At 52.0% G+C, this 108,943-nt stretch overlaps 3 protein-coding genes across 7 annotated transcripts; 2 read left to right on the forward strand and 1 right to left on the reverse strand.

Moving 5' to 3' along the window:
• Window positions 1–24,664: 24,664 nt before the first annotated feature.
• LOC119951739 (GMP reductase 2) lies at window positions 24,665–57,909 on the reverse strand. Its single transcript, XM_038775048.1, has 9 exons — window positions 57,524–57,909; window positions 55,244–55,363; window positions 49,701–49,784; window positions 47,869–48,042; window positions 44,655–44,736; window positions 41,088–41,194; window positions 39,298–39,340; window positions 38,262–38,421; window positions 24,665–25,231 (listed from the first exon to the last, which is right to left on the reverse strand). The coding sequence occupies exons 1-9, from the start codon at window positions 57,608–57,610 to the stop codon at window positions 25,051–25,053; spliced, it is 1,038 nt and encodes a 345-aa protein (XP_038630976.1). The 5' UTR covers window positions 57,611–57,909; the 3' UTR covers window positions 24,665–25,050.
• A 191-nt stretch (window positions 57,910–58,100) lies between these two features.
• Window positions 58,101–78,605, forward strand: LOC119951747 (NEDD8). Its single transcript, XM_038775061.1, has 4 exons — window positions 58,101–58,255; window positions 72,058–72,105; window positions 73,110–73,192; window positions 78,083–78,605. The coding sequence occupies exons 1-4, from the start codon at window positions 58,238–58,240 to the stop codon at window positions 78,168–78,170; spliced, it is 237 nt and encodes a 78-aa protein (XP_038630989.1). The 5' UTR covers window positions 58,101–58,237; the 3' UTR covers window positions 78,171–78,605.
• A 4,250-nt stretch (window positions 78,606–82,855) lies between these two features.
• On the forward strand, window positions 82,856–103,933 carry dhrs1 (dehydrogenase/reductase (SDR family) member 1). 5 transcript variants are annotated; one of them, XM_038775054.1, is made up of 6 exons: window positions 82,856–82,938; window positions 92,309–92,595; window positions 95,354–95,507; window positions 97,067–97,210; window positions 98,265–98,344; window positions 103,660–103,929. In XM_038775054.1, the coding sequence occupies exons 3-6, from the start codon at window positions 95,358–95,360 to the stop codon at window positions 103,901–103,903; spliced, it is 618 nt and encodes a 205-aa protein (XP_038630982.1). In that variant the 5' UTR covers window positions 82,856–82,938; window positions 92,309–92,595; window positions 95,354–95,357; the 3' UTR covers window positions 103,904–103,929. The 5 variants fall into 5 exon arrangements, with proteins under 5 accessions (XP_038630982.1, XP_038630985.1, XP_038630984.1 ...); XM_038775056.1 differs by lacking the exon at window positions 82,856–82,938 and adding an exon at window positions 82,949–83,118; XM_038775055.1 differs by lacking the exon at window positions 82,856–82,938 and adding an exon at window positions 82,949–83,061.
• Window positions 103,934–108,943: the final 5,010 nt, after the last annotated feature.

The following is a 108,943-nucleotide window of genomic DNA, read 5'->3' on the forward strand; positions in this document are numbered from 1 at the left end:
TATAAACCCCACCCCACACCAATCTCCTCCTGTCTGATATAAACCCCACCCCACACCAATCTCCTCCTGTCTGATATAAACCCCACCCCACACCAATCTCCTCCTGTCTGATATAAACCCCACCCCACACCAATCTCCTCCTGTCTGATATAAACCCCACCCCACACCAATCTCCTCCTGTCTGATATAAACCCCACCCCACACCAATCTCCTCCTGTCTGATATAAACCCCACCCCACACCAATCTCCTCCTGTCTGATATAAACCCCACCCCACACCAATCTCCTCCTGTCTGATATAAACCCCACCCCACACCAATCTCCTCCTGTCTGATATAAACCCCACCCCACACCAATCTCCTCCTGTCTGATATAAACCCCACCCCACACCAATCTCCTCCTGTCTGATATAAACCCCACCCCACACCAATCTCCTCCTGTCTGATATAAACCCCACCCCACACCAATCTCCTCCTGTCTGATATAAACCCCACCCCACACCAATCTCCTCCTGTCTGATATAAACCCCACCCCACACCAATCTCCTCCTGTCTGATATAAACCCCACCCCACACCAATCTCCTCCTGTCTGATATAAACCCCACCCCACACCAATCTCCTCCTGTCTGATATAAACCCCACCCCACACCAATCTCCTCCTGTCTGATATACACCCCACCCCACACCAATCTCCTCCTGTCTGATATAACCCCACCCCACACCAATCTCCTCCTGTCTGATATAAACCCCACCCCACACCAATCTCCTCTGTCTGATATAAACCCCACCCCCACACCAATCTCCTCCTGTCTGATATAAACCCACCCCACACCAATCTCCTCCTGTCTGATATAAACCCCACCCCACACCAATCTCCTCCTGTCTGATATAAACCCACCCCACACCAATCTCCTCCTGTCTGATATAAACCCCACCCCACACCAATCTCCTCCTGTCTGATATAAACCCCCACCCCACACCAATCTCCTCCTGTCTGATATAAACCCCACCCCACACCAATCTCCTCCTGTCTGATATAAACCCCACCCCACACCAATCTCCTCCTGTCTGATATAAACCCCACCCCACACCAATCTCCTGTCTGATATAAACCCCACCCCACACCAATCTCCTCCTGTCTGATATAAACCCCCCCCACACCAATCTCCTCCTGTCTGATATAAACCCCACCCCACACCAATCTCCTCCTGTCTGATATAAACCCCACCCCACACCAATCTCCTCCTGTCTGATATAAACCCCACCCCACACCAATCTCCTCCTGTCTGATATAAACCCCACCCCACACCAATCTCCTCCTGTCTGATATAAACCCCACCCCACACCAATCTCCTCCTGTCTGATATAAACCCCACCCCACACCAATCTCCTCCTGTCTGATATAACCCCACCCACACCAATCTCCTCCTGTCTGATATAAACCCCACCCCACACCAATCTCCTCCTGTCTGATATAAACCCCACCCCACACCAATCTCCTGTCTGATATAAACCCCACCCCACACCAATCTCCTCCTGTCTGATATAAACCCCACCCCACACCAATCTCCTCCTGTCTGATATAAACCCCACCCCACACCAATCTCCTCCTGTCTGATATAAACCCCACCCCACACCAATCTCCTCCTGTCTGATATAAACCCCACCCCACACCAATCTCCTCCTGTCTGATATAAACCCCACCCACACCAATCTCCTCCTGTCTGATATAAACCCCACCCCACACCAATCTCCTCCTGTCTGATATAACCCCACCCCACACCAATCTCCTCCTGTCTGATATAAACCCCACCCCACACCAATCTCCTCCTGTCTGATATAAACCCCACCCCACACCAATCTCCTCCTGTCTGATATAAACCCCACCCCACACCAATCTCCTCCTGTCTGATATAAACCCCACCCCACACCAATCTCCTCCTGTCTGATATAAACCCCACCCCACACCAATCTCCTCCTGTCTGATATAAACCCCACCCCACACCAATCTCCTCCTGTCTGATATAAACCCCACCCCACACCAATCTCCTCCTGTCTGATATAAACCCCACCCCACACCAATCTCCTCCTGTCTGATATAAACCCCACCCCACACCAATCTCCTCCTGTCTGATATAAACCCCACCCCACACCAATCTCCTCCTGTCTGATATAAACCCCACCCCACACCAATCTCCTCCTGTCTGATATAAACCCCACCCCACACCAATCTCCTGTCTGATATAAACCCCACCCCACACCAATCTCCTGTCTGATATAAACCCCATCCCACACCAATCTCCTCCTGTCTGATATAAACCCCACCCCACACCAATCTCCTCCTGTCTGATATAACCCCACCCCACCAATCTCCTCCTGTCTGATATACACCCCACCCCACACCAATCTCCTCCTGTCTGATATAAACCCCATCCCACACCAATCTCCTCCTGTCTGATGTACACCCCACCCCACACCAATCTCCTCCTGTCTGATATAAACCCCACCCCACCCAATCTCCTCCTGTCTGATATACACCCCACCCCACACCAATCTCCTCCTGTCTGATATAAACCCCCACCCCCACCAATCTCCTCCTGTCTGATATAACCCCACCCACACCAATCTCCTCCTGTCTGATATACCCCACCCCACACCAATCTCCTCCTGTCTGATATAAACCCCACCCCACACCAATCTCCTCCTGTCTGATATACACCCCCCCCCACAATCTCCTCCTGGATATAACCCCACCCCACCAATCTCCTCCTGTCTGATATAAACCCCACCCCACACCAATCTCCTCCTGTCTGATATAAACCCCACCCCACACCAATCTCCTCCTGTCTGATATAAACCCCACCCCACACCAATCTCCTCCTGTCTGATATAAACCCCACCCCACACCAATCTCCTCCTGTCTGATATAAACCCCACCCCACACCAATCTCCTCCTGTCTGATATAACCCCACCCCACACCAATCTCCTCCTGTCTGATATAAACCCCACCCACACCAATCTCCTCCTGTCTGATATAAACCCCACCCCACACCAATCTCCTCCTGTCTGATATAAACCCCACCCCACACCAATCTCCTGTCTGATATAAACCCCACCCCACACCAATCTCCTCCTGTCTGATATAAACCCCACCCCACACCAATCTCCTCCTGTCTGATATAAACCCCACCCCACACCAATCTCCTCCTGTCTGATATAAACCCCACCCCACACCAATCTCCTCCTGTCTGATATAAACCCCACCCCACACCAATCTCCTCCTGTCTGATATAAACCCCACCCCACACCAATCTCCTCCTGTCTGATATAAACCCCCCCCACCAATCTCCTCCTGCGATATAAACCCACCCCACACCAATCTCCTCCTGTCTGATATAAACCCCACCCCACACCCAATCTCCTCCTGTCTGATATACACCCCCACCCCACGCCAATCTCCTCCTGTCTGATATAAACCCCCACCCCACACCAATCTCCTCCTGTCTGATATAAACCCCACCCCACACCAATCTCCTCCTGTCTGATATAAACCCCACCCCACACCAATCTCCTCCTGTCTGATATAAACCCCACCCCACACAATCTCCTCCTGTCTGATATAAACCCCACCCCACACCAATCTCCTCCTGTCTGATATAAACCCCACCCCACACCAATCTCCTCCTGTCTGATATAAACCCCACCCCACACCAATCTCCTCCTGTCTGATATAAACCCCACCCCACACCAATCTCCTCCTGTCTGATATACACCCCCCACCCCACACCAATCTCCTCCTGTCTGATATAAACCCCACCCACACCAATCTCCTCCTGTCTGATATAAACCCCACCCCACACCAATCTCCTCCTGTCTGATATAAACCCCACCCCACACCAATCTCCTCCTGTCTGATATAAACCCCACCCCACACCAATCTCCTCCTGTCTGATATAAACCCCACCCCACACCAATCTCCTCCTGTCTGATATAAACCCCACCCCACACCAATCTCCTCCTGTCTGATATAAACCCCACCCCACACCAATCTCCTCCTGTCTGATATAAACCCCACCCCACACCAATCTCCTCCTGTCTGATATAAACCCCACCCCACACCAATCTCCTCCTGTCTGATATAAACCCCACCCCACACCAATCTCCTCCTGTCTGATATAAACCCCACCCCACACCAATCTCCTCCTGTCTGATATAAACCCCACCCCACACCAATCTCCTCCTGTCTGATATAAACCCCACCCCACACCAATCTCCTCCTGTCTGATATAAACCCCACCCCACACCAATCTCCTCCTGTCTGATATAAACCCCACCCCACACCAATCTCCTCCTGTCTGATATAAACCCCACCCCACACCAATCTCCTCCTGTCTGATATAACCCCACCCCACACCAATCTCCTCCTGTCTGATATAAACCCCACCCCACACCAATCTCCTCCTGTCTGATATAAACCCCACCCCACACCAATCTCCTCCTGTCTGATATAAACCCCACCCCACACCAATCTCCTCCTGTCTGATATAAACCCCACCCCACACCAATCTCCTCCTGTCTGATATAAACCCCACCCCACACCAATCTCCTCCTGTCTGATATAAACCCCACCCACACCAATCTCCTCCTGTCTGATATAAACCCCACCCCACACCAATCTCCTCCTGTCTGATATAAACCCCACCCCACACCAATCTCCTCCTGTCTGATATAAACCCCACCCCACACCAATCTCCTCCTGTCTGATATAAACCCCACCCCACACCAATCTCCTCCTGTCTGATATAAACCCCACCCCACACCAATCTCCTCCTGTCTGATATAAACCCCACCCCACACCAATCTCCTGTCTGATATAAACCCCACCCCACACCAATCTCCTCCTGTCTGATATAACCCCACCCCACACCAATCTCCTCCTGTCTGATATAAACCCCCCCCCCACACCAATCTCCTGTCTGATATAAACCCCACCCCACACCAATCTCCTCCTGTCTGATATAAACCCCACCCCACACCAATCTCCTCCTGTCTGATATAAACCCCATCCCACACCAATCTCCTCCTGTCTGATATAAACCCCATCCCACACCAATCTCCTCCTGTCTGATATAAACCCCACCCCACACCAATCTCCTCCTGTCTGATATAAACCCCAACCCCACACCAATCTCCTCCTGTCTGATATAAACCCCACCCCACACCAATCTCCTCCTGTCTGATATAAACCCCACCCCACACCAATCTCCTGTCTGATATAAACCCCACCCCACACCAATCTCCTCCTGTCTGATATAAACCCCACCCCACCACCAATCTCCTCCTGTCTGATATAAACCCCACCCCACCCCAATCTCCTCCTGTCTGATATAAACCCCCACCCCACACCAATCTCCTCCTGTCTGATATAAACCCCACCCCACACCAATCTCCTCCTGTCTGATATAAACCCCCACCCCACACCAATCTCCTCCTGTCTGATATAAACCCCACCCCACACCAATCTCCTCCTGTCTGATATAAACCCCACCCCACACCAATCTCCTCCTGTCTGATATAAACCCCACCCCACACCAATCTCCTCCTGTCTGATATAAACCCCACCCCACACCAATCTCCTCCTGGTCTGATATAAACCCCACCCCACACCAATCTCCTCCTGTCTGATATAAACACCACCCCACACCAATCTCCTCCTGTCTGATATAAACCCACCCCACACCAATCTCCTGTCTGATATAAACCCACCCCACACCAATCTCCTCCTGTCTTATATAAACCCCACCCCACACCAATCTCCTCCTGTCTGATATAACCCCACCCCACCACCAATCTCCTCCTGTCTGATATAAACCCCACCCCACACCAATCTCCTCCTGTCTGATATAAACCCCACCCCACACCAATCTCCTCCTGTCTGATATAAACCCCCATCCCACACCAATCTCCTCCTGTCTGTATAAAACCCCACCCCACACCAATCCTCCTGTCTGATATAAACCCCACCCCACACCAATCTCCTCCTGTCTGATATAAACCCCACCCCACACCAATCTCCTCCTGTCTGATATAAACCCCACCCCACACCAATCTCCTCCTGTCTGATATAAACCCCACCCCACACCAATCTCCTCCTGTCTGATATAAACCCCACCCCACACCAATCTCCTCCTGTCTGATATAAACCCACCCCCACCAATCTCCTCCTGTCTGATATAAACCCCACCCCACACCAATCTCCTCCTGTCTGATATAAACCCCACCCCACACCAATCTCCTCCTGTCTGATATAAACCCCACCCCACACCAATCTCCTCCTGTCTGATATAAACCCCACCCCACACCAATCTCCTCCTGTCTGATATAAACCCCACCCCACACCAATCTCCTCCTGTCTGATATAAACCCCACCCCACACCAATCTCCTCCTGTCTGATATAACCCCACCCCACACCAATCTCCTCCTGTCTGATATAAACCCCACCCCACACCAATCTCCTCCTGTCTGATATAAACCCCACCCCACACCAATCTCCTCCTGTCTGATATAAACCCCACCCCACACCAATCTCCTCCTGTCTGATATAAACCCCACCCCACACCAATCTCCTCCTGTCTGATATAAACCCCACCCCACACCAATCTCCTCCTGTCTGATATAAACCCCACCCCACACCAATCTCCTCCTGTCTGATATAATCCCATCCCACACCAATCTCCTCCTGTCTGATATAAACCCCACCCCACACCAATCTCCTCCTGTCTGATATAATTCCCACTCTCCTAACCCACTTCTTCCCTCTGTTCTGTTTCAGAGACCGGCAGTGAGCTGACCCACGGACTTTGTCAACTGGAGTCGTGCAACGTGGCGCGTTCTCCTTAGGCCTCCAGCGCCCACGGTCCGTCTCTCCCTTTCAGTTGCCTTGGCGTGCCTGTGAGTTCACCCGTCTTCCCTTCCCCCAAGGCTTGAGCCGGACGCTCCGTTTGCTCACCGGGCCCGCCTATCTTCTGCCTGCCAAGCTGCGTCGTGCGATCCCTGCCCCCTCTGCGTTGGCGAAGTCTGTGGGTGACGTCTTTGAGCAAGATTGTTCGCACGTGGCTGGCGGGGAGCAGTTGTCCGCCCTCGCGCGCTGCTTCCCCACGGTAACGGAAGAATGGCTGATGCTCAGGGTTTTCATGGCGTGTTGGGGGGGAGGGTGGGGAGCGGAATCCTCGATAGCGAAACATGCCGGCCAGCGGGGAAGCCAGGGCGTCCAGTTGTCACCTCCCACCCCACCCCCTCCCCCCACCGTGGCTCAGTGGATGGCGCACATCGTCGGTGGGTGTAGTCCATCTTTCGGATGCGAAGACTCCAGAACGCTTCAAAGGCATCCAAAGTGCCCTTAAGCTCTTTGGGGCTGCCCAGAGGTAGCTTTTTGGGGCTGCCCAGAGGTAGCTGGTGGAGCCGCCCAATTCCAATTCCTTTCTGTCAGATGGTTATCTTCGGAGTGCGGGTGGAGTGTGGGGCGTTCCAGTCGGGGTTTGTGATCTGAGAGTCTGATGGTGGACTGAAAGGGGAAGGTGGGGTGGTGGGGTTGTCATCCCTCTGCGTTTCTGCCTTGTACATATTTTTTTTAAAGCGCAATTTCTGCCGGGAAACTGGACTTTAATCTGAATAAACCTTAAGAGTAAATTGTTGCGTCGGAGTCATTACTGGTCAGGGTGGCAGGGTTGGTGTGATTTTCATCCTCAACTCGCGAGGCGCTAACCAATGAGACAGTCCCTGATAAAGCCTCTGCTGCCAGTCTCCATGAGTCTGCTTGTTACCAAAACCCAGCCCATGTCCCTGTCCCCGCGGAGGATAACTTGAAACGCTGGATCTTAAGTGGTGTATTTTTGTTTGCAATAATACGACCCACTCAGGAGCCAGTCCAATCATTGTGTAAACAATTAATAAAGGATATTTTACTGGGGGCAGCACGGTGGCGCAGTGGGGTAGCACTGCTGCCTCTCGGCGCCGAGATCCCAGGTTCGATCCCGGCTCTGGGTCACTGCCCGAGTGGAGTTTACACATTCTCCCCCGTGTTTGCCAGGGTTTCGCCCCCACGAACCCAAAGATGTGCAGGGTAGGTGGATCGGCCACGTTAAATTGCCCCGAATGGGGGGAAAACAAATGAATTGGGCACTCTAAATTTATATTTTAAAAAATAAATAATATTTATTGAAGTAGAAAAGGAGACAAAACACATAACGAAAGGTTAATATTACTTAATGACGCTCAAGTATATGAATAACTCAACGCACCGTTTTATCTGAAGTTACCTCTTGTTTGCAAAGTATACCCACTGTCCCTGAACTCACTGCGACACCCCTTTTCCCCAAGCTCCAGTTTCCTCCCACAGTCTAAAAAAGTGCAGGTTAGGTGAATTGGCCAAGGGAAAATTGCTCCTTACTGTACAGGGATGTGATGATAGGGCGGGGGGGGGGGGGGGGGGGGGGGACGGGGTGGTGAGCCTCGATAGGGTGTTCTTTCAGAGGTCCGGTGCAGACTCAGTGTGCCGAATAGCCTCCTGTACTGTCGGGTTCTATGTTGTTAATGGGAGGAGCCGTGGGTTGAAGCAGTCGGGTTGCAAGATAAGCTGAGGAAAATACAGCCAGACATTGTGCATGGTTCTGACAGGAATCAGGTCTTGTCTTTAAAGCAGTCTCAAAAGATCTCTCTTTCTCAAAGTAGAGTATCCAGACATCTTTGTACAGTGCGTATTCCTGAGCGCTAACTGTATTTAAAAGTGGATTGAGAGCTGAGATGGTTTTGTTGTTTGAGTGGGAATAAAGATAGCAGTTAAGGGTTATTGTGTCACTGTATTAGCATTGTTTATGGGCTAATTGTAAGCTATTTTCTTGTGTGACGTTAAAGGTATTTTAATACTGTGTTAGTAATAAAGTTTGTTTTAATATAACCACATCCCTATTGTGTGTGAAATCACTCCGGGAGTGAAATATCCTTTCCTCACAGTCTAACAAAATAAAAATAAAATATTGGGGAATTGGTGAGGTGTTTAGGGATGTTTATGCTGAGTTACGTAAGACGGGCCAGTCTGGAGATGTACTGCCACATGTTCCCTCCAGCTTCCTACAGCAGTGGAGGATCAATGATTGGTCCCAAATGGCTCCATTTCTAAATGAGGGTGGGGTGGCTCCAACCGGTTAAGGGCCCTGGGCCAGATGGTTTTGGGTGCGAGGATTTAAGGACTTGCTGATAAATCCGTTAATTGGCGTGTACTGTCACTCATTTGAGGCAGGTCTGCTACCGACGGCACTCCGAGAATTGAATATCTATTTGATTTTTGGAGGCAGGCAAGAAGGCAGAGGAGTCCTGCCAGCCAATCTCACGTCCGAATGTTGATTTGAAATTGTCGCGAAATATTTGGCGGATTCCTCGACCTCTCTTGGCCAAAGCTGCGGCCCACTAGTTTGCCCAGATTTGGTCGATCTGCCCCTCCATCCCCCCCCCCCCCACCCCTGGAAATGGACCCCATGTATTCTGCCCCGATGCAGAACAGTGGTCCAGTGGATGACATAACCCCTCTGGGAGACCATCCTGTCGTGAAACAGAAGGGGACCATCGGAGGACTCACCACCAAGTTCAGCCGAGCCGAGAGTCAGAGTATGTCAGAGCCCTCGGAGAGTGAGCACAAACCTGGACAGGGACCCCCCCCCCCCTCCACCCGGTTGTGTGTGTGTGTGTGTGTGTGTGTGTCGGTGTCTCCGAACAAACAAAAAGCTTGCAAATCTGCAGATCATCTTGCAGTGTGGTTGCTGCTGAGGATCCAGAAGCACGTGTGTCAGCGACGGCATGGAGGTACATTCAATGGAACGGAATCCCCTGCCATTGCAGCAAGAGCTGTATTATTGGAGGCAACAGCCTCCACAAACTGACGTGCATTGCCACGTCTTCTGGGTGGGGAGACGTGAGCACATCACGACACCACAATTGAATATCTGAGGCAGTGATGAATTTTTGAGCAAACCATTTTTTTCAATGTCCGTTTTGTCTTGATTAATGGCAACCAGAAGTTAGTTTGTCAAGTTGGGGATCAAGTTGTTGCCTTTTTTACCTGCTATAAATATGGCAGTCAATAAGGTTGCCCATCTTTCTTTAGATATCGATACTATATTGCTCCGAGTCGCCAGGTATCAAATGATGCCACCACAAGGTTCAACTGGATATCGATCAAAGAGCCAAACACCAGTTAGTTCAAGGTCAAGGGTACTTTATTTACACACAAAATTAATCATGCAACATAAACACTACTAGTTAAACTATACCTATCGACTATGACAACCTGTACTTAACTTCAGACACCCGGCTTAGGTCAGAGGAACAGTGGCCGTTGTCCGATTCTGGATCTATCAGGTCTGGAGAAGTAACTGCTGGGCTGGGCCATCCGTCTGGTAGCGGGCGTTGAACTTGAACTTGCTTCTGGTGGTGCTGCAGTTGGAGATGGACGTTGCTGGAGCGCCAGGTCCAAGAGAGGCTGAACACATGGTGGTCTCTCTCTTTATCCTTGGGGGTTTTTGCGCTCTTTTGGGCCGTCCTTCAGTTTGGACCCCACTAATTGGGTAGTTCTTGATCACTGTATTCGATCTGAGCCAATAAAGGGGCGGGTGCCTTGATGGCTGGGTGTATCCTAAGGGGTTATTGACCCTGTTGTTTATGCTTCCTGAGTAAAGGGAGTGACGCTGAAATGTCTGGGATTGTATCGGTTACTCAAGTATCTGTCCTTTGATGGAGATGGGCCATCAAAATGCTAATCGGTTGGGGGTTTCGATGCTGTCTGGATTCCTTGCTCACAAATATACATTCAGGCTCTGTGCCTGAATCTTACATTGACCACATTTCCCTTTAGGCTTTGCGACCGTCCATGTTTCTTGTGTGGCCATCCCAGATGGCTACAAAGTGTTGTCAGCATTCATCAACACTGATTAACTTGTTTCTAATAGTGTACTTTGAAGTTGAATAAACTTGCATCAATGCATTTAAGCCAATTGTCAAACTAGATTTTAATATCACTATCTTCAGATTTATGGCCGGCTCCCTCTCACTGACATCTATTCTTTGTTCTCCTCTCCTCAGTCTTCTTCCTCCACTTCTTTGTTTCCTCGAGGCTGTGACCTGCAGGTTCACAATTGTTGGCAGCCCTCCAGTATCTCGCATGAGTAATTATCCTTCAAGGGCAGCACGGTGGCGCAGTGGTTAGCACTGCCATCCACGGCACTGAGGACCCGGGTTTGATCCTGGCTCTGGGTCACTGTCCGTGTGGAGTTTGCACATTCTCCCCATGTCTGCGTGGGTTTCACCCCCACAACCCAAAGATGTGCAGGGTCGGTGGATTGACCACGCTAAATTGCCCCTTAATTGGGGGAAAAAATAATTGGAAACTCCATCTTTACAAAACAAAGAGTGGTTATCCTTCATGTGTGACCTTGGACAGTGACTCTTTATAGATGGGAGGACATCACAGGCATGTCTGAGCCAGTCCTTACTCAATATTGACATAAATTCAATGCACTAGAGGTTACTGGATAGTGTAAGAACAGGAAAACTGTGATTTATTTTCCCTCTCTTGCCAGGGGTTAAAAAAAAAAACCCATCAGTGTCTCAAACACTGCCTTGATAGACTGGGTTGGCAAACATGACATGGTCCCGAAGGTTGGCTAGCATTGGTCCTGAAGGTTGGCTAGCATGGCTCCCGAAGGTTGGCTAGCATGGGTCCCGAAGGTTGGCTAGCATGGGTCCCGAAGGTTGGCTAGCATGGCTCCCGAAGGTTGGCTAGCATGGGTCCCGAAGGTTGGCTAGCATGGGTCCCGAAGGTTGGCTAGCATGGGTCCCGAAGGTTGGCTAGCATGGGTCCCGAAGGTTGGCTAGCATGGGTCCCAAAGGTTGGCTAGCATGGGTCCCGAAGGTTGGCTAGCATGGGTCCCGAAGGTTGGCTAGCATGGGTCCTGAAGGTTGGCTAGCATGGGTCCCGAAGGTTGGCTAGCATGGGTCCCGAAGGTTGACCAATTGGCAAAAGTGGCTCCTGGGGGGGGGGGGGGGGGGGGGGGAGAGTTTGAAAAACACTGGCCTAGATTGCTGTATCCTTTACAGATGTTGCCAATCTTATTGCCTGATAAGGTCTTCAAGGAAATGAATGGAATGATCCGCTCGTTCATTTGGAATAAGAGAAAGCCTGCTTTGAAGTTGGCCGAGTTGCAGTTCTAAGGGGGAATGGGGGTGAATGTTGGAATGTACCAACAGCCTCTCATCATAGGTTCATAACGGGGTTAGATAGGGCCCCCCCCCCCTTCCCCCTCCCCCGGATTTGGCTTGATATTGAAGCAGGCCGGTCGATGTATCCTTTACAGGCCCAGTTGTTTTCGGGGGACTCCAGATCGGCCTCTGCAAGAATCCTATGGTTATTACTTTTAAGACTGTGGAGGATGGTCTGTCAATTAGAAGGGAGATCTGTGATGAACCACTGTGTACCCCTGTATTAGGGGATGTAAGGTAGAACCTGTACTACAGGTTCGCCGGTAGCCCCTGCCAGCTGGCTCCGCCCACTAGGAGCTGTATGAATATGCGTGCCCTCCTTCTGATCAGCCATTTTCGCCAGCTGCAGCAGGAGGCCACGCGTCTGACTGCAATAAAGCCACAGTTGTACCCAATCTGAGTCTTTGTGCAAGTGATCGTGCATCAATTTATTGCAGTAAGATTTTCAACAAGATGGATATCAGAATCAAACCAGATCGCCTGCAGCTGGATCCGCACTCGCCCGACGCCAGAAAGGACGTTAATCACTGGCTGGCTTGTTTCGAGGCTTACATCAACGCAACTACCCCCACGCCGACGGAGGCTCAGAAGATACAGGTTTTGTATTCCAGGTTGAGCTCCAGCGTGTTCCCGTTGATCCAGGACGCCCCGAATTACGCGGAAGCCATGGCACTCCAAAAGAGAACTACGCGCAGAAAGCGAACATGCTCTTTGCCAGGCACGTGCTCACCACTCGCTCTTAACTCCCTGGTGAGTCCATCGAAGACTTCTGGCGGGCCCTAATCCCACTCGCCCGGGACTGTGACTGTCAGGCTGTTATGGCCACCGAACATTCTAATCTCTGCATGCGCGATGCGTTCGTAACGGGGATTGGATTGGACTCCATCCAACAACGACTGCTGGAAGGGGCCACGCTCGACCCAGTGGAGACAAAGACTTTAGCACTCTCCATGACGGTCGCCTCCCGTAATGCTCAGGCCTACCCCTCTCGCCGCGCAGCCCACCCCTCCTATCCCTCCTGGACCCTGCAAACGACCCCCCCCCAGCTGGGACCCTGCCTAGCCAATACGCCTGCGCCATACGCCAATCTGCGCACCCCAGGGGTCCCCGCTGCTACTTCGGCGGCCAACAGAAGCACCCCCCCCCCCCCCGCCAACGCTGCCCGGCCCGCACCGCCACTTGCAAGTCTTGTAGCAAAAAGGGCCACTTCGCCACAGTGTGCCAGGCCCCCACAGCCGCCGCCATTGCCCCCTCCCCTCTGCCAAACACACAATGGGCACCGCCATCTTCCCCCCCCCTCCCGGGGCCACGTGCGGCCAGTGGGCGCCGCCATCTCCTCCCCCTCACGTGTGGCCCATGGGCGCCGCCACTTGTCCAGCGCCACCAACGGGCGTCCCATGGGCGCCGCTATCTTGTCCCTCCCCCACAATGTGCACCCCATGGGCGCCCATTTTGTTCCCCGCAGGACCTCCGGACGTCGCCATCTTGTCTTCCCCACGGGGCAGGAACGCCAACAACATCCCATGACCTGGGCCGCCGCCGCTCACTGTCCGAATCCTCTGACGATCACCCGCAGCTCGCCTCGATGATGCTGGACCAGTCTCGTCCGCACAAACTGGCTACCGCTTCGACAACGGTGAAAATCAACGGCCACGCGACCTCTTGCCTGCTGGTCTTCAGAAGCACCGAAAGCTTCATACACCCAGATTCGGTAAGGAGCTGCTCCCTCACGGTCCATTCCGCCAACCACCGGATCTCCCTGGCCTCCGGATGCCATTCCGTCCCGATCCGAGGGTTCTGCACGGTCACTCTCACAGTCCAGGGCGTAGAATGCAGCGGTTTCCATCTCTACGTCCTCCCCAACCTCTGCGCTGCACTATTCCTGGGCCTGGATTTCCAATGCAATCTCCAGAGCCTCACCCTCAAATTCGGCGGGCCCCTACCTCCACTCACTGTTTGCGGCCTCGCCACCCTCAAGGTTGACCCACCCTCCCTCTTTGCTAATCTAACTTCGGATTGTAAGCCCGTCGCCACCAGGAGCAGACGGTACAGCGCCCAGGACAAGGCCTTCATCAGGTCCGAAGTCCAGTGGCTGCTTCGGGAGGGTATCATCGAGGCCAGCAATAGCCCCTGGAGAGCCCAAGTGGTAGTAGTTAAAACTGGGGAGAAACACAGAATGGTCGTGGACTACAGACCATCAACCGGTACGCGCAGCTCGACGCGTACCCCCTCCCACGCATATCTGATATGGTCAATCAGATTGCACAGTACCGGGTCTTCTCTACCTGAAATCCGCCTACCACCAGCTCCCCATCCATAAATCGGACCGTCCATACACTGCCTTCGAGGCAGACGGTCGGCTCTATCACTTTGGTAGGGTTCCCTTTGGCGTCACTAACGGGGTCTCGGTCTTCCAAAGGGAGGTGGACCGACTGGTCGACCGGTACGGTCTGCGGGTCACGTTTCCGTACTTAGATAATGTCACCATCTGCGGCCATGACCAGCAAGACCACGACGCCAACCTTGCTAAACTCTTCCGCACCGCCTCTCTCCTCAACCTTACGTATAATAAAGAGAAGTGTGTGTTCAGCACGACCCGCTCAGCCATCCTCGGCTATGTGGTCCAGAACGGACTTCTGGGGCCCGATCCCTACCACATGCGCCCCTCATGGAGCTTCCCCTCCCCCACTGCCCCCAAACGCTGCCTGGGGTTCTTCTCCTACTACGCCCAGTGGGTCCCAAACTATGTGGACAAGGCTCGGCCACTCATACAGTCCACTCAGTTCCCCCTCGCGGCCGAGGCACAACACGCCTTCGCCCAGATCAGAGCAGACACAGCCAAGGCCGGGATGCACGCAGTAGACGAGACACTGTCCTTTCAAGTAGAAAGCAACGCTTCAGATGTCGCCCTTGCCGCCACTCTAAATCAGGCAGGCAGACCCGTGGCATTCTTTTCCCGCACCCTTCATGCCTCTGAAATTCGGCACTCATCCGTCGAAAAAGAGGCCCAAGCCATCGTTGAAGCTGTGCGGCATTGGAGGCATTACCTGGCCGGCAGGAGATTCACTCTCCTCCAGGGCCGGCTCAAGATACCGGCAACTCGGGCAGTCGCCCGGGGCGCCATGTGTTAGGGGCGCCGCGTAAAAGACTCGGGTCCCGCGCATGCGCAGTTGGGCCGGTGCCAACCAGCGCATGCGCGGTGGCCGCCCTCTCTCAGGCCGCCCCGCACAAACATGGCGGATGGATCCAGGCTCGCCGGTGGTCACTCCGGCGCCCTCCCCCGGGCCCCTTCCGCCCCCCCCTCCAGCTCCTCCCCCCTCCACCCCCTGGCCCCGCCCCGCCCCCCCCGGCCCCCTCCAGCCCCCGGCCCTGCCCCCCCCCCCGGCCCCCCCCCCCCCCCAAGGGCGCCGAAGTTCAGCTTGCCTGGGGCGTCAGCAACCCTAGGGCCGGCGCTGCTCTCCTCACTGACCAACACTCAGTAGCCTTCATGTTCAATAACACGCAGCGGGGCAAAATCAAAAATGATAAAATCTTGAGGTGGAAAATCAAGCTCTCCACCTATAATTACGAGATTTTGTATCGCCCCGGCAAACTCAACGAGCCCCCAGACGACCTATCCCGAGGTACATGTGCCAGAGCACAAGTAGACCAACTCTGGGGTCTGCACGACAGCCTTTGTCACCCGGGGGTCACACGACTGTACCACCTCGTCATGGCTCGCAATCTGCCCTACTCCGTCGAGGAAGTACGGACGGTCACCAGGGACTGCCAGATCTGTGCGGAGTGCAAGCCGCACTTCTACCAGCCGGTCCCTGCGCGCCTGGTGAAGGTCTCCCGCCCCTTTGAACGTCTCAGCATGGATTTCAAAGGGCCCCTCCCCTCCACCGACTGCAACACGTATATTCTCAGCGTAGTCGATGAGTACTCCAGATTCCCCTTCGCCAGCACGGGCAGCACGGTAGCACTGTGGATAGCACAATCGCTTAACAGCTCCAGGGTCCCAGGTTCGATTCGGGCTTGGGTCACAGTCCGTGCGGAGTCCGCACATGAAAATGAAAATCGCATTATTGTCACGAGTAGGCTTCAATTAAGTTACTATGAAAAGCCCCTAGTCGCCACATTCCGGCACCTATTCGGGGAGGCTGGTACGGGACATCCTCCCCGTGTGTGTGTGGGTTTCCTCCGGGTGCTCCGGTTTCCTCCCACAGTCCAAAGATGTGCAGGTTTGGCTGGATTGGCCAGGATAAATTGCCCTTAGTGTCCAAAATTGCCCTTAGTGTTGGGTGGGGTTACTGGGTTATGGGGATAGGGTGGAGGTGTTAACCTTGGGTAGGGTGCTCTTTCAAGGAGCCAGTGCAGACTCGATGGGCCGAATGGCCTCCTTCTGCACTGTAAATTCTATGTATGTATGATCCCATGCCCCGATATGACGTCTGCTACTGTCATCAAAGCCCTCAACGCAATCTTCGCTCTGTTTGGTTACCCCGCCTACATCCACAGTGACAGGGGACCCTCATTCATGAGCGATGAGGTGCGTCAGTTCCTGCTCAGCAGGGGTATCGCCTCCAGCAGGACGTCCAGCTACAACCCCCGGGGAAACAGGCAGGTAGAGAGGGAGAACGGGATGGTTTGGAGGGCCGTCCAGCTGGCTCTACGGTCCAGGAACCTCCCAGCCGCTCGCACTACTGATGCACTACACTCCATCCGGTCACCTCTGTGCATCGCTACAAATAACACACAGCATGAGCGTCTTTTTACCTTCCCCAGGAAGTCCACATCCGGGGTGTCGCTCCCGACTTTGCTCACAGCTCCAGGACCGGTCCTGCTCCGTAGGCACGTCCGACTCCACAAGGCAGACCCCTTGGTGGACAGGGTACACTTGCTCCACGCCAACCCCCAGTATGCCTACGTGGAGTTCCCCGACGGCCGCCAAGATACTGTCTCCCCCAGGGACCTGGCACTGTCGGGTTCCAACCAAACACACTTCCCCACCCATGAGCCACCCTCCCTTCCCCCGGCACCCCCAACATTAGCCCCACCAGGTCCATCCCTCCTTCCCCTGCCCACGCAAGAGGACGAAGATTTTGGCACGCTCCCGGGGTTATCTGAGAGCAGGCTAGCACCAACACCGCCAGCACGATGTCGGTGACACCAGCACCGCCATCGCTACGTCGCTCCCAGCGAATCGTCAAAGCACCGGATCAACTGGAAACTGGACACTCTAACGGGCACCGGACCGTCAAAATGGACATTTCTTTTCCTCCCCCACTCATTTTCTAAGACACTGTACATAATTCTCAACACTGTATATGGTTCCACACCAGACTCATGTTTAACAGGGGGCGAATGAGGGCAGCACGGTGGCCTAGTGGTTAGCACAACCGCCTCACGGTGCTGAGGTCCCAGGTTCGACCCCGGCTCTGGGTCACTGTCCGTGTGGAGTTTGCACATTCTCCCCGTGTCTGCGTGGGTTTCGCCCCCACAACCCAAAGATGTGCAGAGTAGGTGGATTGGCCACGCCAAATTGCCCCTTAATTGGAAAAAATAATTGGCTAATCTAAATTTAAAAAAAACAGGGGGTGAATGTGGTGAACCACTGCGTACAACTGTATTAGGGGATGTAAGGTAGGACCTGTACTACAGGTTTGCCTGTAGCCCCTGCCAGCTGGCTCCGCCCACAAGGAGCCGTATAAATATGTGTGTCCTCCATTGATCCACCTACCCTGCACATCTTTGGGTTGTGGGGGCGAAACCCACGCAAACACGGCATGAATGTGCAAACTCCACACGGGCAGTAACCCAGAGCTGGGATCGAACCTGGGACCTCAGCGCCGTGAGGCAACTGTGCTAACCACTGCACCGCCGTGCTGCCCCGACAACTATGAATCTTGACGCCTCAATTTCCCCAGATGAAAAGTATCCTTTTATATTTAGGCGGAGCCTAAGCCAATAATTAGCAAGTTTTATGACACCTTGTGTTCTAGATCCTGTGAGTACATTGCACTCTTGGGAAAGAGACTTGACAACCCACACTGATGAGGAGACATCGGGTGGTATATGGGATTATGCCAATAAAATCTCGGTGCGAAACAGAATGAAAGAGACTCAGTTTGAGATACTGCACCATTTCCACATTACCCCAAGGTGATTACATGCGCTACATATGGTCTGGTGTCATGATTCAATCCTATGGGTCTGGTATGGCTAAGGAGCTTGAGAGAGTTGGCACAGCCTTGGAATTTGATCCTTTCTTCCTAATGCTGGGTCTCACAGACAGGAGAATTTTAGCATGGCCAACCCATGCACAGATGCACTGTGGCTTCACAGCGCCAGGGACCCAGGTTCGATTCCCAGCTTGGGTCACTGTCTGCGTGGAGTCTGCACGTTCTCCCCGTGTCTGTGTGGGTTTCCTCCGGCTGCTCCGGTTTCCTCCCACAAGTCCCGAAAGACGTGCTGTTAGGTGAATTGGACATTCTGAATTCTCCCTCTGTGACCCGGACAGGCGCCGGAATGTGGCGACTAGGGGCCTTTTCACAGTAACTTCATTGCAGAGTTTTTTTTAAATTATAAATTTAGAGTACCCAATTATTTTTTCCAATTAAGGGGCAATTTAGCGTCGCCAATCCACCTACCCAGCACATCTTTTGGGTTGTGTGGGGCAAAATCCACGCAGACACGGGGAGAATGTGCAAACTCCACATGCAAAGTGACCCAGGGCCGGGATTCGAACCCGGGTCCTCAGCTCCATGGGCAGCAATGCTAACCACTGTGCCACCGTGCTGCCTCTTCAGTGCAGTGTTAATGTAAGCCTATTTGTGACACTAATGAAGATTATGAATTATTGACGACAAGACACCCACCTTTACGTATAACCAGATCAGGACTGGCAACATGTCGCACGAAAACCCTTGCAGCAAGCAGGTCAGAAAGTGGCGCCTGGGGAAAAGACAGTGACCCAAGCTGGGAATCAAAGCGGAGTCCCTGGTGCTGTGAAGAAACAGTGCTAACCACTGTCATTCTACCATGTTTGTATGGCTTTATCCTCTTTCTTCCCCCTCCCCCCCACACACACACGCTGATTGATCCGATTTGTAAATAGAGGTACGAGTTCTTAAGGACCATAGTTGTGAAATTAACCCGTGTCTGTCATGTTGGCACTAACTGTTCTGTGCGATACCTGTTTAAGCTTGTGTTATCTGCAAGAACTGTAAAACTCATTAAAAATATTTTTAAAAATTTATTTCACAGAGAGGTTCCCCCCCCCCCCCCCCCCCCAACACACAATCCTATTTGCCCCTAGAAATGAGTGACGGCTATTTGGCTCGGCCAGTGTCCCAGAAGCTGCCAATGGTCGGTCTCATGTTATTGTATTGTCTGCGGTCTGGTCTGCGTCACTGCCCAGGCCGCTGTCTCAGCCTGCCCCCGGGGCACAGGTGGTGCTGCAGTTTCATGGTTCATTTCACCCACAGTGAAGATCTTCAGACGAGTTTAATTTCTCCAAACTCAATATTAATCCAGCGAGCTCACGTGTGCAACCGCCCCTCCACCTATGGGCCTGCGGTTTGAAGGTGCCATGGTGGTGACGCGACCAGCTGGAAACCAGCTGCCTGAGCTGCTGGACTGAACAGCAGGGATGGGGGTCCAGATGGCGTCAAGCGTCTGTGCCCCGAACGGTCACCCTCTGCCCAGACTGAGTTCCCAGCAGGGAGGAAAGACACGAGTTCAGGAATGAGCGGGATGGAGAGGAAGGATTGATTGGGGAGGGAGGGTGGTTGGGAATGGGGGAGGGAGGGTGTAGGGCAAGGGGGAGAATGAAGGAGGGAGGCAGGGGAGGGGGAGGGAGAAGCAGGCGAGTGGGGGCTCAGGATCGAGAGGATTGGAGGGCGGAAGATGGAATGGAGGTAAGATTGAGGGAAACGGGTAGGATGAAGAGGAAATGGGAGGGAGATGGGGAATAGGAAAGGAGATGGGGAATAGGAAAGGAGGCTGGGAGAATGAGGATGACGATGGAGAAAATGGGAGGAGAGTTAAAGGTGAATAGGGAGGGAGCATGAAGGGAATTGGGGGACAGGATTGAGGGCAATGGGGGATGGAGAAGAATGGGATAGGGGAATAGGGGGTGAAAGAGTGGAGGGGATTGGGAGGAGGATGGAGGGGATTTGGGAAGTATTTGGGGGAGGGAGAATGGGGAAGGATGGAGGGAATCAGGGAGAATGGAGGGAAGGACGATGGAGGGATGAGGTGAGGGGAATGAGAGGGAGGATGACCATTCCTCACCTCGTGGATGTTTGCTTCCTTCCTGGATGCTAATGACATTCCCCCCCCCCCCCCCCGTTACTAACTCGGCGGTGGGGGCGCGCATTGGGAGCAGTTCCCGGCGTTCCTTTGCCCCACCCCGGAAGGGCAGTTCAACCCGGCTGTCCCTGGACATAAATCATGGGTGGGGCCCTGGTTGCCAGCTCTTCCGCCACTCCTGCTACCCCCCCCCCCCCCCCCCCCCCATCCTGCACAGCCAGGCTCACGTCATTGCTGGGATCCATGATGCCATCCAGCTGGGGTGAGCACAGTAAGAAGTCTGACAACACCAGGTTAAAGTCCAACAGGTTTGTTTGGAATCACTAGCTTTCAGAGCGCTGCTCCTTCCTCAGGTGAGTGAGATGAGCAGTCCGTGGGTGCTGTGTTGCTGATCTCTGGTAGCCCTGCTCATGCTGTGACCATTCCCCCTCCCCAAGATTCCTCAGGAGTCAAGGGACCGTCCCCTCCCCATTTCAGGGCAAGCAGCCCAGCTTCCATTTGGTCTTGGAGCCCTGCTCCCTCCCACTCTCTGGGTTAACATGCCAGCGTCGGAATCCAATCCCGTCCCCTCCAATCCAAACATTGGCAACCACCTGAATTTTAAAACGTGGTCCCGAATGGCCATCGTAAGCAGGTGGTACCAGTGGCGATCCATACAGACACTGTAAGCGGGTGGTGGCCCCAGATCCCCCTCCCCCCCCCCGTACACCTAACAGGATGGGGTTAGACACAGTGTAAAGTTTCCTCTCACCCTTCACATCAATTGTTCAATTCTCAAAGAGATGCAGGAGCAGAAGGACCTGTGTGTGTGTGTGTGTGTGTGTAGAGACCATTGAAGGAGGCAGGACAGGTGGATAGAGCAGTTAATAAAGTATACCGTAGCTTGAGCTTTATTAACAGAGTACAAGAGCAAGGAGGTTATACTGAACTGATACCAGACACCAGTCTGACCTCAGCTGGAATATTGTGCACAGTTCTGGGGGCCGCACTATAGGAAGGATGTGAACACATTGGAGAGAGAGAGAGAGAGCGCAGAAGAGGTTTACAAGGATGGTTCCAGGGATGAGAAACTTCAGTTATGGGGATAGATTGGAGAGGTTGGGACTGTTCTCCTTGGAGAGAAGAAGGCCGAGAGGGGATTTGATAGAGATGTTCCAAATCATGAGGGGGGTCTGGACAGAGTGGACGGGGAGAAACTGTTCCGGCTTCGTGATAGGATCGGGAACGAGGGGGCGCAGATTGGAAGCGATTTGAACAAGAAGCCAATGTGATTTGAGAAAAACCCTTTTTCACACAGCGAGTGGTTGGGGTCTGGAATGCACTGTCTGGGAGTGCGGTGGAGGCAGGTTCAATCGGGGCGTCCGGGAGGGCGATGAGCGATTGAATAGAAACAATGCGGGGGGGAGGGGCGGAGAAAGGCAGGGGATCGGCACTAAGTCATGGGGCTCATTTGGAGAGACGCTGCAGATGTGATGGGCTGAATGGACTCCTTCTGCCCCTAACAGTTCTGTGATTCTGTTAATCACCCCAGGGACTTTAAAAGTGTAATCAATTCTTTTTTTTATCCCCATTAAGGGGCAATTTAGTGTGGCCAATCCACCTAGCCGGCACATCTGAACGCAGACACGGAGAGAATGTGCAAACTCCGCACGGAGAGTGACCCGGGGCCGGGATCGAACCCGGCTCCTCGGCACCGTGAGGCGGCAGTGCTAACCACTGCGCCAACATGCCACCCTCTCCCAGGGCAGGGACAGCACATAAACGCACACTTATGCTGCGACTTCAACACCCCCCAAGGTGCAAAGATGTCACAAAGCCATGAGAGGAGATACATTTCCCGGATGACCAAAGGCTTGGTCAAGGTGGGGGGGGGGGGACCGGGTTTAAGGAGCGTCCTGAAAGAGGAGGAGGGTTTAGGGGGTGGGGCGGTTCCCAGGCAGCTGAAGGCATGGCCACCGATGGCGGAGCGATTAAAATTCCAGAGACCAGAATTGGAGGAGTGCGGAGATCTCGGAGGGTCATGGGGTCGGAGGAAATTTCAGAGATTGCGGGCTGGGGGTTTGGGGGAGGGGGGGGGGGGGGGGGGGGGGGGGTGGGGGGGCGAGCGAGGGGGATTCGAAATGGCACATGTTAGGACACGGGGCAGCAGAGTTCCGTCCAAGCCGGGGTTTCTGGAGGGTAGAATGCAGGCGAACGGGACAGGGAGCAAGTTGCATAGTCGAGTCCAGGACGAGACAAAGGCACGGGCGAGGGTTCCGGCAGCAGATATGCTTTAACGTCAGTGTTAAGGAGGTAGAAATAGTTTTTCTCCAGGGTTCAACTGGAGGAAGAGGTCTGCTCGACCAGCACCGGGTGTCTCACAAGCTTTACCACAGTCGAGAGGGGGGGGAAGATGGTGAGGTAGAGATGGGCGCAGGGAACATGGAGAACGAAACAGCTGTGGGATGGTGTCGCCGAGCGTCTGTCTGTAGGGGGCGGGGTGGGAGGGCCAAGGAACGATCAGTGCGGAGGACACCGATGGTGATGGTAACAGGAGCAGGAAGAGACACCATGGCCGGCGATTCTCAGACTACGGCCAGATGGTTCAGAGCGGAGGGAGTCCCACCCAGCTGGACCACAGTGGAGAGGGGTCGGAGAAGGGTGGTGGGGGGTTGACCCTGTCAAAGAGTGCAGACGGGGTGAGAAAGGAAAGTTTGCGTTTTGCCACGGTCACTGAGGACGTTGATTCTGAATTCGATGAGTCATTTCGGCAATGCGGGAAACTCAATTGAAGGAATTCAAACGAGGAGGCCCGGGAATGGATTGGGAGGTGACAACAGGTTCAAGAACTTTGGTGAGTAAAAGGGAGTTTGGCGGTAGGGGCGGTGAATTGCAAAGACAGTGGGTCAAGATAGATACAGAGTAAAGCTCCCTCTACACTGTCCCCATCAAACACTCCCAGGACAGGTACAGCACGGGTTAGATACAGAGTAAAGCTCCCTCTACACTGTCCCCATCAAACACTCCCAGGGCACGGACAGCACGGGGTTAGATACAGAGTAAAGTTCCCTCTACACTGTCCCCATCAAACATCCCCAGGACAGGGACAGCACGGGGTTAGATACAGAGTAAAGCTCCCTCTACCCTGTCCCCATCAAACACTCCCAGGACAGGTACAGCACGGGGTTAGATACAGAGTAAAGCTCCCTCTACTCTGTCCCCATCAAACACTCCCAGGACAGGGACAGCACGGGGTTAGATACAGAGTAAAGCTCCCTCTACACTGTCCCCATCAAACACTCGCATGACAGGTACAGCACGGGGTTAGATACAGAGTAAAGCTCCCTCTACACTGTCCCCATGAAACACTCCCAGGACAGGGACAGCACGGGGTTAGATACAGAGTAAAGCTCCCTCTACACTGTCCCCATCAAACACTCCCAGGACAGGGACAGCACGGGGTTAGATACAGAGTAAAGCTCCCTCTACACTGTCCCCATCAAACATTCCCAGGACAGGGACAGCACGGGGTTAGATACAGAGTAAAGCTCCCTCTACACTGTCCCCATCAAACACTCCCAGGTCAGGTACAGCACGGGGTTAGATACAGAGTAAAGCTCCCTCTACACTGTCCCCATCAAACACTCCCAGGACAGGTACAGCACGGGGTTAGATACAGAGTAAAGCTCCCTCAACACTGTCCCCATCAAACATTCCCAGGACAGGTACAGCACGGGGTTAGATACAGAGTAAAGCTCCCTCTACACTGTCCCCATCAAACACTCCCAGGACAGGTACTGCACGGGTTAGATACAGAGTAAAGCTCCCTCTACACTGTCCCCATCAAACACTCCCAGGACAGGTACAGCACGGGGTTAGATACAGAGTAAAGCTCCCTCTACATTGTTCCCATCAAACACTCCCAGGACAGGTACAGCACGGGGTTAGATACAGAGTAAAGCTCCCTCTACACTGTCCCCATCAAACACTCCCAGGACAGGTACAGCACGGGGTTAGATACAGAGTAAAGCTCCCTCTACACTGTCCCCATCAAACACTCCCAGGACAGGTACAGCACGGGGTTCGATACAGAGTAAAGCTCCCGCTACACTGTCCCCATCAAACACTCCCAGGACAGGTACAGCACGGGGTTAGATACAGAGTAAAGCTCCCTCTACACTGTCCCCATCAAACACTCCCAGGAGATTAAGATGACTATTGGATACAGAGCATTTTGCTATACTAGGGTCTCTTATGGTTCCCTTCCCATTCACTATACCTTGTCCCAGAGAGTCTGAATGGAGTCAGGGGGTGGTCCCTGGTGGTTAGAATGGTGCATGGAATGTAACTGAGTGGTGTGGCGGGGTGGAGGGGTTGGCGGCTGGGTGGCACTGTGAAGGGGTGAGACAAAGTTGGGATTAAAACCTGGACTGGACAAGTGGCTGGGGGATTGGCAGAGATGGGCTCTAGTTGAAAGTGTTGTTGAGCTGCTGCGTGACCCGGATGAAGGTGGTCCTCCGGCTGAGCTCCTTCAGCTTGGCAGCGCCCACGTAGGTGCAGGTGGAGCGCACGCCCCCCAGGATGTCCCGGATCGTGCCCTCCACGTCTCCTTTGAACTCCACTTCCACCGTCTTTCCTTCCGACGCCCTGCGGCGAGCGAGCGAACGAGGGAGAGAGGACATCGGAGAAGTAAAAGGAGAGAGAGGAGAGAGAGCAATGAGAGAATTATTTATTTATTTATTTTTTAAAATAATTTTAATTGAAAAGTTTTGTATTTATACAACAACATCGAACCATAATAAAATACCAACAATAATAATATCAATCATAAACATTTAGATTATAGAACAGTACAGCACAGAACAGGCCCTTCGGCCCTCGATGTTGTACCGAGCAATGATCACCCTACTCAAGTCAACGTATCCACTCTATACCAGTAACCCAACAACCCCCTCCCCCCAATTAACCTTATTTTTTAGGACACTAAGGGCAATTTAGCATAGCCAATCCACCTAACCCGCACATCTTTCGACTGTGGGAGGAAACCGGAGCACCCGGAGGAAACCCACGCACACACGGGGAGGACGTGCAGACTCCGCACAGACAGTGACCCAGCCGGGAATCGAACCTGGGACCCTGGAGCTGTGAAGCAGTTATGCTAACCACCATGCTACCGTGCTGCCCCCACCATGCTACAGTGCTGCCCCTCCTCAATGAACAACACAACATATTAACAACTTAAATTAACACAATGTTAAGTTACATAACCATACAGATAAAAAAATAGAAACTATAATAAGGAACACCCCCCCACCCCCCCCTCCCCGGGTTGCTGCTGCTATTGACCAAGATTCCTATCTTTGAGCCAGGAAGTCCAGAAAAGGCTGCCACCGTTTATAGAACCCTTGTATTGGTCCTCTCAGGGCAAATTTGACCCTCTCCAATTTTATAAATCCCGCTATGTCACTGATCCAGATCTCCACACTTGGGGGCCTTGCATCCTTCCACTGCAGCAAGATCCTCCGCCGGGCTACAAGGGACGCAAAGGCCAGGATACCGGCCTCTATCGCCTCCTGCACTCCCGGCTCTACCGCAACGTAAAGTAAGAGGGGATGGAGGCTAGGGCAGTTGCATGCTCCTCCTGTAGGATGTGGGTGGTGAGGGATACCACTGGTGTCCCACTACCTGCGGGAAGTGCACCCAACTTCAGCTCCTCAGAGACCGTGTTAAGGTACTGGAGCTGGAGCTGGATGAACTTCGGATCATCCAGGAGGCAGAGGGGGTCATAGAGAAGAGTTACAGGGAGGTAGCCACACCAAAGGTACTGGACAAGAGTAGCTGGGTTACAGTCAGGGGAAAGAAAACTAAGAGGCAGACAGTGCAGGGATCCCTCGTGGCCGTTCCCCTTCAAAACAAGTATACCGTTTTGGATGCTGTTGGGGGGGATGACCTACCAGGGGAAGGCCCCAGCGGCCAGGTCTCTGGCACTGAGTCTGGCTCTGGGGATCAGAAGGGAAGAGGGGAGCATAGAAAAGCAATAGTAATAGGAGATTCAATGGTTAGGGGAATAGATAGGAGATTCTGTGGTCGCGAGCGAGACTCCCGAAAGGTATGTTGCCTCCCGGGTGCCAGGGCCAGGGATGTCTCTGATCGTGTCTTCAGGATCCTGAAGGGGGAGGGTGAGCAGCCAGAAGTCGTGGTGCACATTGGTACCAACGATGTAGGTAGGAAAAAGGGTGTGGAGGTAATAAACAAATTTAGGGAGTTAGGCTGGAAGTTAAAGGCCAGGACAGACAGAGTTGTCATCTCTGGTTTGTTGCCGGTGCCACGTGATAGCGAGGCTAGGAATAGGGAGAGAGTGCAGTTGAACACGTGGCTGCAGGAATGGTGTAGGAGGGAGGGCTTCAGGTATTTGGATAATAGGAGCGCATTCTGGGGAAGGTGGGACCTGTACAAGCAGGACGGGTTGCATCTGAACCAGAGGGGCACCAATATCCTGGGGGGGGAGGTTTTTCTAGTACTCTTCGGGAGGGTTTAAACTAATTTGGCAGGGGAATGGGAACCGGATCTGTAGTCCAGCAACTAAGGTAGACGATAGTCAGGACGCCAAAGCACGTAGTGATGCAGTGGGGAAGGTAACAATGAGAAAGGAGAGTACTTGCAGGCAAGGAGATGGGTTGAAGTGTGTATACTTTAATGCAAGAAGCATCAGGAATAAGGTGGGTGAACTTAAGGCATGGATCTGTACTTGGGACTACGATGTGGTGGCCATCACGGAAACTTGGATAGAAGAGGGGCAGAAATGGTTGTTGGAGGTCCCTGGGTATAGATGTTTCAACAAGATTAGGGAGGATGGTAAAAGAGGTGGGGGGGGGGGTGGCATTGTTAATTAGAGATAGTATAACAGCTGCAGAAAGGCAGTTCGAGGGGGATCTGCCTACTGAGGTAATATGGGTTAAAGTTAGAAATAGGAAAGGAGCAGTCACCTTGTTGGGAGTTTTCTATAGGCCCCCCAATAGCAGCAGAGATGTGGAGGAACAGATTGGGAAACAGATTTTGGAAAGGTGCAGAAGTCACAGGGTAGTAGTCATGGGCGACTTCAACTTCCCAAACATTGAGTGGAAACTCTTTAGATCAAATAGTTTGGATGGGGTAGTGTTTGTGCAGTGTGTCCAGGAAGCTTTTCTAACACAATATGTAGATTGTCCACCCAGAGGGGAGGCCATATTGGATTTAGTACTTGGTAATGAACCAGGGCAGGTGATAGATTTGTTAGTGGGGGAGCATTTTGGAGGTAGTGACCACAATTCTGTGACTTTCACTTTAGTAATGGAGAGGGATAGGTGCGAGCAACAGGGCAAGGTTTATAATTGGGGGAAGGGTAAATACAATGCTGTCAGACAAGAATTGAAGTGCAGAAGTTGGGAACATAGGCTGTCAGGGAAGGACACAAGTGAAATGTGGAACTTGTTCAAGGAACAGGTACTGCGTGTCTTTGATATGTATGTCCCTGTCAGGCAGGGAAGAGATGGTCGAGTGAGGGAACCATGGTTGACAAGAGAGGTTGAATGTCTTGTTAAGAGGAAGAAGGAGACTTATGTAAGGCTGAAGAAACAAGGTTCAGACAGGGCGCTGGAGGGATACAAGATAGCCAGGAGGGAACTGAAGAAAGGGATTAGGAGAGCTAAGAGAGGGCATGAAAAATCTTTGGCGGGTAGGATCAAGGAAAACCCCAAGACCTTTTACACATATGTGAGAAATATGAGAATGACTAGAGCGAGGGTAGGTCCGATTAAGGACAGTAGCGGGAGATTGTGTATTGAGTCTGAAGAGATAGGAGAGGTCTTGAACAAGTATTTTTCTTCAGTATTTACAAACGAGAGGGGCCATATTGTTGGAGAGGACAGCGTGAAGCAGACTGATAAGCTTGAGGAGATACTTGTCAGGAAGGAAGATGTGTTGCGCGTTTTGAAAAACTTGAGGATAGACAAGTCCCCCGGGCCTGACGGGATATATCCAAGGATTCTATGGGAAGCAAGAAATGAAATTGCAGAGCCATTGGCAATGATCTTTTCGTCCTCGCTGTCAACAGGGGTGGTACCAGAGGATTGGAGAGTGGCGAATGTCGTGCCCCTGTTCAAAAAGGGAATAGGGATAACCCTGGGAATTACAGGCCAGTTAGTCTTACTTCGGTGGTAGGCAAAGTAATGGAAAGGGTACTGAGGGATAGGATTTCTGAGCATCTGGAAAGGCATTGCTTGATTAGGGATAGTCAGCACGGATTTGTGAGGGGTAGGTCTTGCCTTACAAGTCTTATTGAATTCTTTGAGGAGGTGACCAAGCATGTGGATGAAGGTAAAGCAGTGGATGTAGTGTACATGGATTTTAGTAAGGCATTTGATAAGGTTCCCCATGGTAGGCTTATGCAGAAAGTAAGGAGGCATGGGATAGTGGGAAATTTGGCCAGTTGGATAACAAACTGGCTAACCGATAGAAGACAGAGAGTGGTGGTGGATGGCAAATATTCAGCCTGGAGCCCAGTTATCAGTGGCGTACCGCAGGGATCAGTTCTGGGTCCTCTGCTGTTTGTGATTTTTATTAATGACTTGGATGAGGGAGTTGAAGGGTGGGTCAGTAAATTTGCAGATGATACGAAGATTGGTGGAGTTGTGGATAGTGAGGAGGGCTGTTGTCGGCTTCAAAGAGACATAGATAGAATGCAGAGCTGGGCTGAGAAGTGGCAGATGGAGTTTAACCCTGACAAGTGTGAGGTTGTCCATTTTGGAAGGACAAATCTGAATGCGGAATACAGGGTTAATGGTAGGGTTCTTGGCAATGTGGAGGAGCAGAGAGATCTTGGGGTCTATGTTCATAGTTCTTTGAAAGTTGCCACTCAAGTGGATAGAGCTGTGAAGAAGGCCTATGGTGTGCTAGCGTTCATTAGCAGAGGGATTGAATTTAAGAGCCGTGAGGTGATGATGCAGCTGTACAAAACCTTGGTCAGGCCACATTTGGAGTACTGTGTGCAGTTCTGGTCACCTCATTTTAGGAAGGATGTGGAAGCTTTGGAAAAGGTGCAAAGGAGATTTACCAGGATGTTGCCTGGAATGGAGAGTAGGTCATACGAGGAAAGGTTGAGGGAGCTAGGCCTTTTCTCATTAGAACGGAGAAGGATGAGGGGCGACTTGATAGAGGTTTATAAGATGATCAGGGGAATAGATAGAGTAGACAGTCAGAGACTTTTTCCCCGGGTGGAACACACCATTACAAGGGGACATAAATTTAAGATAAATGGTGGAAGATATAGAGGGGATGTCAGAGGTAGGTTCTTTACCCAGAGAGTAGTGGGGGCATGGAATGCACTGCCTGTGGTAGTAGTTGAGTCGGAAAAGTTAGGGACCTTCAAACGGCTATTGGATAGGTACTTGGATTAGGGTAGAATAATGGAGTGTAGGTTAACTTCTTAAGGGCAGCACGGTAGCATTGTGGATAGCACAATTGCTTCACAGCTCCAGGGTCCCAAGTTCGATTTCGACTTGGGTCACTGTCTGTGTGGAGTCTGCACATCCTCCCCGTGACTGCGTGGGTTTCCTCCGGGTACTCCGGTTTCCTCCCACAGTCCAAAGATGTGCAGGTTGGGTGGATTGGCCATGAAAAATTGTCCAAAATTCTATGATTAACATAGGACAAAAGTTCGGCGCAACATCGTGGGCCGAAGGGCCTGTTCTGTGCTGTATTTCTCTCTAAACTCCAAAAATCGCGAGTCCCCACCCTGGTTTGACCCTGGATCCAACCACCCTCGACACCGTCCCCGCCACCCCCTTCCAGAATTCTTCCAGTGCCGGGCATGCCCAGAACATATGGGCGTGGTTCGCTGGACTCCCCGAACACCTGTCCTCACCCCCAAAGAACCTACTCATCCTAGTCCCGGACATGTGGGCCCAGTGCAGCACCTTAAATTGGATGAGGCTAAGCCTCGCACATGAAGAGGAAGAATTGACTCTCTCCAAGGCATCCGCCCAAGTCCCGTCCTCTATCTGCTCCCCAAGTTCCTCCTCCCATTTAGCCTTCAGCTCCTCCACTGATGACTCCTCCACCTCCTGCATTACCTTATAGATGTCAGACACCTTCCCCTCTCCGACCCACACCCCCGAAAGCACTCTGTCCATCGCCCCCCCGCGAGATAAGCAAAGGGAATCCCTCTACCTGTCGCCTAGCAAACGCCTTTACCTGCAAGTATCTGAACATGTTCCCTTGGGGGAGCCCATATTTATCTTCCAGTTCCCCCAGGCCCGCAAACCTCCCGCCAATAAACAGGTCCCTCAATTTACTGATGCTCGCCCTTTGCCACCCCCTAAATCCCCCATCATTGTTCCCCGGGATGAACCGATGATTTCCACCCAATGGAGCCTCCATCGAGCCCCCTGTTTCCCCCCCTATGCCGTCTCCACTGTCGCCAGATTCTTAGGGTCGCCACCACCACCGGGCTCGTGGTATACCTCTTAGGAGAGAGCGGCAACGGCGCCGTTGCCAAGGCACCCAGGCTCGTACCTCATTTTGACGGACTGTACCCTCCCCGCCAACGATAATGGCAGCATGTCCCACCTCTTGAACTCCTCCTCCATCTGATCCACAAGCCTGGTGAAATTATGCTTGTGAAGAGTCCCCCAGTCCCTGGCAACCTGCACCCCCAGGTACCTAAAACTCTCCCCTGCCCGCCTAAGCGGGAGCCTACCAATTCCCTCCTCCTGGTCTCCAGGGTGCACCACAAACACCTCACTCTTGCCTAAATTTAGTTTATAGCCTGAAAAGGTCCCAAACTCAGCTAGCAGCTCCATCACACCCGGCATCCCTCCCACCGGGTCCGCCACATACAGTAACAGGTCGTCGGCATACAACGACACCCTATGTTCCTCCCACCTCGCACCAAACCTCTCCACTTCCCCGAATCCCTCAACGCCATTGCCAATGGCTCGATTGCCAATGCAAACAACAAGGGGGACAGGGGGCAACCCTGCCTGGTCCCTCGGTAAAGCCGGAAGTACTCCGGCCTCCTCCCATTCGTGGCCACACACGCCATCGGGGCCTCATATAGCAGCCTCACCCATCTAATAAACCCGTCACCAAATCCAAACCTCCCCAACACCTCCCATAAGTACCCCCACTCCACTCTATCGAAGGCCTTCTCCGCATCCAGAGCCATCACTATCTCAGCCTCCCCCTCAATCGTCGGCATCGTGGTGACATTCAACAATCTCCGCACATTCGTGTTCAGCTGCCTTCCCTTCACAAAACCTGTCTGGTCCTCGTGTACAACCCCTGGCACACAGTCCTCTATCCTGGTGGCCAGGATTTTTGCCAGCGCGTTGGCATCCACATTGAGGAGAGATATAGAACGATACAGCGCAGTACAGGCCCTTCGGCCCACGATGTTGCACCAACATGGGATGTCAAAAACTAAAGGCCATCTAACCTACACTATGCCATTATCATCCATATGCTTATCCAATAAACTTTTAAATGCCCTCAATGTTGGCGAGTGCACTACTGTTGCAGGTAGGGCATTCCACGGCCTCACCACTCTTTGCGTAAAAAACCTACCTCTGACCTCTGTCCTATATGTATTACCCCTCAATTTAAGGCTATGTCCCCTCGTGCTAGTCACCTCCATCCGCGGGAGAAGGCTCTCACTGTCCACCCTATCTAACCCTCTGATCATTTTGTATGCCTCTATTAAGTCACCTCTTAACCTTCTTCTCTCTAACGAAAACAATCTCAAGTCCATCAGCCTTTCCTCATAAGATTTTCCCTCCATACCAGGCAACATCCTGGTAAATCTCCTCTGCACCCGTTCCAAAGCTTCCACGTCCTTCCTATAATGAGGTGACCAGAACTGTACGCAATACTCCAAATGCGGCCGTATTGAATTTTGTACAACTGCAACATGACCTCATGGCTCCGGAACTCAATCCCTCTACCAATAAAGGCCAACACACCATAGGCCTTCTTCACAACCCTATCAACCTGGGTGGCAACTTTCAGGGATCTATGTACATGGACACCGAGATCCCTCTGCTCATCCACACTACCAAGAATTTTATCATTAGCCAAATATTCCGCATTCCTGTTATTCTTTCCAAAGTGAATCACCTCACACTTCTCCACATTAAACTCCATTTGCCACCTCTCAGCCCAGCTCTGCAGCTTATCTATGTCCCTCTGTAACCTGCAACATCCTTCCGCACTGTCTACAACTCCACCGACTTTAGTGTCGTCTGCAAATTTACTCATCCATCCTTCTGCGCCCTCCTCTAGGTCATTTATAAAAATGACAAACAGCAACGGTCCCAGAACTGATCCTTGTGGTACGCCACTCGTAACTGAACTCCATTCTGAGCATTTCCCATCAACCACCACTCTTTGTCTTCTTTCAACTAGCTCAATCCCCAGCCTCCGTATTTTCTGCAATAGCCGACCGTGGGGAACCTTATCAAACGCTTTACTGAAATCCATATACACCACGTCAACTGCTCTACCCTCGTCTACCTGTTCAGTCACCTTCTCAAAGAACTCGATAAGGTTTGTGAGGCATGACCTACACTTCACAAAACCATGCTGACTATCCCTAATCATATTATTCCTATCTAGATGATTATAAATCATATCTTTTATAATCCTCTCCAAGACTTTATCCACAACAGACGTGAGGCTCACCGGCCTATAGTTAACGGGGTTATCTCTACTCCCCTTCTTGAACAAAGGGACCACATTTGCTATCCTCCAGTCCTCTGGCACTATTCCTGTAGCCAATGATGACATAAAAATCAAAGCCAAAGGCTTAGCAATCTCTTCCCTGGCTTCCCAGAGAATCCTAGGATAAATCCCATCAGGCCCCGGGGACTTATCTATTTTCACCTTGTCCAGAATAGCCAACACTTCTTCCCTACGCACCTCAATGCCATCTATTCTAATAGCCTGGGTCTCAGCATTCTCCTCCACAACATTATCTTTTTCCTGAGTGAATACTGACGAAAAGCATTCATTTAGTATCTCGCTTATCTCCTCAGCCTCCACACACAACTTCCTACCACTGTCTTTGACTGGCCCTACTCTTACCCTAGTCATTCTTTTATTCCTGACATACCTATAGAAAGCTTTTGGGTTTTCCTTGATCCTACCTGCCAAAGACTTCTCATGTCCCCTCCTTGCCCGTCTTAGCTCTCTCTTTAGATCCTTCCTCGCTTCCCTGTAACTATCAAGCGCCCCTAATGAAACTTCACGCCTCATCTTCACATAGGCTTCCTTCTTCCTCTTAACAAGAGATTCCACTTCTTTGGTAAACCACGGTTCCCTCGCTCGACCCCTTCCTCCCTGCCTGACTGGTACGTACTGATCAAGAACATGCAATAGCTGTTCCTTGAACAAGCTCCACATATCCAGTGTGCCCAACCCTTGCAGCCTACTTCTCCAACCGGCACATCCTAAGTCATGTCTAATGGCATCATAATTGCCCTTCCCCCAGCTATAACTCTTGCCCTGCGGGGTATACTTATCCCTTTCCATCACTAATGTAAAGGTCACCGAATTGTGGTCACTGTCTCCAAAGTGCTCACCTACCTCCAGATCTAACACCTGGCCTGGTTCATTACCCAAAACCAAATCCAATATGGCCTCACCTCTTGTTGGCCTGTCAACATATTGTGTCAGGAAACCCTCCTGCACACATTGTACAAAGAATGACCCATCTAATGTACTCAAACTATATCTTTTCCAGTCAATATTTGGAAAGTTAAAGTCTCCCATAACAACTACCCTGTTACTTTCGCTCTTTTCCAGAATCATCTTCGCCATCCTTTCCTCTACATCCCTAGAACTATTAGGTGGCCTATAGAAAACTCCCAGCAGGGTGACCTCTCCTTCCCTGTTTCTAACCTCAGCCCATACTACCTCGGAAGAAGAGTCCCCATCTTGCATCCTTTCTACCACCGTAATACTGTCCTTGACTAGCAGCGCCACACCTCCCCCTCTTTTGCCCCCTTCTCTGACCTTACTAAAACACCTAAACCCCGGAACCTGCAACAACCATTCCTGTCCCTGCTCTATCCATGTCTCTGAAATGGCCACAACATCGAAGTCCCAGGTACCAACCCATGCTGCCAGTTCCCCTACCTTATTTTGTATACTCCTGGCATTGAAGTAGACACACTTCAAACCACCTACCTGAACACTGGCACCCTCCTGCGAAGCCAAATCTGTGCTCCTGACCTCTATACTCTCAATCTCCCGTACCCCAAAACTACAATCCAGGTTCCCATGCCCCAAATATGGGCCTGTATGAACCACACTGCTGGGGGTCCTTGTCCCTCTTTAAGATTAACAAAATCAACGCCCACGACATCGTCGGGGGCAAAGTCCCCCCTTCCCACGCTTCATTAAGTGTCCGCACCAGCAAGGGGCCCACTAGGTCTACAAACTTTTTATAAAATTCCACCGGGAACCCATCCGGCCCCGGCCCCTTTCCCTGACTGCATCTGCCCGATCCCCTTAACTAGCTCCTCCAGCTCAATCAGCGCACCCAACCCCTCCACCTGCTCCTGCTGCACCTTCGGGAAAGAAAGCCCATCGAGAAACGCACACACGGGGAGAACGTGCAGACTCCACAGTCACACGAGGGCGGAATTGAACCCGGATCCCTGGCGCTGTGAGGCAGCAGTACTAACCACTGTTCCGCCATTGGAGCAATTGAAACATGGAGTTCTGGGAACAGATTTGGGAGGTGAAAACATGCTCAAGGACTTTGTGGAGAGGAAGAGGGATGTCGGGATGGGATGGTAGCTTGCAAAGATGGAAGGATTTGGTGGCTCGGTGGGGGCACTTTGACAGCGAAATTGAAAGGGTGGGGTGGAGTTTTTGGAGTATCAACTAACATGCGGTGCGGCAGTAATAATAATTTTTATTGTCACAAGTAGGCTTACATTAACTCTGCAATGAAGTTACTGTGAGAATCCCCCAGTCGCCACATTCCGGCGCCTGTCCGGGTCACAGAGGGAGAATTCAGAATGTCCAATTCACCCAACAGCACGTCTTTCGGGGCTTGTGGGAGGAAACCGGAGCACCCGGAGGAAACCCACGCCGACACGGAGAGGATGTGCAGACTCCGCACAGACAGTGACCCAAACCGGGAATCGAACCTGGGACCCTGGAGCTATGAAGCCACAGTGCTAACCACTGTACTACAGGAGTGGCGCCGGCGGTGGCGGGGTAACCCCATTGCCACCCTGACCACTGGCAGAGGCACCGTCCTTCGAGGGAAAGGTTGCAGCGGTTCTGTTGGGTGCTTGGTCAACGCCGTCGGTGAACAGCTCACTCTGCCGCACTCTGGTCAGTCTGTCGGCTACATTTACCAGTCTGATGACTGTGGTTTGGATGTGGAGAGGACCTCTCCTCTTGTGGGAGAATCTGAAACTCGGGCGGGATCGATGTATAAAAATAAGGGGTCGCCCATTTAAAATGGAGCCGAAGCAAAATTTCTTCACTCAGAGGAAGGCGAGTCTCTGGAACTCTGCCTCAAAAGGAGATTTAAGCAGTCTCTGAATAAAGGGGGGGGGAAAGGTCATCAGGGAACGGGGGCGGTGGTAGGCAGGCTGCAGATTTGAGGTTACTATCAGATCAGCCATGGTCTTTTTACATGGCGGCGCAGGCTCGAGGGGCCGAATGGCCTGTACTCCAGCTCCTTGTTCATACGTTACCCTTCGAAGTGATTGGGGTGTCTTGGGCAGATTTGACTCGTGTCTCAATCTGAAATGGGTGACGTCTGTACTCATCTCAAGAGAGAAACGGCACTTCAGCATCAAGTGAAATGTGGGGGCGGCACGGTGGTGCAGTGGGTTAGCACTGCTGCCCACGGCACTGAGGACCCGGGTTCGATCCCGGCCCCGGGTCACTGTCCGTGTGGAGTTTGCACATTCCTCCCCGTGTCTGTTTCACCCCCACAACCCAAAGATGTGCAGGTTCGGTGAATTGGCCACGCTAAATTAAATTTGGGAAAAAAATAATAATCACAAAAAAAAATCAAGTGAAATGTGCCATTTTGTAATCACTGTCCTCTCTCATCGTTGGTCCTTGCACTCTAGTCCTCTTCCTCCACCAGATTTGTCCGGTTCTCTTTATGGATCCGTGTCCAGTCGTGGGCTACTTGGATTCCCAAGTAGCGGAATTTGGTCTGGGCCAGTTTAAATGGCAGTCCCTCCAGCTCTACCCCTCCCCTCTGTGGGTTCGCAGGGAAGATCCCACTCTTGCTCAAGTTAAGCTTGGGCGAGTGAGATCATTCATGAAATGAAATGAAATGAAAATCGCTTATTGTCACGAGCAGGCTTCAATGAAGTTACTGTGAAAAGCCCCTAGTCGCCACATTCCGGCGCCTGTCCGGACTGAACTGAACTGACTGAACTGATCTGATAATCCTCAACTCCATTTTCCCGCCTTATTCCCCATAAACCCTCCATTCCCTCGCGGATTAAAAGTCTGTCTGTCTCGGCCTTGAACATACTTAACGGCCCAGCCTCTCCAGCTCTCTGCGGGAAAGAATTCCACACATTCCCCACCCTCCGAGAGGGGAAATTCCTCCTCATCTCTGTCTGAAATGGGGGGCGGCCCCTTTACTCTGAGATTCTGCCCTCTGGTCCTAGACTCTCCCACAAGAGGAAACATCCTCTCAGCATCGACCCTGTCGAGCCGCCTGAGAATCCTGTCTGTCTCAATAAGGTCGCCTCTCATTCTGCTAAACTCCAATGAGGACAGGCCCCAACCTACTCAACCTCTCCTCGTAAGGAAATCCCTCCCTACCCGGGATCAACCGAGTGAACCTTCTCGGGACTGCCTCCAATGCCGGGATATCGTCCCTTAGACAAGGGGACCAAAACTGTTCACAGTACCATCTAGGAGAAGGGCAGCATGGGAACACCGTGACCTTTCCCACTCCTCTGCACCCTCTCCAGTGCAATCACATCCTTCCTATAGTGAGGTGACCAGAACTGCATACAGTACTCCAGCTGGGGTCTAACCAGTGTTTTCTACAGCTCCATCATAATCTCCCTGCTCTCGTATTCAATGCCACGGTTAATAAAGTGAAGCGAGGGCAGCACGGTGGCGCAGTGGTTAGCACTGCGGCCTCACGGCGTCGAGGTCCCAGGTTCGATCCCGGCTCTGGGTCACTCTCCGTGTGGAGTTTGCACATTCTCCCCGTGTTTGCGTGGGTTTTGACCCCACAATCCAAAGAGGTGCAGGGTAGATATGCAGGGTAGGTGGATTGGCCACGCTAAATTACCCCTTAATTGGAAAAAATAAATTGGGTATTCTAAATTTAGAATAAATAAATAAAGTGAAGCGGGGGTTTCAGCGATGCTAATGTCATTGATTGTCAAGGGGACGATGAGTTAGATTCTCTCTCGTTGGGAGATGGACGTTGCCTGGCACAAATTGTCACTTATTGGGCCAAGATGGTTAGATGCTGTATGTCCGAGAAGTGACTTGCGGGGCTGTGGAGTTGGGGGGGATGTCATTGGCTAATCTGACCCAAGCCTGTCGTACCCACCCAAGCCAGAAGTTACTGCCCCTCCCCTCCCGCTCCCGCTGCAGACCAGGACTGTGTCACCCTCCTCCCCCACCGGATAGTTACCTGTAATCGGCAACGCCCCCAGCATGTTTCTTCATCGCGGTCTCCGAGCTCATCCCATAAAACAGCTTGTACTTCTTGCCGCTCTTCTCGATGGTCTCGCCTCCGCACTGGGAGTGCCCCGACAACATCCCGCCCAGCATCACAAAGTCCGCACCAGCACCTTAGGGGAGAATTGGAGGGAAAAGGGAGAAATTAAGAGGATGGCGAGAGCAGTAGGCGAGGGGGCGAAGGCGAGATGCAGGGTGTATTCTACAGTGGGATGTATTTCTTGACCATTCCCCCAACCCCCACTGCCTGGTTAAGAAGGTGCTTGGCGGGCAGCACGGTGGTGCGGTGGGTTAGCATTGCAGCCTCACGGCGCTGAGGTCCCAGGTTCAATCCCGGCCCTGGGTCACCGTCCGTGTGGAGTTTGCACGTTCTCCCCGTGTTTGCGTGGATTTCGCCCCCACAACCCAAAGATGTGTAGGCTGGGTGGATTGGCCACACTAAATTGCCCCTTAATTGGAAAAAAAATGAATTGGGTACTCTAAATTTATAAAAAAGGTGCTTGGCAACTCGCTGACTTTAACCTGATGCTACATTCAGCAAAATCACGGTCAATGTGATCGTGGCCTCCAATGGGTCCCCTCCCACCCCACCCACCCCCGATATTCCCCACCACTCAGTGGGGAGGTCCTGATTCCAGGGAAAGTCTTCTCCACGTCCCGATTGATCCCTGGTTCAGTGCAGGCCATCCGGTAAGCGACGCCGCAACATCGTCACCTCCCCAGAGATTGCTGAGGCCTCCCCACCTGCTTCCAGCGTTGCGGATGGCACCTCGCTTGCCCCCCCCCCTACCTCAGGGCATTCCCTGGGGGTTGAAATGGTTCACGAGTCAGCGGGACGCTGATCCCCTCCGCACAGGCAGAGAGAGACGCCCGGGAACCCGAGAGAGCTGGCGCCGTGAGAGATAGCCCTGTGGAAAAGCTCAGTGGGCTGTGGGGGGGGAGGGAGAACATGAACACAAGGCGCATTTCAATCAAAGGCATGGGCTCACCAAAGGCTTTGGCCACGTCCCCAGGGCAGGTGCAGCCTCCGTCCTGCGGAGAGAGATTCCACCATAAATGCCAATAGTTAGAATTAGGCTGAGAATGATTCTTCAACACCTGGCTCCAATGGTACATGTGTCACTCCAACAGCAAGGAACGTTCCATAACATACACTCTTCAGAACATGTTTACAGACTGGAATCTAATCGAGGGGTGTGGGTGGTTTATATATAGAATAACAGATACCCGGGAGTGAGTTACAGACTGGAATCTAATCGAGGGGTGTGGGTAGTTTATATATAGAATAACAGATACCTGAGAGTGAGTTACAGACTGGAATCTAATCGAGGGGTTTGGGTGGTTTATATATAGAATAACAGATACCTGGGAGTGAGTTACAGACTGGAATCTAATCGAGGGGTTTGGGGGGTTTATATATAGAATAACAGATACCCGGGAGTGAGTTACAGACTAGAATCTAATCGAGGGGTTTGGGTGGTTTATATATAGAATAACAGATACCTGGGAGTGAGTTACAGACTGGAATCTAAACGAGGGGTTTGGGTGGTTTATATATAGAATTCCAGATACCCGGGAGTGAGTTACAGACTGGAATCTAATCGAGGGGTTTGGGTGGTTTATATATAGAATAACAGATACCCGGGAGTGAGTTACAGACTGGAATCTAATCGAGGGGTTCGGGTGGTTTATATATAGAATAACAGATACCCGGGAGTGAGTTACAGACTGGAATCCAATCAAGGGGTTCAGGTGGTTTATATATAGAATAACAGATACCTGGGAGTGAGTTACAGACTGGAATCTAATCGAGGGGTTTAGGTGGTTTATATATAGAATTCCAGATACCCGGGAGTGAGTTACAGACTGGAATCTAATCGAGGAGTTTGGGTGGTTTATATATAGAATAACAGATACCCGGGAGTGAGTTACAGACTGGAATCCAATCAAGGGGTTCAGGTGGTTTATATATAGAATAACAGATACCTGGGAGTGAGTTACAGACTGGAATCTAGTCGAGGCGTTTGGGTGGGTTATATATAGAATAACAGATACCCGGGAGTGAGTTACAGACTGGAATCCAATCGAGGGGTTTGGGTGGTTTATATATTTAACAGATACCTGGGAGTGAGTTACAGACTGGAATCTAATCGAGGGGTTTGGGTGGTTTATATATAGAATTCCAGATACCCGGGAGTGATTTACAGACTGGAATCCAATCAAGGGGTTCAGGTGGTTTATATATAGAATAACAGATACCTGGGAGTGAGTTACAGACTGGAATCTAATCGAGGGGTTTGGGTGGTTTATATATAGAATTCCAGATACCCGGGAGTGATTTACAGACTGGAATCCAATCAAGGGGTTCAGGTGGTTTATATATAGAATAACAGATACCTGGGAGTGAGTTACAGACTGGAATCTAATCGAGGGGTTTGGGTGGGTTATATATAGAATAACAGATACCCGGGAGTGAGTTACAGACTGGAATCTAATCGAGGAGTTTGGGTGGTTTATATATAGAATAACAGATACCCGGGAGTGAGTTACAGACTGGAATCTAATCGAGGGGTTTGGGGCTGCCAGTTTAATTTGTCCCTCAGTATGTTTGATATATTTTAATTGGTTGATCTGTTTTAACCAAAAATGGGGTGTGGAACCAGCATCAGCCAGGACAGAATGGAAGTGGAAGTGACTCAAGTCGGTGCGAGCTAATCTTGGGCTGACATGTTCTCTGAGAAGATGGTGAATGTGACACTGCATCCGTCTGCCTGCTCACCGACATAATGTGGCCTTTGAGGCCATGGGCTGCGTCCGCACACTCGATGACAGCACTCAGCTGCGGGTATCCCACCCCTGTCTTGATCCGGGTCGTGCACACAGAACCTATTGAGACAAGGGCACACCGTGACTAGAGTGGGAGGCAGCCAAGCTCTCATCTCACTGTAACATAACAGGCTCTGCAGCACAAGAGCACACACACAGACCGACACACACATACACATGCACAGACAGACACACACACAGACACATTCAGAAAACAGGCACATACACAGACACACAGACATACGTATGTACACGCAGACAGGGCAGCACGGTGGCACAGTGGGTTAGCCCTGTTGCCACACGGCGCCGAGGTCCCAGGTTCGATCCCGGCTCTGGGTCACTGTCCGTGTGGAGTTTGCACATTCTCCCCGTGTCTGCGTGGGTTTCACCCCCACAACCCAAAGATGTGCAGGGTTGGTGGATTGGCCACGCTAAATTGCCCCTTAATTGGAAAAAATGAATTGGGCACTCTAAAATTTATTTAAAAAAAAAAAAATGTACACGCAGACACACACATACACCAAGGCACAGACATACACAGCCTCACACAGACAGACAGATACAGATGCCCGCACACACACACTCACTCTCAAACAAGCACACACATAGACATCTACATCCATTTTTTAAAAATATAAATTTAGAGTCACCAATTCATTTTTTCCAATTAAGGAGCAATTTAGCGTGGCCAATCCACCTAGCCTGCACATCTTTTGGGTTTATGGGGGCGAAACCCACGCAAACACGGGGAGAATGTGCAAACTCCACATGGACAGTGACCCAGGGCCGGGATCGAATCTGGGACCTCAGCGCCGTGAGGCAGCAGTGCTAACCACTGCTCCACCGTGATGCCCCGACATCTACATACACGAGACACAAAGGTAGATACACATAGACACAGAAACAAAAGTCTGAGAACACACACTATCAAATTCAAAAGCAGCTTCTTCCCCGCTGCTACCAGATTCCTGAATGGCCCGCTTATGAACTGAATTGATCTCTCCATGCATCTTCCCTGTGTAGCACTACACTCCATATGCTTCATCCGATGTCTATGTACTTACATTGTGTATTTATTGTATGTCCTTTGTTTTCCATGTATGGAATGGTCTGTCTGGACTGTACGCAGAACAATACTTTTCACTGTACCTCAGTACACATGATAATAAATCCAAATGCAATCAAAGAAGCATTCGCACAAGGACAAACAAGAACACATGCATATACAGACACACTAACACACACACACAAAGATAGATGCACATAGACACAGAAACACACACATGGACATCCACAGTCAATGCCACTGAGAAATGTGTTGATAAATTATCTCCTCTGTTCTGTTTGTGAAAATGAGCCAAGTTTTGCTGTGGCTGATTGTTCATTCAGATCAGCCAGGTCCAGAGCTCTGAAAATCAGATCACTGTGGGAACAAGCTGCTCAAGAGTGGGAGAAAAACAACTCCAGTCTATAATTAACAAAAGGACCATTCACCATTCATCTCCAGAGTCTCATACAATCCTGGTACACCCCTCCCGTAAATCCCACAATCCTGATACACTCCTGCTGCACAGTCCCACAATCTTGGTACACCCTTCCCGTACAGTCCCACAATCCTGGTACACCCATTGTACAGTCCCATAATCTTGGTCCACCCACCCCTCCGTACAGTCCCACAATCCTGGTACGCTGCCGTCCTGTCCCACATTCCTGGTACACTCCTCCCGTACAGTCCCACAATCCTGGTACGCTCCAATACTGTCCCACAATCCTGGTACGCTCCCGTACAGTCCCACAATCCTGGTACACCCCTCCCGTACAGTCCCACAATCCTGGTACGCTCCCGTACAGTCCCACAATCCTGGTACGCTCCCGTACAGTCCCACAATCCTGGTACACCCCTCCCGTAGTCCCACAATCCTGGTACGCTCCAATACTGTCCCACAATCCTGGTACGCTCCCGTACAGTCCCACAATCCTGGTACACCCCTCCCGTACAGTCCCACAATCCTGGTACGCTCCCGTACAGTCCCACAATCCTGGTACGCTCCCGTACAGTCCCACAATCCTGGTACACCCCTCCCGTAGTCCCACAATCCTGGTACACCCCTCCCGTACAGTCCCACAATCCTGGTACGCTCCCGTACAGTCCCACAATCCTGGTACGCTCCCGTACAGTCCCACAATCCTGGTACGCTCCCGTACAGTCCCACAATCCTGGTACGCTCCCGTACAGTCCCACAATCCTGGTACGCTCCCGTACAGTCCCACAATCCTGGTACGCTCCCGTACAGTCCCACAATCCTGGTACGCTCCCGTACAGTCCCACAATCCTGGTACACCTCTTCCGCAAGTCCCACAATCCTGGTGCACCTCTTCCGTAAGTCCCAAAATCCTGGTACGATACCTCCCATAAATCACGCAATCCTGGTACACCCCTCCCGTCCAGTCCCGCACTCCTGGTACACTCCTCCCATACAGTGTCACAATCCTGATACACCCCTGCCGTACAGTCCCATAATCTTGGTACACCCATCCTGGACAGTACCACAATCCTGGTACACCCTCCCGTACAGTCCCACAATCCTGGTACACCCTCCCGTACAGTCCCACAATCCTGGTACACCTCTCCCATACTGTATCACAATCCTGGTACACCCCTCCCATACTGTATCACACTCCTGGTACACCCCTCCTATACTGTATCACACTCCTGGTATACCCCTCCCATACTGTATCACACTCCTGGTACACCCCTCCCATACTGTATCACACTCCTGGTACACCCCTCCCATACTGTATCACACTCCTGGTACACTCCTCCTATACTGTATCACAGTCCTGGTACACCCCTCCCATACTGTATCACACTCCTGGTACACCCCTCCTATACTGTATCACAGTCCTGGTACACCCCTCCCATACTGTATCACACTCCTGGTACACTCCTCCTATACTGTATCACAGTCCTGGTACACCCCTCCCATACTGTATCACACTCCTGGTACACCCCTCCCATACTGTATCACAGTCCTGATACACCCCTCCCATACTGTATCACACTCCTGGTACACTCCTCCTATACTGTATCACAGTCCTGGTACACCCCTCCCATACTGTATCACACTCCTGGTACACCCCTCCCATACTGTATCACAATCCTGGTACACCCCTCCCACATAGTCCCAAATTCCCAGTTCACCCCTCCCACAGAACCCCGCTATCCTGGTACACCCGTCCTAATTGGTACCACCAACCAGGGGCACCCCATCCACACTGAACCACAATCCTGGTGCGCCTGTCCCATGATGCACCACAAACATGGCACACCCCACCCATACTATACCACAAACCTGGTACACCCCTCCCATATTGCACTACAATCTTGGTACATCCCTCCCATATTGCACTACAATCTTGGTACATCCCTCCCATATTGTTACATAATCCTGGTTAACCCATCCCGTACAGTTCCACGATGCTCGTGTTCCAGCCCCTGTACATTCCCAATGCTAATTACCTGGTCCGATCCCCACTTTGATGATATCAGCTCCAGCCAGGATCAGCTCCTCCACCATCTCGCCCGTCACCACATTCCCAGCCTGCAGGAGACGAATTCCAAAGGACAGGTTACAACAGGTGAATTTAAAGTAAACCGGCAGAAAACTGGGACAGCGTGTGTGAAATAGCTTCCTTCCCGTTTATAATCAGGGACAGCGTGTGTGAAATAGCTTCCTTCCCGTTTATAATCAGGGACAGCGTGTGTGAAATAGCTTCCTTCCCGTTTATAATCAGGTCAGTGAGAACAGAAACAAACATCATCGGACAGAGAGACCAGCTTCAGTTACTGATAAGTGGCTTTATCTCCACTTTGATGATGATCCGTTTATACTGTCCCCATCACTCCCAGGACAGGGACAGCACGGGGTTAGATACAGAGTAAAGCTCCCTCTACACTGTCCCCATCAAACACTCCCAGGACAGATACAGCACGGGGTTAGATACAGAGTAAAGCTCCCTCTACATTGTCCCCATCAAACACTCCCAGGACAGGTACAGCACGGGGTTAGATACAGAGCAAAGCTCCCTCTACACTGTCCCCATCAAACACTCCCAGGACAGGTACAGCACGGGGTTAGATACAGAGTAAAGCTCCCTCTACACTGTCCCCATCAAACACTCCCAGGGCAGGGACAGCACGGGGTTAGATACAGAGTAAAGCTCCCTCTACCCTGTGCCCAACGATGTGCCTCAACCATATGTCAGTGGAACACCTCCTGCTGCACTGACAGCATAACCCTCCTGTTCCCAAACCAGCGGGCTTGTCTGTTTGAGGTGGTTTCATTCGTGAAGGCCTAGAACTCACTCGGTCGAGACGCTGCAGTCGCAAATGATACTCCAACTCTGACACCACGAGCTGAGCTCCGATTTGTGGACTGGACCATTTACACAGCCGCCTTCAGTTGAGGAATGGTCACTTTTACACAAGGTCCCTCCCCCTAACGGGAGGATATTACTGTCTGATGCCTCTTGTCGCTCCTGAGCCCTCTTTGATTTGCTTGTTCCTGTGACAGAGCTATTTCGCTGGCTTTTCTAAGATTGGGCTGTGCCAATAACTTCTGTTTGAGTTGTCACGGTGTTCAATCCGCACACCAGTCTGTCTCTCAACATTTCGGTCAGGGATGGTGTGAGGTTTCCAATGTTCTGCCAATTTCCGCAATCTGGTTAAAACTCGCGTGACAGGTGCCCCCTCCCCAGCGGTTTTAAAGCGGTATAACCCTCTCTTTGGGCTGGTTTCCATGCAGGGCCCACTGTGCCACCCAGTTCCCAGCTTAATATTTCTCGCTTTCCTAGTGCTGAGTACCATGCAGTGCACGCGGAGGCCATACGGCCCATGGTGCCTTTGCCCCCATTGTGTTACTCTGTTGAGCTGTGCCGCGCAGTGACCCGGCCGATGCTGCAACACCAATCGAATTGGTTCCTGTTATGGTGGCCACAAACGGTGGTGGGTCGTCAATAAATCCACTCACGGGCTTCGAGGAATAGGAATTCCCCTATCAAGTGGGCGGTTGCTCGCCCAACAGGGAAATGGGGAGCGGGAGCTTAAAACCAGCTGCTCCAACCCAGGCCAGGAGGTCCTCGGGCTTGGGCTTGAGCACTCAGCCACCTTTCCAGTCACTGGAAGACAAACCTCTCCAAAGTTAGTTACAGTTCCCACCATTCATCAGAAATGACCAGGATCACAAGCAAAAGGAGCAGGAGTCGGCCATTCAGCCCCTCCAGCCTGCTCCACCGTTCGGTAAGATCACGGCTCATCCAATCGTGGCCTCAACTCCATCCACTCTCTTGCCTGCTACACCCCCCCCCCACTACCTTCGACTCCCTTCTCGATCAAAAACCTCTCAAACTCAGCCTTGAGCGTATTCAGTGACCCGAAGCCTCCACTGTTTCAGCAAGTCCCACGCTTTGGCAATTACATTGTTCAGGTAATTGCATTGTTAAAGAGAGGCGAAGATCATTGGCTCAACTTCCTAGAGAGTATGAATGGACACAGCTGGAAGAGTTGCATTGGTCGGTGGGTGGGGTGAGAAGGGGGAAACCATAAGGAGTTTGTCACCCGACTGAACTGTATCAAGAATAAACTTGCTGAAGGTAAAAGACAAATTCTGTATTATTTCCACTGATTTTGTTTTTAAATTTAGAGTACCCAATTCTTTTTTTTTCCAATTAAGGGACAATTTAGTGTGGCCAACCCACCTACCCTTGCACATCTTTGGGTTGAGGCCCACGCAGGCACTGGGAGAATCCTCCCCCCCCCCCCCCCCCCCCCCCAAAGCATTAGTGATCTTAACACATGCTTCCCTGGGGAAGTGAGTTCCAAAGATTCACAACCCTCCGGAAGAAGAAATTCCACTTCACCTCCGTCTTAAATAAGCGACCCCTAATTTTGAAATTGTGTGCCCCCCCCCCCCCAGTTCTAGATTCCCTCGTTCTTTCTAAACTTCTATAGGTAGACTAACCACCACCACCCCCTCCCCAATTTGTTCCGGCAACTGAGAAGATTAGCACACTGGTTTAGCACAGGGGGCTAAATAGCTGGCTTGTAATGCAGAATAAGGCAGCAGCGTGGGTTCAATTCCCATATCGGCCTCCCTGAACAGCCTCTGGAATGTGATGACGAGGGGCTTTTCACAGTAACTTCATTGAAGTCCACTTGTGACAATAAGTGATTATTATAGAAAGGGGCTGGTTTAGTACAGTCGGCTAAATAGCTGGCTTGTCAGAAGTTGGGGGCTCGACCCCGAGGTTGGGGGCTCGACCCGACAACCCACCCCCAAGGCTCCATAGACCAGGGCTCGACAATCCAGGGTCAACACCCCGGTTGCCAGCAACGAGGGAGCCCGGCGCTAGCGGTACTGCCCCCACATCTCGGACGAGAGGTCAAACCAAGCTGCTCTGTCAGGGGCAAAAGATATAGATCCTACGGCCACCACTGCAAGGAGAGCGATGGGTGGGTGGGGTGAATAGAGTTCCCACTAAAAACAAAACAATTAACCGATCGACTTCGGGTTGCTGCCCTTGGGGTCTTGCTGCGCCCACATCGGCTATCACCCGATTGGCTGCCAAGCATTTGGAAAGTTCTGAAACGGCAAAAGTCACCACAAGAAGTCGTGACATTTCCCATTGCACCACCACCAAATAATCCCCCGCCCCCCCACCACCACCCCGCTTACCATGATGGTGTGATCCGGAAATCTCTTCCTCACGTCTTTCACAAACTCCACAAAGTGTTCCGAGTATCCGTTGGCGACGTCCAGGCAGATGTAATGAATGTCCGGTAGGAGCTCCAGAATTGCCGTCAGCTTCTCCAGGTCCTTGGGGCCAATGCCGGCGCTCGCTGCTATGTTCTGTGGGAAACGGAGAGAGAGAGAGAGAGAGAGAGAGAGATGATGAGGAGGTCTGGCTTGGCCGTGCGAACGTGGCCAGAGACTGCTGAGACGCAGAGGGGATGACATGGGTGTCCCAGCTCACAGATCGCAAAAGGCTACCACGCAGGTACAGCGAGTATATTAGGAAAGCTAATACAAAAATAAAAATAGTAGCGGAAAGTAGGGCAGCACGGTAGCACAGTGGCTTCACAGCTCCAGGGTCCCAGGTTCGATTCCCGACTTGGGTCACCGCCTGTGCGGAGTCTGCACGTTCTCCCCGTGTGTGCGTGGGTTTCCTCCGGGTGCTCCGGTTTCCTCCCACAGTCCAAAGACGTGCGGGTTAGGTGGACTGGCCATGCTAAATTGCCCCTTAGTGTCCAGAAACGGCAGGAGGGGTTTCTGGGTTACGGGGATAGGGTAGAGGGCATGGGCTTAAGTGGGGTGGTCTTTGCAAGGGCCGGTGCAGACTCGATGGGCCAAATGGCCTCCTTCTGCACTGTACATTCTATGATTCCTCTTCTGGGAGAATCTAGAACTGGGGGGGGGGGGGGGGGGGCATGTTTCACAATATGGGGTCGTCCATTTAAAACGGAGATGGAGGAGAAATATTTTCTCTCAGAGGGCGGTGAGTCTTTGGAACTCTCTTCCTCAAAGGGCGGTGGAAGCAGAGTTTTTGAAAGGGTGGTGGAAGTTTCTAAATATTTTTAAGACAGAGCTGGATGGATTCTTGATTAACAAGGTGAGGGAGGATGAAAGGTTATCCGGGGGGGTCTGTGCGAATGTGGGGCTGAGGTTACAACCAAATCAGCCGCGATCCCTTGTATACCTTTGTACGCTACTAATGGCAATAAAGAATATTAGATATGGGAGTGTTGACCCTGGATTGTCGAGCCCTGGTCTATGGAGCCTTGGGGGTGGGTTGTCGGGTCAAGCCCCCAACCTCTGACTCGAAGGAAGAGAGGAGGAGGGCAGCTGGCTTTGTCAGCACTTGGGAGAGAGCAACCCCCCCCCCAGTCCTGGCACCTCCTCAGGGTAGGGAGGTGGTTGAAATGAGGGGGATGTACTTATTCCACTCCCAGCGGAGCAGGCTGGAGGGGCCGAGTGGCCGAAACACCTACTCCTCATTCGTACAGTCATGTGCTCAAAGTGCGGTCTGACCAAGGCTTGTAACGGGTTCAGCATATCTTCCATACTTTTCAATTCCATCCCAATAAAAAGATTTTCTTGGTTTGCTTTTCTGTTTAATATGGCCTTGCCCCAGCCTGTGGCGACTGGTGCATTTGTGCTCTGAGATCCCTTCATTTATCAGGTGCTGCCAGACTTTCTGAGATTTTCCAGCATTTTCCCTTTCCCTTCGTTTATCTCTACCCACCTCGGACCCGCACCTTCCAATTCCGATTCCTCCTCCCGAACCCCAGCTGCTTGCTTTTGATGTTCCTCTTGCGCACTCTCTCTCGTTTCTCTGAACCCCACCCTGTCCTCAACACTCACCTGCTTTGCCACCTGACGCCCTACAACGCAGCCCCCCCCCCCCCCCCCCCCCCCACGCTCTCCGGTGTTTCCTCTACCGGTTCTGAACCCTGAACTAAACCCACCCTTGACCCTCACTCCCCCCCCCCCCCCCCCCCCCACCTTACCTGCAAACAGTCCGGATTATTGACAGCAAACTCCTTCCATTGCTCCAATGTGTAGTGCTTGTGGACGGCAGTGAAGAGTGAGAACTGCAAGAGGAAACAAGCAGCACCAGGGGTGGGGTGAGAGGAGGTCAGTCAGGGCCCGCTTCAAGCACAAAAGGAGATCCCAGTGATCATTCACACCTTCAGCAAAGTTAAACCTCCTGAGGGGACCCGCGGGAGAGACCATCAAACATGATCCGACGGGGCAGCACGGTGACGCAGTGGTTAGCCCTGCTGCCTCACGGCGCCGAGGTCCCGGGTTCGATCCCGGCTCTGGGTCACTGTCCGTGTGGAGTTTGCACATTCTCCCTGTGTCTGCGTGGGTTTCGCCCCCACAACCCAAAGATGTGCAGGGTAGGTGAATTGGCCATGCTAATTTGCCCCTTAATTGGAAAAAATGAATTGGGCACTCTAAATTTATTTTTCAAAAAACATGATTCGACAATCGAGCCACATCAGGAGATATTTGGGGCAATTTTACATCCGTTTCCGCTGTGGACACAAACTGCGACGTGGGCACAAAATCTCATGAGCATCGGAAAACTAGACCCTCACCAGCGACATCTCATTTTCCAATTATCCCAATGTCCCTTACTCGTGATGGAATGTGGTTCGGGGTGGGGGCTAATTTAAATACACTTGAATATAATTAGCAGGCTCTCCTGCCATACTAGGATGTTGCCTGGTATGGAGGGAAGATCTTATGAGGAAAGGCTGAAGGACTTGAGGCTGTTTTCGTTAGAGAGAAGAAGGTTAAGAGGTGGCTTAATTGAGGCATACAAGATGATCAGAGGGTTAGATAGAGTGGACAGTGAGAGCCTTTTTCCTTGGATGATGATGTCCAGCACGAGGGGACATAGCTTTAAATTGAGGGGAGATAGATATAGGACAGATGTCAGAGGTAGGTGGCACGATTCTCCGCACCCCACGCCAGGTGGGAGAATTGCGGGAGGGCCGGGCGAATCACGCCACGCCGCCCTGGCACCCTCCACAATTCTCCCACACCCCCCAAAATGGCGTGTCGCGTTTTGCGACAGGCCGCTCGGAGAATCGTCGCTCGCCGTTTCTCACGGCGACTCTCCGGCCCGGATGGGCCGAGCGGCCTGCCGAACCCGACCGGTTCACGCCGGCGCCAACCACACCTGGTCGCTGCCGGCGTGAACATCGCGCGACCGGTGTGTGTGGGGCCTGTGGGGGGGCGGAGGCAGGATCGAGCACCACGGGTGTGCTCGTGTGCCCACCGATCGTCGGGCCGGCGTCTCTAAAAGACGCACTCTTTTCCCTCCGCCGCCCCGCACGATCAAGCCGCCATGTCTTGCGGGGCAGGGGAGGGGAAGACGGCAACTGTGCATGCGCGGGTTGGCGCCGGGAATAGGGGGCAAGGAGCGGCCTCCGACGCCAGAGTGAAACACTCCGGGTTTCACTCTGGCGTCGGCTGTTTGTCTCCCTTTGGGAGAATTGCGCCCAGGTTCTTTACTCAGAGAGTAGTAAGGGTGTGGAATGCCCTGCCTGCAACAGTAGTGGACTCGCCAACACTAAACGCATTCAAATGGTCATTGGATAGGCATATGGACGATAAGGGAATAGTGTAGAGGGCATTTAGAGGGGTTTCACAGGTCTGCGCAACATCGAGGGCCGAAGGGCCTGTACTGCGCTGTAATGTTCTATGTTCTATACATTCCCTCCCCTGACATTAAGCTGACAACAGGTAATTAAAAATGTGAAGAAGTCAGGGGGAACCTGCAGGGGGCACTTACTTAGTGTAGCCTCCAGAGGCCTGGGTGTGGGGGGGGGGGCAGAGGAACATGCCCAGGCATTGCCACCCGCCTGGCAACGAAGACCACACTTCTGTATTCATAGCACAGAGGGTGCCAGAGAATCTGGAGAGAAAACACGGCTCTACAGCTGGGGAGCCGCTGCGCTCTGGCGCTCTGGTTTTTCCATCTCAGCCGCAGTCTGTGCCGAAGGAGCAAAATTTCCACCTTCATCTCTGGTGGGCCAGTGGGTGCCAGGAAGTGGAAGTTCGAGACCATGATAGGATTGGAAAATGTGTGAGATACTTATACACCAAGGCATTGATAGGGCGAGCTGGGTGGGAGAGAGGGAAACGGCAGAAGCTGCCGGATGTCAGGTTTCAGTCTTAGTGACGGACAGGTACACAGAGTCCTTGCACATGTAGGAGGTGAGAGTGGAGGAGGCAGACGAGAGGTGTTTAAGGCTTAACGTTCAAGTTAAAACAGCTTACAGAATAGACTGGCACTTATTGTTGAGGGAGTGGAGGCAGGGGCGAGGGGTTTAAATTCAACTGAATTTGGAATTATATGGCGCTAATCTCAGTAATGATGACCGTGACGACTAACATCGATTGTGGTTTAAAACAAAAACAATCTGGTTCACACTAATGTTTCCCCCTTCAGGAAAGGGGAAATCTGCCGTCCTTACCCGGACTGGCCTGCATGTAATTCCAAATCCTCCCCCTCCCCGCCCCTCAGGGATGTGGGTGACTCTTAATAATAATAATCGCTTATTGTCACAAGTAGACTTCAATGAAAAGCCCCTAGTTGCCACATTCCGGAGCCTGTTCGGGGAGGCCGGTACAGGAATTGAAACCGGGCTGCTGGCCTTGTTCTGCATCACAAACCAGCTGTTTAGCCCACTGTGCTAAACCAGCCCCTGGTAACTGCCCCTCTCTCTGAAATGGCTAATTGAGCATACACTCAGTTCAAGGGGGCAATTAGGGGTGGGCATTGCCAGTGTCACTGAAAGAATTGAAAAAAAACATCACCAACACTAAATTTATTTTTCCTTCAATCTCCTAATTTATTTGATGAATCACTGGGGCAGCACGGTAGCATGGTGGTTAGCATAAATGCTTCACAGCTCCAGGGTCCCAGGTTCAGTTCCTGGCTGGGTCACTGTCTGTGCGGAGTCTGCACGTCCTCCCCGTGTGTGCGTGGGTTTCCTCCGGGTGCTCCGGTTTCCTCCCACAGTCCAAAGATGTGCGGGTTAGGTGGATTGGCCATGCTAAATTGCCCGTAGTGTCCTAAAAGTAAGGTTAAGGGGGGGGTTGTTGGGTTACAGGTATAGGGTGGTTACGTGGGTTTGAGTAGGGTGATCATTGCTCGGCACAACATCGAGGGCCGAAGGGCCTGTTCTGTGCTGTACTGTTCTATGTTCACTGCCTGGTTGGGATTATAAACTCTTGCCTCTTGATCATTCGTCCAGGATTATTCAACATCATGGCAGGGTCCTAAGCAAAGTGCAGCAAGGAGGGTAGGGGGGCGACACTGAACACCATTCTCGGAGAGCCGGCACTCGCAGGATGGGTTGAACAGGCTTCCTCCGAGCTGTGTGCGTGTGTACATATCTAAGAAGGCCAATGGAATGCTGTCCTTTATTATGAGAGGGATCGAACATAAAATTAAGGTTGTTACGCTGCTGTTAAACGGGGCATTGGCGAGAGAGCATCTCGAATACCGTCCGAGGTTCTGGTCTCCTTATTTAGGGAAGGATGTAAATGCATAGGAGGCGGTTCAGTGGAGGTTTAACAAGATGGGTACCTGGGATGCGTGTGTGGTACAGGAAACAGGCTGAGAAGATACACACAGGCCAGGAACAGAAACGGCCACATGAGGCCCTACTGGAGTCGACACAGGCCCTCTGCAAGAGCACTCAAGTCAGTGCATAAACATGTTATCGCTACATGGGCTTTGTGATTACCCACTCCAAAGGACAAGACCGTGCCATGAATATGTGACAAACATCCAGACACAGGTGATCAACTTTGCAGCAGAACGAAGAACAGACAAAAGAAGCCATCAGACTCCATAATGAGCTGATGGCTGGTCAGACAAAGGGGAGTTTCAGAGGACAATGGGTCTTGATTGAATCACCATCAATAAACAGGAGTATCCTGTCTTTCCCATTCACCAGTTGGGGTCTGGATGGGACAATGACCGGTGGTCGGCGTATACCAATGACTCTAGCAGACCAGCATAAAGAAAGGAACATCGTACAGATCCTCAGTGATAACCTGGGACTCCCCCAGGCACAACCATCGCAGGAAGAAAGGGCCCTGGGTTTCGAACCCAGAGAAGACATCCACATCGAGTGATCGAAGCCTGCCAGCCTCCGTTACTAAGTGCGGGTAAAACCCAAAGCTCAGCTGTGAGTCTCAGTCATATTTTTTTGAGTAAGGGAATTGTGAATAAAATTGTGTTAAACTGTGAACCAGTGTTGTTCTTTGTTCATCTCGCAAATAATGGCACCTGGGGTAAAACGTTTGAGTAAGGCTGAAGCTCAGAAGAGTGAGAGAGCAGTGACTTGACTGAAGTAAATAAGATCCCCAACGGTCTCGACAAGGTGGACGTGGAAAGTGTCCCTTTAAGAAATGTTTTTGTCTTATCACATGGCTTCAGTGATGTCATTATGTGGGTGGAGCTGGGCTGTGGCTCCGAGTTTTACTTTCACTTTGAGTTTTGGACTGGTTTGAACTGCACAGGTTAAAATAAATGTTCCTCTATCTTAATTTTAAAAGCTGTTTCCGGACTACTTGATAACTTAAAAGAGACAATTGCTTTCTGGAAGGAATTCAAGCCTGCTGTTTGAAGAGGGGAACAGAGTATCACTAACAAGTCTAATCCCAGTAAGAGTGCTGTGAGCTGGGCCACACCTTTAAAAGGGGTTTCTGGTTTTACTTGGATTTTGTATTGAATTGGAACAGTTAAGGGGGAATTCATTAAGGGTTGTACATAGATTACTGTAGCTGTGTGAGGGTTGCTATGTTGGTAGTTGATGATAATTCTTACTGTGTGTGTTTATACAAATGTTAACTAAATTCTTAGAATAAAACTTGTTTTTTTGATTAAAAGCACCTAAGAAGTCCGTTGAATAACACCTGAAAGGCAGGGGCTGGTTTAGCACACTGGGCTAAATCGCTGGCTTTTAAAGCAGACCCAGGCAGGCCAGCAGCAGGGTTCAATTCCCGTACCAGCCTCCCCGAACAGGCGCCCGAATGTGGCGACTAGGGGCTTTTCACAGTAACTTCCTTTGAAGCCTACTTGTGACAATAAGCGATTTTCATTTTAATTTCGTCGTAACCAAATTCAACATAAAGGTTGCAGGTCAGGTGGACTCCATAATATGCTTTGAAGTTGTTAAACCCTGGCCCATAACAAAAGGATGTTTCCTCATGCGGGCGAGTGCAGAACTGGGAGAGGGCAATGTTTTAAAATTAAGGGGTAGAGGACAGGGATGAGGAGAAATTATGTCTCTCAGAGGGTTGTTCGACTTCGGGACTCCCTGCCTCAGAAGGCGGGGGCTGGTCATTGAATGTTTTTAAGGTAGGGGATAAATAGATTCTTGTTAGGCAAGGGGATCAAAGGTTATCGGGGTGGTAGATGGAGAATGTGGAATTTGAATTGCAAACAGATCATCCAACGATCCTATCGAATGGCCGAGCCGGCCTCAAAGGGCTCTTACTTTGTCTGTTCTGGCAAACGCACCTTGCTGAGCACTCTCGCCATCTCGAACGTCCCCACTGTGTCCATGTTGGCTGCGACGATGGGAATGCCGCTGTACGACTGTTTGGAGTTCCGGAACGTGAACGATCGCAGCAGGTCCACCTGGGGAGGGAGTTGGGGGAAAGAAAGGTTGAGGGGGGGGGAGAGAAAATGCAAACTCGGGTCAACAAGGAAAATCAAAAGGGAAACACCTTCCCACAGCATTCTGATAGGTTCAACCACGCAAGACGGCGCTGTGGCGAGGGCACGCGTCCACAGCTCCCCACCCGTCGGGAAGGTGCTTGCTTGCTTGCATTTGTTGTCCAGGCCCAATTTCCCCATGAACGGAGTGAGCTCGCTCAGCCATTTCAGAGAGGGGGGGGGGGGGGGGGGGGGCAGTTAAGTCAAGAGTAGGACTCTGGAGCCACAGGTAGGCCAGACCGAGTAAAGATGTTTTTCCAACATTCACGGTCACCATTAGACTTTCCGACCACAAAATGTAGGAGCAGAAGTAGGCCATTCGGCCCATCGCATTTGCTCCACCGTTTCAATGAGATCGTGACTGATCTGATGTGATAATCCCCAACTCCACTTTCCCCGCCTTACCCCCATAAACCCTCGATTCCCTCACTGATTAAAAATCTGTCTGTCTCGGCCTTGAACATTCTTAACGGCCCAGCCTCTCCAGCTCTCTGCGGGAAAGAATTCCACACATTCCCCACCCTCCGAGAGGGGAAATTCCTCCTCATCTCTGTCTGAAATGGGGCGGCCCCCTTACTCTGAGATTCTGCCCTCTGGTCCTAGACTCTCCCACAAGAGGAAACATCCTCTCAGCATCGACCCTGTCGAGCCCCCTGAGAATCCTGTCTGTCTCAATAAGGTCGCCTCTCATTCGTCTAAACTCCAAGGAGGACAGGCCCCGTACCCGGGATCAACCAAGTGAACCTTCTCTGGACAGCCTCCGGATTGTTGAATTGATCTGCCGTGGAGGGATTCGAACCCGGCCCCCCCCAGCATCAGTTTAGGTCTCTGGATTGGTCATCCAGTGATAATGCCACTATCTCCCCGTAGAGAGCCACCCTGCTCCCTCGCCAACATGAGGTGAAGTACATGAGTGGTCACAAAATGGTTAGGGCATGGAGCGAGACCTTGGGCTCACGATGGTCTGTACTGGGTTGCCAGGTGAGCAATGCACCTAGTGCCAGTTCTCTGCATGCCCCCCGCCCCCCAGCCGTTCACATTCTTCCTTTTAAAATTTTCTTTAGAATACCCAATTTTTTTTTTTCCCAATTAAGGGGCAATTTAGTGTGGCCAATCCACCTACCCTGTACATCCTTTTGGGTTGTGGGGGTGAGACCCATGCAGACACGTGGACAATGTGCAAACTCCACACAGCCACGCTAAAATTGCCCCTCGGGGCGGGGTTGCAGGAATAATGCGGGGGGATTGAGTCCAGGTAGGGTGGTCGTCCGAAGGGTGAAGACTTGACAGGCTGAATGGCCTCCTTCTGCACCGTAATGATTCTATGATCTCTCTCTTTCTCATGACTTTACGTCCTCCCTAAAGAATGGCCCCCGGAAACTGGACGCTGTAACACAGGGGCAGCCTGGTAGCACAAGCGAACAGCACTGTGGCTTCACAGCTTCAGGGTCCCAGGTTCCATTCCCCGCTGGGTCACTGTCTGTGCGGAGTCTGAACGTTCTCCCCGTGTGTGCGTGGGTTTCCTCCGGGTGCTCCGGTTTCCTCCCACAGCCCAAAGACGTGCGGGTTAGGTGGATTGGCCATGATAAATTGCCCTTAGTGACCAAAAAGGTTGGGAGGGGTTATTGGGTTACGGGGATAGGGTGGAAGTGAGGGTTTAAGTGGGTCGGTGCAGACTCTATGGGCCGAATGGCCTCCTTCTGCACTGTATGTTCTATGTATTCTAGCTGAGGCCGAGCCGGTATCTTTTACACAATGTTGGAGGGGGGGGTAAATCACAGAATTTTTACGGCGAAGGAGGAGGCCATTCGGCTGGTTGGTCCTGCGGAGGGGGGAGGGTGCGAGGGGGGGGGGTACTCTGGCACTGGGACGGGTCTGCCAGGGTGCCCGCGGAGGAATCAAAAAGGAACGCCACGGCCAGGGGGGAGACGGGCTGGCCTCTCCCGCGTACCGGGTGCGGCCACCAGCCCACCGTTACGAGTTGCCACTCCGCCTCGCCCGGTTTCCGCCTGGAGGTCCTCCGGTGTCCCCCCGCGGGGCGCCAGCCGGGGAGGAGAGGTCGGGCCATCCTTCGCCGCGTACCTCGCTGCGGCTCTTCAGCGTGCTCCGTTTGGGCCGCAGCAGGACGTCCTTGAAGTCCAGCTTGACGTCATTGTCGATTCGAGGCATCCCCCCCGCGGCGGTCTTCTCTCCTTGTCGCCACTCTTGACTGATGGAGGATGGGTGGGGGGGGAGGGGAGCTGGTTGTCGTCACGTGACCTCCCCGTCTGGTGTCCACCACTCCCGCAGGTGGCTCTATCCCTCCCTCCCCACGTGATCTTGGAATGCTCGACCGTTAGCAGTGGGCAGGCGTCACGTGGCGGGCGGGCTGGGGTTTCGGGAGGGGGCGGCCTCGCTCGCTCGCTCGCGCGCACGACACGGATCAGCTTCCCGGCGGGGGCGAGGGGAAAAGGAATGTGTGTGTGTGCGCACGCGCGCCCTCCCCACAGGCAGTCGAGACCGAGCCGGCCCCGCCCCTCTTCCCGTCGTCACGTCCCCCCCCTTCCCCCACAACGTCTGCTGGGAAATGTAGTCCCCCCTCCTCACCCGCCCTGACTACAACTCCCGGCCACATCCTGATTGGCTGGCGGGTTTACCGGATGTGATGCCGCGGCCGCCGGGCCGGGGGGGGTGGAGGGAGGGGAAATCAGCGCTGATTGGCTACCCCTCCGGCGGCGTGACCCCGGATGCGTTTGTGTCCAGCGGGGGTCAAGCCGGACGAGAGGAGACGGCGGCGGCAGAGTAACAGCAACCAGCATGTTGATTAAAGTGAAGGTGAGGCTGCGGCAGCGCAGGGAGGGATGCGCAGTGTGTCCTCTCCCATTACCCCCATTCAATACCCCATCTTTACCCCCATTCACTTACCCACATTCGCTTTCCCCTTTACCCCCATTCGCTTTCCCCATTACCCCCATTCGCTTTCCCCTTTACCCCCATTCGCTTTCCCCATTACCCCCATTCGCTTTCCCCTTTACCCCCATTCGCTTTCCCCATTACCCCCATTCGCATCCCCCTTTACCCCATTCACTTTCCCCTTTACCCCCATTCGCTTTCCCCTTTACCCCCATTTGCTTTCCCCATTACCCCATTCGCATCCCCCTTTACCCCCATTTGCTTTCCCCTTTACCCCATTCGCTTTCCCCTTTACCCCATTCGCTTTCCCCTTTACCCCATTCGCTTTCCCCTTTACCCCATTCGCTTTCCCCTTTACCCCCATTCGCATCCCCCTTTGCCCCCCATTCGCTTACCCCTTTACCCTCCATTCGCTTACCCCTTTACCCTCCATTCGCTTACCCCATTACCCCCATTTGCTTACCCCTTTACCCCCATTTGCTTACCCCTTTACCCCCATTCGCTTACCCCTTTACCCCCATTCGCTTACCCCTTTACCCCCATTCGCTTACCCCTTTACCACCATTTGCGCCCCCTTTACCCCCATTCGCATCCCCCTTTACCCCCATTCGCATCCCCCTTTACCCCCATTTGCGCCCCCTTTACCCCATTTGCGCCCCCTTTACCCCATTTGCGCCCCCTTTACCCCCATTTGCGCCCCCTTTACCCCCATTTGCGCCCCCTTTACCCCCATTCGCGCCCCCTTTACCCCCATTTTGCACCCCCCTTTACCCCCCCATTTTGCACCCCCCATTTGCACCTCCCTTTACCCCCCATTCGCTTTCCCCTTTACCCCCCCCATTTGTTTTCCCCTTTACATCCCTGCTTCACACCTCCCCCAGCTTGTCCACAGATCATAGAATTACACAATTGCTATGGAACAGAAGGGAGCCCCTTGTGTCACATATCTTGTGTTGCCCTATTATGTATTCTCATGTATTTTCTTGAATTTTGTTTAATCCCCTTTTCTAATGATCTGTTGAGCTGCTTGCAGAAAAATACTTTTCACTGTACCTCGGTACACGTGACAATAAACAAATCCAATCCAATCCAGCAGTTTGGCCCATCCTGTCTGCACCGTCTCTCCAAACAACGTTACATAGTGCCCCTCCCCTGCTTTTTCCCCCATCACCCCCCCCCCCCCCCCCCTCCATGCACATTGTTTCTATTCAGATAATCGCCCATCGCCCTCTCGGACGCCCCGATTGAACCTGCCTCTACCACACTCCCAGACAGTGCATTCCAGACCCCAACCACTCGCTGTGTGAAAAAGGGTTTTTCTCAAATCACATTGGCTTCTTTTACAAATCACTTCCCATCTGCGCCCTCTCGTTCCCGATCCTATCACGAAGTCGGAACAGTTTCTCCCTGTCCACTCTGTCTAGACCCCCCCCCCCCCCTACATGATTTGGAACATCTCTATCAAATCCCCTCTCGGCTGCCTTCTCTCCAAGGAGAACAGTCCCAACCTCTCCAATCTATCCCCATAACTGAAGTTTCTCATCCCTGGAACCATCCTTGTAAACCTCTTCTGTGCTCTCTTCAAAACGTTCACACCCTTCCTGTGGAGTGGTCCCCAGAACTACACAATGTTCCAACTGAGTTCTTGCACAAGTTCAGCATAACCTCCTTGCTCTTGTACGCTATATCCCTGTTAATAAAGTAAAGCCACCATAGTCCCAGATGACCATAGACTGCTTTCCCCTTTTAAGGGGGAGAGCTGACTGGTGGTGACACCAAACCTCTGGCGATGAGCAAGGTTGAGAAGGCAGGCCCTTCATGAATAACCTCAGGCAGTACAGAAATTGAACCACGATGTTGGCCTTGCTCTGCATTTCGAACCAACTGTCCAGCCAACTAAGCTAAACCAGCCCCTATTAATAAAGCCCAGAATACCGCTGCTCTCTCCACCTGTCCTGCCACCTTCAATGATCTCTGTGCACACACACAGGTCCTTCTGCTCCTGCACCCCTTTAAGAATTTTGCCCTTCATTTCACATTATGTCCGCTTTTTCTTCCCACCAAAATGCATCACCTCACATTTCTCCACATGGACTTTATCTGCCACCTGTCTGCCCACTTCACCAACTTGTCTATGTCCTTTTGAAGTTCTACACTGTCCTCTTCGGTTTACAAAACTTCCAAGTTTTGTGTCAACCACAAACTATGAAATTGTCCCCTGCCCAGCAAGATCATTAATTTATATCGGGAAAAGCAACGGCCCTAATACTGACCCCTGGGGAACCACCAGTACAAACCTTCCTCCATCCTGAAAAATACCCATTGACCATTACTCTCTGCTGCCTATTCGTCAACCATTTTGCTACGGTCCCCTTTATTCCACGAGCTATAACTTCTGGCAAAGTCTGCTGTGTGGCACCATATTGAATGTCTTGTGAATGTCCATGTACCACCACATCAACAGCATTGCCCTCCTCGACCCTTTCTGTTACCTTTTCAAAAGACTCCTGCAAGTTAGTTCAATGCCATTTACCCTTTAGAATTCCATGCCAGCTCTTACTGTTCACGCCATATTTTTCCATGTGACTACTAGTTCTATCCCAAATAATTGCTTCTAGAAACTAGTCCACTACTATATTGAGCTGACTGGTCTGTAATTGCTGGGACTTGTGCATACAACCTTTTTTTGAACAAGGGCGTAATCTTTGTAATTCTTCAGTCCTAGACTGCAAAGTTATGGCCAGTGCCCCTGCAATTTCCATTCTCGTTTCCTTTGATACCCTTGGATGTGCTTCATCTGGTGCCGAGGACCTGGGTTCGATCCTGGCCCCAGGTCACTCACTGTCCGTGTGGAGTTTGCACATTCTCCCCATGTCCGGGTGGGTCCCACCCCCACAAACTCCAAAGATGTGCACGGTAGGTCGATTGGCCATTCTAAATTGCCCCTTAACTGGGGGGGAAAAAATTTGGGTACTCTAAATTTAAAAACAAAAGGTTTACTTCATCTGGTCCCCGGTGCCCTTGTCCATTTTCAGCACCGACAGTTTATCCAACGTTTCCTCTGTTCTCAATTTTGAAGCCTTCAATTGAAGGAGTTTGCCCCGTGGCCTGGGTAGCATCCAGCTCCTTGAGGGCTGGTTTAGCTCAGTTGGCTGGGCTGCTGGTTCGTGATGCAGAGTGAGGCCAACAGCGCCGGTTCAATTCCCGTACCAGCTGCGATTATTCATGAAGTTCCCGTTTTCTCAAACTTGACCCTTACCTGAGATGTGGTAATCCTCGGGTTAAATCACCACCAGTCAGCTCTCCCAGTCAAAGGGGGCCGTTGGTCATCTGGAACTGTGTGGCAACTTCACTTACCTCCCTCTTTGACAAAGACTGATGCAAAGTATTAATTTAATACCTCAGCCAGGCCTCCATGTGTAAATTTATTTTTAAGGCCCCTAATCGGGCCTACACCATTTGCCACCTTTTAGAATTTACATGCCTATATAAGACTTTGGGATTCCCTTTTATGTTGGCTGCCAGTCTTTTCTCATAACCCCTCTTTGCTTCTCTAATGTGCTTTATCCTCCCCTCTCTGCTACTCCTGTATTCCTCTTACTTCTTAACTTTATATATTATTTCCAATTAAGGGGCAATTTAACATGGCCAGTCCACCTATCCTGCACATTTTTTGTGTTGTGAGGGACACACCCCCATGGACACGGGGAGAATGTGCCAACTCCACGGGGACGGTGACCTGGGGCTGGGATCGAACCTGGGATCTCGGCGCCGTGAGGCAGTAGTGTTAGCCACCCGCCTCATCTATATTTTCTACCTGACGCAAGCCATAAGCCAACTTTTTCTTCCTTACGTTAATTTCTATCTACTTTTTCATCCAGGGAACTCTGGATTTGTTGGCCCTACTTTTTCCGTTTAAGGGAATATACCTCGACTGCGTCCGGACCATTTCTGTTGTGAGGGTAGCCCATTATACAGGGCCTTGGAGCGACCACACCTGGAGTATTGTGCGCAGTTTTGGTCTCCTTATCTGAGGAAGGATGTTCTTGCTCCAGAGGGAGTGCAGCAAAGGTTTACCGGGACTGGGATGGCCGGACTGACGTCTGAGGAGAGATTAATGAGGGGGGGGGGATTCTCATAGAAACGTAGAAAATTCTAGAACGACTACACAGGGTAGATGCAGGAAGGATGTTTCCGATGGTGGGGTTGTCCAGAACCAGGGGTCACAGTCTGAGGATACGGGGTAGACCATTTAGGACAGAGATGAGCAGATATTTCTTCACACATGGAGTGGTGAGCCTGTGGAATTCATTACCATAGATAGGAGTTGAGGCCAAAATATTGTATGTTTTCAAGAAGCGGTTAAATATAGCACTTAGTGACTTCCGGTGGCAGCATGTAGAGGGGAGGTCGCACGTTGGGTGGCTCCCTCTTGAAGTATATTATTAGGAGGTTTAAAATCCGGTCTAAAGTTGGCTAGTGAATTGGGGGGGGGGGGGGGGGGGGGGGTGCTGCGAATATTGGAGCCTGGTGCGCAGGTTTCGATGGGCCTAAGAGGTGAGATAGGGCGGGGGGGGAATGGATCGATATTGGGAGTCAGTTTTTCGAGGGGAAGTGCAGAGGGGGGGGGGGGTTCTGGGAGGGGTTTTGATAATAATGGATTGGGGTGGGTCAGGCTCATGGGGCGGGGCTAGGTGGTATGATGATGATGGTGGATAAAAAAGGGGAGGGTGAGATCCCCGGTTAGGATAGTCACGTGAGGGGGTTGGGAGGTCCGGTCAAGAGGTCAAGGCTGCTTGTGCATCTTAAAAGTTAGAAGGCCGATGTAGCAATGCTGCAGGAGACTCACTTTTTTTTGTTTTTTAAAAAATAAATTTAGAGTACCCAATTCATTTTTTTCCAATGAAGGGGCAATTTAGCGTGGCCAATCCACCTACCCTGCACATCTTTGGGTTGTGGGGGCGAAACCCACGCAAACACGGGGAGAATGAGCAAACTCCACACGGACAGTGACCCAGGGCCGGGATCAAACCCGGGACCTCGGCGCCGTGAGGCAGCAGTGCTAATCCACTGCGCCACAGTGCTGCCCTGCAGGAGCCGCACTTGAGGGTGAAGGATCAAGTAAGACTTAAAAAGGGCTGGGTTAGTCAGGTGTTTCACTCTGGATTTGACGGAAGGGATCGAGGGATAGCGGTAATGGTCAGGAAAAGGGTATGCTTCCAGATGGTTGCAGATCAGGGGGGGTAGGTATGTGATTGTGACAGGGGCGCTGGAGGGGAGGCTAGTGGCGCTGGTAAGTGTAAACGGTCCCAATTGGGATGATGTAGGATTCGCCAAGAAGGTGTGTGGGGCCATCCCCGACTTGGATTCACACGAACTGATAGTGTGGCTGGAACTTGGTGCAGGAGCCAAGCTTCGACAGGCCACGGCCGTGCTCGCTGGTCCAGGTGTTGGGGGGGGGGGGGGGCGGGGGGTGAAGACGTTGGCTGGGCTAATGGAAGAAATGGGAGGGGTGGATCCTTGGGAGGTTTCTGCACCCGAGGGAGCGGGACTACTCGGTTTTTCTCAGCGGTCCATAAGATGTACTCGCGGATCGACTTTTCATGGTGGGGAAGGTGCTGCTGGCTGGGATTAAGGGGTCTCCGTATGCGGCAATTACAATATCAGATCATGCTCCGCATTGGGTGCATATGGTACTGGAGAAGTGGGTCGTACAGAGACCAGGGTGGAAGTTCGATGTGGGACTGTTGGGGGACCGAGGGTTCTGTGACAAAATTGAAAAAGTAATTGAGAAATATGTAGGTTTTAACTGTACGGGTGAGGTGTCGTAGGCGGTTGTTTGGGAGGCTCAAAAAGGCGGTGGTGAGGGGTGAGGTGATCTTGTTCAAGGCTAGACAAAGAGGGGAGGTTGGGTGTCAGAGGATAATAGATGAGATGCTGGAGATAGACAGGAGTTATGCAGAAGATGGGGACCCAGCGAAGCTGGAAAAGAGGAAGGAACTTCAGGCGAGCTTCGACCGACTGTCTACCAGGGAGGCGGTGAGACAACTGAGGCGAGCAAGGGGTGCAGTTTATGAGAATAGAGAGAAGGTATGTTGGTGGGTCAGGGTTGGTGGTTGCTCCGGATCTGATTAACAAGGTCTTTAAGGAATTCTATAAGAGGTTGTACAGGTCAGAGCCGCCTGGAGGAGGCCGGGAGATGCAGGAATTTCTAGATGGGTTGGAGTACCCAAGGTTAGGGGAGGGGGACAGGGCGACGTTAGAGGAGGTGATAGTGGAGCAGGAAATAAAAAATGCGATTGAGAGGATGCAATCGGGGAAGGTAGCAAGGCCGGATGGGTTTCCGTGGAATATTATAAAAAATTCAAGGATAAGCTGGTACTGCTGATGGTGGGGATGTTTGAAGAGGCGATAGGGAAGGGGGTGTTGCCACAAACCTTGGGACAGGCATCGGTTTCCCTGTTGCTTAAAAAAGATAAGGATCCAACGGAGTGTGGGTCGTATAGGCCCATATCACTTTTAAAGGTGGACGCAAAGGTTTTGGCGAAGGTACTGGCGGGTAGGCTGGATGGAGGAGTGCCTCCCGAAGGTGATAGGTGAGGATCAGACAGGGTTTGTGAGAGGGAGGCAGCTCTTTTCAAACATTAGGAGGGTATTGAACGTCATTATGGCACCGGCGGAGGGGAAGGAAACAGAGGTGGTTGTGACACTGGATGCTGAGAAGGCGTTTGACCGAGTGGAATGGGGGTACCTGATGGCAGTTCTGGAGCGGTTTGGGATTGGACCACGGTTTGTGGACTGGGTAAAGCTACTGTATAAGGAGCCGAGGGCCAGTGTCCGCACAAATAACATCAGCTCGATATACTTTTCTCTCCACTGTTGGACGAGGCAGGGATGTCCTCTGTCCCCCCCGCTGTTTGCACTCGAAATTGAACCGTTGGCCATCACGTTAAGAAGTTTGGGGGTGTGGAAAGGGATAGTGCAGAGGGGGGATTAGAGCATAGGGTGTCCTTGTAAGTCGATGATTTGCTGTTATACGTGTCGGAACCGAGTCTGTCAATAGGGGGAATATTGGAGCTGCTTTGGGTGTTTGGGTCTTTCTTGGGGTACAAATTAAACCTCGACAAGAGTGAGTATTGAATATTTTGTGGTGTCTCGGCCAGGGGTAGGGGGCTGCCATTCCGTAGGGCAGGGACTCACTTTAGATAGCTGGGGGTGCGGGGTGCCCGGGATTTGGGGGGGGGGGGGGGGGGCTCCTTAGGTACAACATTTCTAGTTTGGTGGGGAGAGTGAAAGTTGATCTGGCAAGGTGGATGGTCTCCCTCTGTCACTGGCGGGTCGGGTATAGATGTGTGTGAATGTTGCTGAGAGGCCCCCGCGAATCACGTTCATATGTTTTAGTCCTGTCCAAAGCTGGAGGAATACTGGAAGGAGGTTTTTAGGGTAATCACCTAAAGTGGTGCACGTGAAACTGGACCCGGGTCCCCGGGAGGTCATAGTCGGGGTGTCAGACCAGCCAGGGTTGGAAAGAGGTGCGGAGGCAGATATTGTAGCCTTCGCCTCGTTGATCGCCCGAAGGTGGATCCTGATGGGTTGGAGAGGTTGCTGTGCCCTGGTGTGACGGGGGGGGGACCTGCTGGAATTCCTAACTCTTGAGAAGGTGACGTTTGAACTGAGGGGAAGGATGGGGGGGTTTCTCCAATTCATGGGCGTTATTCATTATGCACTTTCGAGAATTGGATAACATCGAATATTCGGGTTGGATGGGGTGGGTAATGTGTATGTTGATGGTGATTTATTTTTTATTTAATGATTGTGTTGAAATGTGGGTTGTTTTAGGGTTGGTGGGAGGATGGGATTGTTATTGATAAGGGGATTGACATTGGATTTGTGACAGTTGATTGTTTGTTGGTGGGTGTAAATTTTGAAGAATGTGGAAAAAGGAGAAGAATAAAAATATTTTTAAAAAAAATATATAGCACTTAGTGCGAAGGGGATCAAAGGATAATATGGGGAGGGAAACACGGGATTAGGCTATTGAGTTGGTAATGATAATGAATGGCGGAGCAGGCTCGAAGGGCCAAACGGCCTTCTCCTGTTGGTATTTTCTAAGTTTCTGAATTGTTCTGCTGCAGGTTCTCCTGCCAAACTCCACCACAGGGTCTGCAGCCGGTTCAAGAAGGCAGCTCACCCACCACCTTCTCGAGGGACAATTACATAGTAACGTACATTGAAAATAAAAGCAGGAGGAGGCCATTCGACCCCCTCGAGGCATCATGGCTGATTATCAAGTTTGATACCCTGAACACCCCCACCAATTATTCCTTCCTTTCGCCCCAAGAGCTGTATCTAATTCCTTCTTGAAATTACACGACGTTCGGGCCTCAACTACTTTCTGTGCCAGCAAATTCCACAGATACACCACTCTCTGGGTGAAGAAATGTCTCTTCGCTTAAGTCCCAAAAAGGTTTACCCCTTATCCTCAAACTGGACCCACTATTTAAGAAAGGTTGTAGAGATCAGCCAGGAAACGACAGACCGGTGAGTCTCGCGTCAGTGGTGGGGAAACTATTGGAGAACATTCTGAAGGAGAGAATCTATCTCCACTTGGAGAGGCCAGATTTGATCAAGAATAGCCAGCATGGCTTTGTCAGAGGGAGGTCATGCCTAACATTTGATTGAATTTTTTGAGCATGTGACCAGGTCTAAAGATTTTTGTTACATTTAGAGTACCCAATTCATTTTTTCCAATTAAGGGACAATTTAGCGTGGCCAATCCACCTACCCTGGACATCTTTTGGGTTGTGGGGGCGAAACCCACGCAGACACGGGGAGAATGTGCAAACTCCACACGGACAGTGACCCAGAGCCGGGATCGAACCTGGGACCTTGATGGCGTGAGGCCACAGTGCTAACCCACCAGGTGTATAGATGAAGGTAGTGCTGTTAATGTCGTTTACGTGGATTTCAGCAAAGGCCCCACATGGGAAACTTGGAAAGAAGACAAATACACATGCGATACAGGGTAACTTGATAAGGTGGATTAGAAGCTGGCTGAGCTGTAGGAGACAAGAGGGTGATGACAGGCAGCTGCTTCAGTCACTGGAAACCAGTGAGCAGTGGCGTACCACAGGGATCTGTGCTGGGTCTCCTATTTTTCATTTATATAAACGACATATAGGAGTATGTGGGGTTAGGATCAATAGATTTGCGGTTGACACAAAGATTCGCCAAGTGGTTAACAGTGAGGTTGAAGCAGGGATTGAGAGGATGGGGATATGTTTATTGAGGGGAGCTTTTCGAGTATGGGCGCTGGAAGAGAATTTTGGGTTAGCGAGGGGAAACAAGTTCAGGTACCTGCGGGTGCGGGACTTCCTACCTTCCCATTCCGACCACCAAGGGGGATTCAGGACAGGTTAGTTTCCAGAGGATGGGTAGGAGAAGGGAGCATCTCTGACATTTACAAGGAACTTATGGGGTCAGAGGAGATGCAGACCGAGGAGTTGAAGCGCAAGTGGGAGGAGGAGAGATAGAGGATGGTCTATGGGTGACGCGCTGAGTAGAGTCGTGTGCTAGGCTCAGCCTGATACAATTTAAGGTTGTTCACCAGGCTCACATGTCAGTGGCCCGGATGAGCAGATTCTTTGGGTTAGAAGACAGGTGTGCAAAATGTGTGGGAGGACCAGCGAACCGTGTCCACATGTTCTGGGACTGTCCGAAGCTTAGGGGAGTTTGGCAGTGTTTTGCAGACGTCATGTCCACGGTGTTAAAAGTAAGGGTGGCACCGAGCCCAGAGGTGGCGATTTTCGGGGTGTCAGAAGACCCGGGAACCCAGGAGGAGAAAGAGGCAGACGTTCTGGCCTTTGCTTCCCTGGTAGCCCGGAGACGGATACTATTAGCTTGGAGGGGCTCAAAGCCCCCGAAGTCGGAGACCTGGCTATCAGACATGGCTAGCTTTCTCTGTTTGGAGAAAATCAAGTTTGCCTTGAGAGGGTCACTGTTAGGGTTCGCCCGGAGGTAGCAACCGTTCGTCGACTTCTTCGCGGAAAATTAATCGTCAGCAGAGGGTCGGGTGCTTTTTGGCGCCGCCTTTTTGGCCCCGATCTTTTGGCGCCGTTTTTTTGGCGCTAGTTGTTATGGCACTCATTTTTTTGGCCCACAACAGTTTGGCGCCAAAATTAAAATTTAAGCATGTAAATAAATGGAAACTAGGATTTAAGATGAAGTAGCTTGTGATACCAATCAATTATCCCTAACAACATCATAAATGTATTCTCCAAATAACTCAAGGTTCAGATCGAGGGCGGGATTCTCCGTTTCATAGAATGTTGATAGTCTGCTAGGGTCCTGGAATGAAATTAAACTAGGATAAAAAACGAACCCTTTATTCTGGATAAAAAAACGAACCCTTTATTCTGGATAAAAAAACAAAACCTTTATTCTGGATAAAAATACAAAACCTTTATTCCTGATAAAAATACTAAACCTTTATTCTGGCATAAAATATTTATGTAAAAGATATAATTAAAACTCAGTAATTTTTATTTATTTTTTTAAAATAAATTTAGAGTACCCAATTCATTTTTTCCAATTATAGGGCAATTTAGCGTGGTCAATCCACCTACCTGCACATCTTTGGGTTGTGGGGGCGAAACCCACGCAAACACGGGGAGAATGTGCAAACTCCACACGGACAGTGACCCAGAGCCGGGATCGAACCTGGGACCTCGGCGCCGTGAGGCAGCAGGGCTAACCCACTGCGCCACCGTGCTGCCCTAAAACTCAGTAATTTAATGTATTTCGTAATTGTGGGCTATACCACGCAAATATTCTAATGGTTCTCTCTCATCAAACTGGCGCACAATATTCAAAATGCGCTCGTCAGCTCTCACATACTTAAGAAGTTTTTGCTTTGGAGCATGGCCAGCAACCAATTGTTCATAATATGCATCTCGGTTGTTTTGAATTTTTCTCAGTCCATCAATGAATTTCCTTATAATTGGGTGGTGAACTCCTAATTCGGCATATACCTTTCTATGTGCTGCTTCTGCGTGATTGTTAGTTCGATCCTCTCCGTTGATTGTGCGATTGTACTGGTTCCACATCTCTGAAGGAAAAAGAGGGGGCCGCCTGCCATTGCCTCTTCTCATTGGTCGTCCTACATAATTATCTTCAAACCAGTTAAGCAGCGATTGAAGTTCTACCGGCAAGTCTTCGGACAGGGTATCTATGTAGTTATCCAAGTGAGGAACAGGCACGAAACATAAGGCTATGATCATTTTAGCTCTTAAAGCAAATTCGGAATCACTGTTATATAAAAACCCAATCTGTTTAAGATGCTTGTACACATTATGAGCGAAATGGAAGAAACATCCTTGTATCCTTACTCCTGGAAAACATTCTTCCATTGCAGAAATAGCTCCCTGTTCAAAGTCACAAGAAATTCTTCCCGGATTTAATCCTGGGATTGCGTCATGAACCATCTGCAACATGCGTACATATGTTGTACGCCTTTTATTTGGTAATAAGGTATATAAAACTGGATGAACTCCTCCATGCCTTCTTCCCATAATTACATAAACCTGTGTAAATAACGGAGGAGATAATTTAAAGGTCCCATCAACATACCACACTTCAGAATCTAATAGAAACACAGTCCAGCTCTGTCTCCCAAAAATTAAAATTCTATCATCTTCATGACCACTGTCTGCTATTAAAAAGTTCTCACGTTCACCATTGTTCTTCATGTAATCATCGGGGATCACTAATTCACGAACATGAACAGGATTTGGAGGAACAAGGTTCATTTGATTTCTTCTCCTTACAATTTGCTTCATTGCGTCTGCAGTTGGAAGTACTCCTTGAGCGGCTTGAGAAATATTTTCTGTACAAGAACTTAAAATTGCCGATGGTTGATCTTGACTCTCTCCAGCCCGGCGCTTTACACTTGTTTTAACTGCAGCTACTTCCACGCTTGCTGCTGAAGCACCATGAGAATGCTCGTTTATTTCCTTTATCACTTCATTGTTTTTAGTGTGTATACGGGCTTTGCACTCGTTCTTGTTTTCACATCTCCAAAACTTCATCAAAGTGTCCTTCTTGCTATGCTTGTCGAACACATATAGATATCCATTGTGAGAAAATTTAGGTTTGTCTTTCTTACTTAAAATACTTTCAGCCATTTCTACTACTTTTAAATTTTTACAGTGAAATTCTAAGACTATGTTGCGCTACAGAACTAGGTGGAATTCTGGTGGAACTAGGTACAGAACTACATTTTAAATGTTGGTTTTAAAAGTGGGTAATTAAGTAGGTAATTAAGATTCGGCGCCAAATCGTTGAATGCCAAAACAATCGGCGCCAAACCAATTCAGCACCAAAAAAATGGCGCCAAATGATCGGCGCAAAAATGGCGGGGCCAAATGGTACCATTCCCTCAGCAGAAGGGGGGGGGGGGGGTTAGTTTAGCTTAGAGTAGGGGACCTGTAAGGAAGGGAGACGGCTTTTGCACTGTCTATAGTTTCATGTATATTGTTTATTTTGTTGTAATACCAAAAATACCTCAAAAAAATGTTTATTTGAAAAACAAGTGAGGTAGAGTGTCTTAGAGAAGATATAGACGGGATGGTCAAATGGGGGGATCAGTGGCAGATGGAATTTAACTCTGAAAAGTGAGAGGTGATACACTTTGGAAGGAGTAATGTGACAAGGAAGTATTCAATGAAGGGCCCGACACTGAGAAGTTCCAGGGAACTAAAGGACCTTGACTTATTTGTCCATCGATCTCTGATGGCAGAAGGGCAGGTTAATACGGTGGTGAAAAAGGCATATGGGGACACTCTCCTTTATCAAGTGAAGCATTGATTACAAAAGCAGGGAGGTTATGATGGAGCTGTATAAAACACTGGTTAGACCACAGCTGGAGTATTGTGTGCAGTTCTGGTCACCGCACTATAGGAAGGATGTGATTGCACTGGAGAGGGTGCAGAGGAGATTCACCAGGATGTGCGGGTTAGGTGGATTGGCCATGCTAAATTGCCCGTAGTGTCCTAAAAAGTAAGGTTGAGGGGTGGTTGTTGGGTTACGGGTATAGGGTGGGTACGTGGGTTTGAGTAGGGTGATCATTGCTCGGCACAACATCGAGGGCCGAAGGGCCTGTTCTGTGCTGTACTGTTCTATGTTCCGTTTGACAGAGAGAGGAGTCAAAGAGCCGAGGCTGGTTTTGAAACGAGCGGCTGTTTGAGAATAATGCGGGTGCTGAAATGAAACCCGAACACGCTCCGGCAGCATCTGTACAGAGAGAGAAGAGCCGGAGTTAGCGGAATGTCGACTCTGTTCTCTCTCTCTCCCCAGCTGCTGCCAGACCTGCTGAGTTTATCCGGCAAATCCTGTTTTCATTGAGGAAATATTAAGCGTTGGTGTTCTTGTGTCTGCAACAAGAGTTCAAACGCAGGTACAGTAGGACCAGGGCGGCTGGTCTGTTGCCCATTATTGAGTTGAAGCAGGAGAGTAAGGGGTTTTTATTTTGCTATCCTGAAATGTCATTCACCTGAAGAAGGAGCCGTGCTCCGAAAGCTCGTGTTTGAAACAAACCTGTTGGACTTTAACCTGGTGTTGTAAGACTTCTTACTGTGCTCACCCCAGTCCAACGCCGGCATCTCCACATCATCCTGAAATGTGGCATCCTGTTGCCTGTCCCTAAATGTGTTTTATTTCCCTTTTAGACACTGACTGGGAAAGAGATTGAAATTGACATCGAACCCACTGACAAGGTGAGATCTCGGCATATCCTGGGCTGTCTTGTCCCTGTGCCAGTGGGAGTATGACCCACCTGGCCGCCTCGTAGTGTTAGCCTGTCTCACTGATGTGAGTGCATTCAGTTTGTGTGTTTCTGAGTTATTGATGTTCTTCCCCCTCCCCTAAACCCTCCATCCCCACCCAACCACGCGTTGCTGGCAGCATCCCCCTCTGTCTCCTGCCCCCTCTGCCTGGCCCGCCCCTCCCCTCTCACTCCCCCACCTCCCTATCGTTGGGCCCCTCCCTCTCGGGAGCCCCTCCTCCATCTCGGCTCGTCCCCTCCTCTCTCTCGTCCCTCGCCCCCTCCTCCCTCTCGTCCCTCGCACCCTCCCTCTCTGTCCCCTCCCTACTCCTTGATCGGCACCCCATCCACATTCACTCCCTGCATCGCTGACGCACAGCGGCAGCAGTGTGTGTACCATCTACAAGATGCACCGCAGCAACTCACCAAGGCTCCTTCGACAGCACCTTCCAAACCCACCACCTCTACCATCTAGAAGGTCAAGGGGGCAGCAGACACATGGGGAACTCCACCACCTGCAAGTTCCCCTCCCCTCCGAGCCCCACACTCACCATCCTGACTGGGAAATATATCGGCCGTTCCTTCACTGTCGCTGGGTCACAATCCTGGCCCTCCCTCCCTGACAGCACTGTGGGTGTTACCCACACCACACAGGGACTGCAGCCGGTTCAAGAAGGCGGCTCAGCCACCACCTTCTCAAGGGGCAATTAGGGACGGGCAAAAAATGCTGGGCTCGACCAGCGACACCCACATCCCCCACCCCTTGGTGCTGTCGGGGTGGGGGATTTAAAGTTCCTGCCTTATATCAGCCTGGGTGGAGGGACATTCACGGGCAGATCTGTTTGACCAGGTGCTGGGGTGCCAATCACTGACAGTGGGGCTGAAGTCCCGGTGTCGCGTCAGTTTTGGCAAGTGCCTTATCTTCCCCGTCCAACAAGTTGTCCACTGTCGTTCTAGGTGGAGCGGATAAAAGAGCGAGTGGAGGAAAAGGAGGGAATCCCCCCACAGCAGCAGCGCCTCATCTACAGCGGCAAACAGATGTGAGTACTGGACAGTGAGGAAATTCGGGTGTTTTATTGTATATTGTGCCATCCAGGGAGACCCCAAAGTGCATCGCAACATATTTGAGTACTTGTCACGTCCCAGGGCACATCTCATGTCAATGGTGTACTGTTTTCTTTGAAATATGCCCTGTTATGATCCCGATCGGGACAATAAGAGCAGAATTAGGCCACTCGGCCCATCGGGTCAGCTCCGCCATTCTATCGTGGCTGATATTTTTCTCATCCCCATTCTCCTGTCTTCTCCCCATAACCCCTGATCCCCTTATTAATCAAGAACCTATCTATCTCTGTCTTAAAGACACTCAGTGTTTGGCCTCCACAGCCTTCTGCGGCAAAGAGTTCCACATATTCACCACCCTCTGGCTGAAGAAATTCCTCCTCATTTAGTTTTAATGGTTCGATCCCGGCTCTGGGTCACTGTCCATGTGGAGTTTACACATTCTCCCCGTGTTTGCGTGGGTTTCGCCCCCACAACCCAAATATGTGCAAGCTAGGTGGATTGGCCACGCTAAATTGCTCCTTAATTGGAAAAAATTAATTGGGTACTCTAAATTTATTTTTATTTTTTAAATCTTAGTTTTAATAGATCGTCCCATTAGTCTAAGATTGTGTCCTCTGGTTCTTGTTTTTCCTACAAGTGGAAACATCCTCGCCACGTCCACTCTATCCAGGCCTCGTAGTATCCTGTAAGTTTCAATAAGATCCCCCCTCATCCTTCTAAACTCCAACAAGTACAGATCCAGAGTCCTCAACCTTCCTCATACGACAAGCTCTTCATTCCAGGGATCATTCTTGTGAACCCCCTCTGGACCCTTTCCAAGGCCAGCGCATCCTTCCTCAGATACGGGGCCCAAAACTGCTCACAATACTCCAAATGGGGTCAGACCCCATTTGGTTATAGCCTCAGAAGTACATCCCTTCAGGGCAGTGTGTGGTGCAGTGGATAGCACTGTGACTGTGGCACTGAGGCCGCAGGTTCGATCCCGGCTCTGGGTCACTGTCCGTGTGGAGATTGCACATTCTGCCCATGTCTGCATGGGTTTTGCCCCCACAACCCAAAGATGTGCAGGCTAGGTGGATTGGCCACGCTAAATTGCCCCTTAATTAGGGGAAAAAGAGGGCAGCACGGTGGCCTAGTGATTAGCCCTGCTGCCTCACGGCGCTGAGGTCCCAGGTTCGATCCCGGCTCTGGATCATTGTCCGTGTGGGGTTTGCACATTCTCCCCGTGTCTGCGTGGGTTTCGCCCCCACAACCCAAAAATGTGCAAAGTAGGCGGATTGGCCACGCTAAATTGCCCCTTAATTGGAAAAAATAATTGGGTAATCTAAAAAAATTTTTAAAAATTGAGGGGAAAAAAATAATTGAGTACTGTAAATTTTAGAAAAAAGTACATCCCTCCTCTTGCATGCTAGCCCTCTCGATATGAATGCTAACATTGCATTTGCCAGTCAGCACGGTGGCGCAGTGGGTTAGCCCTACTGCCTCACGGCGCTGAGGCCCCAGGTTCGACCCCGGCTCTGGGTCACTGACCGTGTGTAGTTTGCATATTTTCCCCGTTTTTGTGTGGGTCTCACCCCACAGCCCAAAGATGTGCAGGGTAGGTGGATTGGCCACGCTAAATTGCCCCTTAATTGGAAACAAAGAATTGGGTACTCTTTATATATTAAAAAAAAAAATTTTAATTTTTACTTTGCGTTTGCCTTCCTAACTGCCGACTGAACCTGCATGATAACCTCAAGAGGATCTTGAACCATGACTCCTAAGTCCCTTTGTGTTTCTGATTTCCTCAGCTTATTCCCATTTAGAAAATAGTCTGTGCTTCCATTCTTCCCACCAAAGTGCATTTTTCACATTTCAAAGAAGAAATCCAAGTAACTGAGAAAGCTGTGCCACAAAATGCCAAAGCGCAAATGCCAAATGCCAAATTCTCCACCACCCCCAGTTTTCTCTCTCCGTTCAAGCTAATTGATTTCTGCAAGGCACTGTGAGAACCACTGTAGATTTCTTCCATTAGCTGAAAGCTAGAGCCAATATTCCAGCAGCTTTTACGGACAGCACGGTAGCACAAGTGGATAGCACTGTGGCTTCACAGTGCCATGGTCCCAGGTTCGATTCCCCGCTGGGTGACTGGCTGTGCGGAGTCTGCACGTTCTCCCCATGTCTGCGTGGGGTTCCTCCGGGTGCTCCGGTTTCCTCCCACAGTCCAAAGACGTGCAGGTTAGGTGGATTAGGTAGGCCATGGATAAAATTGCCCTCAATGACCAAAAAGGTAATATGGGGTTATTGGGTTACGGGGATAGGGTGGGAGTGAGGGCTTAAGTGGGTCGGTGCAGACTCGATGGGCCGAATGGCCTCCTTCTGCTATGTACTATTTTCCCTCACAATATCCAAACTGAACTGCTTCTGTCAGGTCAGCAAATATGGCCAGATAAACTGAGCCTTATAACCAAGGCTTCACACTGAACCACTGTTTCTGTGGCAATGTGAATTGCTTTGATGTTTTGGACCAACTCCCAACAGAAATGCAAGCAAATTATTTTCCCTTCAGCACGATTCTTCGATTCCATGTGGAATAATTTATCTTGCTGGTCGAGTTTTCTGGCATTTTATCCAGACTCCCTGGCTCCATTTCAAGCCTGGAGGTGGATCATTAATTGTTCAGGTGTTTTGCTATCAATTCTCGACCTTGCAGGACGAACGCAGGTTAGATTTCTGAGTGTAAGGGGCGGCGCGGTGGCATGGGTTAGCACTGCTGCCTCATGCGCTGAGGACCCGGGGTCGATCCTGGACCCGGGTCACTGTCCGAATGGAGTTTCCACATTCTCCCCGTGTCTGCATCGGTCTCACCCCCCACAACCCAAAGAGATGTGTAGGGTAGGTGAATTTGCCTCATTAATTGCTCCTTATTTGGGGGGGGGGGGGGGGGGGGGAGAATTTGGTACTATAAATTTGTATGATTTTTTAATTTAAAAAGAGATTTTTGAGTGTAATAAACCTGAGCCTGTTTGAGTTGTATTCACATCAGAGTTGTTGATGAATTTCTCAACCATTTACCTGCAGTTAAAGCTTCAATGTCTAAAATTAAGAATTGTGTTCTTAAACATATAAATAGTGAGTACTATGTTTTTGCAACAGGTACCTGTTGTGATATGGGACGGGTGGGTGCCAATCCGTGCATAGCAAGATCCCGCAAACAGCAATGTGATTAATTACCAGATCGGCTATTTTTTTTGTGTGATGTTGATCGAGGGATAAATATAGAATCGTAGAATTTAGTGCAGAATGAGGCCATTCGGCCCATTGAGTCTGCCCCGGCCCTTGGAAAGAGCACCGCACTTAAGCGGTGCCTCCACCCTATCCCCATAACCCAGTAACCCCACATAACCTTTTTGTACACTAAGGGGCAATTTAGCACGGGCAATCCACCTGAGGTGCATATCTTTGGACTATGGGAGGAAACCGGAGCACCCAGAGGAAACCCCCACACACAGTCTCCCGAGGCGGGAATTGAACTTGGGTCCCTGGAGCTGAGAGGCAGCAGTGCTAGCCACTAAGCCACCGTGCTGGCCTCCTGACGCTGGGGAGAGCTCTCTATGTGCCTTCCCACCACCACCCTCTCCCAAATGGATGTGAGGCAACCAGAAGATTTGACCCCAGAGGAAAGTGTGTGGAACTCAGAGATGCGATTTGGGGTGGGAGAGTAGTGGAGGGAGGTGGGTTTGGGGTGCGAGGGTAGTGGAGGGAGGTGGGGTTTGGGGTGGGAGGGTAGTGGAGGGAGGTGGGGTTTGGGGTGGGAGGGTAGTGGAGGGAGGTGGGTTTGGGGTGGAGGGAGGTGGGTTTGGGGTGGGAGGGTAGTGGAGGGAGGTGGGTTTGGGGTGGAGGGAGGTGGGTTTGGGGTGGGAGGGTAGTGGAGGGAGGTGGGTTTGGGGTGCGAGGGTAGTGGAGGGAGGTGGGTTTGGGGTGGGAGGGTAGTGGAGGGAGGTGGGTTTGGGGTGGGAGGGTAGTGGAGGGAGGTGCGGTTTGGGGTGGGAGGGTAGTGGAGGGAGGTGGGTTTGGGGTGGGAGGGTAGTGGAGGGAGGTGGGTTTGGGGTGCGAGGGTAGTGGAGGGAGGTGAGTTTGGGGTGGGAGAGTAGTGGAGGGAGGTGGGTTTGGGGTGGGAGGGTAGTGGAGGGAGGTGCAGTTTGGGGTGTGAGGGTAGAGGAGGGAGGTGCAGTTTGGGGTGGGAGGGTAGTGGAGGGAGGTGGGTTTGGGGTGGGAGGGTAGTGAAGGGAGGTGGGTTTGGGGTGCGAGGGTAGTGGAGGGAGGTGTGGTTTGGGGTGAGAGGGTAGAGGAGGGAGGTGCGATTTGGGGTGGGAGGGTAGAGGAGGGAGGTGCGATTTGGGGTGGGAGGGTAGTGGAGGGAGGTGGGTTTGGGGTGGGAGTGTAGTGGAGGGAGGTGGGTTTGGGGTGGGAGGGTAGTGGAGGGAGGTGCGGTTTGGGATGGGAGGGTAGTGGAGGGAGGTGGGGTTTGGGGTGGGAGGGTAGTGGAGGGAGGTGGGTTTGGGGTGGGAGGGTAGTGGAGGGAGGTGGGTTTGGGGTGCGAGGGTAGTGGAGGGAGGTGGGTTTGGGGTGCGAGGTTAGTGGAGGGAGGTGGGTTTGGGGTGGGAGGGTAGTGGAGGGAGGTGGGTTTGGGGTGGGAGGGTAGTGGAGGGAGGTGGGTTTGGGATGGGAGGGTAGTGGAGGGAGGTGGGTTTGGGGTGCGAGGTTAGTGGAGGGAGGTGAGGTTTGGGGTGGGAGGGTAGTGGAGGGAGATGCGGTGGTCAGAGTTTCCAGTTTTGTCATTTATACTCTCTTTTCCAACTCCCCCCAACCTCCCCAACCCACAGGAACGATGAAAAAACAGCGGCAGACTACAAGATTCAAGGAGGCTCCGTGCTACATCTGGTGTTGGCTCTGAGGGGAGGGGCACGGTGATTGGAGACGGACCACATGTCGGGCAAAGAGAGGGGCGGGGGATGAACTTTCCCTTCAAGTGCACGGAACTTCCCAGAATCTGCATACCCTGAGCCCGGCCTCGCCCCATCCCACTCCACTCCCCCAGCAGGCGCCAAGCTCTCTCTGTTCCCCCTCCGTGCCAACGATTCGCATTGATTGGAATCGACAGTTCACTTATATGCATCTGTTAGCTTGTATTTTTTTTAAGTTACAGGTGTATCGACGCTTAATTGATCTCAAAAGTGTTTTCCCTCTTTACCTCCTCCTCCCCCTCCTCCTGCGCCCTCCGAGACTGGGGGGGCAACCCTGGTCTTTTTTGGGGTTCAGTCTGTTCTGACTTGGTCGTGTTAAAACATCCAGCCTGTTGGCAGGGCCAGATGAAGACTGAGAAATAAATCTGTTCAACTGACTGAATTTGGCTTCTGTGATGTCTCGCCTCTTGTGTGTCGAGTTTTCTCTCTTTCTTTTAACCTCCCCCCCCCCCCCCCCCCCTTTTTTTTATTCAGGAGTGTTTGGGCGTGGACTGAACCCCCCCCCCCCCCCCCACCTCGGTAGCAAGGATCATAATGCAATTGAATTCTACGTTCCATTTGAGGGAGAGAAGAGTGGGCCCAAGACTAGTATTTTAAACTTAAGGCAAGGACTAATGAGGACATGAAAGTATCTCGCTAAAGTGAACTGTAACATTTGGTTACGGGTGACGTCAATAGAGATGCAGTGGTGGATATTTATGGGGCTATTTCCGAATACATGGAATAGATACATCTCCGCAAGAAAGAAATATTCCAAGGGAGGACCGGCCATCCATGGTTAACTTTAAAAAAAAGGTAAAGACCTTTTCAAACTTTAAGAGAAAGCATACAATTGTGCAAAGGCAGGTGGCAGGTCAAGAGATTTGGCAGAATGCAAAAATAGCAAAGAATGATGAGATTGAAAAGGAGGTAAAAATTAGAGCATGATTGAAAGCTAGCTAGAGACATTCAAAGCTCCGGTGGATATTTAAATCAGAAAAGAGTTGACAAAGTGCCACTGGTCCGATATAAAATGAGTCTGGGGAATCATAAAAATCCCTCCAGTACAGAAGGAGGCCATTCGGCCCATCGAGTCTGCACCAACCCTCTGAAACGGACCCCACCGAGATCCACTTCCTGCCCCATCTCTGCAACCTAACCTCCAGCCCCTTTAAATGTCCTGACAGCGGGGGAGGTGGCGCGGTGGGTTAGCACTGCTGCCTCACGGCACCGAGGTCCCAGGTTCGATCCCGACTCTGGGTCACTGTCCGTGTGGAGTTTGCACTTTCTCCCCATGCATGCGTGGGATTCATCCCCACAACCTGAAGATGTGCAGGCTAGGTGGACTGGTCATGCTAAATTGCCCCTTAATTGGAAAAAGTTAATTGGGCTCTCTAGATTTTTGAGAGAAAAAAATGTCCTGACATCTTTGGACACTTGAGGGACAATTTAACATGGCCAATTCACCGAACCATATCGTCGGGCACTAAGGGGTAATTTGTTTTAGCACAGCCAATCCACCTAACATGCACACCTTTGGACTGGGAGGAAACCGGAGCACCTGGAAGAAACCCAGACACGGGGAGAACGTACAAACTCCATACAGACGATCTCCCAAGGCTGGAATCGAACCAGGTCCCTGCTGCTGAGGGAGCAGTGCTTGCCACTGTGCCAGTAATGGAAAATCAGGAGATGGCAGATGAATTGAACATGTATTTGGATCACAATAGATGATGCATGTAACATCCCAGAAGTAGCTATAAACCTGGAAATGTGCAGAGAGGGTGGAACTCGGGGAAAATGAGGAAATGGGTGGAGCTGTGAGCTTCTGGGTTCTGTCCCAGTTCATTTAAGGGTCTTTTAAAAAAAAAAAAAGTGGCTAGTGATAGTTGATGCGTTGGTTTTAATTTTCCAAAGTTCCCCAGATTCCGGGACGTTTCCACTAAATTGGAAAAAATCGAATGTAACTCCTGTATTCGAAAAGGGAGGGAGTCAGAAAGTTGGAAAGTTAGCCTAAGATCTGTCAGGTAAAATGTTGGTCGTTATGGCAGGGCAGTTGGAGAAATTCAGGAGGCAGAGTCAACATGGTTTTGTGAAAGGGAAATTGTGTTGAACCAATTTGCTGGAGTTCTTTGAAGGAGATGCACACGCTGTGGTTAAAAGGGGAACTGGTGCATGTACTGCACTGAGGCTTCCATTCGATAAGGCACCTCATCAAAGGTCATTGCAGAACATTAAAAACTCATGGTGTAGGGGGTAGCATTGTCATGGATTGAAGCTAGGCTGGATAAACGGTACCTGAGTAGGCATAAAGGGGTCATTTTCTGTTTGGCAGGATGTACCAAGTGCGGTGCCATGGAAAACGCCAGGTCTGCAACTATTGACGATTTATCAGGGCAGCACGATGGTGCAGTGGTTAGCACTGCTGCTTCACGGCACCGAGGTCCCAGGTTCGATCCCCACTCTGGCTCACTGTCCATGTGAAGTTTACACATTCTCCCCTTGTTTTGTCCCCCACAACCCAAAAGATGTGCAGGGTAGGTGGATTGGAAAAAATTAATTGGGTACTCTTTTTTTTAAACTTGACGATTTATATAAATGACTTGAATGAAGTGACTGAAGATATGGTTGCTAAATTTACTGATAGGGCAGCATGGTGGCGCAGTGGGTTAGCCCTGCAGCCTCACGGCACTGAGGTCCCAGGTTCGATCCCGACTCTGGGTCACTGTCTGTGGAGTTTGCGCATTCTCCCTGCGTTTGTGTGGGTTTCGCCCCCACAACCCAAAGATGTGCAGGCTCGGTGGATTGGCCAGGCTAAATTGCCCCTTAATTGGAAAAAATGAATTAGGTACTCTAAATTTATATTTTAAAAAATTTACTGATGACACAAAGATAGGTAGGAACGCAAATTGTGGAGACGGAAGGGACACGGCCTGGTTAAGTGAGTGGGCAAATAGAGTATAAAGTCGACATATGTGAAAATGTCCATTTCGACAGGAATTTTAAAAAGGCATGTTTTCCAAATGGGGAGAGATTGCAGAGTTCCGATTCCGAGGGATTTGAGTGTCCATGAGCTTGAATCACAAAAGGCTAGTATACAGCAAGCAGTTAGGAAAGCTAATAGAATGTTATTGTTTATTGTGAGGGGAATTGAATACAACAGTATAATAATCCAAAATCTTTATTGGTATCACAAGTAGACTTACATTAACACTGCGATGAAGTTACTGTGAAAAGCCCCTAGTCGCCACATTCCAGTGCCTGTTCGGGTACAGAGAGGGAGAATTCGGAATGTCCAAATCATCTAACCTGCCCATCTTTAGGCTGGGAGGAAACCAGTGCACCTGGAGGAAACTCCGCACAGTGACCCAAGCTGGGAATCGAACCCGGGACAGTGCTAACCACTGTGCTACCATGCCACCCACTGGGGAAATTATCCTTCAGTTATAGAGGGGATGAAAGATTATTTTGGGGGGGGGGGGATAAGGCGGGAATATGGAAGTCGAGGTTACAAACCGATCAGCCCTTGTATCAATTGAAGGAGCAGGCTGGAGGAGGCAAATAGCCTCTACTTCAGCTCCTAATTCATGTGTTCATCTGAGAGTGGCGGTGGTGCTTGATCAGGAATTAAATTGGAGCAATAAGAAACACCCGCAGCAGATGACCCACGAACGATGCGCACATTCCACTGCAGAAAGTACATCACGGATAACCTTTATCATCTCGCAGCACAGTGGTTTATTATTGAAACCGTGGATCAGTGATCACTTGGGCCTCCAATGGGTGAAGGTATGGAGATTACGGGGGAAAGGGAGGGGAGGATGCAGTGGGGGAGCCAAGATGCTGACGTGGCAAAGCGGTGGGCCTGCTTGCTGCTTGACGGGCGAATAGCCCCCTCCTGCGCTGGAACCGTCCCACCAATCTACGGGCATCAGATGGATGGCTGCAGGGTTGTGACGGCCCACGCAAGGCTGAACGTTGGATGGGTGTGAAGGTTCAAACCTCCATCGTTAGCCAATTTGGGGGCGGGGGGGGGGGATTGGGGAAGAGATTCAATTGACCCCCTGAGAGCTGGGGTGTGGAGAGCTGTCTCATCTGCGAAGGTGGTGGTGGTACCGACAGGCCATCCACAAGGCTGAAGGGTCAATCAAGAGGAACGTGGAACCAGGTTTGATGCTCCACCTGGATCACCATCCCTTTACCAAGGTGGCGACAGAAGGCATCAATGGAAGAGGGGGGCGACTAGCCCAGTCGCTCCTTTACAAAGATGGCGACCTCGCCCTCCTTTGCCAGGACGCGCGCCCTGCCCAAGATGGCGGTCAAGCGCGCACTCACGCCGCCTTTACCAAGATGGCCAAGCCACGATCCCGGCGTCTCTGAGACCATGTCCCACCCTGATAACCTCCCAGGCTGGCCCTCCGGTATCCCAGCGTGCTCGGCCCTGATTTCTTTTTCTTTCGCCCGATTGGCTGAGCTGCCTCCAGCCCCGGCTCTGATTGGTCGCGCCTGCAGGGCTGCGCGTCGTTTAGATTGGCTGAACGCCCCCCACCGGCGATTCCGATTGGCCGTCCCGCCTCCGACTGTGACTGCGATTGGCTGGAGGAGGGAGCGCTGATTGGAGAGTCGGGGGGAGGGATTTTGATTGGTCGTATCCTCCCCTCCCGGCCCCGCACAGTCGCAGTCCACCCGGCTGAGCGACGGTCCTGAAGGGGGCGACGAGGGCGGACATTTTGTTGGTGGGTATCTGAGCTGCTGGTGCAGGGATTGAGGGTGTGGGGGTTTAAAGTGATAAATGGGCACGCCCAGTACATGTGTGCACTCTCATCCTTTAATTGCAGTAAGAAGTCTCACAACACCAGGTGTGTTTTGAATCACTAGCTTTCGGAGCGTTGCTCCTTCCTCAGGTGAATGAAGAGGTGGGTTCCACTACCACATATATAGACAAAGTCAGGGCGGCGCCGTGGGTTAGCACTGCTGCCTCACTGCGCCGAGGTCCCCAGGTTCGATCGCGGCTCTGGCTCACTGTCCGTGTGGCGTTTGCATATTGAAATGAAAATTGCTTATTGTCACGAGTAGGCTTCAATGAAGTTACTGTGAAAAGCCCCTAGTCGCCACATTCCGGCGCCTGTCCGGGGAGGCTGGTACGGAAATCGAACCGTGATGCTGGCCTGCTTGGTCTGCTTTAAAAGCCAGCGATTTAGTTCAGTGAGCTAAACAAGCCCCGGTTCTCCCCGTGTCTGCGTGGGTCTCGCCCCCACAACCCAAAGATGTGCAGAGTAGGTGGATTGGCCACGCTAAATTGCCCCTTAATTGGAAAATAAATAATTGGGTACTCTAAATTTAAAAAAATATATATATAGACAAAGATGCAAGACAATACTTTGAACGCGAGTCCTTGCAGGTAATTAGGTCTTTACAAGTCCAGACAGGACAACTGGAGAGAGGGATAATCACAGGTTAAAGAGGTGTAAATTGTCTCAGGCCAGGACAGTTGCTAGGATTTCGCAAGCCCAGGCCAGATGGTATGGGGTGAATTTAATGCGACATGAATCCAAGATCCCGGTTGAGGCCGTACTCGTGTGTGCGGAACTTGGCTCTAAGTTTCTGCTCGGCGATTCTGCGTTGTCGCGCGTCCTGAAGGCCTGCCTGGGAGAACACTTACCCGAAGATCAGAGGCTGAATGCCCTTGACTGCTGAAGTGTTCCCCGACTGGAAGGGAACATTCCTGCTTGGCGATTGTTGCGTGATGTCCGTTGTCGCAGCCATTAGGGCAGGGGGAGCGGGTGGTGTTGGTCAATGTATACGCCCCGAATTGGGACGATGCGGGGCACGTGCGCCGTATGCTGGGTCGGACCCCGGACCTGGAGACAGGAGACCTGGTAATGGGGGGGCGATTTCAACACGGTGCTGGATCCGGCACTGGATCGCTCTAGGTCTAGGACGGGTAGGAAGCCGGTAGCGGCCAAGGTGCTGAGGGGGTTCATGGACCAGATGGAAGGGGTGGACCCATGGAGGTTTGCGAGGCCGGGGGCCAGGGAATTTTCATTCTTCTCCCATTGCCACAAGGCCTACTCCCGCACTGACTTTTTTTGTCATGAGCAGGGCGCTGATTCCGAGAGTGGAGGATACGGGGTACTCGGCGATAGCCATCTCTGATCATGCTCCGCATTGGGTGGACCTCGAGTTGGGGGAGGAGAGGGACCAGCGCCCGCTGTGGCGCCTAGAGGTGGGGTTGCTGGCGGATGAGGAGGTGAGCGGGCGGGTCCGGAGGTGTATAGAGAGGTACCTGGAGACGAACGATAATGGGGTGGAAGTTAGGGTGGTCTGGGAGGCGCTGAAGGCGGAGAGCTGATCTCCATTAGGGCACACGAGAAATGGGAGAAGAGGGAGAGGTTGGTGGGGGAGATGGTGAGGGTGGACAGGAGGTACGCGGAGGCCCCGGAGGAGGGATTACTTAGCGACATAGCCTCCAGGCTGAGTTCGATTTGTTGACCACCAGGAAGGCGGAGGCGCAGTGGAGGAGGGCGCAAGGGGCGGTATATGAATACGGAGAAAAGGCGAGCCGGATGCTGGCACACCAGCTTCGGAAGCGAGAGGCAGTTAGGGAGATCGGGGGAGTTAGGGATGGAAGAGGGGGCACGGTGCGAAGTGCGGTGGGTATCAATGGGGTCTTCAGGGACTTGTACAAGGAACTGTACCGGTCTGAGTCCCCTGGGGAGGAGGGAGGGATGGGTCGCTTCCTGGACCGGCTGAGGTTTCCGAGGGTGGAGGAGGGGCAGGTGGCGGGGTTGGGGGCGCCGGTTGGGTTGGAGGATTTGGTCAGAGGGACAGGGAACATGCAGACGGGGAAGGCACCGAGGCCGGATGGGTTCCCGGTTGAATTTTACAATAAGTATTCGGACCTGCTGGGCCCGTTGTTGGTAAGGACATTCAACGAGGCAAGGGAAGGGGGGGCTCTGCCCCCGACGATGTCTAGGGTGCTGATTTCCCTGATCCTGAAGCGGGACAAGGATCCCCTACAGTGTGGGTCATATAGGCCGATCTCACTCCTAAATGTAGTTGCAAAGTTGCTGGCAAAGATTTTGGCCATGAGGATAGAGGACTGTGTGCTGCAGGTCATACAAGAGGATCAGACGGGGTTCGTGAAGGGGAGGCAGTTGAAGGCTAATGTACGGAGGCATTTGAATGTTATAATGATGTCGGCGGTAGAAGGGGAGGTGGAGGTAGTGGTGGCGATGGATGCGGAGAAGGCATTCGATAGGGTGGAATGGGGGTACCTGTGGGAGGTGCTGAAAAGGTTCGGGTTTGGGGAGGGGTTCGTCAGGTGGGTGAGGCTGCTATACGAGGCCCCGGTGGCGAGTGTGGCCACGAACAGAAGGAGGTCAGAGTATTTCCGGCTGCACCGGGGGACGAGGCAGGGGTGTCCCCGTCCCCCCTGCTCTTTGCACTGGCGATCGAACCCCTGGCCATAGCGTTGAGGGAGTTGAGGAACTGGAGGGGGTTAGTGCGGGGGGGAGCATCGGCTGTCGCTTTATGCGGATGACCTGCTCTTATACGTGGCGGACCCGGTGGGGGAATGCCGGAGGTGATGGGGATCCTTGGGGAGTTCGGGGATTTCTCCGGGTATAAGCTCAACATGGGGAAGCGTGAGCTGTTCGTAGTGCACCCAGGGGACCAGGAGAGGGGGAATGGTGAGCTCCCGTTAAAACGGGCGGAGAGGAGTTTCAGGTACCTGGGGGTTCAGGTGGCTAGGAGCTGGGAGGCCTTGTATAAGCTTAACCTCACGAGGCTGGTGGAGCAAATGGAGGAGGAGTTTAAGAGGTGGGACATGCTGCCACTCTCCCTGGCGGGTAGGGTGCAGTCAGTCAAGTTGACTGTGCTCCCGAGGTTTCTGTTCCTGTTCCAGTGCCTCCCCATCCTTATCCCGAAGGCCTTTTTCAGGCGGGTCAATAGGAGCGTCATGGGGTTTGTGTGGGCGCAGAAGTCCCCGAGGATGAGAAGGGTGTTCCTGGAGCGGAGCAGGGATAGGGGTAGTTGGCGCTGCCTAACCTCTGTGGGTATTACTGGGCCGCCAATGTGGCGATGATACGCAAGTGGGTGATGGAGGGGGCGGCATGGAAGAGGTTGGAGGCGGTGTCCTGTGTGGGCACGAGCCTGGAGGCGCTGGTGACGGCGCCGCTGCCACTTCCTCCAACGAGGTATACCACGAGTCCGGTGGTGGCGGCTACCCTCAAAATTTGGGGGCAATGGAGGCGGCACAGGGGGGAGATGGGGGCCTCAGTGTGGGACCCGATACGGGGGAACCACCGGTTTGTCCCGGGAAGAATGAACGGAGGGTTTCTGAGTTGGCACAGGGCAGGTATTAGAAGGATGGGGGACCTGTTTGCGGATGGGAAGTTCGCGAGCCTGGGCGAGCTGGAGGGGAGGTTCGGCCTCCCCCCGGGGAACACCTTCAGATACATGCAGGTAAAGGCGATGGTTAGGCGGCAGGTGGTGGAGTTCCCACTGTTGCCGCCACGAGGGGTTCAGGGCAGGGTGCTTTCGGGGACGTGGGTTGGAGAGGGGAGGATCTGGGCAACGTATCAGGTGATGCAGGAGGAGGAGGAGGCCTCGGTGGAGGAGCTGAAGGGTAAGTGGGAGGAGGAGTTGGGTGAGGAGATCGATGAGGGGAACGGGGCCGGATGCCCTGGGGAGGGTGAATTCCTCCTCCTCTTGCGCGAGGCTCAGCTTAATACAATTCAAGGTGCTGCATAGGGCGCACATGACCGGCTGAGCCGGTTCTTTGGGAGAGAGGACAGATGTGTCAGGTGCTCAGGGAGCCCAGCAAACTACACCCACATGTTCTGGGCATGCCCAGCGCTGGAGGACATTTGGAGGGGCGTCGCGGAGACGGTGTCGAGGGTGGTTGGTTCCAGGGTTGAGCCGGGCTGGGGGCTCGCAATATTTGGGGTGGCAGAGGAGCCGGGAGTGCAGGAGGTGAAAGAGGCCGGTATTCTGGCCTTTGCGTCCCTGGTAGCCCGGCGGAGGATTCTTCTTCAGTGGAAGGATGCGAGGCCCCCAGGCGTGGAATCCTGGGTCAACGATATGGCGGGGTTCATCAAATTGGAGAGGGTCAAATTTGCCTTAAGGGGATCGGTGCAAGGGTTCTTCAGGCGGTGGCAACCGTTTCTAGACTTCCTGGCGGAGCGTTAGGTGATGGTCAGGGGGAGGGAGGGGGGGAATGGGAGTTTGGGATGGGTGGGGGGCTGGGAAGGGTTTGTTTGTTTTTCTTGATTGGGCATGTTAATTATTTCTGTTAATTTATTATTTGTGTATACGGCGGGGGCGGGGTGGGTTTGTTCTTATTTCTTGTCTTTTTGTTGGTGAAAATTTGTGAAAACTTGAATAAAAATTATTTTAAAAAAAAGAATTAAATAGACGTCATACAAATGCACATACATACATACAAATTAGGGGTAGATGCCATTCAGCCCCCCGAACCTGCTCCACCAATCAGTAAGATCATAAGAACTAGGAGTGAGAGTTGGCAATTCAGAGCTCGCTCCGCCATTCAATCGGCCTCAACTCCACTTTCCTGCCTGTTCTCTAAAACCGTCCAACCCATTACTGGGTGGGGGCGAAACCCACACAAAACCCACGGGGAGAATGTGCAAACTCCACACGGACAGTGACCCAGAGTCAGGATCGAACCTGGGACCTCTGCGCCGTGAGGCCGCAGTGCTAACCACTAGGCCACCGCGATGCCCTCCAACCCATTACTAATTAAAAATCTGTCCATCAGACCATAAGACATAGGAGCAGAATTAGGCCACTCGGCCCATCGAGTCAGCTCCGCCATTCAATCATGGCTGATATTTCTCTCATCCCCATTCTCCTGCCTTCTCCCCATAACCCCTGATTAATCAAGAACCTATCTATCTCTGTCTTAAAGACACTCAGTGATTTGGCTTCTGCGGCAAAGAGTTCCACAGATTCACCACCCTCTGGCTGAAGAAATTCCTCATCTCTGTTTTAAAGCATCGTCCCTTCAGTCTGAGATGGTGCCCTCTGGTTCTAGTTTTTCCTCCAAGTGGAAACATCCTCTCCACGTCCACTCTATCCAGGCCTCGCAGTATCCTGTAAGTTTCAATAAGAAACCCCCTCATCCTTCTAAACTCCAACGAGTACAGACCCAGAGTCCTCAACCTTCCTCATATGACAAGCTCTTCATTCCAGGGATCATTCTTGTGAACCTCCTGTGGACCCTTTCTAAGGCCAACACATCCTTCCTTAGATACGGGGCCCAAACCTGCTCACAATACTCCAAATGGGGTCTGACCAGAGCCTTATACAGCCTCAGAAGTACATGCTTGCCCTTGTATTCCAGCCCTCTCGACATGAATGCTAACATTGCATTTGCCTTCCTAACTGCCGACTGAACCTGCACGTTAACCTTGAGAGAATCGTGAACAAGGACTCCTTGTTCATTTACTCAGTGTCCCAGCATCTACTGCACGTTGGGGGAGTGAATCCACAGATTCACAGCCCTTTGAGAGAAGTAATTTCTGGGCGCACAGAAATATCACGTTAAGCAAAAACACAACGGTGACCGAGGATACTGACAGCGTGTCGAGGGACACCTTGCTCCTCGAGCGTCACCGGGAAAGCTTAAAAGGACAATGCTCAAAAGCAGACCGAGTGTAGCCTGAAGTGAGGTGTCTGTCCTGGCAGACCTACAGTGAACAGACAAAAGATAGACTGATCTCGGGGGGGCTTTGACTCCAGTTTCCCTCGTCTTCCCCTGAAAGAGACCAGAAATCTATCCATCACAGCTTTAAACGCATTCAACGATGGAGTGTCGACAACCCTGATGGGGCGGAGAATTCCAAACTCCACAACCCTCCAAGTGACAAAATTTCTCCTCAGCTCAGTCCCAAAATGGCCGCCACTCTCCCAAAATGGCAGCTTCCTGAGCTCAGTCCCAAAATGGCTGCCTTCTCATCCCGAGACTGTGCCCCCCCCCCTTCCGGGCACTGTGTTTTAGATTCCCCAAGCAGGGGAAACAATCTCTCAGCTTTCTCCCCTATCAAACTCCCTTCAGAATCTCCTAGGCCTCCACAAGATCATCTCTCTTCCTTCTAAACCACACAGAGAATAGAGGTGGCAATTTACTCAGCCTCTCACCAGAGTACAGACCCCCCCCCCCTCATCCCAGGGTCTGAACTAGTGGATCATCGCTCTACCGCCTCCGACGCAAGTCTGCCCTTTCTTAAAGGTGGAGACCATTTACAAACAAGAGAAATGTTTGGGAACAAGATTTATCCCTCTACCTTGCTTTCATCAGCAAGGCTCGACTGAGATTCTGCCCTCTGGTCCTAGGCTCTCCCACAAGAGGAAACATCCTCTCAGCATCGACCCTGTCGAGCCCCCTGAGAATCCTGTCTCTCAATAAGGTCGCCTCTCATTCTGCTAAACTCCAATGAGGACAGGCCCCAACCTACTCAACCTCTCCTCGTAAGAAAATCCCTCCCAACATGGGATCAACCTGGTGAACCTTCTCTGGACAGCCTCCAATGCCGGGATATCGTCCCTTAGATAAAGGGACCAAACACCAGCTTTCGCCCCTGTCAAACTCCATCTACAAGTTTGTTGATGACACGGCCGTAGTGGGTCGGATCCCGAACAATGATGAGTCAGAGTACAGGAGGGAGATAGAGAATCTAGTGGCTTGGTGTAACGACAACAATCTCTCCCTCAACATCAGCAAAACTTGACTTCAGGAAGCGAAGTATCGTACACACCCTGTCTGCATCAATGGTGACGAGGCAGAGATAGTTGACAGCTTCAAATTCTGAGGTGTGCCCATCACCAACAATCTGTCCTGGTCCACCGACGTCGATGCTACGACCAAGAAAGCACAACAGTGCCTATACTCTCAGGAAACAAAGGAAATTTGGCATGTCCACATTGACTCTTACCAACTTTTACAGATGCACCATAGAAAGCATCCTATCCGGCTGCATCACAGCCTGCTATGGCAACTGCACAGCCCAGGACCGCAAGAAACTTCAAAGAGTTGTGAACACAGCCCAGTCCATCACACAAACCTGCCTCCCATCCATTGACTCTTTACCTCCTGCTGCCTGGGGAAAGCGGGCAGCATAATCAAAGACCCCTCCCACCCAGCTTACTCGCTTTTCCAACTTCTTCCATCGGGCAAGAGATACAGAAGTCTGAGAACACCGACAAACAGACTCAAAAACAGCTTCTTCCCCGCTGTCACCAGACTCCTAAACGACCCTCTTATGGACTGAACTGATCTCTTCACACATCTTCTCTACTACACTCCGTGTGCTTCACCCAATGCCTGTGTCTGTGTATTTATGTATGTCCTATGTTTTTTCATGTATGGAACGATCTGTCTGGACTGTACGCAGAACAATACTTTTCACTGTACCTCGGTACACGTGACAAATCAAATTCAATTCAAATTCTTCACAGTGTTCCCCTTCCAATCTCTGGAATCTCTTCTAGCCCCCACGAGTCTCTACGCTCACTTCAACAGTTGCGAGGAGAGGCCATTTGGCCCATTGCATCTGCACCGACCCTCAGAAAGAGCACCCTACCTAGGCCCACTCCCCCGTCCTATCCCCGTAACCCCAATCCCTGTAACTCCAATTCCGGCCCCTCGAGCATCCACCCACTCCCCCGGATTTTAACTGCTCCGCCATTGGCAGCCCTGCTTTCAGCTGCCTGGGGTCCTGCGAGTTTTGGAATTCCCTCCCTAAACTTGTTTCCTCTCCCTCTCTCTCCCCTCCTTTTTTTAAATGTTGTTTTATATAAATTTTAGAGTACCCAATTCATTTGTTTTTGCAATTAAGGGGCAATTTAGCGTTGTAGCCACCTGGGTTTGCCACTTCCCGATTCCAAAATGGAGGTCCGCTAAGAATGCAGGGAAATTCAGTCAGGCACAGGGAAACAAGCAGATACAAGGTTTCATGTGTATTAAGACTTGCAGAAACCCAGACAGAACTGAAACCAGCAACTATCTGCATATTAATGAGCGATCCCCAGGAACAATTGGATACACTAAAGTAATCGAGACCAAACCAGACTCCCCGGCGCCAGTGGGTGCCAGGACAAAGGAAGGTCAATGGACACATAGGAACCGCCCAGCGATCAGGGAACAGCTCCCGTATTGGAGAAATCGATTAAAACGATTGGGACTTAGTCCAATCAATTGGAACCAGGTACGGGGTCCTCCCAAAAGGGGGCGAAACCCCTGGGGGCTATAAAACAGAGCCCCCACGTTCAGTTCGTCCTTCTTGGCAGCTCTCAAAGAACTCTTGATCGTGACTCTCAACTTGCCTAGCAGCTGCACCAACCAAGTGTCCAGTCAACGCACGCTACGAGATAGGCGCTCCTAGCTACTAGTCCATACCAGCTTTGAAGCCTGCAGACTCAGAAGCGAACGAAAGGCCAGTTCCCTGACCTGGTGGGCCTTTCCAAAGCTAAGTACAGGCCTTTTAGTGTTAGAGATAGTCTAGTAAGTAGTGTTTTATGCATGAGTAGTGATTGACTGTGTATATAATAAATGTGTTTTGATTTGAAACTTACTAACTGGTGTATTGAGTTATTGATCAGCACTTGAACCTCGTGGTGATATAAAGATACCTGGCGACTCTAGAGCAAGGTCATTAAACAGCAAATCAAGTAAAATCACAGTTAGCAACAGCGTGGCCAATCCACCTACCCTGCACATCTTTGTGGGGGCGAAACCCACGCAAACACGGGGAGAATGTGCAAACTCCACACGGACAGTGACCCAGAGCCGGGATTGAACCTGGGACCTCGGCGCCGTGAGGCAGCATGGCTAACCCACTGTGCCACCGTGCTGCCCTCGCCCCTCCTTTTAAGATGCTCCTCAAAATTAATCTTTTTGACCGGGCGTTTTTGGTCATCTGCCCTTTCGTGTCCCGGTGCGAGCTTTTGCCTGACATGCCACCCTGTGCAGGGTTTCTCGGTCACGTGCTGCAAGGCCCGGCGTCAACCCGCTTGACGGAACCTCTTGACGGGAGAGTCGGGAGGGCGTGCGATGCTGACTCTTGTTTCCCTCTCACTCCGCAGATGCTGCCGGACCTGCTGAACTTTCCCAGCGCTTCCTGCTTGTATTCAGCAGTAAGTCCTGCTGCCGCACAGGTGAGCAAGGGAGGGCTGTGGGCGGGCGGGAGAAGAACAACAGGAAACTGCAACAGTGGCTCAGTGTGTCAGATTGCTTCATCCCAGAGCTTTATCAGTGCTGGTTGCCAGGGTGGTGGTGTGGAAAGCTGCAGTGCGTGTTAAAGGGCACAAGTCCGATACAAGCAGAGACGGAGAAAGCAAGGCCCGATTGTTCCGTACGCTGATTGCTGGAGGTGAGCTGTGTGACTTTTCGCAGATAAATGTGACCCAGGGCGTCAGCGGGAGGCACAGGTTGGTGGGGGGGGAGTGGGTATGGGGTAACCCGTTGGGCAACACCCAGGCTGCTGAGGTTGAGGGGGGGGGGTCGGAGGTTACAGGAAACTGTCGGGGGTGGGGATGGTGGACACTATCGAACCGTTCGGGGGGGGGGGGGGGGGGGGGGGGGGGGGCGTGGAGAAATGAAGGACAAAACCAGTCAAAGTGTGAGGTGGGGATGTACCATCAATAACGACAGAGGACGAGTTGAGAGTGAAACTGTGGCTTTAATTAGCTTAAAGATACCTGCAGGCCCCAGACTGAAGGTAGGGCCGGAGGTTACCGTTATACCAGAGCCCAAGGGGAGGAACCACAGGCAGAGTCAGCAGGGCAAGCCCAGGCATGTTTCATACAGCAGGTATAATACAATACAGTGGTTTATTACGGGGGGGGGCAGGGTGAAAATGATGGACAGTACCAAAGTGTGTGGGGGGGGTGGTGGTGGTGGAATGATGGACAGTACCAAAGCAGTCGGAGGGGATGGGGGGGCAGGGTATGGACTCTACCAAACTGGTCGAAGTGTGAGGGGAGGCTTAAGATTAAGGGCCAGCACGGTAGCATAGTGGTTAGCACAATTGCTTCACAGCTCCAGGGTCCCAGGTTCGATTCCCGGCTTGGGTCGCTGTCTGTGCAGAGTCTGCACATCCTCCCCGTGTCTGCGTGGGTTTCCTCCGGGTGCTCCGGTTTCCTCCCACAGTCCAAAGATGTGCACGTTAGGTGGATTGGCCATGATAAATTGCCCTTAGCGTCCAAAATTGCCCTTAGTGTTGGGCGGGGTTATGGGGATAGGGTGGAGGTGTTGACCTTGGGTAGGGTGGTCTTTCCAAGAGCCGGTGCAGACTCGATGGGCCGAATGGCCTCCTTCTGCACTGTAAATTCTATTAAGGACAGTACAAAATCGGTTGAAGTGTGAGGGTGCGGAATGATGGACTGTACCAAACTGGACAGTGTGGGGGGGGAAGGGCGGAGCAATGTTGGACAGTGCCAAACCAGTGGAAATGTGGGGGGGACAAGTTGTGAAATGATGGACTGTACCAAATTGGTTGAAGTGTGAAGGGGAGGATTTTTTTTTTTAAAATAATTTTAATTGGAATTTTTTACAGAAAATATAACAAGTATAGCAAAAAGCAGTAATATGCAACTAACAGCCCCATAACACCCACAATTCCCCCCATACCGTAACATCACATGTATCACACTCCCCCCCCACCCACCAAACAAGAGAACTTAACCATAAATTAAAATTAAATAAATCAAATTTAAATAAAATAAGCCAACATAATCAACGTCCCCCCCACCCCCCCGGGTTGCTGCTGCTACTGTCCCAGTACCCTATCGTTGAGCCAGAAAGTCGAGGAAAGGTTGCCACCGTTTAAAGAACCCTTGTACTGATCCTCTCAGGGCGAATTTGACCTTCTCTAGCTTAATGAAGCCCGCCATGTCATTGATCCAGGTCTCCACGCTTGGGGGCCTCGCGTCCTTCCATTGTAGCAAAATCCTTCGCCGGGCTACTAGGGACGCAAAGGCCAGCACACCGGCCTCTTTCGCCTCCTGCACTCCCGGCTCTACCCCAACCCCAAAGATCGCGTGTCCCCATCCTGGCTTGACCCTGGATCCCACCACCCTTGACACCGTCCTCGCCACCCCCTTCCAGAACTCCTCCAATGCCGGGCATGCCCAGAACATATGGGCATGGTTCGCTGGACTCCCCGAGCACCTGACACACCTATCTTCACCCCCAAAGAACCTACTCATCCTCGTCCCAGTCATGTGGGCCCTATGCAGCACCTTGAATTGGATGAGGCTAAGCCGCGCACACGAGGAGGAAGAACTTACCCTCTCCAGGGCATCAGCCCATGTCCCGTTAAGGGGGAGGATTTATGATGGCCAAGCCAGGACCAAAGTGGACGAAGGGTGGGGGGGTGGGGAACGATGGACATTACCGAACTGGTCAAAGGGTGAGGGTACTAGGATGCGGGGGGGGGGGGGGGGGGGGGGGGGGGTGGAATGATGATGGACAGTACCAAACCAGTCGTAGTTTGAGGATGGGAGGGGGAATGCTGGACTGTACCAAACCGGTCTAACGGGGGATTTTTGGACAGTAACAAACCAGTTGAAAGGCTGAGGGTATTAGCTGGGCTGCACCTAAATGGTTGGAAAGTAAAGAAGGGGTGGGTGGAATGCTTGTCTGTATCAAACCATTGAAGCGACAGGGGGTGAGTGGAATGATGGGCTGTACCAAACCAGATAAATTGTGGGGATGGTGGAATGATAATCTTTATTGTCACAAGTAGGCTGACATTAACACTGCAATGAAGTTACTGTGAGAATCCCCCAGTCGCCACATTCCGGCGCCTGTCCGGGTCACAGCGGGAGAATTCAGAATGTCCAATTCACCCAACAGCACGTCTTTCGGGACTTGTGGGAGGAAACCGGAGCATCCGGAGGAAACTCACGCAGACACGGGGAGAACGTGCAGACTCCACACAGACAGTGACCCAAGCCGGGAATCGAACCTGGGACCCTGGCGCTGTGAAGCAACAGTAACAACTGACGTGCCTGATCGGCAGTACCACGTGGTTTGAGGTGTTGTGGGAGGGAATGAGCTGGGTGTCTGGCTGAACCATGCAGCACGTCAGTGTTGAGTGAAAATCTGTTTTCCCCCCCCCCTCTCAGGAACATGGCCCGGGCGCTGCTGGGCCACGTGTGCATCGTGACCGGTGCCTCCCGGGGCATCGGCAAAGGCATCGCGCTGCAGCTGGGAGAGGCCGGAGCCACTGTCTACATCACCGGACGCAACATGGATACACTGCAGAAGGCAGCCAAGGAGGTGAGGCTGAGTTGCGATGGAGGCAGGGTGGGGCGCCTGCGGGTAGAGACGCAGAGTGAGCGCCAGCCGTGCGCGGCACGAAGGAACTAACCAGTGTGACGCGGCCCCGTGGCCTCCCAAAGCGTTTCACGGCCAGTGGGAGGCACATTGGAAGTGGTTGCAATGTGGGAAAGGCCACAGCCATTTGCACACTGCAGGATGCCACAATCAGCTGTGCTGTCATCGTATCATGGTCGCAGCGCAGACGGAGGCCATTCGGCCCATTGTTCTCAGCACCGCCTCTGCGTCACCATTTAATAATAATAATCGCTTATTGTCACAAGTAGACTTCAGTGACGTTACTGTGAAAAGCCCCTCGTCGCCACATTCCGGCGCCTGTTCAGGGAGGCCGGTACGGGAATTGAACCCGCATTGCTGGCCTTGTTCTGCGTTACACGCCACCTGTTTAGCCCACTGTGCTAAACCAGCCCCATTTACCACACCCCATCTTCTCCCCGATAACATTCCGATTCCCCTCTTGAAAGCCTTGATGAAACTCGCCTCTGCCTGTGCTCTTGGGCAGCGCATTCCCGATCCTGACCGCTCGCTCCCAGGTGGGTGTTGCTGACAGGGCCCCGGCATTTATTGCCCATCCCTATTTTCCCCCTTGGACTGAACAGGCCCGCTTGGTCATTTTGGAGGGGGCGGGGGAAAGAGTTAAGAGTCAGTCGTATTGATGTGGGGAAGGGAGAGGAGGTGGCGGTTTGGAGTTACAAGTAAGCCAGACCGGGTAAGGATAGCAGATTTCACTTCACTAAAGGGGCACATCAGTGAACCAGATGGATTCTTTTTTATAATTTAGCGTACCCAATTATTTTTTTCCCAATTATAGGGCAATTTAGCGTGGCCAATCCACCTAACCTGCACATTTTTCGGGTTGCGGGGCTGAGACCCACGCAGACACGGGGAGAATGTGCAAACCCCACACGGACAGTGACCCAGGGCCGGGATCGAACCCGGGTCCTCGGCACCGTGAGGCAGCAGGGCTAACCCACTGCGCCGCCCCAGATGTATCTTTTTTACGGCAACCCATGATGGCTCTCACGGTCACCATTACTTTGGTGATGCAGTGGCTGACATGCACAACCTTGACGGCCATTTTGTAGTGCAGGAAATGTCACGCAGACAAATGTGGCGGCCATTTTGGAGGGCGACGCATTCCATGGAGACAAATACGGTGGCCATTTTACAATGCCCTGTTACTTTGATAAATGGGGAGGCTGGACAGAAATGCTATGATTGCTGCTACTGAACAGCCGTGGCTGCTATTTTATGTACAGTAAGATTCTGCGAAGAAAAGCAGTTTTACTCGCTGTTGTCAGTAGAATAGGGAGTAGGGGAAGGTGCACATAGAAACCATACCCTTCTCCCAACAGGGTAGGTGGCCGAGCTCTAGGGGCCTGCAGGGAACGCAGTGGTGCCTTCATGTAGATGGACGTGGGGAAGATGGCATGCCCAAGCTGCAGAGGGCACCCAGGACGCAAATTGCCTCACTTTTCCCTTTGTCCATTTCTTCACAGGTGGAGGCAAGGGGAGGGAGTTGTGTGCCCGTGGTGTGCGACTCCTCCAGCGATGAGCAGGTCAGCTCACTCTTCAACCAGGTCAAGCAGGAGCAGGAAGGCCGGCTGGACATTTTGGTCAACAACGCGTATGCTGGAGTCCAGGTAGGGAGATTGCCACCAGCACGTCGGGGAGAAAGTCACTGGGTGAGAGGGGTGGGGGGGGCAGGGGCCAGGATCCCTCCCCCATTAAAACCCTCCCGTTACCCCATCAAAACATTCCACCACCTCTGGTCAGCCGCGGTCTTCGCTAGACCAAATTGATTTTTGTGGCGAGGAGTTGGGTTCGGGCTCCCCGAACGGGGATGCCATCTAATGGTTTCCTCTGCCCTCTCCCTAAAAAAAAAAATTCCACCCTCCCCACGTCAAAACAATCCCCCTTCCCCCATCAAAACATTCCGCCCTCCCCTCAAAACACCCCCCCCCCCCCCCCCCCCCCCATCGAAACATTACTCTGTATTCTTGCTGTGGGCCTCACTGTGAATTGTCGTCTCCCCCTCACTCCAGTTTGGGGGCGAAGACCAAACTGACCCTGGAGCTACATGTTTTCATTGATAAGGGCCCTACATATGTACGACTCGAGTTGCGACGGTCAAGGGAGGAACTAAGTGGTGTGATTAAGCATTCACTGGGGTAACAGAACCAGAAAGGGGCGGCACGGTAGCATTGTGGATAGCACAATCGCTTCACAGCTCCAGGGTCCCAGGTTTGATTCCGGCTTGGGCCACTGTCTGTGCGGAGTCTGCACATCCTCCCCGTGTGTGCGTGGGTTTCCTCTGGGTGCTCCGGTTTCCTCCCACAGTCCAAAGATGTGCCGGTTAGGGGGATTGGCCATGAGAAATTGCCCTTAGTGCCCAAAATTGCCCTTAGTGTTGGGTGGGGTTACTGGGTTATGGGGATTAGGTGGAGGTGTTGACCTTGGGTAGGGTGGTCTTTCCAAGAGCCGGTGCAGACTCGATGGGCCGAATGGCCTCCTTCTGCACTGTAAATTCTATGAAAAAAGAGGGGGGGGGAATGAATGGCTAGAATCCAGAACGCGTGGAATGGACCTTCAAATGTAGCCTGTCCCATTCAGGGGGGGTTGGCGGGCATTGGAGGTGGGCCGGATGTCAGTCTGTGCGGAGTGCTCCCTCGTTTAAACCTCTCTTTTGCTCCCCAGGCAATACTTGATAGCCAGGGGAAAAAATTCTGGGAGACTCCGCCATTGCTGTGGGATGATATCAATAACGTCGGCCTGCGGTGAGTATAGTGAATAATGGATGGGATCCAGCCCCCCGCCCCACCCCCCACCCCCTACCCCGTGCTCCACCAACCCACCCATCAATGTGATGAACACCCATTTTAACAGCCTTCCCCACGCCGAGTTTTCAAGTTGAAGTGCCCAGACCTGGTTAGGGAGGTTAGCGGTGGCGAGCACTCACGTCTGTGCCGCTTTGACTTTCATCCCATCACCCTCCCCTCCCCCAAGTGACCTACCTAGAGTTTTACAGCACAGCAAGAGGCCCTTCAGCCCATCGTGTCTGTACAGGGCTAAATCGCTGGCTTTGAAAGCAGACCAAGCAGGCCAGCAGCACGGTTCGATTCCCGCACCAGCCTCCCCGGACAGGCGCCGGAATGTGGTGACTAGGGGCTTTTCACATAACTTCATTTGAAGCCTACTCGTGACAATAAGCCATTTTCATTTTTCATTTCATTTTCAAGCACCCATCTATTCTAATCCCATTTTCCAGCACTTGGTCCCTAGCCCTTGTACGCAGAGACGTTTCAAGGGCTCATTTAAACGTTTCTTAAAAGTTGTGAGGGTTCCCGTCTTCACCGCCCTTTCAGGCAGCGAGTTCCAGATTCCCAGCAGCCTCTGGGTGAAAAGGGTTTCTCCTCAAACCCCCTTTAAAACTGCTGCCCCTGCTACCATACAATCGATGCATCCCTGGTTATTGACCCCCCTCTACTATGGGAAAAGTTCCTTCCCATCTATGCCACTCATGATTTTATCCACCTCGATCAGGTCCCCCCTCCCTTCAATCTTCTATTCTCCAAGGAGAACAGCCCCAGCCCTAACCAGCCTCTCTTCATCGCTGAAACGCTCCAGTTCAGGCAGCATCCTGGTGAATCTCCTCTGCACCCTCTCTTGTGCAATCACATCCTTCCTATCGTGTGGTGAGCAGAACGGTTCACAGCTCTCCAGCTGCGGCCTAATGGGCATTTTATACAGCAAAATCACAACCTCCCTGCCCTTACGATCTATGCGTCAGCTAATTGAAGGCAAGTATCGCATAGGCCTTTTTAACTACCTTAACTCCCTGACCTATTACCTTCAGAGATCTATGGACATGCACACCAAGGCCCCTCTGCTCCTCCGTACTTTTTTTAAAAAATTTTTATTCTCCATTTTCACAATTTTTCTCCCAAATTTATAGCCCCCCCAACAACAAACAATAATCAACAACAAATATATCAAACCCCATATCAGTAACAACGATCCCATCCTCCCACCAACCCCCAAACCTCAGCCCGCATGTTGCCATAAACAAATGACAAAAAGTAATCAGGGATTCAACATACACAGCCCCCCTCCTCCTTCCCCCCTTCCCCAAACTAATGTTCGATGTTATCCAGTTCTTGAAAGTGTAGAATGAATAATGCCCATGAATTGTAGAACCCCTCCGAGCTTCCCCTCAGTTCAAACTTAACCTTCTCAAGGGGCAAGTATTCCAACAGGTCCCCCCGCCACGCCAGGGCACAGGGTGGAGAGGCCGCTCTCCATCCCAGCAGGATCCACCTTCGGGCGATCAACGAGGCGAAGGCTACGATATCTGCCTCCGCACCCCCGTTTCCAACCCCGGCTGGTCCGACACCCCGAATATGGCCTCCCGGGGACCCGGGTCTAGTTTCACATGCACCACCTTGGAAATTACCCTAAACGCCTCCTTCCAGTACTCCCCAAGCTTTGGACAGGACCAAAACATATGAATGTGATTAGTGCCCTGATGTACCATCAATTCGACTCAAAACACATTTAGGATCCGAACTGTGGGTTTAATCAGCTAGTTGTTAGCCCCGTGGTCGACTACAGAGAATGGCTGACCGCCGGGAACTCTGGGTACTTATACCCTGCCTCGGAGGCCGGGGCCTACTTGCCTCCCGACCAATTAGAGAGCAGTCACATGACTAGTCCCAACCAATCGGACGAGAGGCACATGACCAGCCAGAGCCAATGGGAAGCCAGTGCTCTGCACCAATGGCAGTGCTCATATCCATACCACCACACGCCTCCACCCCGCGGCAACGTTCACACACATCTTCTACCCCTTCAAAGAATCAGCTCATCCTCGCCCTTGTGGGGTGTGCTCTGTACACCTTCCTCTGTACTTCTTAGTGTACTATCATTCAGTGTGTATTTCCTTGCCTTGTTAGTCCACCTCAAAAGGCATCACCTCACACTTTCCCCAAAATGCATCACCTCACACTTTCCCCAAAATGCATCACCTCACACTTTCTCCAAAATGCATCACCTCACACTATTGCTTCCCAAATATCCCTATGCCTCCATTTAAAAAATAAATTCACCTTGTTTTCAAATCCCTTCATGGTCTTCTCCTTCCCCCCCCCCCCCCACCCCCCCCACCTCCCCTCTTCCCTCCCCTCCTCCCTCCCCCACCCATCTCTGTAATCTCCTCGAGCTCCCACGACCCTCCAAGATCTCTGAGCTCTTCCAATTTTCTTGTCTCCTGAGCACCACCCATCCCCCCATGGATTTTTTTTTTAGATATAGAGTACCCAATTCTATTTTTCCAATTAAGGGGCAATTTAGCGTGACCGATCCACCTACCCTACACATCTTTTGGGTTGTGGGGGCGAAACCCACGCTGACATGGGGAGAATGTGCAAACTCCACACGGACAGTGACCCAGAGCTGGGATCGAACTTGGGACCTCGGCGCCGTGAGGCAGCAGTGCTAACCACTGCGCCGCCGTGCTGGCCCACCCCATAGATTTTAATCGCACTCCATCGGCGTCGTGCCTTCAGCTGCCGGGGTCCCGAAGCTCCTGAACCTCTCTCTGCCTCTCTGTACCTCGCTTTCCAGAATGGCGCAAGAATGAAATGAAAATGAAAATCGCTTATTGTCACGAGTAGGCTTCAATGAAGTTACTGTGAAAAGCCCCTAGTCGCCACATTCCGGCGCCTGTCCAGGGAGGCTGGTACGGGAATCGAACCGTGCTGCTTGGTCTGCTTTAAAAGCCAGCGATTTAGCTGGCTTTTAGCTAAAACCAGCCCGTAACCTCTACTTTTGTCTTAGAAGACGTGGAGGAACGTAGTAATAGGACCGCTAATTAGTTTTAACAACAAGAAAAAATACATTTATTAAACATGAATAAGTTGTTTATGATACAATACTCCTTTACTCCCACTCAGCTTCACAAATATGCACAGATTTGAAGGTTAACACGGGTTACAAAGTATATCTAAGGCTGTAATGGTCTCGGTAACACACAGTCCCTTTAATCAGACAGGCTGGATGTGGTCAGACACAACCCCCCCAACACTGAACCCAAGTGAATTTCTGAGGATTTCTCCTCAAAATCCCCCCAGGTGATTCTTATACCTTGAGCCACCTTGAATCACTAAACTCCGGCTTTCAAAAACACAGACTTTCAAATCTTCTTTGCAAACAATGTTTTCCATCGCCTGCTTCCTTCCACCAGTGATTTGCTTCCAGGTTTTACTCCTCTCCCTTCAGGATTACTTGTCTGCACTGTTGCAGAACCTCTTCACAATTGCTTTAACTAGTGAACTCCCAGACTGTATAAAGATGGCACCAGACTTTTGATTTACCTCTGAAGTTTGTTTTCCCACTTTAAACCTGGGTACTGCAGCTGTCTCCTTCAGTCAAAAAGCATTTATCTGCTTTTCCCTTGAATCCTCCTGAGCAGTGCCCTGTTCGACTTCTTGGCTTCTGCTCCCTCAACTTCAGTCTTCCCAGCACATTCTTTTTGTCCCAGCTCCCTGGTTGTCTGGACTTTATCTGGTTCTGTGGGAAGTCTGCCTCCCTGCAGCCCCCTTCTGGCAGAGCTGAGAGACCTCCTAACTCCAACTGCATTGTAATCCAGCTAAAAAGCTGGCTCAAAAAGCCTCCCCCCCCCCCCCTAAAGGCGCCCTGGTTGCTAAGCAAAGACTTTATGCTTCTGCCAGCTTGTTTACTTTTCATGCCGTAACCCTCTCTAAGCACAATAGAAGCATAGTTTGAACTGAAGCCAAAATGCCCATACGCACAAAGACCTTTGTCCAGCATGAATCTAATTACAGGTTTACCCTAAGTCACACAGAAACACTATATTCAACCCGCTTAAAACCATATCTTATTTCTTTTTAAAAATAAATTTAGAGTACCCAATTCATTTTTTTCAATTAAGGGGCAATTTAGCGTGGCCAATCCACCTACCCTGCACATCTTTGGGTTGTGGGGGCGAAACCCACGCAAACACGGGGAGAATGTGCAAACTCCACACGGACAGTGACCCAGAGCCGGGATCGAACCTGGAACCTCAGCGCCGTGAGACTGCAGTGCTGACCACTGCGCCACCGTGCTACCCTAACCATATCTTATTTCTAATGTTAAATATTCTAATATTTAACAACGCAAATCCCATAAAACTACCTTGGTTTTCGGGGCATTGCTGCCTCACGGCGCCGAGGTCCCAGGTTCGATCCCGGCTCTGGGTCACTGTCCGTGTGGAGTTTGCACGTTCTCCCCGTGTCTGCGTGGGTCTCACCCCTGTAACCCAAAAGATGTGCAGGATAGGTGGATTGGCCATGCTAAATTGCCCCTTAATTGGAAAAAAGAATATTTGGGCAGTTAAAAAATATTTTAAACTGCCATTGTTTTCTTGACTTCATTCCCTCCCACGTTATCTTGTGTGCTTTCACAGAAGAGGGGCAATGTGTAGATGAGAAATGGGTGGAGGGGCAGCACGGTGGCGCATTGGTTAGCACTGCCGCATCTCGGCGCCGAAGTCCCAGGTTCGATCCCGGCTCTGGGTCACTGTCCATGTGGAGTTTGCACATTCTCTCCGTGTGTGCGTGGGTTTCACCCCCACAACCCAAAGATATGCAGGGTAGGTGGATTGGCCAGGATAAATTGCCCCTTAATTAGAAAAAATGAATTGGGTGAAGAAATGGGTGGAGGGTGGGGGTGGGGGAAACCTTGCCTTTTGGATGGGGAAACACCAGAGGTAATGGGAGCAGGAAGAGAACCCATTGCAAATGATTCTCTGGCTACGATTTGATGGATAAGGACGGAAGCAGGCGTGAGTACTCCCACCCTGCCGGGCAGCAACGGAGAGACATTGGAGGGGGGGGGGAGGACCGGTATGGTCAGCCGTGTCAAGGGCATCTCGCCTGCGCCCCCCCCCCCCCCCCCCCCCCCCCTAGATAATGGAGGAGATGGAAGATTGGGATGTCATGAGGATTGTTGGATGGAAGTGTGTGGGTAGGGGGAAAGACTGCTGGTGGTCATAGAGTGTCCAATGCCTGCCTCACCTTGCTTTGTCCTGCAGGGGCCACTATATCTGCTCGGTATATGCGGCACAGATGATGGTCGAAGCAAAGCGGGGACTGATCGTCATCATCTCTTCACTGGGTGGCCTGCGCTACGTCTTCAACGTGGCTTACGGAGTTGGCAAGGCAGCGGTGAGTTGCAGGGCAGTGTGGGTAAACGGGCCAAAGGTCAAACATTGTTTATTCACTTTGAGTCTCCATTTACCAGTCTCTGTCACGCTCCGTCTGTCGGTCTGTCTCTGATTCTCTCTCCCACACTATGTCTATCTGTCTGCCTCTCTCTCTCTCACACTCTCTATGTCTCTCTGATTCTCTGTTTCACACTCTCTCTGTCTGTCTGTCTCTCCCTCACTCATTCCATCTGTCTCTCTCTGATTCTCTCCCTCGTATTCTCTATCTGTCTCTCATACTGTCTCTGTCCATCTCTCTATCTGTCCGTCTCTCTCTTTCACACTGTATGTGTCTCTGATTCTCTGTCTCTCATACTGTCTCTATATCTGTATGTTTCTCTCACACACTCTGTCTCCCTCTGATTCTCTCCCTCATACTTTCTCCATCTCTATTTCTCTCTGTCTGTCTGTTTCTCCTTCACACACTCTCTATCTGTCTCTCTCTCTCTCTCACACTCTCTATCTGTCTCTCTCTCTCTCACACTGTCTGTCTGTCCCGCTGACTCTCTCTCTCTCACACTCTGTCTGTCTCTCTCTCTCTGTATGTCTCTTATTCTCTGCCTCACACTCTATCTGTCTGTCTCTCTCACACTGTGTATATTTCTGATTCTCTCCCACACACACACTCTATCTGTCTGTCTCTCTCACACTGTGTATATTTCTGATTCTCTCCCACACACACACTCTATCTGTCTGTCTCTCTCACACTGTGTATATTTCTGATTCTCTCCCACACACACTCTCTATCTGTCTGTCTCTCTCACACCCTGGGCTAGATTCTCCGTTCCTGAGACTAAGTGGAGCTCCACGAAAACAAAACTGGCGCTGCACGTGGACCGATTCTGGTCGTTATTGTGGTCGTTAAGGGGCTAGGACCGGCGCCGCATGGAACACAATCGATTGCACTGAGAAACGGTGCCGGAGTTGCCGGTTTCGCGATTGGAGGCTGACAAGCTGCAGCTACATATACACACACTTCACTCCTCGCACACCCCATCCCGGCCGACAAGGTGGCAGCGGGGAGAGCAGCGCCACCATTTACGGATGCCGAGCTGGAGACCCTCCGAGACGCTGTGGAGAGGCGTGCGTGACCCCGGCGTCGCCGTTCGCCATGTCAGGGTGCAGGTGCCAGGGGCAGTCAGCACCATGGGCAACACCATCCGGACCGGCCTGCAGTGCAGGAAGGAACTGCACAACCTCCTCAGGGTGGCCAGGGTGAGTAGGCAACAGTGTGCCCCTGGCACCGACCCCCGTCCCACACACACACACACCACTCCACCCGGAGGACCCTGCACCACATGTTTTGTTTGGTTTTTTTAAATATAATTTTAGAGTACCCAATTAATTTTTTCCAATTAAGGGGCAATTTAGCGCGGCCAATCCACCTACTCTGCACATCTTTGGGCTGTGGGGGCGAAACCCACTCAAACACGGGGAGAATGTGCAAACTGCACACGGCCAGTGACCCGGGGCCGGGATCGAACCCGGGACCTCGGCACCGTGAGGCAGCAGTGCTAACCCACTGTGCCACCGTGCTGCCCTCTGCCCCACATGTTGGCCCTCCACCCGGCCACTGAAGCTACCAGTTAGCCAGCCCTGGGCTGAATGTGTCGGATTGTCGAACACTGTCGTTTTCTGACCCCACACACACACACACACACACACATCCCCGCCCCAGGACTGGGGGGGGGGGGGGGACCCTCTGGGCATGCGACCCTTAACCTGGCCGAGCAGAAGGCCCTGTACGTGGTCGGCGGCCCGAAGAAATCCCCCAAGAAATCGCCTGATCGTGCGTCTTGCAGGAGCTGCTGGAGATGGGGCGCGTCCTTCTGGCGTCCCCCGCACAACCAACTAGTGCCACAGCCGGAGTCCCCCCCCCCGGCCCTTCCCGTGAGCCGAACAGCGAAGAGCGCAGCAGCTCGGACCCCAGCCCTCGACCCGAGATTCTGGACATCCTAGAGCTCGGGTCAGAGGACGACACGTAATTCTCGTCGCCCTCCGTCATCCCAGAGACACTCACCTCGGTTGGGCACTTCAGTGAAGAGGCTCCTGGGACATTCTGCGCGCGCCCCACACAGCTGACCCGGTGCAGCAGGTGGAGGTAGGAGCACCCGAGGGGGTGGACGGTCAGAGGGCAGGCCGATCCCAGGGACTAGCTGCCGTCCAGATGGGCTTCTGGAACAGACAGTCCCATCGATGGTGGAGATGTAGTCGCAGAGCCAGGGACTACACGAGGGGTTGTCGGCGAGCATCCTGTACGCGCAGTTGGAACGTCGGCGGCATTGTCCCAGGAGCTAGCCAACGTGGCACAGACACAGAGGGAGATGGCTGAGTCACTGCCTGATGTGACACAGAACGTGGTAGCAGAATCAGTGGCTGATGTGGCGCAGTCCCAGTCAGCACCACCGGGCGGCACCAAGCCACCTGGGACACCTGAGCAGCAGCCGGGCCCGTCTAGGCCCGGTCGCCCCAGAAGACGGCCCCCAGGTCACAGGGCAGAAATCACAGCACGCTGCCTCCTGATGTACCATCTGGGGAGCCAGCTAGACACAGCGTCGGGTGAGGAAGGTGGACCACATTTAAGTTGGCACAGTTTAGTGATAGGGGCTTGGACGCGTATCTATAAATATTCGGGCATCAAACACTTGTTGACACTGTTACAAGCTGCCTCGGTGCTCTGTCAAATGGGTGTGAGGGGTGGGCCCGCCTGGGCAAGAGAGAGGAACAGTGGGGGTGGGGGGGGGGGGGAAGCCACCCACCCCCCCCACCCCAGGGATCCGAGCGGTCCAGATTGCATCTTCCGCCCCTGGTGGCTGCATGGGCATTGTTGTAGGGGGTCTCTGTGTGGGTCTGTGGCCTCCGGGCAGGTGTCATTAGCAGTGGATAACCCCTGTCACCCAGGAGCCAACCCCCCCCAGCTGGGGGCGGGCGTCTCAAACACGTCAGGAATCGTCACGTGTGCCAGGGTGAAGGTGTCGTGCAGACTGCCCGGCCGCAGAGGTGAACGATGCGCACCTGATGGTCACATATCAGCTGCACATTCATCACGTAGAACCCCTTTCGGTTTGTGTAGAACGGTCTGTCATCTGCAGATGCTCGTAGGGGGACATGCCCTTTGACCTGGACCTGGGGCATCCCATCAGTGGTGGCGAACCCCGCTGCCTTGGCCATCCCTGGTGGGCTCGGTCCACATTGAGGTGGATATATTGTGCCAGCTGGGTGTACAGGGCCTCCGTGATGGTGCAGATGCACCTGTGCGGATTTGAGATCCCGGACAGTCCCCACTTGGCACCTGGAAGGACCCCCATGGACTTGGGTTCAGGGCGATGGCCACCTTGACGGGTGCGGGTGTCCTCCCCATTCCCCCGCGGTGCCAGATGCGCCATGATCTGGCAGATGTGTCGCACTATCTCTGCTCAGTCGGAGTCTCTGGCGGCATGCCCAGTCCGGCAGGTCCTCGAATGACAGGAACTGCCAGGACACGCGAGGCCTCATGTGGGGCTTCTTCGGCACCTCCTCCTCCTCGGTCTGTTAGGCGGCTGGCTCTCCATCCTGGGCGGCTGCCTCCTGTTCCTCTGGGGCAGACTCCACTGCTGCGGCTTCCTCCTCCTCGGGGCAGCTCCAGCTCGTACAGCCGCAGGGCAGCCCCCATGCCTGCAGCCCCCATGCCTGCAGCCCCCATGCCTGCAGCCCCCATGCCTGCGGCGACCAGCATCGCTGGTTGAAATCCAATACCCATTGTCTGCAGGGAGTGAAAGGCCAACATGTTGGCATTGGTGTATATCCCCGGGCCCAACCAGGTGCAATGTGCTACACAGTGGCCCCGGTTGACACTGCGAACCCTGCTCCCTCGTGTTCCCCTCCCCAATCCCTGTACCCCTAGCCCCGTCGGTGCCCGGCACCATGGGGACCTCTGGTCCTGGCGCCCGTTCCTTATGCCTGGGGTACTGTCAGCTGGCACTGCCCTTGCCAGTGGTACACTCTGATGCCCCCGCCCAGCACCTCCGTAGGGGCTACAGTGGGCGCTGTCCTTGAGTGGGCCGTGTGACGCCCGCTGGTGGGTGGCGGCCGGGTCGGTGGTGGTGGGTGATTGTTGTAGGTTTGGCTGTGGAGGGAGGGAGCTGGGGGGGGGGTGAGGCACCCATACGGCTGGTGTTACTCTGCAGAACCAGGGCTACGGTGGGTGGTCAGTGGGGTCCGCAGCAAGATGGCTGCCTTGCAGGTCACAACAATGGCGGCCCATGCCTGGTGAGGCACTCTCAATTACGACACGAAAGTTAGGTCAGTAATCAAAGGCTTTAATAAGCAGTGAACAATGGCAGCCTCCATGAGAAGTGTGCTCGCAAAATGGAGTCTCATCTTAAGTACTGTTTCCCAGGGGGCGTAGCCAGAGGCGGAGTCCCCCAGGGTTCCAAGCCTCTTAAAGGGGCAATGTATTCCGATCATCACACCTGGACACCGCCCCAGTCCCATGGGGGGGGGGGGTGAGGCCCATTCCCCTGTCGCCCCCACCTCACCCCAGTACCAGGCAGCCCACAGTCGCGCCTCTCCGTGTCCCCCCCACCTCTCACTCCCTCATTAGCCACGACGGCAGTTTCACAAATTTGAAGTTTGAGTTAGCCAGGCCACTGGGTATTCGGCCCATCGGAGGTGGAGAATGGCGGAGGCCTAGAGAATACCGGGTCAAGCCCGCTAATGATATGTAAATGGTGTTTCCTGTACGCTCGTTCTGGACCACATTGACACTGCTGTCGTGGTGACGGAGAATTGCAATTTGCGTCACTCTGTCTCACAGGCTGGCTTCGCACTTTCTCGCTCTGTCTTTATCTCCTCAAACACTGACACTATCTCACACTCTCACTCCATAGAACCATAGAATCTCTACAGTGGCCCATCGAGTCTCTCTCTGCTTCCCATCCATCTCTCTGCCTCCCATCCATCTCTCTGCCTCTCGTCTCTCCTTCTCTGCCTCCCGATTCTCCCACTACCTCCCGTCTCTCTTTCTGTCTCCCATCCCTCTCTCTCTCTCTCTGTCTCCGGTCTCGAGCTCTCTCTCTCTCTCTCTCTCTCTCTACCCCCGTCTCTCTCCCTCTGTCTGCCTCCCGTCTCTCCC

Source organism: Scyliorhinus canicula, chromosome 17 (assembly GCF_902713615.1).
Source record: "Scyliorhinus canicula chromosome 17, sScyCan1.1, whole genome shotgun sequence".
Lineage (NCBI taxonomy): Eukaryota > Metazoa > Chordata > Chondrichthyes > Carcharhiniformes > Scyliorhinidae > Scyliorhinus > Scyliorhinus canicula.

Bases quoted from the DNA above. Each gene is read 5' to 3' on its own strand.
- LOC119951739 (XM_038775048.1), bottom strand. From the start codon at position 57,610: ATGCCTCGAATCGACAATGACGTCAAGCTGGACTTCAAGGACGTCCTG. The intron at 49,785-55,243 runs GTGCGTTTGCCA...TTCCTCTTGCAG, and splicing joins TGGCGAGAGTGCTCAGCAAG to TTCTCACTCTTCACTGCCGT. The intron at 41,195-44,654 runs GTAATTAGCATT...TTGTCTCAATAG, and splicing joins CAAAGTGGGGATCGGACCAG to GTTCTGTGTGCACGACCCGG.
- LOC119951747 (XM_038775061.1), top strand. The intron at 72,106-73,109 runs GTGAGATCTCGG...CTGTCGTTCTAG, and splicing joins ACATCGAACCCACTGACAAG to GTGGAGCGGATAAAAGAGCG. The intron at 73,193-78,082 runs GTGAGTACTGGA...CCCAACCCACAG, and splicing joins ATCTACAGCGGCAAACAGAT to GAACGATGAAAAAACAGCGG.
- dhrs1 (XM_038775054.1), top strand. From the start codon at position 95,358: ATGGCCCGGGCGCTGCTGGGCCACGTGTGCATCGTGACCGGTGCCTCC. The intron at 97,211-98,264 runs GTAGGGAGATTG...TTTGCTCCCCAG, and splicing joins ACGCGTATGCTGGAGTCCAG to GCAATACTTGATAGCCAGGG. The intron at 98,345-103,659 runs GTGAGTATAGTG...TTTGTCCTGCAG, and splicing joins ATCAATAACGTCGGCCTGCG to GGGCCACTATATCTGCTCGG.